Raw genomic sequence first — 144,179 nt, 5'->3', positions numbered from 1 at the left:
GGTCCCTCCTCATAAAAAAAAAAATCCATATTTGGTCCCTTCTTGCCACCTTTTTTTTTTAAAAGGTCCTTTCTCACAAAATGGTGGACATAAAAGGTCCTTTGTAACAAATTTTCCTTAATTCAAAAACAATTTTCATTACACTACATATATATTTTGGTGCACTGTGCACTAAAACTATATATTAGTGTTCTTTTTAACTTATTTTAATGAGTAAAAACTAGTTACTACTCATTTAATTATCAAATGAGCAAAAAATAAGATTAATTGGGTGCATCTTGCACCAAGTTGTATATAAAAAAAATTTACTAGAGTACAAGGTGTACAGTGTACCACACCTAAAGAATTTTTCAAGGCAATACTTTTATTCATTTGCCATACAGAAAATTTGAAACTGACAAGTAAACAAAGTATATATAAATGTAAGAACTACACAATGCATCTAAAATTTGAGTTACACATTCTTTCTTCAACACAATGCATCTAAAAACTTGTTTGGTGAACCCATTAAGGGTCGATCAAGTTCCTTTGGAACATTCATCTTAACCTACCCAAAGTATTTATAGATATATACTTTGTGTGAGTATCCATCTAAAATTATTTCGGCCTAGGTCCGTCAAAAATATCGTGTATAGAATCAAGCTAACTTCAAAGTAATTGCCTAATGCTCATCGGATGGACAAACAAGAACGGGTCATTGTATGCAATTGTTGCTGCTGCCTGATTCACAAATTCTGATGGATGAAATCCATCCATGTATCCGTGAAAGAGCCTATTACGACAAGGGGGAGAAAGCGGCTCACACATGAAATCACTTCTTAATTTGCAACAATATGAATCCATTATAAACCCTGCAAAACTCAAAAGTTTGGATCATAATTATTAGAACAATGTACACATGCTCTTTAAAATGGAATTTTAAATTAATTTAAACTAGTAACGTAAAAATTGTTGACCCGCGTACCAAATGGGAATGAAGTTGAAGATTGCAAGGCCGAGAGATTAATGTAGGTAAATTTGGCCTCAAGGAGCTTTAAATTGAAATCATCTACTAGTGAAACAAGTTTTGTATTGAAAAGATCTACTGCTTTGTTGATTTCATCAACACATTTTGTTGAATTGAATCTAGCCTTTTCAGCTGGAGTGCAACCTATTTGACCTAATCCAAAAACCGCTATCTTCCTTGCACCAGAATCATATAGTGCCTACATCAGAAAATGCATTAATTAGATAAGTAATTAAAACAAAATAAAATATTTATCGAGTGTTAGTTTACATAGATTTGGAAGTGTTGTAATTAACAACACACATATGAGTACATAACGAGATATATATATGGAGAAGGGAGGGAGGGGAGAAAGAAACAAACACATACCAGTAATCGAGATCGATATCGAGATATGAGTAGTGTTGCATATTCGTCCTTGGTGAAGAGTTTGCTACTAGGAAATTGTTGTGGGAGGAAGTAGTTATTAATGTAGTCATTGCTACCAATATTGACAGTGTACAAACACTTGTTTAAGTAGTTAGCAATCGGTCCTTTAACCATCGATTGAAGCATTGAGATTGTGACGTTGTAATTTTGTAATTGCTGATCCAACCAAATTCGTTCACCCTGAAAATGGAGGAAACAATTATATATGGTAAACAAATAAAATTATATTATCAAACCCTTTGTAGAAAATGTTAGTTACTCGTATTTTCAACTTTTTTATTTATCTATAGTAATATATAAAGTGAGAAGGGGTTTTGGGTGATAAATTTCACTTTCCCAAAATACCCTTCTCATTTTCTTTTTCTTTTCTTTTTTTATTTAAAAAAACTACCACCTTAAAAAAAAAAAAAAAATTTTTTTTGACAAGATTAAAAAAAAAACTACCATCTTTAAAAAAAAAACTACCATTCTTTTTTTTTTTTTAGATAATTCATACTCTATTATTTAGTCTCATGGACTCATATATATATATATATTTTGAAACACATAGACATATATTTTTTAAATAACATATAGTTTTGTAATAGCTATATTTATTTAACAACAACTTTCTAATTTATTTTATTAGAATAAGGTGCATAACATTCTGGTAAAAAAATCGAGCTTGATTGATTTTTTTTTATTTTTATTATTATTGCACACACACGCATCGCGTGTGTCTCTTAGCGTGTGGAAATAATGTAAATTACTTCCTTCAATTTGTTCCTTCAAAACCTTTTATTTGCGTTTTTTTTTTCAAACTAGAAAACCGATTCAAATTATAATTAAGCGAATCTAACAAGTAGTTACTTAATCACTTGATAGTGTTTTATTTTTATAATGTATAAATTATTTTTAAAAAAAGTCAAAAGTTTGTGTGCTTGATCAAGTGATTAATTCGTGAATGGAAAAATCTTTTAAGAACTATTCAGATTTGGTTAAGGAAGTGTCATTATTATTTTTTGACTAGAATGTGTCATTCATCTTCGATCTCCATATATAATGCATTATTTTTTCTTTTTGTTTTATAGAAATGTTGACATACAATTAGGGGTATCAATCGGGTTTTCGGTTCAGTTTTGGGTTCGGTTTATCGATTTTCGGTTTGTAACGGGTCGGTTTTTAATGGGTTGGAATTATTAACGGGTCAGTGCGGGTCGATTTTAAATAATTTTGGGTCGGTTCAGTTTGGTTTATTTTAATTACAGTTTCTTTTCGGTTGGATTCTAATCGGGTCGGATTATAATTGGTTCAGGTCATAATCGGTTCGGGTTAAATTCGATCGGTTTAAAAACGGGGTTTGTCAGTTTAAAGCGGGTTTTGGGTCAACACATATCGAGTCCTAATCGGGTCGGGTTGTAAACAGTTCGGGTTGTAATCGGTTCGAATTGAACTTAGTCGGTTTGACAACTAGTTTTGCCAATTTTGAACGGGTTTCGTTAGTGTATATCGTCTAGTATATCCTCAATATTCTTTATTTTTTAACTTTATGTCCCTTTTTTGTATAATGATTTTAAGGATCAAATAATAGTAACAAATCTATTGTTAGCTTTTGATTTAGATTTTTAATTTTTTTTAATACAATATAGTGTTCCATAAGCCGTTACTCGTTAGAAGACAATAATATTGTAGCATAAATTTTCAAACCTTTTCAAAATAAATACTTTATAATTCAAATTAAACCCTTTTGTTTTACTATTGATAAAATATACCCAAAGAAAAAAAATATTCTACGGTCATAACGGGTTACAGAATTACGAATTATAAACGGTTCGGTTATATATAACTGATTACGGGTTGTAAATGGTTCGATCATAATTTATTACGGGTTATAAACGGTTCAATCCTAACCAGTTACAGGTTATAAACGATTTGGGTTTATCGGGTTTTTGTCGGGATTAAACGGTTTTGGTTTACAATGGGTCGGATTGCTATCGGGTTCAAAAGTACTCGGTTCGGGCTATTCTCAGTTTCGGGTTGTATCAGTTTGGCTTGATATCGGGTACGGTTCATTAACGGTTCTCAAACATTCGAATCGGTTTATTTTCAGGTTTTAAAAAATCGGGTCGAGTCGATTTACGGTTTTAAAATAACATGTTCTTAGCGGTTCGGTTTTTTTTCGGAAAAGTTCAAAACGGTTCGGATTCACCAGTTCGGGTCGGTTTTTGACAGCTCTACATACAAGAAATAATCACCAAATTTTACTGTTCATAATAGCAGAAGAAACATCATATTAATTTAATTATAATGAAAAGGGATAAGGGTAAATTGTTGTTTACAATATGCTTTTGCCATGATTCTTTTGGTTCCCTTTTACAAACATAAAACGATGCAAGATATAAAGTTTATAATAGTACCAAATTTGATCCAGTTTCTGTGAGAATTCCTGCAGCACCAGATGCGTAATTGACGCCTCTCAATGCATCTTGACCAATGTGAGCACTATATGGTTGTATAAACTCTTTAAATCCCAAGAATTGAGCTGTAATATCACCAAATAAAAAAAAAATATATTAATAACTATTTGGTTAAATCTTTTTTTTCTTTTTTCTTTTTTTTTTCTTTTTTATTTATTTTTATTTATTTTTAATTTTTTTTTCAAACTAAGCTCCATATGATAGTATGATAGATAATTAGCATAGACAATTTAATTGATTTTTGAATTGAAATTTAAAGTTTGACAATATATACATTAATAGATATTATAATCATAGTTGTTTCCCCATCCTCTTCCATGCATGTAAGAATTGTAAGGTGTGACAGTATGACGACTATGACCCATGAATTACTCCATTTTCATATTGATTTTTTGAAGTCTCAGTCAAAGTCTTTGAAGGCTTTGATCAATAATACTCTTACGATTAATAAAAAATAATGAATTGATGTGATGTGATTTTTGTTAGATTCATCTCATCATGTGTTAATAAGAACTAGAATATTTTTATCATGAAAAGATGAAAATCAAAATCTGTCCTAAGAAAGTTATGTTCTTATATACGTTAAAAATAACTTAATACAAAAGTTACAAAACTTGGGATACATTTTGTGTTTAATGGTTATATTATTTGAAAGATCAGAACCCAGTCACCCCAAAATTAATGATCAGCTAGATTAGTGTTTAATGTTCAGCTAGATTAGTTGGTTAATGCATGTCTCGACTCCTAACTTCTAGGAGTGATATTATACCCAAGATTTGTATCATATTTTGTTAACATTACTTAGTCTTGGATATTAGTCTTACTTTTACAAAATTAGTCTACACTTATATATGCAAGTAATTAGAATCAAATATAGCTATCTATTTTATATTTTAAAAAAAATTCTGATAAAAATACCAATGGAATCGTTACTATAAATCACCAGGCCAACACAAACATAAAAGGCGGCATACCATTAAAGTTTACTTTTTTTTTTTGTATCAATTTTACATTTAGACTCTGTTTGGTTTGATGTAAAAGGTTTTCATGGAAAATGAATTTTCCATTTTTTCCCATTTTTCCTTTGTGTGGTTTGTTAAGGAGTGGAAAACAATTTTTCAAGGGTGGAAAATTTCATCCTTAATGATGGAAAATATTTTCCTACCAAAAACAAGGGAATCCACATTTTCCTCTCTCCTCCTTACCTCTTTTTTTTACTTCCCTCTCATTCATCCATACATTTCCACTCTGATTTTTTTATTTTTCTTGGACTTTTCTTGTATGCAACCAAACAAAGGAAAACTCATTTGCAATTGTGTTTTTCCTTGAAAATATGTTTTCCATGAAAACTAATTTTCCATTGAAAATGTTTTACATTAAACCAAACGAGGCCTTAGAACATCCAAATATCCTAATTAATTTCACGTGTAAAATTTATAAACAGCCAAACAAAGAAAATATGAACAATAATTTATCAACTATAGAAGGATAAATAAATAGATAGATATGGATAGTAGATATTGTGTTAGCAGATCATTTCACATTTTTAGCATTGTTACATGCTTCGTGTTTATATGCTGCCATATATAGTAAATACTGTGCTTCGTGTTTCATTTCATTGTTAATACTTACTGATGAAATCTGCAATGGTACGTCCATTAGTAAACCTTCCGGTAGGAACTCCGCCAGGAAAATCGACACCATACGGCGAATAATTAGCTTTAGCCATAGTATCTAGGGCATTATTGTTGCCTGCATCTGATAGCGAATCTCCAAAGATAAAGTAACATGGCACTTCCGGATCACCATTAACGAAATTAGAGCTAATTGCAACAAGAACAAAAAAAATTACTCGAATTCGCAACATTCTTTTTGTAATTAAGGTAATGAATTGAATTACCTTTGAACTATGAATGATTTATTGCATTATAAGATTAAATGTAGTTATGTTATTTATAGCGGGATTCTTTAATATGGAGTATAAAGTTACAAAAAATTTAAAATAGATATTAAATTCTAACAATCATTACATTTGTACGTTCCTTTGTTTGGCCCATAGGTTGTATTATTGATCTACGCGGCCTATGATGGTAAAGTTGACAATTTGCCTTTTAATTGAAAGTTTGTTAGTCAAAGAAAATAAAGCATTATTTTTTTCACATCAATATAGTATACTTTAAAGATTACAAATTTTAAAACATCCATTATTGGAGTATTATATTTCATTTGGTGAGGGAATATATTCTTTTTCAACAATATGCTATATGCATGAGGACTTTGATCAAATTATATCTTCTACATTTACTTTAGACTTGTATTTGTGGGAAAGACACTTAAGAGTAGAGGGTTAGAACATTCAAAAGGGATAAGGAAGTTTCCACTCTCAAACATTATATCCTCACTTGAAAGGCATCGAACTCCAAATTTTAAAATATGAGATAAGAACCTTACTAAATAAGTCAAGTCTTGGATGATAATGAGTTGAATAAGCTGACGTAAATATAAGGCATGGATGATAAAGTTATTACTATATTAGTGGACAACTTGCTTTGGTCATGATATAATAATTAACATCCTATTGTTTTCTCCAATAATACGCGTTTGAATCAGTTCATAAGATGTGAATTATTCTTTATTCTATATGTCTTATGCCACCATGCCTAAATATAGGAATTTTCTATTAAAAAAATATGTTTACACGTTGGTCGGAGTGTTACAAATAGATTAAAATATTAAAAAATAAAATTCAAACATGTGGATCGAGTTTTAATATCTGGGGTCAAATTTGATTTGCTTTGCTGTTGCTAACATGGGTATATGATATCAAAATGAAATAAAATATCAACTAACGACGATTGCATTATGGATACTTAGTTGTAGAATTTTTTGCGTGATGGGATTGGAAGTGAGGGCTTTTCTAAAGATCTGGACGTGCATTCGAATTTTTGTGTGAATTGATAATGTCTAAAAACTCCCTTACAGAGGCGAATATAAAACATTCATTCATCAACTTGGATCAAGTCAAAGGCAAACTAATATACGGAGTATTCGTTTTCACTTAAAATTAAAATTTTATAAAAGTACTCCATTATTATCGAGGACAAAGGTAACAATCGGATAAATAAAACTTAGGGTTTGTTCACATTTGATGAACAGAGCTTAATAAAAATGAACTGAATTGAAGTGAATTGATTGGAGCTGAACTCAATAGAGCTGAAATAAATATTTTATGAGAAAAGAAAATTAGGAGCTGAACTGAACTAAAATTATTTGGGTCCAATTAAGCCTAATTGGGCCTGGTCCATAAATGATTCAATTCCAAGTCAAGGTCAAGGCACAAGCCTCCAATCATGTCAAGTCAAGCTCAGGTCAATGGCCCAAGTCATCATGGTCAGCCCATATGACTCCAAGCCCATTCCTCCTTATTATGTCAAGGTATAAAAGCCTTCAATTGCACCATTTATCATTCATACACATATAGCTTCAAGCAATAAATACTCTTGCATAGCTTTCTCTCTCTAAACACTGTTTGACTTCGGCATCGGAGGGGCTTTTCTTGGCACAACCCCCGAGGCCAGTTTACGTGTGTTTGCTGTGCAGGAAACCCTCGGCTCAACATCATTTGGACCGAGCTCAGTCTTCAGCCACATCTTAGGACCTTCGTCAAGGTCCCATTGATTTTACCCGAAACAATTTGGCGCCGTCTGTGGGGAAGACTTTCAAAAAATCTTTAAGCCAATTCCAATCTTGCTCTCATCTTAGTATCAATGGCTAAGGACCGCAAGAACAAAAAATCCAAAGCCGGTCCTTCTTCATCGAAGAGGAGCCGCATAATGATGTCGGAGGGAAAGAGGCCTTTGGACCCTCCTTCTCCGCCATCTCCGCCTTCACCGAACAGGCATTCCTCAGGGGAAGCCAGCTCGGGAAGGCCATCAAGGGAGAGGTCACAATCTCCCTCCATCCATTCGCAGCTCCTCCTCGGTCTGGCACTGCAGCTCAGTCCAACCCAAGGACTCATTCCAACACTCGAAGCCTGCCTTTGACCATCCATTCTCACCCCTAATCTCATAGAGGGTCCCCTCAAACGGTACCCTCCACCGAGGAAGTTGCGCGGGCGGTGGCGGTTGTCATGGAGGCCATGAAGGCCAGCATGATGCTACCACCTCGTGACCGGTCACCTCCGCAAACCAGGCATCAGTGGAGGAGCACCGGGAAAGAGGGGGAGAGACCCCAATCCTTCAAGGAGTTGGAGGAAAATTGGGAAGAGGATACTTGGAGAACCGAGCGAGAAAGACAAAGGAACTCGCATTTCTTCAAGGAGGCTTCTACTCAGCTCACCTTGAGCAAAACTCATAAGAGTAGTAGTTTAGCCTCTCGACCGGACACTATTCGCCGAAGCGTTCACGAGCGCCTCGGCCGCAAGGAACAGAGTGTGCACAGCCGCCTCTCATTCCCGGGGACTGAGCCCCAACCTTCTGACCAAGGAACGAAAACCACTTCTACCTCTCTAAGAGAGCGGAGAGCGGTTCCTTCGGCCAGAAGTAAGGGCAAAGTCGTGATACTTCCCACCAGTTCTCCATTGAAGCAATGGATTCTGGAAGAGCATGTACCGACAGTTAAAATCCCTTCGCACATTACTTGTGATGGGATTTCGGATCCGAAGGACCATATTGCCTCCTATGAGGGGCATATGCATCTATGCCCCATGTCCGAAGCGACCTGGTGCAAATACTTTCCTACTACTCTCAAGGGGGTCGCGCAAGCGTGGATCTCCAAAGGAGTAAAGGAGGGTTCTATAACTGGGTGGGACGATCTGTCCACCAAGTTTAAAAGTAAGTTTTCTACGGCAAACCGCCAAGAGAAGATAACTGTAGAGCTTATAGGCCTGCAGCAAGGGGAGGCCGAAAGCCTCCGGGACTATCTGACTCGTTTCAGCAACGAGTCATCCAGTGTTTCCCAGCTGGATCAAGGGTTGGCCGTCTTTGCTATGCAAAATGGCCTTCAGCCAAGAAAGTTCCTTGACTTCATGGTCATGCCTCCCCCGCAAACCTTGGAGGAAGCTCTGAACGCTTCGGATAAGTTCATCCGGGCTGAAGAGTGGAATAAAGCGAAAGCCTATCCTCAATCAGGGGGTGGGAAACAAAAACAATAATCGACCGAAGGCCAAGGCCAGAAGTCGAAAGGAAAGGCAAAAGCCTCAAAACAAGCTTCGGCCAACGAGCCGAAGAAGGAGAAATCTGCACCTTACCTGGGCAGATATGAATCCTACACTCCGCTCGCACTCCCGCGCGCCAAAATTTACAGCGTGACGAAGGGAGAGCAGATTTACCGAAAGCCGAGACCGCTTCCCCAGTGGTATCAGCAGAAAAATAAAAATCTTTGGTGTGAGTTCCACGAGTCACCGGGACACAACACTGAAGAATGTATCCAGCTGAAGGACCAAATCGAGGATATAGTCTGGAAGGGATACTTGAAAAAATATATCGCGGATCACCGCGAGAAAAAAGAGGTTGAGAAGTCTGAGAAAGACTCTTGGCAAGAGCTGGACTTCCCCCAGAAGAACAACAACAAGACTTCGGAGGAAAAATTTGCCCCGATATATGTTATATATGGGGGGACGTGTTCTCGAAGGGAGCATAAGCGTCACCTTAGGGCTCTGACCCATCAGGTGAACAATGCTGATGTTCAACCTCCTCAGTCGCCAACACCGAACATGACGTTCTCAGCTGCCGACTGGTTGGGGGTAACATTCCCCCACGAGGATCCCTTGGTTATTGTTGCTACAATTTCCAACCATGACGTGTCCAGGACTCTCGTGCATGGAGGCAGCGGAGCAAACATTTTATTCCGAAAGGCCCACAACCAAATCAAGCTGAAGCCCAAGCACCTAACGCCAGTACCCTACCCGGTTTCTGGATTTAACGGAGCTTTAACTTATCATAATGGGAAGGTACTCCTTCCTGTCACTATCGGTCGCGCTGAAGCAGCCAGGAACGTCATGACCGAATTCTTGGTCATTGACGCTCCTTCAGTGTACAACGTGATCATGGGGAGACCTATGATTCACGAAATTTAAGGGGTAGTCTCAACATACTATCAAATGATGATATATGTTTCGGATGCTGGCTACCCCGAAAGAATTGAGGGCAGCCAAAAGGAGGCCCGAAGGTGCAACTACCTCAAGCCATCCATTAGTCATTCGAAAGATGACGACGATGAGGATGAGGAGGAAAAAGAAAAAGAAAAGGAGCCAAGTACGAAAAAGCCGAAAGGCCTAAGTGCTTTGGCCCAAGGTTCTCTGGCCAAAGAAAAACGGTCAGCGAAAGAAAAGGCTGGTTCTTCATCTGAGCCGAACGACTCAGAGAGCTAGCCGAAGAAAAAGTCTGGGACGCCAGCTGATATTGACAACAGGCCAGATGATGAAGAGTCCGGCTCCAAAGAAATGGAGCTAGATCAGCAGACTGAAACAGTTGAGTTGGCTGAAGGAGACGCTGAAAAATGTGTTACAATCGGAATGGACCTTGATCCAAATGTCCGCGTTGAACTCATCCAACTCCCACTAGTAGAAAATAAGTAATGGCAAGCGGTTCAAACCCCCTAATGGGAAGCGGTTCTGAACCGCATGCCCTTAGGGGGCTTGCCAATTGGTCTTTAAAATGGCAAGCGGTTCAGAACCGCTTGCCAATTGTAGTGAAAGGGCAGCGGTTTTGGCGCCAAACCGCTGCCCATTAGGGGTATTAAAAATATTTTTTTTTTTTGGTTTTTTCACTTAAATTGATACATAATCAAAAAATATATAAAAAACATTAATATTTTTATTAATTAATTGTTGTAATATTACAATTTCTGATTTTCAACAATAAATTAACCACCCCACACCACCAGCCGCCAGCCACCACACCACTAGCCACCAGCCACCACCCTACACCACCAACCAACAGCCACCAGCCACCACCACCAGCACCACGACCCCCAGCCACTTACCCACCACGACCCCCCACCAATACCAGAACACCGACCAGCAACACCACCCACCACGACCCCCACCAACACCAGAAAAGCGGCCACCATTACCCGTCCACCCACAACAACCCCCACCAACACGAGAACACCTGCCAACACCACCATCCACCACGACCCCCACAAACAACAAATTGACCTAAACAAACCAATTCAACCACCCATCACAATAAAATTAAAAAAAAAAACTGAAAAAAAATATATAAAAAAAAGGAAATACTTTGAATACCACAAAAAAACCGAAATTGGATTAAAATTTGAGTTAAATTGGTCAAATTTGACCATAAAAACTCTAGATCTATAGTTTTTATTGTCGAATTCGACCATAAAAACCCACACGCACCACCACCGGACTACCACCGTTTAACCCACACGAATTGGTTCAAAAATCCATGCTCAAATTGGGTCAAAAATCCATGCTCGAATTGGGTCGAAAACCCACCGGACTACCACCGGATTTCACTGGGAAAGGAAAGAAAGAGATGAGAGAGAAAGAGAAGAAGATGGAGAAAGGAGAGATGAGAAGATGGCGTGACAATGGAGGTGTGAGAGGAGAGAGAAGTGAGGGAGTGAATGAGAGGAGAGAGAGCGAACTGAGAAGTGAGCTAGAATAGGGGCGAAAGGGGAGAGAGGAGAGAGAGGCCGTGAGAGGGATATAATGGGATTAGGGTTTGTGAATTGTAATCCCGCTTTTTTTTAAATGGCAAGCGGTTTGGGGTTGAACCGCTTGCCAATATATCTAATGGCAAGCGGTTCAACCCAAACCGCTTGTCATTATATATATATTGGCAAGCGGTTCAACCCCAAACTGCTTGCCATATAATATTACAGGTTTATTTTTAAAAAATTGGGTAAATGGCAAGCGAATTTTTAAAACCGCTTGCCATTTGGGGCTTCCCATCACTTATTTTCTACTAGTGTCATTCGGGACAACCGAGATGTGTTTGCTTTCTCGGAAGCTGACATGCCCGGTATAAGTTCAGACCTCATCTCTCATAAGCTTAATGTCGACCCTACGTGTCGGCTAGTTAAGCAAAAGAAGCGGAATTACTCCGCAAGAAAGAACCTAGACATCGCAGCCGAAGTCAAAAAGTTGTTGGATGCAGGCTTCATCGAACCCTGTCAGTATCCAGAATGGCTGGCAAATGTGGTGATGGTTCAGAAGTCAAATGGCACCTGGAGAATGTGCGTTGACTTCACGGACCTAAATAAGGCTTGTCCGAAGGACTTTTATCCCTTGCCGAGGATCGATCAGCTAGTCGACTCGACGTGCGGCCATGCCTTGCTTAGTTTCATGGACGCATTTTCTAGGTACCTTCAGATCTTCATGCACCTCGATGACCGAGCAAAGACGGCATTCGTCACGAACGCCGGGGTGTACAATTACAAAATGATGCCCTTCGGATTGAAAAATGCCGGGGGCAACATATCAAAGGTTAGTGGATCAAGTTTTTGCCGAGCAAAAAGGCCGAAACATGGAAGTCTATGTTGACGATTCGATCGTCAAAAGCAAAGAAGATAAAGACCATGTTAAGGACCTGGCTGAAACCTTCGCCACCTTAAGAAAGCACCAAATAAAGCTGAATCCGAAGAAGTGTGTCTTTGGCGTGAAGTCTGGAAAATTTCTCAGCTTCATGGTTAGCACAAGAGGGATTGATGCCAATCCCGCAAAGGTGCAAGCAGCGCTCGATCTCTTTGAGCTGAAAACAAAAAGAGACGTTCAGCGGCTCACTAGAAGAATGGCAGCCCTCTCGAGGTTCATCTTCAGAGCCTCGGATAAAGGTTTACCTTCTTCAAAACCCTGAAACTCCCAAAAACAAAAGAGCTCATCTGGGGAGACGAGCAGAAAAAGGCCTTCAAGTAGCTTCGAAAGAGCATCTTGCTTAACTTCCTACGCTAGCTCGTCCAGCTGAAGGGGAAACCCTGTAATTATACGTGGCTGTTAGCCCAGCAACCATCAGTGCGGTGCTGCTGAGGGAAGAAGAGAAAATTCAGCAGCCGATCTATTTTGTCAGTCACACTCTGACAGATGCCGAGACTCGCTACCCCCTACTCGAAAAAGTTGCTTATGCTGTAGTGGTAGTAGCTCGGAAGTTGAGGCCCTATTTTGATTGCCATCAAATAGTGGTCTTAACTGATCAGCCGCTGGAAAAAGTGCTCGGCAAAGTAGAAAAAACTGGTAGGTTGGCAAAGTGGGCTTTCGAGCTCACTGAGTTCAGCATCAGCTACCAGCCGAGAGCAGCCATCAAGGCTCAAGCTCTAGCGGACTTCCTGGCTGAATGCTCGTACCTGGAGACGCTAGACGAAGGAAAGAAAGTCTGGACCGTTTTCACGGATGGATCCTCCACCGTAAATGGTTCGGGGGCAGGGGTAGTGATAACCTCTCCCGAAGGCAAATCCTTTGAGAGTATGCACTCAAATTTTCTTTCAAAGCTTTGAACAACGAGGCCAAATATGAGGCAGCAGTTGCTGGCTTAGAATTGTGCATCTCACTGGAAGCCGAACATGTATGTCTGAAGATAGACTCTCAGCTAGTTGCATATCAGATCAGAGGTGACTACAAGGCTAAAGAGCCATCAATGATAGCCTACCTCGCCAAGATCAAATCAGTCATCGCAAAGCTGAGAACTTTTGAAGTTCAGCTGATCCCAAGAGGTCAGAGTGCTCAAGCTGACGCACTCTCCAAACTTGCTAGTTCAACTCTTACTAAGCTGAACCAATCCGTTTATATGGAGGTGCGCCGAGAAAGAAGTGTCGACGAAGCACCTGAAGTGTGTTCCGTTGACCAAGAACCCAGCTGGATGGATCCCATCCTAGCTTTCAAGATTCGGGGAGAAATTCCTGAGGACAAAACCTTAGCCTCCAAGCTGAAGCGAACCAATTCCAGGTTCATTGTCTTCAATGGAGACCTGCTGAAAAAGTCCTTCTCAGCCCCATTGCTGAAGTGCATGGGCCCTACAGATGCGGATTATATCCTTCCAGAAATCCATCTTGGCATTTGTGGAAACCACATTGGGGGAAGGACATTAGCCCATAAAGCCTTAAGAGCAGGGTACTATTGGTCCACCATGATTTCAGACGCCAAGGAGCTGGTAAGAAAATGCGAAAAATGTCAAAAATTCGCACCTATCACCCATCAGTCGGCCCAGGAGCTTCAGTCAGTCTTGAATCCGCTTCCATTTGCCCAGTGGGGGCTGGATATCCTGGGCCCCTTTCCAGATGTTCCATATCAGAAAAAATGGCTGATAGTCGGCATAGACTATTTCAGCAAATGGATCGAGGCCGAAGCAGCCTCGAACATTACAGAGAAAACTGTCAGAAAGTTCATCTCGCAGAACATCATTACTCGTTTTGGCATCCCAAAAGTATTTGTCTTTGATCATGGAAGGCAATTTGACAATTTGTCGCTGAAGCAGTACACTGATCAGTTCGGCATCAAGTTGGCATATTCAGCAGTGTGCCATCCGCAAAGCTACGGACAAGCCGAAGCTGCAAATAAGCAGATCCTTAACGCTCTCAAAAAGATGGTTGAGGATCAAAAATCCAAATGGCTGGAAGAAATTCCTGGAACTCTTTGGTCACTTCGGACAACTGAAAAGGAGGCAACGGGCCACTCACCTTTTGAATTGGTGTATGGTGCCGAAGCCGTTCTTCCAATAGAAATTGGTTCTAAAAGTGTACGAGTGCACCACTTCTCAGCTGAGAATAAGCAACTTATGAAGGAATCTCTCGATTTCCTCGACAAAGTAAGAGACTCAGCCAGAGATAGAATGGCTGCATATAAGCAAAGAATCATCAAATTTTATAACCAAAGGGTCCATGGAAGGCCTCTCAGAATTAGAGACCTTGTCCTTCAGAATGCTGCTGCAGTTCAGAAAAACCGATTCCATGGGAAACTCTCAGCCACCTGGGAGGGACCTTACGAGATTTATAATGAGCTTCAGCCTTGGACATACCGACTTTGGCAGTTGGATGGAACTGAGCTGAAAAATCATTGGAATGCTGATGTACTTAAAAAATTCCATGTGTAAACCCTTCGGGGCAAAACAAACTTTGTAAGTACATTCTCAATTATTAATGAAAGGCCTCAGAGCCAATGTTTCTACAAATATTTGCAATTTTTATTCTTTCATTTTTCTTTATTCTATCTACTCTTTAAGAGTTTTCCTTCAGCACTGTCTGAAACCTTCGCCTTCGAGGCATCAGGTTTTGGATTGCTAACAAACTCGCCTATAAAAGAACACTGGTCTTTCAGCTGAAGTAAACGCTTCAGCAAGACTTGTTCTCCGAGGCAGTGAGTCCATGGACGAATCTGGGATATTGCTTTCACTGAGCCTTGTATCTCAGAGGGTTATTGTTTGGGATATTGCCTTAAGTTGGCTTTGTGTCCCAGATATCCATTTTTTAAGATAGAAGACCAAGAGTAATCGCATAACAATTAGAAATTTATTAAGTACAGAAAAGCTTCGTCTAAAATAAAAAAAGACAGGCAATTATCTCAGAAATCCGAAGATAAACTTTCAGAATTCTGGGGTGGCAACAAACACTACAAGTGTTCACCAGCTGAAAACTTCTAAAGCTGAGGGCCTTTTTACTTAGCATATTTTTCAGAAATTTACCGGATTAATGCACAAGTTCAAGGCAAAACAGTAAGAAGAAAAGTAGCAAATTCATGAGTAAAAAGCTCGAAGTCCGAGCCACAAAGTTAAATGTTTCAGAACATAAAAATAAACACCGACAGCCGCCCACAAGCGGGAAATTACAGCTGCCGAAATGCATACATGACAAAAACTAAAATGTTTGTACACCAAGGCAAGCTAAAGCAAAACAGAGGCAAAAAATTCAGAAGCGGCATTCAGAAATTAAGTACAAGTTGATCCGCAGGATTCTGAAGACGATATCTGAGTCCCTAGGCTTCAGCTGAAGGATCAGGCTTTCCAGCAACGCTGGGCTCCAAGGTGGCATCGGTTCCGGCTGTTGAAGAGGCGGGATGAACTTGAGCTTGAGCTTCGTTCTCTTTGTTCTCAACTTCCTCAGCCTCAGCATCCTCCATTTACTCAACTTGGAGACGGATCTCCAGATCTATCTCATCCTGGCTGGCGAACTCCATATGAGGATCTTTGGGGTCTTCAGTCTAAATTTCACATTGGTACCAGTCCAGCTTAGGAGCTGCATGAAGGGCCAGTCTTCGGGCCACCCTATACCCATTGTTATAAGCAGTCGAGTACTCCGCCTTGGAGTAAACTTTGATGGCCAGCTGAGCCTCAGCGTCGGCCAGCTTCTTCTGAACCTCCTCCAAGGCCTTTTGGGAGGACTCTTGCTGTTCCTTCAGCTTGGACTTAGCATCAGCTAAGTTGCTGCTCCTTCTGCTTGGCCTCGTCCTGAGCTTGGGATAACTCAGCCTCTTTGTCGTTCAACTGAGTCTCTAAGCTAGTCAGCCTCTGCCCTTGAGCCTCGAGTTGGGTGTTAGCCTCAATCAACTCAGTCTCCCTATCATCATAAGCCTTTTGGTGACGGTTGACATCAGCCTCCAAGATCTTGACACTTTGCTGAAACAAAGCTTCCCGAGCCAGCATTCGGGAGTCAACCTCGTTCACGATCTTCAGCTCGATCTGGGCCTTGAGACTCTTGACATCGACAGCGCCGAACTCATTGATGAGAGCCACACCCTCGTCCATCATAGGTAGGACCTCCTTCTCCATGTCATTGCAGAAGACATTGAAGGAGTCCACAATTCGCTTGGCTTCGTCTTCATCCTTCTCCTGCTTCAGCCTGGCAAGCTACGCCTCCGTTTCAGCTATGTCCACTCTGTTTTGGAGAGAGTCAATCATCTCACAGGTCAGAGTAAGATTGTGGACAACCTACAGAATCGAAACTCAGTCCAGCAAAAAAAAATGAAATGAATGATGATGAACTGAAGAGCTGAAGTAAAATATACAATAACAACATGTACCTGCATCAGCAGCCTTTGGTTATCTCTTGCGGGGTTTGGGATATCTGGGCCAGGCTCGGCTATCCCAGCAGTTGCACGGAGAGACCACTATCTGGCCTGCTCCATTTCGGACAAGTGGGAGCAGCCGCCAAAGTAAGCCTCTGCGCTCTCTCCATACCTTCCCCAGATCTCAGCCCAAGTGCTGTTGGGGATGGGGATCCGAGGCGCTGAGAAGCCCATATCCCCATATTGAAAGGTTCTGAAGGAGGGGAATGAAGATGATGGAGCTTCTTCAGCTTTGTTGGGGTCAGTTGGTTCCTCCCCTTCTCCAGTTCGGTCCCCATCAGCACGGACCGTTTTAGCGTCCTCAGCAGGTTGGTTAATTAAGGCATCAACCTCCTACTGAATCTCAGCAGTAAAACCCCTATCGGCTGCATTTTCAGCAGCAGCCACCTCTTCAGCTGCCCCTCCAATAGCAGCTTCGTCACTAGGGAGCTTATCAATACTCTCCTTGTTCGACACCTCTTCTAGAACCCCCTCCTTTAGGTCAGGAGTTCGTTGATCCACCTCCATCTCTTGAGTGTTAGGAGGTGGTGAAGGGGTCTTCGGCGGTGAAGGAATTGGTGATGGTGGCTGAACTGGGGGTGAAGGACCCCTTACACCTCTAGGAACCCTGCCCCTGCCTGCGGCAGGTTCCCTTATCACAACGCCAGGCATCGGCCTTAGAGCGAAACCATCCGGGCCCACTACTACCGGACCCGTCCTTCTCCTCTTCATCCGAACCAGAGGTTGCTCATCCATATCCTCAGAGTCTGAAGTTTCAGACTCCGAAAGATCTTCAGGTTGTACATGAGCTTTTCCCTCTCTCCTTCTGCTCTCTTCCTCAGACTACATAAGTGGGGGGGGGGGGGGAAAGAAGGGTTTGAATAAAAAAAAAAAAAAAAAAAAACAAATGCAACAAAACAACAAGGCAAATTTTTAAAATGCTGAAGAACTTACCAAGGTCCTCGGCTGAGCCTCGTTTCCTGGCGCTTCCTGTTCGGCAGCTCCGTAGGTTCCTTCGCCTCCCTCTAAGGCTTCATTTTCCCTTGTAACTTCTTCAGCCGTCGGAGCAGCTTCCTCTTCTTCAGGCAGCAAACGTCTCAGAGGATCCCGCTTGGCCCACCAAGGCTTTTGCTTCAGATAGTTTGCAGCAGCCTCAATCTGAAAGCCCGTCGAATGCAGATGCAACGGACGGTCCTTCGGATCAGTGATCGTCGGGGCATGATCTAAGATGACTCTTTCAGCGTTTACTCCCAGCCGGTTGTAGCCAATCCCTGAGTTGGCCTCGTTCAGCTCTGAAAAAAGCAGAACGGATGAGTTAGCTTAATGAAGCAGATACTAAAAAGTTCTGAAGTAATTGCAAAATGAAAAAGAAACAAAGTGCAAGTCCTCGGCCCCAACCGAAGGTGCTTACCATCTCTGAACTTTCAGCTGAGGCCGATAACCGCCAACATATTCTCTTGGAAGGCGTAATGGGAGTCAGGAAGCCATCTCGTCGGGATGTGCTTCATCCGCCCAGTCCCTCCAGGATTTTCCTACATCCCGAAGAAGTGCATTTGCTCGTAGCTAGGATGGTTAGTAGCATCAGAGTCTACAGGACCCAAGTCCAGCATATTTGGGTTGGGTTCGGAGAGATAACGGGGAGCCCCGAAGAAGTGAGGGTGATCCGGATCCGAAGGCGCCCTAACCCAGATCCACTGGCCTCTCCAGTCCTTGTCCGAAGAATCATTCAGCCACATTGTCTAGCATTGCGGATGACTCTCAATCTGCCACCAGCCAGAGCCATGCTGACCATATCGGCTCTGGGTGTTCGGCACAAGCTTATGTAGCCTTTTGAAGCAGTGCAGGTTCAGCTCAAGGGAAAAGAATCGGCACACCCAGAGGTACATCATCACCCTTCGGATGCTGACGGGTGTCAATTGGCACACGGAGATCCTGTACTTTATTAATATGTCCCTGACGAAGGGATTTAAGGGGAACCGGAGCCCATATTGTAAATGTCGAGTGTACACCCCCACATATCCAGGAGGTGGACGATGAATCCTATCACTGGGCACTGGCATTCGACACCAATACCCATCCGCCTCCAGAATGCCGTAGTGCAACTCTATTTGTTCGGCGAAGCGGTAGGCCTCAGCATTCTTGACCCACCAGGGGTAGGGTACGTTCCTCATCATAGTCGCAATGGCTTCGGGATTCTGCCACTCGTTGTACCCAGGGAGCAAGTTCCAAGGTGCAGCGGGCAGAACTGTAACACCCCGACCCCAAACAAATTATGGAGGGGCCTATTGTCATGAAAATGCGCATCGAGGGCCAACAGCTGTCCCCACAAACCAACACAAGTCCTTCCGGCGCATTTTGTCCTCACTCATGCGCACCCCGAGAAAACTTCCTAGGAGGTCACCCATCCCAAGACTACTGCCAGCCAAGCACGCTTAATTATGGAGTATCTTAGCAAATGAGCTCCCTAAAAGGATGATGCACCTTGTTGATATGAGTAGTATATCAAATCCTTTTAAAGCAATCATGAGGGGTATTACAGACACCCCCACTTGAGAACGGCAACGCCCTCGTTACGCCTGGAAAGCTAGGGACTCCAGTATTACGCCTAACGGCAACTGGGTAGCCAAAGTGTTACATCCAATCTGGCCACGGCCATATGTAATACCCCTCATGATTGCTTTAAAAGAATTTGATATACTACTCATATCAACAAGGTGCATCTTCCTTTTAGGGAGCTCATTTTCTAAGATACTCCATAATTAAGCGTGCTTGGCTGGGAGTAATCTTGGGATGGGTGACCTCTTGTGAAGTTTTCTCGGGGTGCGCATGAGTGAGGACAAAATGCGCCGGAAGGACTTGTGTTGGTTTGTGGGGACAGTTGTTGGCCCTCGATGCGCATTTTCGTGACAATAGGCCCCTCCCTAATTTGTTTGGGGTCCGGGTGTTACAAGAACTTCCTCCTGCCCAGAGACACCAGCCTCACTCGTTTCTTGGGAAGGTGCCGAAGACAAAGGGGTTGCCCGGATACCCTCTTCCGGGTCAGCCCCAATTCTTCCCTCTTCTGGGTCAGCCCTGACTCTTTCCCCGTTCCAAGTGTCGGCTCGGTCCCTTGGATCCCGAGCCTGACCCGGTCTTCAGGGTTGACGCTCTTTTCCTCTAACCATTGTCGGATTTTTGAAAGAAAAGTCGAAAAAAGGGGAGTACTTTCAAAATTCAAGAAAAATCGAAGAGAAATCGAAGAAAATTACCTTAATCTGAAGCGGAATTCGCCGGTCTACCAGTTCGGAGCAATGAATTTCGGTTTCAATCCTTAATCTCGGGGTTTTAAGTGAAGTTTTGAAGCGGAAGCAAGGGTTCTTGCGGGAGTTCGAGTGTGAATTTGTGAAGAAGTGAGGAGAGAGAGTGCAAGAACTGGCCTTATATTTCCAGAAATGGAAAGTTTAAGGGTCTGCGTGCTCACTTAATCTCTCTTAAATACCTCACTAAGTAAACGTTAAACACACTTCCCTCCAATTAACTGCCCATTATCCGTCCAACTTCCCCACTAATTATCCAAATTACAATTATCTCATTAATGACTGTTTAAAAATTTAAATCTCTCTGATTTAATTAAATCATTTACTTCCCTCCATTTTTATTAAATCCAAACCCGACCCATCATTCTTCCAAATCGGGTCTGGGGGGCAAGTTGTTTGGGTCCAATTAAGCCTAATTGGGCCTGGTCCATAAATGGTTCAATTCCAAGTCAAGGTCAAGACCCAAGCCTCCAATTATGCCAAGTCAAGGTCAAGGCCCAAGCCTCCAATCATGCCAAGTCAAGCTCAGGTCAACGGCCCAATTCATCATGGTCAGCCCATATGAATCCAGGCCCATTCCTCCTTATTATGTCAAGGTATAAAAGCCTTCAATTGCACCATTTATCATTCATACACATATAGCTTCAAGTAATTAATACTCTTGCATAGCTTTCTCTCTCTAAACACTATTTGAATTCGGCATTAGAGGGGTTTTTCTCGGCACTACCCCCGAGGCCAGTTTACGTGTGTTTGTTGTGCAGGAAACCCTCGGCTCAACATCATTTGGATCGAGCTCAGTCTTCAGCCACTTCTTAGGACCTTCATCAAGGTCCCATTGTTTTTACCCGAAACAGAAATGATTGGAGCTAAACTGAACTAAGCTAATTGAACTGAAATTAAATTGAAGTGTACAAACCCTTAGAATCAAATCATGCTTATTCTATACATTAATCTTTTGTGTCTCTCTCAATATTGAATTTGTCTTGCTCTATGTTGATTTCTTACTCATTTCAAATTTGACTGTGGTACTCTATCTATTGGTTGGGTTTCAAGCTAAGGTCAGGGGTTGAATTTGCATTTTTCAATTTTTCTAAATCATGTGTGTTTTATTTTTTAATTATTATTATTATTATTATTATTATTCTTTTTACAATGTGGAAAAAGAAGCCTAGCTCCCAATCAAATCTGATTGTATACAAGCAATTGATGATAATTAGAACAACAACAACATCAATAGCAATAATCGTGATTATAGTACTAGTACTTATAAGGAAATTTTGACTTTTGCTACCTATGAAACACATGCGTTTCACTTTTGCTACTTAGGAAAAATATTATTTTATTTTACTACCTATCGATGACACTTTGTTAAAAATCGCTACCACTTAACGAAATCAGTTAGTATTTCCGTTGGTGAGATCCAGCCAGCCTCACTATTACCTTCCGGCCACCACTACCTCCTTAGCCACCCTAACTTCCTCCCTGTTAGCCACCAAAAAAAAAAAAAAAAAATAAAATAAAATTAAATTAAATTAAAACCCCAGCCTCCTCTTTATTCTCTCTCCTTTGAATATCCTCCTTCTCTTTCTCTCTCATCTCCGCCTCCCTCCTCCTTCCTTTTTCTCTCTCATCTCTGCTCCCTCCTCCTTCTCATTCTCTCTCCTCGGTTTTTGAAGTCCAACGCCACCTACCCCCAAGGCCGCTTTTGATCGGATTCGACCACGACACAACCAATTAATGGTTTTTTAGGTCAAATTCGACCATGAAATCTCCAAATCTGGGGTTTTCATGGTCGAATTATACCATATAAACCAAAAGTTGAATATTTCATAAGGTATTTTTACCCTTTTCCATCAATTTATTGTATTTTTTTATTTTTTGGGTAGTGGTGGTCTGGTGGTGCGTGTGGTGCAGTGGGTGTGGCTCAGTGGCTGTGCGTGTGTGATGGTGGTGGTGGTGGTGGTGCGTGTGGTGGGTGTTGCTTAGTGGATATGCGTGTGTGATGGTGCTGGTGGAGGTGCGTGTGGAGGGTGTGGTTGTGCGTGTGTGGGGCTAGTGGTGCGTGTGGTGGGTGTGGCTATGTGTAGGGGTAGTGGTGCTGGTAGTGCGTGTGGTGGGTGGCGCTGGGTTTGTGGTGGCTGTGGGTTTAGGCGGATTTAGGGTTAAGGTGGGGATTTTTTTTTTTTTATTATTTTTTGGGTAGTGGTGCTGGTGGTGGGTGTGGATGGTGATGCTGGTAGGTGGGGAGATGAGCTTCGTGGGTGGGGGAAAAGGGGGTAAGTATGGTCGCCGGCGCCGACCGCCAGGGGAGGGTGGCTGGGCTTTTTTTTAAGAGGGTGGCTGGTTTTTTATTTTTAATTTTTAATTTTTTTTTATTATTATTTTTTAAAAAATAACTTAACGAAACTCTAACTAATTCCGTTAAGTGGTAGCGATTTTTAACAAATTGTCATTAAAAATAAAATAAAAATCTTCCCAGATAGCAAAAGTGAAATACATGTGTTTCAAAGGTAGCAAAAGCCAAAATTTCCTTTTTTATGGAGTATAAGTATGTATCTCGTCGTTCTGATAGGTGTCGGGTTTGTCAAATTTTGGTATTTGGTATTAGCTTTTGCTTCCTATTATATGAAGGTCAAAGTGGCTCACAATAGATTGTTTGTGTGTTTAAATTATCTAATTCTAAGAGAATCGGATTCAATTCAATGGTCAAGCTCTTCCTCTAAGTATTTTTTGAGTAGTTGTTAACTACATCCTTGTTTTTTTTTAGTTGACACCTTTCTATTATCATGCGTTGTCAACGCATGTTTTTAACGAATAATATCTCTAACTATCAACATTATGAAATTATAAAAAGTAGACATTAATAAAAAAATACATTGAAAACGATTTAATTAAGACCCCACGTGAATATGTTTTATCGTATTTATAAACCACAGAAGCTAGTCAAAGTGTCTTGTGTGAATAGTGTAAAATTCAAACGGTGTCAGCTAAAAAATACGGAAGAAGTATATTAATGTACACCGAGGTAACTTTTAATGAGTTTAGGATAACTTTTGTTGAATTTGGAGTAACTTTTATCTCTAAAGCTTAAAAAACTTTTATTTATATATATACCATGTAACTTTCATTCATTATAGGGTAACTTTTAATCATTTAAGATAGCTTTGAGGTGGTTGTACAATATTTTATTGTACATTTAATTTTTAAAATGTTTGTCATTCGAAAAACTGACTTAAAATAGAACAATCCATCTAACATTCTTACTATATCAAGTATTCTAGAGAGAGTGGGCTTACAAAATGACCCATGTCATGATGTCAATGTGATGTTAATCGTTTAACGATCTCACCCCAACTTAGGGAACTGAAACATAGTACTATATAGAGACTAGCACTGGCGTATCCAACAATTTCAAAGTATCGGTTCAAAATTGTAAAAAAAAAATGAAAATATTAATTAAAAATTCAATACGAGCGCATAAGTTCAATTTTAGGATTACAAATAGATTAAACATTCTTCTACTGGAGGATCTCTTCAACCAGGTAAAAAAAAGTGGAGCACGTTCTAAAAAGATTCTAAAGTCATGGTAAAAACCTCACAATCTATATTAACATCAAGCAAAACTCTTTGTAACATTCTAGTATTTTCTTATATAGAGTAAATCAATAAAAACACAAAAATCAATCAAGTACAACATATATATATATATATATATATATATATATATATATATATATATATATATATATATATATATATATATATATATATATATATATATATATTGTTGGGGTTTGGTGAGTCCGACTCACCGCGGAAACAAACCCAAAAAACAAGACCTCACTTGTAATAAATAAAACATAAACATAATTAACTTAATTACAAGATTAAGATAAGATTACCTCTGGAGCGTGCTTCGCCCGACCGCTTGGGCTCTTACTTGAAAGCTAGCCTCGAAATTATGAAGGCCTCCAACGATGATCCACCCGCAACAACGATCACCGACTAGTTCCAATGTCTTGGGGTTAGCAAGACCCGACCGATAAAACCCGAGTAATTGAGTTCAAAGGCTTTCACAAAATGTGATATTTATTCCAACAATTGAGTTCAAAGGTTTTTCCTACTAGTGATCCATTTTCCAACTCTTACTCAAGCATCATTTCCAATGTCATTAGTTGGGTATTTATAGGAAATGATGAGAGTATGATTGTCTCTCCAATCAATGTGGGATAGTGAGATTTTCATCTTTTATTTTAAAGCTAAAATAAAATTATTTAAGCAAGCTAGTAATAAATCAACAAGTGTCAACTATACATGAGAGAGCAAGTGAGTACCACTTGAAGAGGGGGGACCAAACTTGCTCCCCACTCTCTCCCTCACCTTGCGCCACATGTCCACTCCCACTTGGGCACCAAGGCACCCAAGTGGGCTTCTTTTGTTCCTCCCTTAGTCTCGGCCCAGCCACCCGTACCCAAGCAAGAGTTGCCGGCTGCGCTGCTCTCGGCCAGCAAGTCGCGCACTCCAAGTGCGGGATGCTGCCGAGGCTTGCCTTGTTCGTGCACTTGGCTGCTAGCATTGGTGCGCTAGCACGCACTAGCCAGCCAAGGCTCAGCTTGGTGCGCATGCTAGCCACCGTGCTACGCATTGTTCCCCTAGCACTCGGATTGCTCGGGGCACTCCGATGATAGGGGTATTTTGGGATATGCGTTTATTTATTACTATTTGCACGTCTCGTCTTTTATTATTTTCAACTCGAATTACGACGCTCGGTTTCGACGCTCTAAGCTCGAATTTACGACGTCTTAATAAATATTACTCGGTCGACTCATTAATTCCTTTCGAATTAATTCGTTGCTTCGGCTCGTTGGTTGCTTGGGTGTGACCCGAAGGGTTCAGTCAAGATTAAGCTGTAATATTAATTATGCATTAATAATACTAATCGGAAGCGGCCTCCACCCAGGCATTCCGATCACTTGACCTTACTGAATATATTAGCTTTCTAATAATTCTGAACCCACTATCAGAATAATATACTTATTCGAAGGACACTATTCCTTATATATAATTATAATTATATATATATATATATATATATATATATATATATATATATATATATATATATATATATATATATATATATATATATATATATCTAATACCCCGTATTCTTGAAACGTATTTCTAATTAATTAATTAGTATTCTTTTAAAAAGGGTATTTTAGTAATTTATTTTACTATTTGAATTTTGGCGCCAAAAGTATTTTAAAACTCAATTATTATTTTTGGATTTTGGATAAGATTTATTATCCATTTATTTTATTAAAAACAGGATTATTTAAATTTATTTCGGATATTTTAATTAAACAAAATTATATTTTCTTATTTAATTTAAAAGGGCCGAATTTCCCTTATCAATTAGCTAAGATATTCAGATTTTCTAAGTAGAAAATCTTATTTTTCTTAGTTAAATTAATTAGTGAACAATTGGTATTTTCTTATTTAATTATTTTATACAAAATATATTATATACGCAATTATTTTTAATCCTTAAATCTAGCAAAATAATTTCCTAAATTCTGCATAAGGGGTCCGAAATTTTTAGCTATGGAATCTCACCTTGGTTGATTTATGGGTGATTTATTTTGGTAATTTGTATTTTTAATTATTTCCCTAAAATCTATAATTTTCCTTAATTTTTATTTCCCATCTACTAAATATTTGATTATCTTATTTTCCTACCTTATTTCATCTTTGATTATTCCCCAAGTAATCTTATTTTCCATATATTTTCATGAAAAACACACTTTCCTAAATTCTATTATTCTTAATCACCTTAATATCAAAAGTTTACATATTTCTTTATTTACTTTTCCAAGTAATTTCCTAAATTCTTTTTACCGTAATTCTTCCTACATTCTCCTACCATAATTCTTTCATTCATGAGCCTATAAAATACCCCCTCATACCTCTCATATTCTTCACACCAAAAATCAATTCTCTTCTTCTCTCTTCTTCTTCTTTTCCCTAAACCTTTTCATACTTCTTTTATAAGTCAGCCCATATACCTTCAAAGCCACTTTTCGGGCACTTATGTTAAGTTTTTGGGATATTAACGTTTCACAAAATATTGTTCCTCTCAAAATATCCTTGAGGTTAGGCTCAAGAATAACCCAATTCTGAGTTATATTGAAGGAGTTATGGCCTTTGCAACTTCTGCCTATTCTTCCCAACGAAAATTCAATTCTCTTTAAACCTATTCCTTTATCTTCTTCATGGTTAGTTTTCTAAAATACAAATACCTATTTCAAAGCTATAATTTTATATTTAAGTATTATTTTAAAAGATTTTTTTATAGTCCATGCACATTAGATTTGAGTTTATGTTGTGATAACCTTATGGTTATGTTATTTGCAAGGTGTATTCGTGATTAAACTTTGAAAGTGCAAAGTGTACTGTTGATTGATATTCGGAATCAAGGTTCTTGAGGTTATTTTTGTGTGGTTTTTCTAGCAAGGATCAAGGTACGTTTAGGTGGCTAGATATCTTTGAAAGTGATTGGTTTGAATAACATGTTTTACATGATTTGATTGGTGATTGAATTAAATTGATTTGGATTATGATTTTGAAATAAATTATGTTTGAAGGTATTTATTTCAATAAAATTATTTTGAATGATTGATTTTTAAATCATGTTTTGAATGGTTTGGATTAATTATTGTGTTTAAACAAAGGAATTGATTTTAAAAGGTTTGTTGAATTAAATAAAGGTTTTTAAAAGAAGAGTTGTTGATTTTGAAAAGTTATTAATATGAGATTTTATTCTAAAGTATTTATTTACAAGGTTTAATTTTGAAAGCATGTGGAATTAATTAAAAAGGATTTGAATTATATCGGAACTATTGGATATTAAAAGGATTTATTGAACCATTGAATTATTAATATTATTATTAATGTTTTATGTTAGTAATCCTACTATGCGGATTTGGTTTATTGATAAGGCCTTGGACTTTGTATGACCGGGTCTTTCCTCAAGAATAGCCTTGTAATATAAGGAGACTAGCTTGGGCAGTGTGCACACTTGGGTGAGGAATTGGATTAAAAGGAATTGATTCTTGATAAAGGAATTAGTTTTATTAACTATTATTTTGAATATGAATCATTGGAATCGGTTTTGGAATAATGAGTTTTGAATTTATTGGATTAATTATTGGAATTGGTTTTAAAAGCATGTTTGCAAATAAATTGAATTCACATTATCTTTCACTTATCGTACTTAGCATAATTTGCTAATCCGTATTTCTTATTTCTTTTGGTTCTCCTTTTTTACCGTAATGGTAAGCTGTGTTGACTATTTTTAGGTGGAGTCATGAATGAACATATGGGAGTCCAGGGATTTGCTTCACCTAGTTTAGGAGTGTTGGTCTTTATGTTTATTTTGAGTACTCATGACTATAGTTACTATTTATGGTTTATTATTAATAAAAGAAGAGTATTGATGTTTTCCGCTGCAAAGTATTGGTTTTGTTTAGTAAGTTTTGAGTAGCCTTGCGTAATCACGCGGCGGTAATACGCATGCATATATATATATATATATTCGTCTAGAGAGCAACAAGGGCGGGGTCAGAATCGATCCTAGAATCTCCTGGAACCAAAAAGGAAGCTCTAACCACTTAAATTATCCCTCACTAAATTATTAATAAATTACTTGCTTCCCTTGCCTTTTTTTTTTTTTTGGAGATTTTCTCATGTTATTTTTCCCCGTACAACGTTTTTCAAACGCGTTAAGACCTGATTCTATTAAAAATGTGTATGGTGCATCAAAGGACATTTGGATACGACATAGTAATCAATATGTATTACATTTGAGTAAGTGCAATTAATCTATTTAAGAGAAGAAAAATTAATAATTTAATATTCAAGTTAATAAAAATTTATTTGGAGTTTAACTATTGAAATGATTGACTCAAATTACTGATAACAATTTTACAAGAATAAGGGCATGTTCACATATACTGAACCGAGCTTAACAGAACAGAACTGAACTGAACTGAATTTAAGCTGAAGTGAACAGGCCCTAAATTACTCATTTTCTTGTATTAGCATTAGCCGTATACATTGGAAGCAAGCAATCTTTAAAGTGTAAACCACCTATAAACTTACATATGTTTATTGATAAATGATCACAAAATATAAGTATAAAACTGATAATCTACTTCTTCCGTTTCTTTTACTTGCAATATATACAACCTTTAGGCATGCAGTTTTGGGCGGCAATTAGGAAGGTAAATAAACTATTTCGAAATAATTTAAACACTGAGATTACAGAAGAGTTAAGTACCATAAGTAAAATTTAATTTGATTAATTTGAACGTTCACATTATATAATCTTTGTCTCAAACCGCATGCCATAAGACTGTGTTGTAAGTACTCAAAACAAAAAAAAGTATGTAGTTTATGTACTACTGTGATTTAAAGGCAATGATAGATTAATAGTAATATAGTATGATACCATATATTTATAGAGCTAATTAACCGTATTTAAAACTTAAAAAATTATTTTAAGTGTAAACCACTGTTAAATATATATATATATATATATATATATATATATATATATATATATATATATATATATATATATATATATATATATATATATATATATATACTCCCTCCGTAACAATTTACTCGCAACAAACTAGGGGAGAACGGACTCCTAGGCAAAAGTTTTTAAGTGAGTAAGTTAAAGTAAATTGCATGTGATTAGTAGTGGTAAAAAAGGAGGGAAAAAAAGGTGGTCCCTTTTTAGTGGAGGCCATGTGGCCCCTAATGTTAATTTCCCTCTCTTTCCTTCCCTTATTCACGTGTAGGGAGGGCTGTTTTTGGGAGGGAAATTTTTTTGCCTCCCAAAAATTTCATTTTCCCCCCATAAAATTCACAAAATTTAAAATCAATTCAAAAACACAAGTACAACCACCAAAAACAACAATTTTTCCAAACCAAAAGCTCCTTATAAAAAAGGAGTAGCTGTTTCATTCAAGACCCTCATTCAAACACAAGAGGGTATTGGGGGGGGGGGATTTAGAATTTTTCAAAAGTAGAAGTTAGAGGATACAACCAACTGTTTGCAAAATTACAAAAACCATAATATGAAATTAGTCCTAATTCCTAATTGTTGTGTTAGTAGTAGCAGCATTAGTGAATTTGTACACGAATTAGGCTCCACTGAAAGCTCCCAAAAAAAGGCAAGTCACCTCCACTTCATCACCTACCATCAAATCTGAAAAAAAAAAATTTAAGGGACTCATGGCAGAAATGTTGGATGATTTTTTCAACATAAACCAACTGCTCATGGAGCAGGATTTGGTGATGGAAGAAACTTCCAGTTCTTCTGGGTTAGAAACTGAAGAGGCAACTCAACAGCAACAACATGAACACAACTCATCAGCAGAATCAGAAACAGATACAGAGCAACAAAATCAGCAACATGCATTTGTGAGGAGAAGCAGAGAATTAAACATTGAAGAAAAAAGGCAGATTGTTGATGATATTCTGCTTAATATGGTAGGAGACACACTGCCAAGAGGAATGTTGACCTCATTGGCAAAGAAACATCATGTACACAAATCTACTACAAGCAGGTGTCTCAAAGTAATTAAACAACACATGCAACTGGGAGAAGTTGTGGATGTGAGGACCAAAAAGTTAGGGAAAACTGGTCGCAAGCCATTTGAATACTCTGATGAGTGGCTTATGTCTGTACCACTTTACAAGAGAACCACAAACAGAAGCTATGGTGCTGCTCTACATGTCAATCATATGGTGATACACAGGTTGAAGAAAAGGGGCAGACTTAGGGCAGTGTCAGCAAGTAATCACCCAGCATTATCAGAAAATCACAAAGTTGCAAGGCTTAAGTGGGTTTTGCAACACATTCATCCAATTCCAAGTGAAGGGGACCCTACAATTATTGATATGCAACATCACATAAACATTGATGAGAAGTGGTTCTACCTAAACCCAGAGACAAGGACTTTCTATCTAACACCAAATGAAGAGGTCCCATACAGAGCACAACAGTCTAAAAGGTTTAAGATAAAGGCAATGTTCATGAGAATGGTGGGCAAACCACTTTATGCTGCAGATGGGACACTTATTCACTCAGGGAAGTATGGTTTGTTCCCTTTTGTGAAACATGAGAGGGAAAAAAAGAAAAGCAAAAACAGAGAAGCAGGCACAGTGGAGACAAAAGCAATTCAGAATGTAAACAAAGAAGCTATTAGGCACATGATTTTAGACAAAATCATCCCAACAATTCATGCACAATGGCCAGCACAATTATCAAAGAATATTATCATACAATGGGATAATGCTAGGCCACATCAAGTACCAAGAGATGAAGAGTTTTTGGCAGCAACACAAGCTAATGGGTTTAACATTCAATTTGTTTTCCAACCTGCCCAATCACCAGATGTGAATGTGTTGGACCTAGGTTTGTTCAAGGCAATTCAATCCATACAATACCAGTCATTCCCAAAAAATATTGATGAGCTACTTGAGAAAGTGGCAGAGGCATTTGACATGTTTGATCCAACACTGAATAGGTACACTTGGATCACACTACAAGCTTGCAGGATTAAGGTATTGGAAAAACAAGGAGGGAACAACTACAATCCACCACATATGGGCAAAGCAAGGCAAGACAGACAAGGGACTTTGGAGGACATTTTGAAGGTAGACAGGACACTTATTGCAGACACAGTGCAATATCTCAACACCCTCTTTGTTCCAACCACAGGACCTCAACCAGAAAGTGAAGATATGGAAGTAGATGCAGATTGAAGGTCACAGAAGCAAGTAAGAACATGCAACTTTTTGTAAATGAACAAGACAACAAGTAATTTTTTGTAAATGAAGGACTCATCAGCAACCAAGTCAGAAGACCAAAGACTGCCACACATAACCATTAACTTGAAAACTAAGTTTTTGTTTGTTTTGTAATGGTTAGGTGTATTTTGTTAAATAGAGTAGGTAGACAGTCTTAGTAGGTACTTATTATTGAAATGGAACTTTGTACAATCAACAATTTTTTGGGCAAATGAAATCATAGCATTAACAAGTACACAATGTGTTTATAGTATGGGTTGGTTATTGTCTGTTTTTTCCATCAGATGGGATTGGTTTAACCATATAAGCCACCATTAACAGGCACCTCAACAACATCCTCTGTTAGAAGATGTTGGAGCTCCCTAAAGTAATGGGCTCAAGTCATAAGAGTCCCTTCATCATATGGAAAACCTACATCTATGATGCAATGTGGGTAAAGGGACTTAATGCATCATCACAAAATACCAATGACAGAGAGTGACTCAAACTGTGGGAACTCATAGGCAACAACATCAACACACATCAAACCAGAATATTCCACAGGCTATTCATCTCAACAATAACCAACCCACACAGTCATATCAACAATAACCAACCCACACAGTCATATCAACAATAACCAACCCACACAATCATATCAACAATAACCAACCCACAACAGCCTATTTATAGGCCATAATGTAAAAAAAAAACCACAAAAGCCAAGCAACTCAGAGGCAGTAACAAAAAACCACAGAAGCCAAGCAACTCAGAGGCAGTAACAAAAAACCACAGAAGCCAAGCAACTTAGAGGTAGTATCTTTGTACCACAAAAGCCAAGCAACTCAGAGGCAGTAACAAAAAACCACAGAAGCCAAGCAACTCAGAGGCAGTATAAAAAAACCACACAAGCCAAGCAATTCATGCTCACAATATAACCATAACAACATGCAGCCAATGAATTCAAGTGAAGTGCCCAATATAACAATACAACAACAAATTTCCCTTACCCAAAGCAACAATTTCAACCAACATAAGCAGACGACCAAACACCCCCATTTTAAAACCACAATCATTAACAATGGCAATACGAAATCAACAAAATCAACTCAAAAACTACAAGCAACCACCATACCCAACATAAAGAAAGGTCATAAGAGCCACAATTGTTTATTTTGTACACCAACAACCAAACAATAACAGTTTTACCCAACAATAACAAACAAGGAATGAATATCACAACCCAAAATCAGTCAAAGGGACTCATATTTATGCAAAATTCATTAAATTAGGGTTTAGTAATAGTTATGCTGCAAACTCAGAGATCTGGGGGAAAGTCATGAGGGTACTTGTCCCTCAAATACGCCATGTAGCAGGGATCCCAGTCACTGTAGTCGTCCTTCCAGACAGATCTAGGCCGCTTTTGTCCCCGTGGAGACGCTCCTTCGCCTAAAACCTTCTCAGGCGTCACCACGGCGTCAGGACCAGCATTTTTGGGGCTTTCCTTCGTTGTTTTCTCAGCAGCGACAACTTCAACAGCAGGAGGAGGTAGTTCAACAACCACCTCCGCCGGAACAGGGACGACCTTAAGCGGATCTACTTCCAGAACTTCCTCCTCGTCGCTTGAAAAATATAATTTCGCCCAAATTTTGCCTCCAGAGTAACGAGAAAACGAAGAAGAACAGCGACGAACTGGTTTGATAACACTAGATCCTCTATGAGTAATGTACATAGTGGATTCCTCAGCCTTTTTTGGGCGAATTTGGGACTCTTTCTTCGCTTTTTTGGAACTCATTCTCACAGAAATTAAACAAAGACAACAGAGAGAGAACTAGGGTTTCACTCAGGAGAGAGAACAGAGGACGAAAATGAGAGAGAAAGGAGAGAAATACAGTAGATCTAGGGTTTATAATGTTCTTCTGGAGAATTCTCCAGAATAAGGAGAGTTTGGGCACCATGAACGAGGAGAATTGATTGTTCTTCATTCAATTCTGGTAGTTGAGGAGTTGGGGAGTTGAATGATTTCTAATGAAATAAAAAAGGGTAGGGTTATTTTTGGTGGGAATGATTAGATTAGATTAGGTTAAGTGTATTTGATTAAATGTTAGATAAGTAGTGTTTAGGGAGTTAAAAAAAAAATTCAGAAATAACTAAGGGTAAAATAGTCATTTCACCATTAAAAACTTACCATAATAGGAAATATTTTTCATTGTTGCGAGTAATGTGTTACGGCTAAAAATAGTAATTGTTGCGAGTAAATTGTTACGGAGGGAGTATATATTATTGGTATGAAATCTCAAACTAATACATTATCTAATTATATTTCAAATCGAGACTCTATATCTAAAATACACATTCTTTCAAAAAAAAAAATAATAATAAAAAATAAATCTGAAGTACACATGATGACATGTGGTATTTCCTTTATTTTGTACCGTTTTCCATTTTCAAATTATGTTACCTAATTTAGCTTTGTACCATAATGGTCCATTCACTTTGAACCTAAATCAAGCCTGTTTCAAGGCCTTTACCAATGAGACATAAAATTATCTATCACTACATCCAAGTGTAGGAAAATCTACCTACACCCCCTCTACACCCTCTTCCCCAAAACTCCCCAAGCGACCAATTAGTCACATCTTTTTTTTGTAAGAAAAAAATAATAACAAAATTACATTCATAATCACCATCTTATCTTCTCTCTTCCCCTTCCTCTCTTCCAGTCTAAGTTTCTATTTAGAAAAATAAAATAAAATCACTCTTCAGTTTCGGTCAATTGAAGATGTATCAATGGGAAATGGTGCAAGAACACTATTGCAATTTTTTAATAACTTCAACTGCTTAAGTTTTACTTAATCTGACAAACTCAACTATGACTTGATTACCCATCCAATCCAACTTGCATTAAACAATAAACATGGAATTATTGTAACCATTAAATCAATAACGTGATTGATTTTAATTTGTTACAATAATTAATCTAATGGACAATAGATTCAAATACACATAAACCAATATGAACCTTAATAAACTGAAACTGAATGACTTGATGAATTGGTACTCAATCAAATGACATCAACATATTATCTTACATATTCATTTTCATATGTATGTGATCATTAATTATTACTCTCTCCGTTATGAGTTATTCGCAACAAAGAGTTTGCGGACTCCTAGACAAATTTTTTTAAGGGGGTAGATTAAAGAGAGGGGTATGTAATTAAAAGAGTTAAAAAGGGTAGGAAAATTAGTGCTCCCTTTTTTAGTGGAGACCATGTGACTTTTTTTAGTTTATTTTTTTTAGGGCCCTTTCTTTTCCCTCCCTTTTTTTTGCCTGTAACTTTTGTTGGCTTTACTTTTTGCTTCAATTTTTTTTTTCCCTCCAAACATTTCATGAAATTTTGAAGTTTTAACAAAATTCAAATCAAATTCAAAATTTTCTAACTTATCCCATTTCACAACCAAAAGCCCCTTATAAAATAGGGAAAATCAGATTCATACATCACCATAATTCATCATCGACACTTCCTAGGATTGGGGGAGGGGGTTGGAAAATCGAATTCCTTACTTAAATTACAAGCCAGAAACTGAAGTGCCATTGTTTCAAAATTATAAAAACCATCATCAACTTAAATTAGTCTCAATTCCTAATTGCTGAGTTAGTAGCAGCATTAGTTCTTTGTACAGAATAAGGCTCCATTGAAAGCTCCCCAAAAAAAGCCAGTCACCTCCACTTCATTACCCACCATCACATCTGAAAAAAAGAGGGACTCATGGAAGAAATCTTTGATGATTTTTTCGACATTAACCAACTACTCATAGAGCAGGACACTGAAATGGAAGATTATTCCAACAGTTCACAGTCATGGTCAGACACAACTGAAGCAATTCATTAGCAAGATACTGAATCAAGTGAGATAGGGGACTCAGTATCAGAGGCAAAAGAGGAAAATCTATTTTTTCCCCCAAAATCAATCATCTATCACTGCCCTAAGCTCACTTTTTTTTTCCAACATACGAAGTATAATATAATAAGCACAAATATATTAATTCTATGCATTTTCATCTATATACTCCATATATATAAATGTTCTATCTTACAATAATGAAATGTTCATTTACTAATTGTTATATGTTCATTTGTAAAATTTATATACTCCTTTGGTAAAACCACAAACTTCATCAATGGTGATTTGCATTGAGCTTCACTCTTTATAATATTATTTTCTCTCTTTAATCCTTTGCATTTTCCCTCTCTAACCCACTCAACTTCAGTCACATTGACCACTATTGTGTCATTGTCGCCTCTACCACCACGACCACTATTGTCTCGCTGCTACCGCCGCAACAACCACCATCATCTTGCCACCACTATGCCATATATAGCAACAACATTGCAATTTGTTTGTAATTGCTTGCTTCGATTAGGGTTGCAATTTTCTTATTGAGTTGATTACTCGTAAGTTAGGATCATCAATTGCTTAATTAAAATCGACACCATGGAAAAATCTTCAGACTCTGTTTATACAAAATTTTGTAACATAGAAATGAAACTCACAACACTACCATAATGAACTTGCAATGGTATCGATTATAAAGTTAGTTTCCAAATTCCTTATGGGTGAAAGGAATTATTGATTTATCGTGAAACAAGAAATTAAATAGAGCTGTAGTGGTTTTTCAAAAAAAAAAAATAAAAGAAAAAGAAATAGGGCTGCAACACAGTGTCATTTTGAGGGGGGGGGGGTGTAGGGAGTCACTACTAGAAAACAGGCAAATAGTGACGGAATGCTTCCGACGGACACAAAATTCCGTCGCAAAAGTCGATATTTCCGACGGATTTTTAATTATTCCGTCGGATATTTCCGACGAATTCTAAAATTCTGTTGTAAATCCGTCGGAAATTTTCGACAGAATAAAAATCCGTCGAAAATTTGGACTTTTGCGATGGAATTTTCCGTCATACAGTACCATTTCCGACGGAAATTCCGTCGGAATATAATTAAAAAAAAAAACTCTTTACACATTTTTATAGAAACCCTAAAATCCTAAAATGCTTCCCATCCTTTCACTTTCCTCCTCTCCTTTTCTCCTCCTTCTCTTTCCTTCCTCTTCTACCATTGCGCCTCTTCTATTTTTTCTCTCTCATCTTTTCTTTCTCCTTCCTCTTCTCCCTTGCACCACATCTTCTTTCTCTTTCTCCTCTTATCTTATCTTTCCTCTCCTCCTTCTCTCTTCTGTTCTTTGTTGTTGGTGTTCACAACGCCAAGGAGTAGGGTTGGTGGAGTTCCAGCCGCCGACGAGCATGGTTGGTGGTGTTTAAGACGCCGACGAGCATGGTTGGTGGTGTTCTCGTCAATTTCTCGCCGATTTCTATAAATTAATGGTTTTCATGTCAAATTCGACCATGAAAACTCTAGATCTAGACTTTTCATGGTCGAATTTGACCTTTAAAACCCAAATTCGAGCCAATTTTGGGGTTTTGTTGGTGAAATTCGTTCAAGCTGTGTACTTTTTTCTTACTTATTTTTGTTTTTGAGATTTTTTTAAAATTTTATGGTGAATTGTGGTGGCGGTGGACATGTCGGTGGTGTAGATCTAGGTCAGGGTTTGGGTGTTTTGGTTAGTGTTCGGTCAGGGTTTGGCCGTTTGGGTTAGGTGAATTTGGTGTGGGTGTGTCTGGTTGATTTTTGATGGGTGGGTGAGGGTTGATTTTTAGGTGTTGGTGGGTTTTGGTGGGTGGATGTGGGTCAGCTTTGGTTTAGGTGGTCGGTGGTAGTTCGCTTAGGGTGGTCGGTGATGGTTCGCTTAAGGTGGTCGGTGGTGGTTGTGGGGAATAATATTTGAGGAGTTTTTTAATTTTATTTGTTGCGGTGGAGGTGGCGGTTTAGCGGTGGGGGCTGATGGTGGTATGTGGTGGTGCGGGTTTTTTTTTTTGTTTTTTAAAGGATTTTCCAACGGAATTTTCCTTGGGGATTTCCGACGAAATCTGATTCCGTCGAAAATTTTTGACGGACTTTTCTGTACCAGAAAACCTCTTCGGACGCATGAAATTTGTTGAAAAAGTATTTTTGACGGAAATTCCGTCGAAAAAGGTCGATTTTCCTACGAATACTTTTCCGACGACACTTTCCGACGGAAAACAGGATGTTTCCGACAGAATTTTTTCGTCGAAATTAAGCTGTTTTCTAGAAGTGAGTTTTTCCTACACATGGGTGTAGGTAAAAATTTGTAAAAGTCATAGGTGTCTGTTTAAGCCCAAACAATTACCAAGGCCCAAATAATCTGGTAGAGTATTAAGGCCAAATATAAATATGTATTCCGTACTAGATAGTGTGGTCTGAAGGATTTATGTCTTCGTCAAGTGCAAAAACTAGATATATAATATTACAAATTATGGAATTAAATTCGTTCTTTTAGGTCGTCCTTGTCGGTTGTTAGACGTGATCAATGATCTTTGGGCTAGTTAAATAGTTCAAAGTCCAATAGAATGGATCCTATAAAGTCACACAAAAGTGTGATGGATTGAACAAATGAAAGAAGCCCATTATTGGGTCTCATGGAGTGGCCGGCCATATGGGTTTGAAGAGGGAATAGTTTGGGCTTGGTTTTGGACTCTAATTATAAATATAACGTATACTCGTATAGATAGAGGCCTTGCCTAGGGTTTGACAGACAACACACTTGAGCTGTCAATTGAGAATATACTTGCCAGCAACCAAACCCTAAAGCCTCACGCACATACTCTCTCCTCTTCCTTCATGACCGCACATGCCGGTGGTGGTCATGGTTGTTCGTGGTCAGTTTCTCCTCCCTTCTCCGTAGAAGGTGGTTCGAAGTGTTCGTGCCCAACTACCTAGCAGTAGTGGAGGTTCAATGCTATCCCGTGGACTAAGTAGAGGAGCAACGCTTGGGGCTCTATTATCTCCCTAATTGATAGACAATCGCTTGTGGAAATCATGCGTCAAAGGTATATGTATTACGTGATTCTTTATGCGTTATGCTTGTAGATCCTGTTTAGGTGCAAACGAATATGATTCTTGAAATTCCGCATTATAGTACCTAAAACACTTAATGATCAGCTGCACACAATGTTTTGAACATAAAGAGAGGTACAAATCCTTTTATTATTTAATCAACTATACTTATTACAAGTACAAATAAAACAAGCTAAAATGGAGATAACAAGCTAAGAATGTTAACTGACCAAAAACTTAACCTGTTGATTGAAGCTCAAACTTGGTTTATATATATACTCTAAGACACTCCTCATATATAAATATATATATCACAAGATTAATGTCAAGATACAACTTTGACATCATCTCTAATAAAGAACAGTGGACAATAAATCTTGGTGCTAATTGCTAATCAATTTGCTAATATTCATAGGATGAACAAACAAGAGATCTTGAGAGGTGTATGAAGATACTGCAATTTGCTTATTTACAACTTCTGTTGGATGAAATCCGTCCATAAATGCGTATAAATTCCTATTTGGGCATGGTGGAGTGGATGACTTACACAGGTTACTAATGGTTATTTCGCAACAAGTTGAATTCATGATCAAACCTGCAATATATTCATTGATTTTTACATCAAACAATTTTTTTTATTCATGAATATAACATAGAATATGGAGTATTTTTTTTTATTATTTTTTTTTTATTCTTTATGTTGAAGGTAAGACAACATAAATTTATTAATTTCGTAATAATTGCAACACTTTTCTTACTCATCCAATCCATTTTATAATAATTACAACACTTTCTTATTTGGCAAGGACCCACTAATATTTTATTATTTCTTTCTCTCATCACCACAGTTAAATTACCTTTTTTTTTTTTTTTTTTTTTTTTTTTTTTTTTTTTTTATTACAATACTAGGTTAAAATCTCGTACAATGCACGGTTGTTAAATCTTTTTGACAATAATATTACAAAATATAAAGTATGTAAATTATATGAAAAAAAATATTTCATTTAGGTATATATGGAATATGATTGTCAAACTGGAAAGAAAATATCATAAGGTATTGCAAATAGTTTACTTAAAGACTTTGCAAAAAAAAAAAAAAAAAAAAAAAAAAAAAAAAAAAAAAAAAAAAAAAAAGAAAGAAAGAAAAGCAAATAAGGTGGGAAAATTTTTCATAAGGTAATGACAAGTGTCATTGTTTATTCGCTTTTAGTATAAGTTGATAGATAGAGAGATTTTGTATGCGGCCTGTTGTACGTACCGGACTGTGTGGTAGGGGTTACTCGAGTTGTCGGGGTTACTCGAGTTATTCGATTAGGGATTACTCAAGTTGCCAGGGTTACTCGACTTTCTCAGTTAGGGGTTACTTGAGTTATTCCTGACCGAGAAACCCCTAAAGTGACCCCTGAATGAGTAACCCCTTGAGTAATCCATCAATGAACCCCTCAAGTAACCCCTGACCGAGTAACCCCTCAAGTAACACTACTAGAAAACAGGAAAATAGAGACGAAAAAAATCCGTTAGAAAGACCTTGTTTTCCGTTGGAATTGGTTGTCGGAAAACATTTTGTAGGAAAAATGGCCTTTTCCGACTGTGCGTTGGTAGAACTTTCCCGTCGGAAATTTCCGATGAAATTTCCGTCGAAAAATTCTTTAAAAAAAAAAAAAAAAAAAAAAAAACAAAACGCCCCCACCACCCCCATTGCTATTCCACCCCACACGTTACCATCCCACACCAACCCACTACCCAACCACCAAAACCTCCACCAGAACCCCTTTCCACCTAACCCTACCCCACCCAAATCTAGATCTACCACCCAAACAAACCCAAATCTACTACCCCAACCCTAACAAATTCGACCGAACCACAACAAACCACCCCAACACCAACCTAAAACCATTGCCGCCACCGAAACAAACAGTCACAACCTATATTAACAAATAAAAAAAAAATTAAAATCCCAACCTAACCCCCAAAAACCCGAACTCCAACAGCCACCACAACCATATATATTCAAAATAATATGATGAAATATATAGTAAAATAAAATAAAAAAGACACATACCTTAATTTGACCACACAAAACCTTGAAATTGGGTTTACAAGGCCAAAATTCGACCCTTAAAACTCTAGATCTAGAGTTTACATGGTCAAATTTGACCTGAAAACCTTTATTTTCATCTTGAGGAGTGTGAAAGGGCGAAGAAAGGCAGAAATTTTTGTTGATGTTGATGTTGATGTTGGTGTTGGTATTGTTGTTGATGTCGATGTGGGTGTTGGTGGCGTTGTTGTTGCGGCGATGGTTATTGTTCGTTGGCGGTGATTGTGGGAGATATAAGGTGGTTGAAAGAGAGAAAGAAGATGAGAAAAAAGAGAATATGAAAGAGAAGAAGAACGAGAGAGAGTAGAGAACAAAATGGAGAGAGAAGGAGAATGAGAGAAACGCCAGAGGAGACGAGAAGAAGAGGGAAGAGAAGGAGAACGAGAGGAGACGAGAAGAAGAGGGAAGAGAAGGAGAACGAGAGGAGAGAGAAGAGGAAAGACAGAGAGAAGAGGCAGAAAAGAGATGAGGCGGAAAAGAGAAGGGTCTTAGGGTTTTCTAAAGGTGTTTAAATTTTTTTCTTTTTTTGAAAATTATATTCCGTCGGAAATTTCTGACGGAATGTTTATCCGTCGAAAAAGGTAATTTCTGACGGAAAAATCCGTCGAAAAGTGCAAATATTCGAACGATTTATATTCCGTCAGAAATTTCCGATGAATTTCCGACAGAATTATTGAATTCGTCGGAAATATTCGACAGAATAAATATCCGTCAAAAATTTCAATTTTTCTGACAGAATAATATGTCCGTCAAAACCAGTTCGTCAGAATTTGGCTGTTTTCTAGTAGTGTAATCCTTGAATGAGTAACCCCTCAAGTAACTCTTGACTAAACCCTCCAATAACCACCGACCGAAATCCTTAAGTAACCCCTGACCGAGTTACTCGAGTAGCCCTGACTGAACTCCCTAAATAACTTCTGACCGAGTAGCTTGAGTAATCCCTCAACGAGTAACTTGAGTAACCCCTGACCAAGTAATCCCTCAAGTAACCCTTGATCGAGTGAACCCCTTGAGTAACCAATGTCCGAACCCCTCAAGTAACCCATGGCTGAGTAACCCTTAACTGAATAACTCGGGTAACCCCTGCCACATGGTGTGGCGTGTTGCACCAAAAATTGTCTTTTATTATTATTATTATTATTATTATTATTTCTCTTTACAAATAAATATATCTCCACTAACTATATTTTATATTTAAAAATTCATATTTTAGACCCTACTCTATGATTACCCTAAAACCGTATGTTCAACCTACTATTGTGATATTATTGTGAGACAGAGAAAGTAAAAATTAGTTTTAATCGTTGAAGTCATTTTCATAAGTATAAATTAGTACACTGTATTAAAAAAAAAAAGGTTTCAACTAGTTCGCGGAATTAAAATTCATATATATATACATATATATATACATAACGTTCTTTTTTTTTTAGACAAATATACACAAAATAACTCAAATATACACAATAACTAATTATCACACTTTTTATACTCTTCATTCCTTCATTATTTCTTTTTAATTTCAAAAACTAGTTTTATGCCTAGGTGATGCCTAGATTGTTGATAAAATTTCACTATAAACTTTTTGCTTCAATGTTAAATACGGTATTACAACCTTTTGATGATTTAGGATATTTAGACATATAATGGCATATATCTTATTTAATTAAATAATAGTGTATTTTTCAACTTAAATTGTTTTTTTTAGGAATTCTTTATTATATTTTTTAAAATAAATTAAATATATTATAAATGTATCTTATTTTAAAGAACTTTTTAAAACGAATTTGATGATGGAAATAAAACAAGGTTATATGATATTTATTAAAAGTTCTGATTAATTTTGTATATAAGAAATACTAGAATTCAATTGATGATAAAACTCTATACAACAATTTTATCTTTAAACATCTATATGCAAATCGATTATGTGATACAACAATTTTATTTTTAGCATCATATGTGTCACAATCATACTTATTTTTCGCCTACGTGACCGACACTTAACGAAAAACTAAAATGCCAAGTGTCGCTGTCTCGTGGCCTGGCTACGAGACTGACTTTATATATTAGTGATATCATATGATATATTAGATTAAGGATATAATATCGTATGTAAATATCTTGCATTAACAAAAGGGATTATGTAACCTTATTTACGCGTAACGTTCAAGCCAAAAGTTTATCCTAAAGTTTTATCAATAACTAGAGTGTATCCGTGCTAACGCACGGTATATATGTAACTTGTATATTTAGAAAGAAAAACAATCATAAATGTGAAAGTTATTTTAAAAAAAATAATAATAATAGAGAAGTGGAAGTTATTATATTGGAGTTTATAGTTAAAAAAAAATGGGATTTGATAATTTGGCTTTTGGAGGATTGTGGTTAACTGACTGCAATTACATAAAAGATAATTTTTTTTTTATGAAAGCAAAGTGTAAGTTAAAAATAAAATGAATGGAAACAAAGAGAGTATCTTCTATAACTTTATACTAAAGGCGAAACCAGGAATGACACATGTCATTTCCTGGTTAAAAATCTTCCCTCCAAAAGTTTTTATTTATTTATTTTTATTTTTTTGGCCAAAACTTCTTAGAAAAGTTTTTATTACAAACGATACAATAATATATAACTTCCTATTTGATTAGTATATCTTATTTATATATGCAATAATAGTTTTCTATCTATAACTTTGTAATGTAATTCATAGTTATTTTTATTAGTCGTGCATATATTATTCTCTCTGTTTTCTTTAGTGATATAAATTTTTTAATTATTTTTTTTTGTAATTACAAAACTTTCATCCTATTTTGCAATTAGCTATAATTTTTTTATAATTAAATAGCAGTCTTAAACTAATGACAAATATTAAAAATTACCGTGCATGACACGGGACTTAACCTAGTATAATAATAATAGACAACCTACCTGGTAGAGCAGTTAAGTTTAGGATGGCAAAGGTATTAACGAATGTAAATTTGGCCCCAGGAAGCTTTGTATTGAAATGATCCACTAGCGATACAAGCTTGGTATTAAAAAGTTGTACAGCTTGGTTCTTTTCTACTACACATTCACTTGCACAACTTTTTGTCTTTTCAAATGGAAGGCAGCCTAATGGGCCTAGTCCATAAACTGCTATCTTTCGCGCTCCAGTATCATATAGGGCCTATCAAAAATAAATAACCCACAAACAAATGGCACACATAAAAACATTGTTACGACATATTTTTAAGAAAATGTTATATGCTCCGTATAAACTTTTAGTTATATACTCCGTATAAGGAATTAAAAATGAAAAAAAAAGAAAAAAAAAAAAACCAAACCTGTAATTGTGCTGTATATCGAGCAATGAGCATTGCAGAATATTGATCAGGAGAATAGAATATGGATAAAGGATAGAGTAGTGGCAAGAAGTAGTTATTAATGTAGTCATTGGTGCCAATATTAACACTGTACAAACACTTGTTTAAGTAATTGCCAATTGGTCCTTTCACCTTCGATTCAAGATTTGTAATTACGGTCTTGTAATTTTCTATTTGTCGATCCATCCACACTCGATCACCCTGAAAATGATGAATGAATTATTTTTAATTTTCCTTTCCAGCAATCAAACCTTAACAAAACTTTACACTTCTCATATTTGCAAAGTTTTATAGCGTGCCTCCGCATTCTTATTAAAGTGTAGTTGTGAATAGGGAGGAATAAGAGTGGGTCGGGACAAGTGGGAAGTCCACCCCATTCTCGCCCTAGTGAAGCGGGGATGGAGGGAGGTTTGGCAGGTAATGGGGAGGGGATGGGTATAAAAATTGTACCTGACTGCCACAGCATACATGTGATGGGCGCGGGTATAGATTTAAGAGTAAACCCGCTCGGCTGCCCCATTCCCCCCTCCCCCACCCTATCACCCATGTCTAATTAATATTATCTCTGTTTCATATTATTAGTCCTATATACAATTTTATGCGTTTAAAAAAAATATACTCATATTTAATATATTTCATATATAATTTAGTTTTTTTATTTCCTATTTGTTAGATAATATGAAACTCCTCAGATTGGAGTCGATTCCATTGATCTCAATATATAGGGTTACAAGTGTGAGTCCTAATCAGCTTAGGAAATCTCAAAAGATAATTACACAATTTATACAAATTATATCCAACGCTAACAGAATATCTAGAATATTAATCCTATATTCTATCACACCCCCGCAGTCGTAGCGAGAGGAGGACATACACTAAGACTGGACTTGAAATCCAGAAAGAGTTGTCGAGGTAGGCCTTTCGTGAAAATGTCTGCAAACTGGTACTGACAGGGTAAAGTCGTATCCCCTAATAAAAAATAATTACCTAAATCACTAACTAAGGTAGATAGGGAAGTAGGGTCGATCTCCACAGGGAAACTAGTCTTTTTACTCCTAATTAATTATTATAATCTAAATTATTTAAGTAACCAATATTTATAATTAAGCAAGAAATTAAACTACAAAGAATAAGAGTAGGAAGAGAACAATATATAAAGGGATCTAGGGCATAGGTTCACCAATAAATAATACTCCAGGGTAAAACAGGGTAATCAATCATTGACATGGCATAGATAACATGATTAACAGGCTCTCGCAATTTATTAATCAACATAGATCTAACAGGCTCTCGCAATTTACTAGATCTAAGTTCTTATTGAAAATAGCCTTTAATATCAAATTAACATCTGCTCGATTCATCAATTTAATATTGCTATACTTTTACAAGCCGCAATTGTAAAACATTAAAACAATCCAATAAGAAATTATCATGCAATACCAATAATCAATAATAGTCAATCATCAATGCATCAATTAACCAGATTGTAAAGGGCTCTCGCTACTTATTACAATCACACAATTAATTTATCGGTATTAAATCTCATCTCTCGAATCTTGACTTAACCATTTATAAATTAACTTGACTATTGAAACTAGACCTAAACATTAATTCTCATCTCTCGATTCTCGAATCAATATTGTCAAACTCATGCATAAAAGATAGGCCTAATCTAGTCACAGAGCATTAATCCAATCAATAGGAAATTAATCTAGCGTTGATAATCAACAACAATAAATTACCCCTTCATATTATTTATGGATCCCCATAAACCCTAGAAATTAAACTACTCACACATATTAAAAACTAAAATAATCAAGGTAATAAAATAAGACATGATTAAAGGAATAAAATAAATAAGATTAAAGGAAGAGAAATCGTTACGAAAATAAATCTGGAATTAAAAGAAAGAATTAGGAACAAAGGTTTAGAGAGAGTTTAAGAGAGAGAAAACTAAGTAGAGAGAGAAAGTCTAAGAGAAAGAGATAAGTGAAGAAGAAGAGATTAAGCGTCCTAAAAACGTACTTAAAACAAAACTAAAAACTACTCCTAATTAGAAACTAATTGCTCGTCAAAAGATCTTTCCCAGAAACACGCGCCCGATCGGGCTAGAGGCCGCCCGATCGGGCCCGCCTTTTTGCTAGCACACTCTTCTCAGCAGCACCGCTTGATCGTGCTAAACCTCGCACGATCGGGCGCGCCTTGGGCCACACACCAGCACGCATCTTGCCCGATCGAGCTTAGCTTGCCCGATCGGGCCCTTGTGGCTCCTCGAGGCTTTGGACTTCCGATTGGGCTTATTTCTTCGGCCCAATCCGGATCTCCTCGTCGGGTCTTGAATACTCGGTCTAAACCTCGGTATTCCAAATATCGAGCCCTTAATCACCGGCTCGATGGCTCTATCAGGCCTTGGGCTTCAACGACGGTCGTGCTCTTCCAATGCTCGTAGTTGCTTCATAAAAATCCCGAGAAAAATGCTCCAAAGGTGCAATTCCCTGCAAAACTCAACCAAGACTACGAAAACACTAGAAAACACATATTAGTAATAAAAGTGGCCCTAAAGAGCCAAAAACACTACTAATTATGACCAAGGGACGGGGGTAAAATACTATATAAAATGGACACATCAAACTCCCCCAAGCCCAACCTTTGCTTGTCCCTAAGCAAAGAGCTCATCAATGAACATATAAAACATACTTCACCCCAATAATCAAATCAACCACCAACGATTCAAGGTAAAATTAATGAACATGCTTCAACATCAATCAATCTTATTCATCTAATCACCCTTCCTCCCCAACAATTGTCAAGTAGAGCAAACCACAAGAGCATATAGAATTCAAGACTAGTGCTCACACACTCGACTCTCATTTATGTGGCGAGTAAAGAATGTACTCGATCGCTCTCCATCCCAACCCCTTTAATGTGAACAATGCCCTCCCAACTCACACTCTCGTGTGTACAAAAACATTGAACGCTCATCCTACTAGTTGACTCGAAATATGCCAAGTCATAACTTGCATTGATAAACAACACTTTCACATTTACAAAACTTCTATGCACAAGGTCGGAAGGTCTTTTAAGCTTGTAATGTAAGGCTAGGGTAAAGGTAGGATAAATTTGGGATTATGTGAGAGAAAAGCTACGCTTAAAGGAGCCATATCCTAATAAAACCCATGATAAAAAATAATGATCATACACATCTCCAACATAATCAACTCCAAACAACAATCCACCAAATATACTCCAAACAATATAAACAATCCCAACACTTACAATTTCACTCATAAGATATGATAATATGGAACTTTGAGTGAAAAACAAACTTTGAACTCATTCTTTTTTTCTACTCGAATTTTTTTCTTCTTCTTTTTTTTTCTTTTTCCTTGAACAACCTTCAAATAGAACAATTGAGCATTAATAAATTTTTTCTTTTGCTCTTTATTTTCTTTTTAACTCATGTTGGAAAATTCAACTTTGAAACACAATATCAATATTTTCCAATCAAAAATCAAAGAACAATAACTCTTCTTTTATTCCCACATTGTGCAAATAATATGCACACCACAACTCCCTCACCTCACCAACTAATAGCTCCCCCAAGCCAAGCTTGGGACTAGTAACCAATGGGGCTCATGTAGGCTTGTAATGTGGCTAAATAAACAATAAAAGGGCACAAGAAACAACATGGGTAACAAGAACGGAATAAATGTATCTAATACTCTGAAGGCTACCTAAAAGAATGAACGCCTTCGTCCTCCTCATGTGCATAATAATAAGTCATGAAACACTACTCATAGTTGTAGATCAATACTCAAATTCATTGACATACCAGGAATTATGGAACTATCACACATTTCCTAACCAAATCAACTAGTCAAGCACTATATTCACAAGTAGTTGGACGAAATTGACGCAAGTTAAGGTTTCAAGGCAATCAAACATCATATCATGATCAACTAATCCACAATATTCATCATCAAATAGCAAGAATCAAAACAAATTTTCTCAAGTATGGGGCACAGGGAAGCATGATTTACAATTCATTGGAACGTATTTTTGATTTTTTCAATTTTTTTGTATTTTTCATATAAGGAAAGCAATAAAACTAAATTAGAAAGCAAATGAAAACTACACTAGAAAGCAAGTAAATAGAGAGAAAGGAAAGAGAGTTACCAAGCGAAAGATTACCCCCCCAAGCCAAATCAAGCAATGCCCTCATTGACTTGGGGGTGTAACCTACTCCTCATTCTCATCCATCCTCGAATAGCCACCACCACCATGGCTAGAACCAGCCCCTCCATGGCTCGAACCACCACCTCCATAACCCGAACCACCTGCAAAATAGTTAGGGTCTACATTCCCCCCAAGCCCACCAAAAGGAGCATCGGTCCCATATCCATGGACCGATGAATAGTCCACATAGGTACCGTAGGCACTTGGGTCCGTGTATCCCCCTTGGGGGTATTGGAACCAATCGGGGACAAGTGATTCGGGGGGAATAGCCCCCCGACGGGCATAATCATCATACATGGGGTATAAACCCCGCCCTAGGTTCCTCTCCACAACCCCAACCCTAGCATCTAGGGCTCCTACCCTAGTGTCCAAATTCCTAACCATACCCTCCATCCTCCCTTGCCCACTCTCTATCCGATCCAATTGGCTTCTAAAAGCCGAAAAGTCATATGGAGCGTTAGGGTCGATGTTGTAGTTGGTTGAGGAAGTGGGAATGTTATGTGTGTAGTGTTGGGGTGATGGTTGGTGGAAATGTTGTGGTGGTGAGGGAGGTGCTTGGTGGTGTGCTTGGGCCTCCCCTTGGTCTCCTAATTCAAAGGTATAAGAGGGAAGACCCTTCTCAAATTTGGTCAAGGCCGGGTTAGGCAAGGTGAAAGCGTTGTCTTTCCTACCCGACTCCCTATGAATCACCCACCAAGTCTCACCCCCTATCACATTTATCCAATTAAGGCCTCCTAAGTAGGGTGCGTCCATTAAGGTTGGTTCGGCTACCTTACCATCATCGCTAGGGGTCCAACTAAGGTATTTGACCGCAATGTGGGTTACTAACCCACCAAAGTAAATTGGGACCCTAGACCTACCCGATTCGGCCGCATTGGCCACCCTCTGAAAGTGTTGGGCCATCCTATGAACTATGTTAAGCTTGTCACTCTTAGGAATCATGTATGATCCTAATAGTTCTAGTTCATCTCTCCTCACATTAGCCGGTTCATGCCTCCCAAAGATGGTGAGGCCAACAAACCGTTGCCAAAGTTTTGGCACGGAATGTTGAATCCAAGTGCCCTTGGCATGTTGGAGGTTCAAGCTAGGATTCCCTGTTAGAGCTCGGTAGACAAAAGTAATGTTGTCTTGGGGTGGTTCAATTGTTCTATCGGCTTTCAATTCAAACAATTTTCCAAAATCTTTCAAGGACAATCTAATATCATTATTAAACAATCGAAATTGAACATGAGAGATTACAACATTTGATTTTATGACATTAAAACTAGAAATGAATTCTAAAGTCAAATAATCATATGTATCATAATGTAATTGGAACAAACCACTCATGCCAATTCCTTTGAACAATTTCTCAACATGTTTATCAATTCCTAGTCTAGAAAGCGTAGGATGATGAATAAAACAGGTAGGAATTACCTGCCGTGTGATGAGGTTGAGCATCCTTTGCCTTTGCTCTTGGGTGGTGATGACCACCCTCTCCCACCCCGGAATTTGCAGCTCCGGGTCAATGCTAGGTGCTTGTTGCCTCGATCCTTCACCCCTAACAGTTCTAGACCTCTTGAAAGCCATTTTAATGTGAAAATAGTAGGAATTGAAGCTTTCTCTCTCTTAGGGTTTGAGAAGAAATTGAGAGAAAGTGTTGAAAATTTAGTGTAGATTGTAGAGGAAGATGAGAGGAGTTGGAAAATGTAAGAATTTTTAAGTTTGGATGGAAGAATTGGAGGAGATCTTGAGATGAAGTGTGAGTTGAAGGTTTGAAAATGGAGGTTTTAGAGAGAGAAAGTGAAATGAAAAAGATGAAATAAGGAGAAAGTGAGGAAAGAAAGAAGAGAAAAGAAAATAAAGGGGGGACGGGCTGTAGGCGCGCCCGATCGGGCGAATGGGGAAATTTCCAGAATGCAAGTTGCGCGCCCGATCAGGCGAGCTCCGCCCGATCGGGCGCGAACGCGAACATAATTTTCGCCCTTTGCTCACCCGATCGGGCGAGCTTCGCCCGATATTTATTTTCTTCTCACTCGATTTGCGCCCGATCGGGCGAAAAGAGAACTTGTTTCCAAGTCTCCTCTCGCGCCCGATCGGGCAGATTCGGCTGATCGGGCGAATTTTTCTCCGATTTTTGCCTCACTTGCGCGCCCGATCGGGCGAGCCTCGCCCGATCGGGCCCGTACCAAGCCCTGGAGTTTCTCTGATTTCTTTTCTTCTTCAAATTTTTTTAAGTCTTTTTACCTGTCAAATTCATACCTGTATAACAACACTTAAAAATGGTAAAATATCACTCTCCTCACCTCTCTAAAATAAAAATAAAGTAAGAGAAAAGGAAAACTAATCTAGAAAGCATGAAATACGGGTTGCCTCCCGCAAAGCGCTGGTTTATATAGGTCCCGCACGACCTTCTTACCAAGTACAATTCCTAGGACCCTTTACCTAACGCTTGATCGGGTGGTTTCTCACCCGGTCTAGCGATGTTTAGGCTGCGATGCGGCTTCCTGACATAACCTGTGGGGCGCCAAGTCGCCTTATCTGGCGGATCTTCCTTGACATGGACTGGGGGATCTTCAATGCTACGCACTAAAAACCCTTCTTCGATCGAATGTTGCTTCAAATTGTTATTGCGTTCAACTCTTGCAACTCGATCTGGCGGAACACTTACCGTAGGCTCGATTCGCACAACTTGCTCGATCGGTTCCACTTGTTCATCCTCGAAACCAAGGCCAACATTGTAGAGTGTTCTTTCTATTGCATCGACTTCCTTCTGCCATTTGTCTATCTCATCTGAAAAGGATGCAACACAAGATACCGCCTCCAAGGGATCTTTTTCAAGAGCTTGGGGCTTGTTAGAATAATTTACAACCACATTAACACTGAAACATTTCTCCTCAGTCATGGAACTTTTGGGGGCATTATTCAGATTAAAAACCACTTTATCGTCCCCTACTGATAGTGTTAACTTACCACTTCTTAAATCTATGACTGCTCCTGCAGTGTTAAGGAATGGTCTACCCAAAATAATTGGGGTTTGCATATCGTCAGCCATATCAAGAACAACAAAATCTACAGGTATATAAAATTTACCTACTCTAACGGGGACGTCCTCTAAAACACCTAGGGGGTATTTGAAAGAACGGTCGGCCATTTGCAGAGTTATATTGGTAGCTTTTAATTTACCCATATTCAACTTAAAACACACAGATAATGGCATGACGCTAACACTAGCACCCAAATCACATAATGCATTATCAATCAAGAGATTACCAATATGACAAGGGATAGAAAAACTACCCGGATCTTTTAATTTAGGTGGAGACTTATTTTGAAGTACGGCACTACACTCTGCAGTGAAAGCTACTGTCTCTACCTCACTAATAGACCTTTTTCTCGTCAAAATTTCTTTCATAAATTTTGCATATGAGGGGATTTGTGTGATCAATTCAGTAAAGGGAACTGTTACCTTCAAATATTTAACCACCTCCAGGAACTTACCAAACTGCTTATCCAAGTTTGTCTTCAATTGACGATTGGGGAAAGGAAGTTTGATGATTGGCTTTTGAGCATTCTTATTCTTATCTGGAGTAGCCACCTTCTCTGGAGTTGTACCCTGAAATGTAGAATTAGATATGTTAGTATTATCCTTTAGCCCTGCAGGGCTATCAACTACATTGTTTGATTTAATGGAATCAAGATTAGCATTATTTAATAAAATAGGTTCATCAACTCTGGGCATAGAGGGCCCTTCATAGTTTGAACCAATCCTTAGAGTAATTGCAAATGCTTGATCCGTAGGCCTAGTCGGCTGTGCCGGCAGGGCTCCCTGTTGGCGTGCTTGTAGAGTAGCGGAGAGTTGCGCAATTTGATTATCTACAATTTTATTATGCGCTAGAATTTGATCAATTGTCGCATCCCTGCTCTCCATGTGCTTTTGCATATTGACCAGCATTGCTCTAATTTCCCCCAAAGAAGGGTCGGAAGATGAGGGGGGTTGTTGTGGTTGATTTTTCTGACTAGCATTGGGGTGATAATATTTCTGCTGCTGTTGCTGTGGCACATGTGGTTCTTGTGGTGGTGGATTTTGAACATTAGTGCTCCGGTAGGAAAGGTATGGATGATTTCGATACCCAGGATTGTAAGTGTTGGAGTATGGGTTATTCTGCCTATAAGCTTGGAAGGCATTAACTTGCTCCACAAAACTCCTGCAATCCTGCTCCCAATGACCTACAATACCACAATTTTCACAGAAAGCCTCATTAGAATTATTATTAATCGCAGAAACATTGGCTACATTAGCAGTGCTCAAATTATCTAATTTTTGGCAAATAGAGGTCAGTTGAGCTTGCAAAAGGATACAGAGTCAACACTATGTTTCCCCTTGTTAGCAAATCCTCTGGGATTCCCATATTGGGAATTGTGTATCGCCATGTCTTTAATAACCTGACCTGCATCATCAACATTAAGGTTCATGAATCTCCCACTAGCTGCAGAGTCTAAAATTATTCTAGAAGAATTTCCAATGCCGTTATAGAAGGCTTGGATTAACTGCCATTGTGCTAAATTATGGTGAGGGCATTCTCTTTCTAAGTCCTTAAACCTCTCACAAGCCTCATATAAAGACTCATCGGCTTCTAGGGCGAAGTTCTGAATCGCACTCCGTAGTACTGCTGTTCTCTCTGCAGGATAATACTTGTTATAGAAATTCAAAACAAGAGTTTCCCAGTCAGTTATACCAAGTGTAGTTCTATTTAAGCCATTAAACCATAATTTAGCTTTTCCAGTTAAAGAGAAGGGAAAGAGAATCTCCCTGATTTGGTCTTGAGTTACCCCGGCTTGCCTGATGGTGTTGCAATATTGACAATAGTCGGCAATGTGAAGATTCGGGTCTTCACCCTTTGCTCCACTGAATTGCTTCCTCTCTATCATCGTTATAAATTAGGGCTTGATCTCAAATTGAACCCCATCAAGAGCCGGAGTAGGGGTGAGAGGTGGAAAATCCGTAAGCTTTGGTTGTGAATAATCACTAAGCTTCTTTGGAGCCGCCATCTCTGATTCTGTGTCTGATGATGTCTCTGAATTGCTGGAATCAGTTGGAGGATCGCGGTGATTATTGTTATTATCACCAGAATCCGCCAGGATTTGCTTGTAGAAGTTTTTCTGTCTATGGAAGGAACGTTCGATCTCAGGATCGAAAGGGATGTAACCTGATCTGGAACACCTGGGCATAAACAAAAACTAGAAGCAAATATGAGATTTGTCTCAGAGAACTAACGCTCTCTGAGACAAAAGAGAAATAATCTAGACTACAAAAACAATCAGAAATAAAAATAAAACCGTTTCCCCGGCAACGGCGCCAAATTTTGACAGGGTAAAGTCGTATCCCCTAATAAAAAATAATTACCTAAATCACTAACTAAGGTAGATAGGGAAGTAGGGTCGATCTCCACAGGGAAACTAGTCTTTTTACTACTAATTAATTATTATAATCTAAATTATTTAAGTAACCAATATTTATAATTAAGCAAGAAACTAAACTACAAAGAATAAGAGTAGGAAGAGAACAATATATAAAGGGATCTAGGGCATAGGTTCACCAATAAATAATACTCCAGGGTAAAACAGGGTAATAAATCATTGACATGGCATAGATAATATGATTAACAGGCTCTCGCAATTTATTAATCAACATAGATCTAACAGGCTCTCGCAATTTACTAGATCTAAGTTCTTATTGAAAATAGCCTTTAATATCAAATTAACATCTGATCGATTCATCAATTTAATATTGCTATACTTTTACAAGCCGCAATTGTAAAACATTAAAACAATCCAATAAGAAATTATCATGCAATACCAATAATCAATAATAGTCAATCATCAATGCATCAATTAACCAGATTGTAAAGGGCTCTCTCTACTTATTACAATTACACAATTAATTTATTGGTATTAAATCTCATCTCTCGAATCTTGACTTAACCATTTATAAATTAACTTGCCTATTGAAACTAGACCTAAACATTAATTCTCATCTCTCGATTCTCGAATCAATATTGTCAAACTCATGCATAAAAGATAGGCCTAATCTAGTCACAGAGCATTAATCCAATCAATAGGAAATTAATCTAGCGTTGATAATCAACAACAATAAATTACCCCTTCATATTATTTATGGATCCCCATAAACCCTAGAAATTAAACTACTCACACATATTAAAAACTAAACTAATCAAGGTAATAAAATAAGACATGATTAAAGGAATAAAATAAATAAGATTAAAGGAAGAGAAATCGTTACCAAAATAAATCTGGAATTAAAAGAAAGAATTAGGAACAAAGGTTTAGAGAGAGTTTAAGAGAGAGAAAACTAAGTAGAGAGAGAAAGTCTAAGAGAAAGAGATAAGTGAAGAAGAAGAGATTAAGCGTCCTAAAAACGTACTTAAAACAAAACTAAAAACTACTCCTAATTAGAAACTAATTGCTCGTCAAAAGATCTTTCCCAGAAACACGCGCCCGATCGGGCTAGAGGCCGCCCGATCGGGCCTGCCTTTTTGCTAGCACACTCTTCTCAGCAGCACCGCCCGATCGTGCTAAACCTCACACGATCGGGCGTGCCTTGGGCCACACACCTGCACGCATCTTGCCCGATCGAGCTTAGCTTGCCCGATCGGGCCCTTGTGGCTCCTCGAGGCTTTGGACTTCCGATTGGGCTTATTTCTTCGGCCCAATCCGGATCTCCTCGTCGGGTCTTGAATACTCGGTCCAAACCTCGGTATTCCAAATATCGAGCCCTTAATCACCGGCTCGATGGCTCTAGCCGGCCTTGGGCTTCAACGACGGTCGTGCTCCTCCAATGCTCGTAGTTGCTTCATAAAAATTCCGAGAAAAATGCTCCAAAGGTGCAATTCCCTGCAAAACTCAACCAAGACTACGAAAACACTAGAAAACACATATTAGTAATAAAAGTGTCCCTAAAGAGCCAAAAACACTACTAATTATGACCAAGGGACGGGGGTAAAATACTATATAAAATGGACACATCAGGTACCGAGAGGGAACGTGTAATACCCGTACATGCCCCAACGCCACCTTTTCCTGAACGAAATGTATGTCCATTTCGACATGTTTGGTGCGTTGGTGCTCTACAGGATTGTGAGATAAATAGATTGCACTAACATTATCACAATAAACAATAGTAACCTGCCGGAGAGGACGATCGTTAAGGGGTGTAACCTTCACCTCGTGAACGGTTTACAAGTTCCTAAAACTTGTTGGCGACTCTTTCGCTCTATCTTCTTCCCTTTCGGACGCCACCGTACTTTAGTGTATGATCATAGTGGGGTTTGAGCTAGGGGATTAACGGTTGAAATTATTCCCCACAGTTTTTGGCGACTCCAATGGGGAGGATTTCAATTTTAATTCCTGAATTTGTTTCGGCAATGATTTAGAATGAGTGGATGAGACTAGAAACGTTCTAAGTATTTCATGTACGTAATTTTGATTATTAACATTATTGTCATATGCATAAAAAAGATCTCATTGGAATGACCATCCGTAATGAGTTAAAAACATAGGATTTTACACGTAGGAAATTTGAGAAATATCTTTCACAACTAGGAGCGAAATAACACCGCGCGAAACTGGAAAATTTTATCGAGCACAGAAAGCTGTTGAGGCATGTGGGAAGTAGCGTCAGGGGCCAGAGCTTGGCGCCAGCATTTTAGTCGTAGCGCCAGACGCCTATATTGGCGCCAGGCGCTACAATTAAAAGCTGGCGCCAGTCTCTGATTGCTGGCGCCAATTTCCCCCAATACCGAGCCAGAAATATGCGTTCTAATTTTGACCGGTTTTTTGTATTGTTTGCTCGATCCTACTTCCTGATTGAATTTTTTCTCACTTTTCTGAAACCCATATGTGTTCTACATATGGACATAACCCTCTAGGAATTCATGCTCCATCTACCCGATTGAACGCTCCGTGCAACAAAGGGTACATCCGAGATGTTGAATTCACCAAACCATGGAAGCGAGTTTTTTCTAAAGCTCGCGGTGTCCCATCCACTCGCGCCAACCCTTCACGGTTAGACTTCCGCGCGGTGCATTCGGACAATTAACCATGGACCCTCTTTAACTAAACCATATCCCGAACTTTAGAGAACTAGAGCCATGGTTAGGTTGCGAACTCATTGCATCATATTGTGCCTACTTGACTAATTGTGCATTATTTGTTGTGCATATATTCTACGTTTTGTTAACCGTTTGTTTGACTTGTGTTAAGACTAAATAAAATAATTAATGACTAAAGGACTTTGTTTAATTAATTAATTTGAGCTAATAAATAAATATAAAATCGAGTCATAGTTCCTTTAAGTCAACCCGGATTTTTATTCCCGTATACTGTACAAACGTCAACTTGTTTTGGTCATAGCTGGAGTTCTAGAAAGAACTACGAGTCGTACAAATCAAGAAAGAACTACGAGTCGTACAAACTAAGAACTACGAGTCGTACAAACTATCACAGATAAAAAGTTATGACTAAAATACCGCAGTCTGTTCAGTTTAATGCATATACGTGAGGTCTTAACTTGGTCTTTAATCGAGTCTAGTCATATAGTCTAGCCACATGGTCATAACACGAGTCTTAACATATCACCTACACTCACTAGTCTTAACACACACTTCGAGTTTATGTCACCATGACCATGTCCTAGGTTCATGCATGAGTCGGTCTTTTCCGTCATTTGAGTTGGGGGTACATTCTATTCCTAATTCTTCATATCCCTCCATCTAAATCTTCCTTCACATTCTATTCCAACCTTTCTTCACTTCCTCCATCTATTTCATGTTGAATAAAGTTTGAGTCAAATAATTAACAATGAATATCCCCAAATTCCTTTTCCACAGTACTTGGTCGAGGAGAGAAGGGCGATTAATCAAGGACAACCTCTTTATTCAAGTCTCACTTTTTGATAAATCAATTCGTCAAAAGAGGAAGGCTAAAAGGATAATGGCAAGTCAAGAAGAAGTCAATGAGCTTAGGAATCAATTGGTTACTGTGACTGAGACACTGAAGCTACTCACACTCAAGATTGATGACCCTGTGAAACAACAACAAATGAACCTCATGCAAGAGAGTCTAAGCAAGCTATCTAGCGACTATAAATTTCAGGGCATGAGTTCACAAGGGGTCTTGATAGACAAGGAACTTCTTCCACATAAGTTTAACGCCGCTGACATCCCAAAATTCAAGGCAATAGATAACCCTTACTTCCATCTAAGAGCTTTCAAAACCATAATGAACATTAAGGGTATCGATAAGAAGGTTTTCCCCTCTCTGTTCCCACTATCTCTTGAAACCGTTTGCCAACAATGGTTCTTCTCCCTTAACAAGAAGAAAACCTCTACTTGGGAATCGATAGTAAACGCTTTCGTTGATAGGTACAAGTGCAATATCCAAGTTGAAACCGACCATAGACAACTTGAGATGCTAAGACAAAAAGAGAATGAAGGCTTTACTTCTTTCTTTAATAAATGGAGAGAAACTTCCGCCAAGATGATTGAGGTCCCCACCGAAAAGGAGTCTGTGAGGATGTTTATCAAGAATCTCTAAGAAAAGTATTCAAAGCATTTAAAATATCAACACAATCTGAATACTTTGAAGGCCGTTTATGACATCGGAATTGAAATCGAAGATGACCTCGCAAAGCAAAAAGCTACTAACAATAGTAACCACGGTGGCTGGAAAGGAAAGAAGAACGACAAACCTTCTTCTTCCGAAAACGCCCACTCTAGTAATAATGTTAGTACCTTTGCCCATAATGGAGTCTTAGCCATGGACAATCAAGGATCTAAAAGGAAACCAAGGCGAGAGTTCACACCCATTGGAATGACCTACGATGCTGCTTTCGATCGTCTCTATGATCGAGGATTAATCAAACCTATTGGCCCTACCGAGGATCCAACGCCAGAAAATCAATCTTCGAGATGGAATCCCAACTCTTATTGCAAGTACCATCGAGGACGCGGTCATACTACTGATGAATGCTACAGGTTTCAAAACCTCATTCAAGATCTCATAGAGGCAAATAAGATCCCATTGCCTCTAGCTAGCGAGAAGACTGGATGATGTCGGAGCAAACAACACAGGACAGAGGCGAGCTTCAACGACAAAATTTCATGACCTCTTTTTCTATTTCTTTTTCATTTTTTCCTTTCCCCAATAAGTCTAGCATAGGCACCTTTTCTTTTCCTTTAGATTAATTTTGTAGTTTTTTTCCTTTTCCCTTTTTAATAAAATGAGCATTTATTTCCTTACATATGATCATTTCATTGCAAAAAAAAAAAAAAATCCATGTCGAATTAAGCACAAGGTATACCAATGATTTGAGGCACCTCTTGTAGCCACATCATATCACCTTTCACCCTTCAATTATACAATCCTTTCTTCATAAACCACTTTGAGGCTCGTCTAACGATAGACCTTTCTTTTTTCAACCTCCATCTACCTAACCTTGGGATGGGATGGTGTGTAACTTATGCAATCCTAAAAAAGAACAAAAGCTTGAGTGATTCAAAAGATTAAAATAGCAAAAATAAGCATAAGCAAAAAAAAAATAAATAAATAAAGTGTACAAAAGGGTAAGTGTTCCAATGTCTTTCATATGAAAATATTTTTGATATGAACACGTCTCAGATTGCGTCTCTTATCGAGTTCTCGGTACCATGCCTGAGAAACATGAATGCCAAGTGAGTGATAGACCGCATGATCGGGATTGCCCAAACTTATAAAATAAACTAGATGCTAAAGCAAAAGATAAAAGAGAGCTAAAAAAAAAAGAGTAGAAACTCAAGCATAAAAATATAAAGATTCAAAAGCGAGGTTGCACACCTTGGGGGCTTATCTAGGGTCTTGAGCCTTTATCCCCTTCTTCTTCAACCTTTATCCTAATCACGTTACAACCCTTAAAAAGACCTTTTTGAGGTGTATACACACTTGTGCGAGGTTCGGCTAGAGCTACGTTCGGCCTGATTCCTAACGGATACAAAGGCAACCTCACATCGAGGTGCGGCCGTAATAAAAATGCATTCATATTCACATTCACACACTTACACCATGATCATATCAAGGGATTTCCTATGCTCATCCCTTTTCACTTAGAGCTAGAATTGGGGGCTTGATCCCTACATCATTAGCTTACCTAGCCTAAGAGTCACCACCATTTGACTCTTTTCAATATATTTTTCCACACACTTAGCTCTTGTGGCCTAACTTTAGTGTCACTATCACACACATCACAAATACATGACCAAATACTTCCCTTAGGAACCCTTTGTCATGAAATCTTAATACATCACTGAAGCATGTCTTGTCATATCAACATCAATCATCATTGCATCACAAAGTATGAAGTGCTTAGCCTCCGTGCCTAAGTTACCCAAATACTTTCATCATTGAGTCAACAATTGAGATAGCCTAGGATGGATTAATCCTTGCACATTGAGAGATAGTATCAAACAACATTGACTAAGCTCATTCAACATCCACCTTCAAAACTTCGATTCTTTTTCGCGTCTTTCTTTTTCGGGAGATAGTCGGTACCCTCCACAGAAATGACGGAAAATTTTTGCTCTTTTGCATTTTCGAGTCGCACGATCACATTACAATGCACACACGAGTCATGTACACATTGAGTCATGTCGTGTCATATCACTTTGATTTGAGTCTAACACACGTGTCATTTTACTTTGAGTCGAGTCAACCTCGAGTCAGTCAATCATAGCGAGTCAAGTTTATACCTTGAGTCGTGTCAAGTCAATGAGTTGAGTCAATCAACATTAAGCCTTAGGTCAACCCTAAGATAATTAAAAATATTGTCAAAGTTCTATAGTTAAAATAAATACAGGTGCAGCAGAACAGAGAAGTCCCTACTCCAGCGCCCGGCGCTAGATCTTTTCAGTAACGACAGAGCTCAAAGCCTCATTTCGACCTCATACAACAATTTCGGGTTCCTTGGTACGCCAGTTAGCCTCTATAAGCAATTTGACATGATTAGTAGTCGGCTTGATTACAATCGTAGTAAGTGATTGACCTGGCAAAAAATCGTCTCACTTAGCTTAAGCGCCTAAAACATTGGCTCATTACAACCGGTTCAAAAGCAAGCCATTAAACGACAATATTTCCAAATATGGATTGTCGCGCATTCTTATTAAACGACAAAGTTTTCCAAAAATTGGATTGTCATCCCCAACTGACAATATTTCCAAAAATGGATTGTCGTGCATCTTCTTCAATGACAATTTTTCCAAAAATTGGATTGTCATCCCCAACTGACAATATTTCCAAAAATGGATTGTCGTGCATATTTTTCAACGACAATTTTTCCAAGATTGGATTGTCATCTCTGGCAAAGTTTCCAAGCGTGGATTGTCGTGCTCCTTCTTTGTTTGGCAAGTTTTTCCAAGTTCGGATTGTCATACAGTCATAGATCGCTGGCAAGTTTTCCGAGATTGGATTGTCATACACCCACTTCCCTATGGCAAAATTTCCCATAGAATTGTCGTAGGTCTCTACTCATCATAAATTTCGGCAAAAGTTCCTCAACGTGGATTGTCTTCAGCAAGTGGCAAATTTTCCCGAAGTGGATTGTCGGTCGACTCTGTTTTGCAAATGTTCCAAGACGCGGATTGTCAATTGTGGCAATATTTTCCTAAAAGGATTGTCGTATAGCATTGGCAAATTTCTAGGGTGGATTGCTTTCAAGAGTTATATTCCAAGATGTGGATTGTCGATCGTAGCAAAATTCTTATGACAGATTGTTACGAAGCATTGGCAACTTTTCCCAAAACTGGATTTTGGCAAATTTTCCGAGATACGGATTGTCGCTTGATCGTAGCAACATTTCCAAGGATGGATTGTTACGAAGCATTGACAACTTTCCCTAAATCGGATTGTCATACATCATACAAGAGTTGTGTTGGCAACTATTCCCAAAGAAAAGAGGATTGTCATCACCAAAAGCATCAACAGCAAAATTCAAGTAGCATTAAGGATCAACAAGCAGTGATCTTTTAAAAGACTATCACAGCGGAAATTGGAGGCAGTTACAAGCGTAGCAGTCTTCAGGCGACATTCTCTAGCTTGCAGGAGGTCGTCAAAAATACAAACACAACAACAATACAGCAGCAAATCGGTTACTTCAGAGACGTGTGATCGACGGTGCAAGATACGCGTTTCTTAACTCTTTTATCTGTTTAACTAACGCTAGTTTTGCAGGTATCGACGTTACAAGAATGGTTTAGGATTGCAGAACATTCTGAATCATTCTCCGTCCCTATCGATACTTTGACTTTCGTTTTCAAAACTAACGTTTCTCCAAACTCAGTCAAAATGGGGGCTTCTGTAGACACCCATTTGTGTCTCCCCAAAACAAAACCCAGTGATGAATACCTTTCGCGTCGAATCATAATCGAATGAAGTGAAAGTGTGGAAAGTCTAGTGTTGCGAATAGTTTTAATTTCTTTTCTCTTCTCTCTATTCTTGAAAAATTATTTTAAGAAAACAGCCAATCCAGTTTAGTTGGTCCATGATATGGGTCCAATAGTAGTGTAGTTGGATGGGGATTGCAAAGAGCTTTCCAACGATATATTATAAGCCCAATTCCGATGAATATTGAGGAAGTTATGGCCAAATTGCTAAACTGGGCCCGGTTTGAGCCTTATATGCGGCCCAATGATCTAGGGGAGGGCCTAATATGATTTATCATTCCTAATGCAATTAGGAATGATTTTAGTCTTCTAGAAGGTTCTTTTCATTCCTAATTCAATTAGCATTGATAAATTGACTTTTTGTTGACTTTTCACAGTTTTAATTAAAATCAAATAGCATTTTTGAGGAAAATATACGATTTTATCCTCCAATACGGCAAACTTATCTGATTTTCGAAAACACGTCAAAAACAGGCCTGGCGCCTGACTCTAGGCATTGGCGCCTGGAACCAGGCCTGGCGCCTGGTGCTAGCCATTGGCGCTTGGTGCCAATTAGCTGGTGCTCGCGCCAGCTCTGTTTTGCGTGCGCCAATCTCATTTTACGTGCGCCAAGTGCTCTGTTTTGATATTTTCTCTTTTTTGCTGATTTCTCTATAAATAACGTATTAAAAACTCCGTTTTGATGGACCTACAATCAGTTTTCATTCGCAATCATTAATTCTCTAATTCACTCTTAATCATTCACCAATTCTCATCAAGTTTTCTTAATTCATTCATCTCTCTCTCTTTCTTTCTCAAAACTTGCTTTTTACATACAAAATTCCGCATTCACAAGATCTAGAAACACATAGCCATATTCGAAGTTGCCTTCGCCCTAGACGTGAAAGGTTTAATTTCTAAGGGTTTGGTCCCAAATCTCTCTTTCAATTATTTAATTTAATTGTTTTGTTTATTATTTTCCTTGAAGTTACTAACGTGTGTATTTTGTTATTAGAAAGAGGTACGAGGCATCAAAGTAAGTGCTTTAATTGATTAATTGATGTTATGATGTAGAAATCATGTTTAAATTGTTATTATGATATTCCTAGTATCATGTTTAGGGAAAAGGTTATAATATCAAATATGCTTATTATGATTCCTGCGATGCTTCCTATTCTCTTCCTAATATTTATGATTGTTAGTATCATGTTAGGGTTAAAGATTTGATTTTTATTGCTTGGTGACATGTTAGGATTTGTTATTAATCTTGTTAGTATCATGCCTAGGATCTTGCTATTTTTATTATGCTTTAACATGATTTATGATTATTTTTATATTTGTTTTGATTTTGATTATAATTTTATAATTATTATTATTATGACTAACATGATTATTATTATGGTTAATATGATTGTTATTATGATGATTATTTTATTGTTATAATTTCATGATCATGATTGTATTTATTATTGATTATTATTATGTTGCTTGATTTTATTGTTATTGCTTGATCATGCCTTTTATTGCATGTTTAAAGGGAATTAATATTTGTAATCACGCTTAATAAGATAGTTAATAATCTTGTTTAGGGTTAATTGTGATTATAAAATCAAGTGATCGCCAATAATAGATTTATTTGTGCATTATATTCAACCAACATAGATAAACAGGTTTAGGGTTAATCCTATTGATTGCATGTTAGTCAGAAAGCGCACATGAATACGATTAGAATAAAGTAGAGGCCTATTATTAGGGCAGGTTCAATCTGTTTTAGGTTGGATTTGTACCTTCATCCCCGAACCCTTATTTGGTTCTAGACCTTATGGAGTTGACGATCTCTTGGATCGTTAAGAGGTGTAACCTTCACCTCGTGAACAGTTTACAAGTTCCTAAAACTTGTTTGCGACTCTTTTGCTCTATCTTCTTCCCTTTTGGACGCCACCGTACTTTAGTGTATGATCACAGTGGGGTTCGAGCTAGGGGTTAATGCTTGAAATATTCCCTACACTAGCCATATTCGAAGTTGCCTTCGCCCTAGACGTAAAAGGTTTTAATTTCTGAGGGTTTGATCCCAAATCTCTATTTCAATTATTTAATTTGATTGTTTGTTTATTATTTTCCTTGAAGTTACTAACGTGTGTATTTTGTTATTAGAAAGAGGTACGAGGCATCAAAGTAAGTACTTTATTGATTTATTGATATTATGATGTAGACACCATGTTTATATTGTTATTATGATATTCCTAGTATCATGTCTAGGGTAATTTTAATATTAAATATGATTGTTATGATGCCTTTTATGTTCTTCCTAATATTTATGATTGCTAGTATCATGTTAGGGTTAAATATTTGATTTTTATTGCTTAGTGACATGCTAGGATTTGTTATTAATTTTGTTAGTATCATGCCTAGGATCTTGCTATTATTATGCTTTAATATTAACATGAACATGAACATGATTACAATTGTTATAATTTATGATGATTATGAATATTATGAATATTATTATTTTGATGATGATTATTTTATTTATGATAATTATTTTAATTATTATTATTAATATGATGATTATTTTATTTATGATTATTATCATGATTATTTCAATTATAATTTATTTTTATGATGATGATATTCATTATTATTATGTTGCTTGATTATATTTATTTTTATTGCTTGATCACGCTTTTATGCATGTTTAAAGGGAATTGTAATCACGCTTAATAAGATAATTAATAATCTTGTTAGGTTTAATTTGATTATAATTTCAAGTGATCGTCAATAATAGTTTATTTGTGCATTATATTCAACCAACATAGATAAACAGGTTTAGGGTTAATCCTATTGATTGCATGTTAGTCAGAAAACGCACATGAATACGATCAGAATAAAGTAAAAGCCTATTATTAGGGCAGGTTCAATCTCTTTTAGGTTGAATTTGTACCTTCATCCCCGAACCCTTATTTGGTTCAAGACCTTATGGAGTTGACGATCTCTTGGATCGTTAAGGGGTGTAACCTTCACCCTGTGAACGGTTTACAAGTTCCTAAAACTTGTTGGCGACTCTTTTGCTCTATCTTCTTCCCTTTTGGACGCCACCGTACTTAAATGTATGATCACAGTGGGGTTCAAGCTACGGATTAACGCTTGAATTTATTCCCCACAGTTTTTGACGACTCCACTGGGGAGGATTTCTATTTTAATTCCTGAATTTGTTTCGGCAATGATTTAGAATGAGTGGATGAGACTCGAAACGTTCTAAGTATTTCATGTGCGTTATTTTGATTAACATTATTGTCATATGCATAAAAAAGATCTCATTGGAAAGGCCATCCGTAATGAGTTAAAAACATAGGATTTTACACGTAGGAAATTTGAGAAATATCTTTCACAACTAGGACCGAAATAACACTGCGCGAAACTGGAAAATTTTATCGAGCACAGAAAGCTGCTGAGGCATGTGGGAAGTAGCGCCAGGGGCCAGAGCATTGGCGCCAGCATTTTAACCGTAGCGCCAGACGCCACCATTGGCGCCAGGCGTTATAGCTAAAAGCTGGCGCCAGTCTCTGATTGCTGGCGCCAACTTCCCCCAATACCGAGCCAGAAATATGCGTTCTAATTTCGACCGGTTTTTCGTATTGTTTGCTCGATCCTACTTCCTGATTGCATTTTTTCTCACTTTTCTGAAACCCATATGTGTTCTACATATGGACATAACCCTCTGGGAATTCATTCTCCATCTACCCGATTGAACGCTTCGTGCAACAAAGGGTACATCCGAGATGTTGAATTCACCAAACCATGGAAGCGAGTTTTTTCTAAAGCTCGCGGTGTCCCATCCACTCGCGCCAACCCTTCACGGTTAGGCTTCCGCGCGGTGCATCTGGACAATTAAGCATGGACCCTCTTTGACTAAACCATATCCCGAACTTTAGATAACTAGAGCCATGGTTAGGTTGCGAACTCATTGCATCATATTGTGCGTACTTGACTAACTGTGCATTATTTGTTGTGTATATTTTTATGTTTCTCTTAACTGTTTGTTTGACTTGTGTTGATATTAAATAAATTAATGACTTAAAGAACTTTGCCTAATTAATTAATTAATTAATTAATTTGAGTCAATAAAGTCTAATATTTTAATCGGAATTGACCTAATACGACTTTAGGCATACCCCAGTTGACTAATAACACCGAAAACAGTCCCAGACTGAGGCTCCAATATTGGCGCCAAAGCCTGAGCTGTAGCGCCACATTGTGGAGTGTGGCGCATGGCGACAGCTCTGTTGTCTGGCGCCAAGTTACACAGTGTGACGCCAGTTCTGTCGCTTGGCCGACAGTTCGGATTATTGATCGAGTCGTCACCTAGTGTCTAACTAATCAGTTTGCTAATTAATTCGGTTAAGTTTTGCTGTTAATAGTACTTGTTTGCGTCGTTAATCGAGTTTAGGCACTAAGTCCCATGGTCTTACACAAGAGTCCAAGCATGTCACTCACACTCAACGCACACACCAATACACATACTTTGACCATGTTTAAGAGGGTCTTGTGTGCGCGTTTTTTCTGTCATTTTTTTAGGGGGGTAAGTCGGATATTAATCCTCCAATTTTAAAAAAATAGTTCTCTAAAAATATGCACCCTTTTTTTTTATTTCTTTTTCCTCCTTCAAATAAACCGTAAAGTCAAGTTGATTCGAGTCAAGTAATTAAAACGCAAAATAGTTTAAATTACAGCGCGTGGTCAAGAAAGGAAGGACGGTTAATCAAAGACAACCTCTTCGCGTCGTACAAGTCCAACTTTTTGACAAACCCATAGCTCGCAAGAGGAAAGCTAAGACCATAGTGGCAACACAAGAAGAAGTCAACGAGCTTAGGAACCAACTGGTTACCGTGACTGAGACACTGAAGCTCCTAGCACTCAAGATCGATGATCCCGTGAAGCAACAACAGATGGACCTCATGCAAGAGAGTCTAAGCAAGCTATCTAGCGACTACAAGTTTCAAGGGCTTACATCACAAGGGGTCTCGGTGGACAAAGATCTTCTTCCGCAGAAGTTCAATGCCAACGACATCCCAAAATTCAGAGCAACTGATAACCCTTATTTTCATTTAAGAGCATTCAAAACCATAATGAGTATTAAGGGTATCGATAAGAAAGTTTTCCCCTCTCTGTTCTCACTATCTCTCGAGACCGTTTGCCAACAATGGTTCTTTTCTCTCGAGAAAGAAAAGACCTCAACTTGGGAGTCCATAGCAAACGCTTTCGTTGATAGGTACAAGTGCAACATTCAGGTTGAGACTGACCATAGGGAACTTGAAATACTCAAACACAAAGAGAATGAAGGCTTCACCTCTTTCTTTAATAAATGGAGAGAAACCTCAGCTAAGTTGATTGAGGTGCCAAGTGAAAAAGAGTCTGTGAGGTTGTTCATCAAGAACCTTCAAGAAAAATATTCCAAGCATCTCAAGTATCAAAATAATCTCCACACCTTCAAGGCCGTCTATGACATTGGAATCAAAATTGAAGACGACCTGGCTAAGTTAAAAGCTGCCAACAATAACTCCAACAGTGGCTGGAAAGGAAAGAAGAACGACAATCCTTCTTCTTCCAAAACAACTCACTCTAATAATGTTAGCACTTTTATGTAACACCCTAGAAATTCCTTTCTTTTAAAATACCTGTTTTGCCCTGTTTAAAAATTTAAATAGGAATATCTAAGATATTATCGCCACCGTGAAAACGGTTAAGGCAACCATCAAAGACACACAGCGGAAGACTAATTTCAAAACCATTCAAAACAAGTCAACTTGAAAAGTCAACCAACGAAACTAAAGTCAAAACCAAAGTCAAACGAAGTAAAATGAAATCATCCTACAACTTGGAACCATTGTAGGCCCTTATTAAAACCAAACCGACTTTAAAACTTTTGCGTTAGTCATTTATGATAATAATATCATAAATAATTAAAGCGTTAAACACATCATATACTTATAGAAACTAGCATGATTCACTCTTCACTCATGCCCATTCATGAATATGCTTCATCACCTGAAAACCTCCTCTCTACTTGTCCCCACTACTCGCCATTTGAAAATGGGTCGTCGTAGGGCCAAAGTAAAGACATGTTCAAACACACAAACACACACAATCAGCAAAGCTGAGTACATAAGCGTAATTAAACACACTAACATGCTTTCACCTATCCACACACACTTACCTCATTGCACCTGTTCACAAGCACACACACCAATCAACAAGACACAATGACTAGACACTAATTAATTCATTTTGCATTGATTACGCATCGAACGGGTTTCCACCTATTAACCTCCCCCAAATAAATTTGAGGTTAACTGGCACGGGAGCTAACCGTACCAGCGACAAAACCACACAAAGGTGGCGGAATTCCTGCGCATAATAATAAATAATAAAAAGGGAATATACAGCGTCCTGTACTCCATTGGAAGTTATGGTTAAATATAAAACCCCATAACTCCCCCCCCATTGTTCATACTCAAGGTATATACGTTCCAAGAGTTTTGGTGCGTAATCTCTTTCACTTTACGTTATTTACAGATTATTAGACTTGGTAATGACTCTCAAAGCATAATAAGTCAATCAACAATAATTATACAATCAAACAAACATACCAATTTAATTCTTGAATAATTAGTGACCACATATTATTTATTGTTGAACCCTTTTTAATTCTACCTCAGTGTCAAAGACACCTTAAACGCATAATGCGCCAAAAATCCTATCCCTCGGTGTTAAAAACACCTTAAGTGCACAAAGGCACCAACATACTATCTATTCCTTGTGTACATAGACACTTATATAGCTCCTTCCTCATGCTTAAAGCATCAATAAAAATTATTTGAACCATAATAAAATTCATTTTCAATATTCCTAACATAATTAAACATGTAGTTTAATTAATCATGAATTCTAACATGCCATAAATAAAAGTGTGGTTCAAACACAACATGCCCAAAAATATAATTTTCCAACCATAAACCAGCACAAATAATTCATGCTTCACAATTCAATCACCAACACCATAAATTCACAATTCCATACATAAACCTTAGCATGATACTACTTGTAATTGATTGAAATCAAGTCTAGCATGATTCTACATCATCAAAATATGCTAAGTATGGAAGTACCTCAAATAAGCTCTTAAAATAACCGAGTACTCTACAACAATTCTCGAACCAAGTCTCCTACATAAAGGGACAATAATACTATATTAATTACCCTTGTATACACAATTTCCAGCAACTTAAACTCACTTTAAATAACTTATAATAATCTGAAAATTATTTAAGAACCCCTAATTAAACTCCTTTTTAATGGATAATCACACCCTTTTATTGAAAATCACAATTATACTACTTTAAATAAAATTCCAACATTTTAAACTAATCAAAAATCCTTTAAAACTTCATCAAAATACATCTTTATACTTAAATTATCCATAGAAACATTAAATTATCTCTTACCCCTTTTAAACTCAAAGATAAAATTTAAAGCATAAAAAAAAACTTCGTTAAAAATCAAAAACTGCTCGAAAATCGTATTTAGAGGCTGAATTTGGCCACGAGAGGGTGGTGCACACTACCAAAGGTAATGATTCTTTCTTAAAACGTTGTTTCCACTCGAAAAACACTACTTTTTTTTTTTATCAAAATCGGAGGAGTTTAGAACCGGATCGGGATTAAAACGGGATTAATATTAACGAACGGAAATCTAATAATTAAAACATGAATTTACGTGTTCAAAATAATCTGGAATTAAGTTAAACTAACAAGTAGTTATAATCACCAAAATTTCAAAAAATCATTACTATAAAAGCCCTAAATCAATTATTCATAAAAACCCTAAAATCATGATTTTCAATAATTAAAAACTCTAGGTTATAAAATTTACAAAATCTGAAAATTATAAAGTTTAATCATCAAAATACAATTGTAGAACATACTAATCATGTTTAAACAATTTAAAATCAAAACCCCAAAGTATATATTATAGGAATAATTATTAAAACAAAATAAAAGACGAGAGAGAAGGGAAGAACCACCGTGGGTGGTGGCCGACCAGCTGGGCGGCTGCTGGCCGGCGGCGGCGGCGTGGCAGGTGGTGGAAGACCGGCGGTGGGTTGGCGGGCAGCAGTGGCAGCGTGAAAGAAGAAGCAAAAGAAAGGAAAAAAATAAGAAAAGAAAGAAGAGAAAAGGAAAAAGGAAAAAGAATAAGAAAAGGGAAATAAGAGGAGAAATAATTACCTTGACCAATTGACTTTTTGTGTGGGAAATTTTGGGGATAAATGGAGTATTTATAGTGTAGAGTAGGTTAGGGTAGGTTTGGGCTTCATAAAAATAATAGGCTTAAATGATGAAGTAGGTGGCCCAAAAGTAAAAATAGGATGATTGGGTTCATAATAAAGATGGGCTACGTTTAGATTAAATACTTATTGACCCAAATATATTTTATAATTAAATAAATAATTTATAAAATACATTAAAAAATACGGGGTATTACATTTTAATTTAGGTGAAGTCCTTGCTATGAATAATCAAGGACAAAAGAAACCATTTAGGAGAAACTTTACTCCTATTGGCATGAGTTATGACACCGCATTTGATCGATTAAATGCAAAAGGTCTTATAATTCCTATCGGACCATTTGGGGACCCACCAGTCGAGAAGAGGTCAGCTAATTGGAACCCCAATGCACACTGTAAGTATCGCCAAGGTAGGGGTCATCTCACCGAAAACTGTTGGAAGCTTAAGGAAGCTATCCAAGACTTAATCGACAACAACAAGCTGCCGTTGCCCACTGCCAGCAAGAAGCCAAGCATTGATAAGGCACCTCTCGCTCATACCCTGACCATCTCTGATGAGGAAAACGAGGTTGACCCCTCGTCTCTCATTAGACCCGTCGAAGAAATCTATGCCACAGAGAAGGAGGAGGAAACCTTCTTTGATGTCAAGGATAACCTTCCAGAACCGACAAGTAAAGAAGATATACAATTGCTCACACTGTCTCTGATGGAGGTATCGCATCTACTACGTGAAGCTCTCAAGGCTATAAAGGAACCCCAAAAGAAGTATGACGAGGTTCCACTTCTAAAAGATAAACCTAAAAGAGAATTCACACCCATAGGACTGACCTATGATGCTACTTTTGATCGTCTCTATGATCAAGGACTAATCAAACCTATTGGTCCAACAGAGGATCCAACACCAGAAAAGCGATCCCCAAGATGGGATCCCAAATCCTACTTCAAGTACCATCAAGGAAACAGTCATACCACAAATGAATGCTACAGGTTTCAAAACCTCATCCAAGATCTTGTGGAAGCCAACAAGATCTCTTTACCTCTAGCTAGCAAGGGAACGACTTATGAAGCAAAGCATTTTCCCTTACAAGTCACTGAAAAACCCAAAAAGAGTAATAGAATCTACACTCCAATTGGGATCCTATATGCACGAATTTTCGACATGCTCTCCGAGAGTGGCGAGATCAAACCTTTCAAACCGAGACCATTTGAATCGTTGAAAAGGATGGATAGATATTACTGTCAGTATCATCAATCAGGGGCTCACACTATAGAAAACTGTTTTAAATTCAAGGATTTGGTTCAGAAAATGATTGATGAAAAGAAACTAGTCCAAGTTCCACAAGAAGACGATGCAACCATTAATGGAGTTTGGGACAGTGATGAAGAAGATGTATATCTAAAAGACATAATAGGATCTCCACCTTCTGTGTCGTACGCCACGGATGACGTTTGGGCTGAAGAAGACTCATCGATAGACATCCTCACAAGATCCGGGAGAATGCAACCTCCCGTTTCAACACAACCTATGCCAACCACACAACAAGTTTCCATACCTATCATTGAAGACAATGATATTGTTAAGCAATTTAAGAAGACAAAAGTTGAGATGAATGTATGGAAACTCTTGGCAACATCTCGAGAACATAGGTTGGCTGTAATGAATGCCTTAAACAAAATTGGGATAGATTCTAACACTACTCCTAAGGGACTAGCCAACTTCCTCACAAGTGATCTTCCTAGTCCAATTAATTTGATCACCTTTTCTGATAAGGATTTACTCCCGGAAGGTGACAAACACTACAAGGCATTAAACCTCACAGTAGTTTGCAAGAGGATGAATGTTCCTATGACTCTTGTAGACAATGGATCGACCATCAACGTCTGTCCACTTAGAACTGCGAGGATGCTAGGAATAAGGGACGAAGACTTAACTCCGTCTACACAAGTAATAAGGGCCTATGATAACACTCGTTGTCAAGCTCTCGGCAAAATTACTCTGAATGTAACAGCGGGAGCAATAGAACATGCTAATAATTTCCAAGCAGTAGATATTAAAGCTTCATTCAATTTGGTGTTGGGACGCCCTTGGCTTCATGACCTAAAGGCCGTCCCTTCATCTCTCCACCAACAAGTAAAAGCTATAGTTGGCGGAATTCCTATCACCATCGATGCTTCGCCTATGAGGATCAAATCTATAGAGAATCCAATCATTAATGTGGAGCACGACGAGGATGATGAAGATTTATGGGGCTTTAACGAAGAAGTCTCCTTAATCCAGGAGGATGAAAGGACCCCTCTTTGCCACGACCCCCATTCCAACATGATTGTAAATGCCATGCTGAAGAAACAAGGACATTTTCCTTGGATGACCCTAGGAAAGAAGAAAGGAATGGAAAAACCGATGGAGTCACCTGGCCTCCCTAAGTTAGACACTTTCGGACTTGGTTTCGAACCGACTCGGAAAGACCTCAAGCGAGCCCAGGAAAAGTCAAAGGCACGTAGGGACGCTCGCATTCAAAAGAAAGCAATCCCAATGGATCAGTACTGTAGACACCCATTTGTGTCTCCCCAAAACCAAACTCGGTGATGAGTACCTTTCACGTAGAATCATAATCGAATGAAGCGAAAGTGTGGAAAGTTTAGTGTTGCGGATAGTTTTTAATTTCTTTTCTCTTCTCTCTGTTTTTGAAAACTTATTTTAAGAAAATAGTCAATCTAGTTTGGTTGGTACATGATAAAGATCCAATAATGGTGTAGTTGGATGGGGTTTGAAAAGACCTTTCCAACGATATATTATAAGCTCAATTCCGATGAATAATGATGAAGTTATGGCCAAAATACTAAACTGGGCCCGATTTGGTTTTTATATGCGGCCCAATGATCTAGAGGAGGGCCTATTATTAATTATCATTCCTAAAGCTATTAGGATTGATTATAGTCTTTTAGAATACTCTAGGAGGTTCTTTTAAATCCTAATGGAGTTAGGATTGATAATTATGTTTTAAAGAGTTTGAAATTGAATAAAACTACTCCTTTTAAGAATCCTTGTTTTGTACGAAGTGGAATATATTCAGATTTTATTTTTGTGACTCATAATCTTTATCCAAATTTTATATGGTTGGATAGATCTTGAAATTATCTTTCCAATGATATATTATAATATTAAATCCGAGTTATAACGAAAAAGATATGAATGAGACATGAAACTTTATCCAAAACTGACACCCTTCCACTATTTTGGCCATATCTTTTTATCTACAAAATATTTTAATCTGATTCTAATTGGGTTGAAAAGTAGACTTTAAGAGCTTGGCGCCTGGAACCAGGCCTGGCGTCTGGCGCCAGCCATTGGCGCCTGGTGCTATCCATTGGCGTCTGTCGCCAATGGCCAATGTCTGGCGCCAACCTCTTTTTGCGTGCGCCAGACTTTGTTTTGTTTATTTTATCTTTTTGGCTGATTTTCTCTATAAATAACATATTAAAAACTCCGTTTTCTTTCACCTACAATCAGTTTTCATTCGCAATCACTAATTCTCTAATTCTCTCTTAATCATTCACCAACTCTCATCAAGAATTTCTTGATTCTCTCCCTCTTTCTAAACCAACCCTTTTACAAACAGAATTCCTCATACATTAGCACTAGACATACCTAGCCATATTCGAAGTTGCCTTCGCCCTAGACGTGAAAGGTTTAATTTCTGAGGGTTTGGTCCCAAATCTCTCTTTCAATTATTTAATTTAATTGTTTGTTTATTATTTTCCTTGAAGTTACTAACGTGTGTATTTTGTTATTAGAAAGAGGTACGAAGTATCAAAGTAAGTACTTTAATGGTTTTAATTGATATTATGATGTAGAAATCATGTTTATATTGTTATTATGATATTCCTAGTATCATGTCTAGGGTAATTTTAATATTAAATATGATTGTTACGATGCTTCCTATGTTCTTCCTAATATTTATGACTGTTAGTATCATGTTAGGGTTAAAGATTTGATTTTTATTGCTTAGTGACATGCTAGGGTTTGTTATTAATCTTGTTAGTATCATGCCTAGGATCTTGCTATTATTATTATGCTTTAATATTAACATGAACATGATTATGATTATAATTGTTATAATGATTATGATTATTATTATTGTTATTATTATTATTATTATTATTATTATTATTATTATTATTATTATTATTATTATTATTATTATTATTATTATTATTATTATTATTATTATTATTATTATTATTATTATTATTATTATTCTTATTTTTATGATTATTATTATTTTGATGATGATTATAACTTTATTGTCATGATATTGATTATTTATTATGTTTCTTGATTATTTTATTGTTATTGCTTGATCACACCTTTTATGCATGTTTAAAGGGAATTTGTACTTGTAATCACGCTTATATAAGATAATTAATAATCTTGTTTAGGGTTAATTTGATTATAATTCAAGTGATCGCCAATAATATTTTTATTTGTGCATTAATATTCAACCAACATAGATAAACAGGTTTAGGGTTAATCCTATTGATTGTATGTTAGTCAGAAAGCGCACATGAATACGATCAGAATAAAGTAGAGGCCTATTATTAGGGCAGGTTCAATCTTTTTTAGGTTGGATTTGTACCTTCATCCTTGGACCCTTATTTGGTTCTAGACCTTATGGAGTTGACGATCTCTTGGATCGTTAAGGGGTGTAACCTTCATCCTATGAACGGTTTACAAGTTCCTTAAAAAACTTGTTGGCGACTCTTTTGCTCTATCTTCTTCCCCTTTGGACGCCACCGTACTTTAGTGTATGATCACAGTGGGGTTCAGGCTAGTGGGATTTTCAAGGCTTGAAATTATTCCCTTCAAGTACCCTCTTACGCTTAATGGTCAGTTTATTAAAGAAGGAGAGGACTATTTATGCCATGAATTTCCCGAGCCATTTGTTGTAAACGGCATAAGACAACCGGGATTCGAGATTTTCTTGGATTGCTACTTCACTAATGAAATCCCAACTCCTGTCCACAAGGAGAAAGCACCCCCATGCTTTGACTTTATCGTCATGGGATTACTGTTTGGGCGAGAAAAGAATGAGCCAACTTACAGAGAAGATAACTCCTCGGTCATTCAAACAGTCCTACAAAGCGAAAGCTTCGATCCCTCGAAGCTAATCACTCCAGCTGAAGGATCACTACAAGGGTGGCGCAAGACTATCAAAGTGACTACTCCAAGTGGAAGGAAGATATCCATCACGACAGGGCAAGGGTCGATGTTTGAAGAGTAGTCTGAGTCAGAGTCTTTCCTCCTAGAGTCTTCTAAGTCTTTAGTAGTAGCACCTTCCCTTCCTATTTCTTCTCCTAGAATAGTTAGTGATCAAGTCCCTGAGGACGTATCACTCTTTGATGTAATGATCTCAGAGTATAATAATATTTCTCCTTCTCCTTATTTCTCGTGTTCTTCTCTAACCCAAGATAACGAGCATTGCTTAACTAACAATGAAAAAGACAAAGAAATTATTAAATAAATGGAAACACTCGAAAAGAAAACACCGGTAATTGAAGAAACTGAAACGGTCGATATCTCAAATGATTCAGCCCATAAAAGAGAAGTTAAAATCGGATTAACACTGAATAAACAAGAAAGAACCGATTTAATTAACTTACTTAAAGAATTTATCGATGTATTCGCTTGGTCATACGAAAATATGCCAGGCATTAATAGAGAAATAGCACAACACACTATACCACTAATTCCAGGAATGAAACTCGTAAAACAAAAGTTACGTCGAATGAAACCCGACGTAGCTCTTAAAATAAAAGAAGAAGTTCAAAAACAAATAACTGCAGGTTTCATCAAGGTATCCAAATACCCTGAATGGGTCTCCAACGTCGTCCTAGTTCCGAAGAAAGACAAAAGGGTAAGAATGTGTGTCGACTATCGAGATCTAAATAAGGCAAGTCCAAAGGACGACTTCCCTTTGCCACACATCGATATTCTGGTAGATAATCCAGGAAATCACGCGCTTCTCTCGTTCATGGATGGATACGCAGGTTACAACCAGATTCTCATGGCAGAAGAAGACATGGAGAAAACAACTTTTATAACACCATGGGGCACTTACTGCTACACGGTAATGCCATTCGGGTTGAAAAACGCGGGTGCTACTTACCAACGTGCAGCAACTGCCTTACTCCATGACATGATGCATAAAGAAGTCGAGGTATATGTCGACGACATGATTGTAAAATCAAAAGACCGTCCAGGCCATCAAGTAGCCTTAAAGAAATTTTTCGAAAGGCTAAGGAAATACAATGTGAGGTTGAATCCATCTAAGAGCGCTTTTGGAGTCACCTCATGCATGCTTTTGGGTTATGTCATAAGCTCTAGAGGAATAGAGGTAGACCTAACCAAGATCAAAGCAATCATGTCAATGCCACCGCCCAAGACTGAGAAACAGATTCGAGGATTTATTGGCCGGTTACAATACATAAGTAGGTTCATATCAAAATTGACGACAATATGTGAACCAATCTTTAAAAAGCTTAAGAAGAATGTACCAGTAATATGGGATGACGAGTGTCAAAAACCCTTTGAAAAGATCAAAGCCTATCTTACAAATCCTCCCGTATTAGCACCAGCACTTCCCGGAATACCTCTTAGGTTATATTTGACGGTTACCAAAGAGACAATGGGAGCTATGCTAGCACAAGAAGTAGAAGGCAAAGAGAATGCAATCTACTACCTAAGCAAGAAGATGCTCGAATACGAAGCACGCTATACACCGCTCGAGAAGTTGTGCCTCGCCTTGGTGTGGGCCACGACCAAGTTAAGACATTACATGCTAGTGCATACCGTCTTCGTAGTCTCTCGACTAGATCCACTCAAGTATCTATTCGAGAAATCTACACTCAATGGACGCATATCAAGATGGATAGTCAATCTAGCCTAGTTTGACGTAAGGTTCATGCCACAAAAAGCTATCAAAGGATCCGTGGTGTTAGACTTTCTAGCAGATTTCCCAATAGAAGACTCGACGCCAATACACGACAACGAATTTCCAGATGAAGACCTAATGGTTACTGAAGATGATACTTGGACCTTATACTTCGACGGAGCCTCAAACCAAAAGGGATGTGGTGTTAGACTTTCTAGCAGATTTCCCAATCTCCATAAAGCTTGATTTCAACGTTACCAACAATGCTGCTGAATATGAAGCATGCGAGGTAGGCCTTGAAACAGCTTTGGCTTTGGGAGTAAAAAAGTTAAGGATATTTGGAGACTCTTCTTTGATCATCAATCAAATATCCAAAAGGTGGAAAGTAAGGAGCGAAAGCCTAGCCCCTTACCAAACCTATCTGGAAACTCTTACCGATCAATTAGAGAAGGTATAATACACATATCTACCTAGGGAAGAAAATCAATTTGCTGATGCCTTGGCAAGACTAGCCTCAATGGTTAGGATTCCCACAGAAATCGAGCAAATGCCTCTAACCATAGAAAAAAAGGCACAAACCGGCATACATCCAGGCTATAGAAGACGATGAAGTAGTCCAAGGCGAAAAAGAAGAGGAAGAAGAACCATGGTACACGGATATACTCAATTACGTCACCAAAGGAGAATATCTTCCCCATGCTGACAAAAGAGCAAAACGAGCGTTAAGGATTTTGGCTTCCCAATATGTACTCATAGACAACGAGCTACATAAAAGGGCACCTAAGGGTCGAGCTCTCTTATGTGTAGGGAAAAAGGATGCACAAAGAGCAATGAGGATAGTCCACGAAGGAATCTGTGACACTCATATAAATGGAAAAATGTTAGTCCAAAAAATAATGCGAGAAGGATATTATTGGACTACAATGAATAGGGATTGCCATCAGTATGTAAAAATATGCCCTAAGTGCCAAATTTATGCTAATTTACAACATGTTCCTTCATCCTTGCTATACACCTACACGTCGCCATGGTCATTCTCTACATGGGGAATTGACATCATCGTTAAAATCACTCCCCCAGGAACAGGAGGCCACGAATATATCTTAGTACCGATTGATTACTTCACAAAGTGGGTCGAAGCGCAATCATACGCTAAACTCACTGCAAAACATGTAGCACTCTTTATCGAAATAAATATTATTTGTCGATACGGAGTCCCACATGAAATGATAAGTGACAATGTAACTCACTTTCAAGCCGAATGTGAAGAATTGCTACAAAAATACGGCATTCAACATCATCATTCTTCCCCTTATAGGCCTCAAGAAAATGGAGCACTCGAGGAAGCTAATAAAAACCTAAAGACTATCATCGAGAAAATGACAAAAAATTACAAGGATTGGCCTGACAAACTTTACTTCGCATTGTGGGGTTACCGCACGTCAATTCGCACATCAATAGGAAATACGCCATTCTCCTTGGTATACGGAATGGATGTCGTACAACCTGTCGAACTAGAAATACCATCTCTACGCATTGCGTTAGAGAGTAAACTCGATGAAGTTGAATGGACTAGGGCAAGATATGAAGAATTAATTCTACTCGATGAGAAACGACTAGAAGCTCTGCATCACACTTAGTGTTGTCAAACTCGCATGGCTAGGCATTTTAATAAGAAGGTCAAGACAACAAACATCAAAGTAGGAGACTTGGTGTTGAAAGCATTAAGGAAAAATGTTTTAGATCCAAAGGGAAAATTTAGACCTAATTGGTCCGGACCCTACATTGTCAAAACAATCCTGTCAGGAGGTGCAGCAAAACTAACTGATATGGATGGCAATGAATTCTCATACATGACAAATCTTGACCAACTTAAGAAATACTACCCATAATTACTTGAGTAGGATACTCAAGAGAGCTACGTTTGGCCTGATTCCTTAAGAAAGGATACGTAGGCAACCCTTTACGGGTGCGACCACTTTATTTTTCGACATTCTCGCGTCCCGGAATTAATTAAAAATTCGACAGAAAGATCGGCGAAATATCGGCATCGCAGAGTAAGCTCTGGCGCCAGCAAACAGCCATCAGCGCCAGCCGATGGAATTGGCTCCTGGTGCCAGACTTCCCTGGCAGGCGCCAACAGCAAATAAGCGGCGCCAATTCACAGACAAATTCTGGGCAAATTTCGGTGTTTTTCGAAAAATTTTCGACTTCCGTACTAGAAGAATTTTCGGAAAATTAATTTTTTTTGGTTTTCATTGCTTTAATAAAATAAATTTAAAGTAAATAATTTAATTAAAAGCTGAAATTTCATTGATAAAATAAAAGTACATTATTGATGGAATTTTAACAAAGCTGAAATAAATTAACTTTAAATGAAAAATATAAACTAAGTCTAATAATTTGAAATTAAGCAATGCTCCTAATCTTTCTTTTCTTTCCTAGCCCTTTTCAAATTTTTGTCTGCTTCTTCCTCGTCATCCATAACCTTAGCTAGTAGGCATCCTTTAGAGGACCTACATTCAATCTTAGAGTAGATGGTTTCCCCTTCAGCTAGGACTTCATGCTTCTTTTCTACCCAAGCTTTTTTCTCTATGGTGTCATCTTTCCTTTTTCCTTTATCTTTTGTAGTACTTTTCTTCTTAGGCATTGTAGGCGTTTTGAATTCAACTCTAGCACCTAAGCATTCCTTGGCAAAAATAACCCTGTCACCTAGACGACTCTTCACATCAGTTTTACCCTGATCTTTCTTCGAATCCTTCGAAGGTTTCTTCAGCAACCACTTCTTCACATCATTGGGCAAAGAAGGAGGAACCTTTTGGGTAATCACTTCCCATAAAGGTCTGGCACTCCAATAAGCATCAAATCTGTCTATTTCCTGAGAGACAAGGTACTCAAAGGGAGGACGAAGATCCCCGGAAGGAATATTCTGAAGCAAGCCGTATTGTCTTTTTACCCTGCAGGAATAATAATAAGTCATACGAGACAAACTTGGAATACGGCAGAAAGGTTGCTTGTTCACACCAACCATCCTTTCTATTTTCCACCACGGGACGACCCACTTGATAGAAAAATTGCGAGATTCGAAGACCTTTCTCCACCCATGGCGCCCAATTTTAGGGAAGCGTTTCTTCCTTCTCACGAAGCAATTGGGAGTATACTTCTCAATATTGTCCGGAGGGCTAATTAATTCTAGCCTTTCCATTAGCCACATCTGTAAAAAAAAATAAAAAATTGCAATGCAAATAAATTATTATTACAATACAAAAATATATTTTTTGATTTCTGTAATTAAAAATATTATTTTTCTACCTGTAATAAAATTGGAGAGCCGCGAAAAGGTGCTTTTGGGTTCCTTTTCAATTCATCAAGACTAATTATAGTCTCTCCAACTATCAATGGCATTGGATTTCTCCCTGATTCAATTTGTTCTAGTACGGTGGTTATAATTGATTGACCTTCACTATTTTTACCACTACTAAGAAAAAATTGATTAAGCAAGCAAAATAAGAAAGCCCTTCTTCTATATATATGAAAAGATTCAGAAAGAGGTTTATCAAAATAATGGCGTGCAAATTCTTTTAAATTAACTGTGTTGCCATCTACTATTTTTGATAAATCCCTTTCTTTTAAATTAAAGAAGCGCTCAAAAATCCTTATAATAATATGCATCTACTATAGGGATTACTATGAGGTCTATTGTAGGGAAGCCTAAAATAGCACCAAATTCTTCTGGCTAAGGGCTAATCTCATCATACCCTATTCTAAAGCAATGAGTATCAACATTCCAAAATTCTAGAGCGGTATGAACGGAATCTAAGTCAAGATCTACCCCTTTGATGCCATAAATTCCTCCCAAGTGAAACAAATCTAATTCTTTTCTGTCTCTAGCATTAAGAGATCGACACCATTCATGAGTATATTGGGTGAAAGTTTTGGTGACTAGAGACATGATATTATTTTTCTAAGGTCAAGAACTATTTTATTCGCTGGAATTATGAAAGATTCGGCTGAGGCAGGGGGCTATTTATGCACGATTTACGAGTAGTTCTAAACAGGGTGAAATACGGAATCAGTGCCACTTGGCGCCAGACTCTGCAATTGGCGCCAGACGCCAAGGCTTGGCGCCACACGCCAAGTGTAGCGCCTGGCGCTGCACCCAATTAGGTGGCGCCAGCTGGCGCCAACCTGCCACGTCATCCGCGCTTTCTTAAACTGCGTTTTTACCTTAATTCGAGTCTGGTAATAACTTTACGACCTCTTTTTTTTATCTTTTTTCTAAAACATCTGTTTTTTTATTAGTATAACTATTATATTAATTATATTATTTCTTTTTTTTGGATTTTTAGCTTAATTTCCAAGTTTTTATAAACCCAGCATTTTATTTGCCTTTTCCTTCTTTTTCATTTTTTCTTTTGGGGGAGAGAGTCGGATACCCTCCATCAATAATAAAAATGACGGAATTTTTTGCGCAAAATTGTTTGTCACACTCTTCTTGCACACACAAACATGCACATAATAATAGCAAACAAAATGAACTCATAATAGTATAAATATACAACATATGTTTAAAATGAGTTTTAACTAAAAGGCAAAGTTCTATACAAAGTCAAACAAATAATAAAAAGCACAGGTACAAACCACCTCGCGCGAGAGCTGACAAAAATAAGTCAGTAAACATGCATATTATATGTGGACAAAATTTGCAAATAAATAAGCTTACTTGAGTCTGGTGGCGAGATATCGACTGCTCTATGAAGCGTGGCCGAGGAAACCATCTCCCCAATCGGCCTATATGTCCCTCGAAAGTGGATAAACATATGAGGTGGCTCGAACTCAGCGGCATCGTCCGGACAAAGCAAAACCAAGTCAGTGAAGCAGTATTTGGGGCTACTTAGCGAAGGATAAGAGCTGAAAAATCGTACCGCCGCATCCTCAGCCGGTACGGGAACTGGAGCTAACAACGGCAGTAGCTCCTCTACATAGCATCGCCCAGGGATCGTGCAAAATCACCAAGGGGGACTAATTCCCTCTAACATGCTCAAACAACTTCAGCGGCGCCAGAACACTCAGCCACTCGTAATCGGCTTGATTGCATAAAGTGATCGATTTGATGAAATATTGTCTCACTTAGCTTAAGCGCCTAAGCATTGGCTCATTGACAAAAGGCACCGACAAAGTGGTTTATCAGCAGAAAAAGGCACCGACATACAGGTTCAAAAGCAAAGAAGTGCCGACGTATAGGCATAGCGGAAGCAAAGTTCAGGCGAGCTTTTAAAGATCGACAAGTGGAGGTCCTTTGGAAAATTATCGCATCAAATGAGGATGGCTTCAAGCGAGGATATCTTCAACGACATTCTCTAGCTTGCGGAGAGTTGTCACAAACAACTGAAGGTAATTTCAGGCGAAGTTGTCTTCGATAGTATTCCCTTGGACGCGGAATATTATGAATGCGGATGAGGATTGTTTCGAGAGAAATAATCTTCGATGGTATTCCCTTGGACGTGGAATATTATCAAAGCGGAGAAGGATCGTTTCAGGCGAAGCAATCTTCCAAATTGGAAGCAGTTACAGGCGTAGCGGTTTTCAAGCGGGATGACATTCTCTAGCTTGTAGGAGGTCATCAAAACAAGGATACAACAACAATCGGTTACTTTCAGAGACGTGTGCTCGACGGTGCAAGATACGCGTTTCTTAACTCTTTTATCTATTTAACTAACGCTAATTTGCAGGTATCGGCGTTACAAGAGTGATTTAGGATCGCAGAACGTTCTGAATCATTCTCCGTCCCTATCGATACTTTGACTTTTGTTTTCGAAACTTGCGTTTCTCCAAACTCAGTCAAAGTGGGGGCTTCTGTAGACACCCATTTGTGTCTCCCCAAAACCAAACCCAGTGATGAGTACCTTTCATGTCGAATCATAATTGAATGAAGCGAAAGTGTGCAAAGTTTAGTGTTGCGGATAGTTTTAATTTCTTTTCTCTTCTCTCTGTTTTTGAAAACTTATTTTAAGAAAACAGCCAATCCAGTTTGTTTGGTCCATGATATGGGTCCAATAATAGTGTAGTTGGATGGGGCTTGACAAGAGCTTTCCAACGATATATTTTAAGCCCAATTCCGATGAATATTGAGGAAGTTATGGCCAATTTACTGAACTGGGCCCGGTTTGAGCTTTATATACGGCCCAATGATCTAGAGGAGGGCCTTATATGATTTATCATTCCTAATGCAATTAGGAATGGTTTTAGTCTTCTAGATTCTTCTAGAAGGTTCCTTTCATTCCTAATTCAATTAGCATTGATAAATTGACTTTTGTTGACTTTTCAGAGTTTTAATTAAAATCAAATAGCATTTTTGAGGAAAATATACGATTTTATCCTCTAGTACGGCAAATTTATCTGTTTCGAAAACGCGTCGAAAACAGGCCTGGCGCCTGACTCCAGGCATTGGCGCCTGAAGCTAGTGTTGGCGCCTGGCGCCAGTTAGCCAGGGTTAGCGCCAGCTTTGTTTCGGTTGCGCCAGGACTCTGTTCTGTTAATTTATCTTTTTGGCTGATTTTCTCTATAAATAATGACGTAAAAACTCCATTTTCATTCACCAATTCTCATCAACAATCAGTTTTAATTAATATTCACCTACAATCAGTTTTCATTCATCTATCTCTCTTTCTCTTTTCTAACCTTGCTTTTTCATACAAAATTCCGCATTCACAAGATCTAGAAACACCTAGCCATATTTGAAGTTGCCTTCGCCCTAGACGTGAAAGGTTTTAATTTATGAGGGTTTGGTCCCAAATCTCTATTTCAATTATTTAATTTGATTGTTTGTTTATTATTTTCCTTGAAGTTACTAACGTGTGTATTTTGTTATTAGAAAGAGGTATGAGGCATCAAAGTAAGTACTTTATTGATTTATTGAAGTTATGATGTAGACATCATATGTATATTGTTATTATGATATTCCTAGTATCATGTCTAGGGTAATTTTAATATTAAATATGATTGTTATGATGCCTTTTATGTTCTTCCTAATATTTATGATTGCTAGTATCATGTTAGGGTTAAAGATTTGATTTTTATTTCTTAGTGACATGCTAGGATTTGTTATTAATTTTGTTAGTATCATGCCTAGGATCTTGCTATTATTATGCTTTAATATTAACATGAACATGATTATGATTATAATTGTTATGATTTATGATGATTACGAATATTATGAATATTATTATTTTGATGATGATTATTTTATTTATGATAATTATTTTAATTATTATTATTATTAATATGATGATTATTTTATTTATGATTATTATTATGATTATTTCAATTATAATTTATTTTTATGATGATGATATTTATTATTATTATGTTGCTTGATTATATTTATTTTTATTGCTTGATCACGCTTTTATGCATGTTTAAAGGGAATTTAGTACTTGTAACCACGCTTAATAAGATAATTAATAATCTTGTTAGGTTTAATTTGATTATAATTTCAAGTGATCGCCAATAATAGTTTATTTGTGCATTATATTCAACCAACATAGAAAAACAAGTTTAGGGTTAATCTATTGATTGCATGTTAGTCAGAAAACGCACATGAATACGATCAGAATAAAGTAGAGGCCTATTATTAGGGCAAGTTCAATCTCTTTTAGGTTGAATTTGTACCTTCATCCCGAACCCTTATTTGGTTCAAGACTTTATGGAGTTGACGATCTCTTAGATCGTTAAGGGGTGTAACCTTCACCCTGTGAACGGTTTACAAGTTCCTAAAACTTGTTGGCGACTCTTTTGCTCTATCTTCTTCCCTTTTGGACGCCACCGTACTTAAATGTATGATCACAGTGGGTTTCAAGCTAGGGATTAACGCTTGAATTTATTCCCCACAACGTGTAACAGCAATACCCAAAAAATAATTCAATGGACCTAAGTCAGTCATCGGAAACCCTTTCCGTAGATGTGAAATAATACTCTCACGCAGTTTATCTGAGGAATTAACCAACACAATGTCATCAATATACAGCAACAAATAAGCCATATCATTCCCGTGCCGGAAGATGAATAGAGAATTATCCATTTTAGCAATGACAAGCCTCATCTACAAAAGATAGATAGCAAAACGCTGGTACCAAGCCCTTGGAGCTTGTTTGAGGCCATACAAGGCCTTACGAAGTTTGCAAACATAACTTGGAAATCTCTTGTCAACAAACCCAGGGGGTTGATGCATATAAACACACTCATTCAATTCACCGTGTAAAAAAGCATTTTTGACATCAAGTTGGTGAATAGACCACTTACAAGCCATAGCCAAACTCAACACCGTTCGAATAGTCGCCGGCTTAACAACCGGACTAAACGTTTCATCACAGTCAACACCTTCAATCTAAGACCTGCCATCACAAACTAAACGAGCACCGTGTCTTTCAAGATCACCATTAGCTTTTAATTTATGATGAAACAACCACATACAATTGACAATATTCTCCCCGTAGGCCTTGGAACCAAATCTCATATTCCCGTTTCAATTAAAGCACTATATTCATCACGCATTGCAGCATTCCAATATGGGTCGGAAAGGGCTTGTTTGTGATTTTTTGGAAGAGGGGATCTAATGGTAGTTTTAGACCATATTTGGGATTGGGTTTAATTATTCCGTGCTTAGACTTGGTTTTCATTTGAGGTGAAAGAGGTGGAGGAGTGGTCGGAATAATTGGTGTGTGTCCTCGAAGATGAAGGGGTGTATATGTGTGTGGTGTTGGTGAAGAAGTGATTGGGTCAGTTGGGGAAATAGGGGAGTTGGGCTGATTGGTGTTGTGTGGGCTAGGTGGCGAAATTGGAGCAGTAGTGGGCTGGTGTAAGTGGGCCGCTGGGTTTCCAGCTGTAGCTGGGTTAGGAGAGTGGGCATCTGGTGAGGTCGCTGGTGGACCAGCGCTTGCTGGGCTATGGGGAAGCAGGGTAGTCCGCAGCCCACTTGTGACTTGTGGGGTTGCGCCACAAGGCCCCTGTGGAGTGGGTCGATTGATGGGTTGGGAATGATGTTGCAATAAATTGTGATGTTGCAAAATAAGAGAAGGATCATCAAAGGATAAAAAATCATAATTTTGGGATAGAAAATTGGTGATATTTTTAAATGGAAGAGTATTTTCATCAAAGACAACATGTCGAGAGATTATGATTTTATTAGTGTTAATATCCATACACCTATATCCTCAATGATCGGAAGGATAGCCTAGAAACACACATGGGGTAGACCGAGGGGAAAGCTTATGTGGCATGGTGGCTGATAGGTTTGGGAAACGTAGACAACCAAAGACTCTAAGATGAGTATAAGACGGAATAATCCCAAATAAAGCTTGAGCCGGAGTAATTTGATTGATTGTTTTGGTAGGAAGGATATTTATTAAGTAGGTTGTCGTTTCTAAGGCATGATGCCAAAAAGACAGAGGAAGAGAGGCACGAAACAATAAAGTACGCTTAACATTGTTAATCGTACAAATCATGCATTGAGCTTTGCCATTATGTGAGGATGTGTGTGGACAAGAAAAGCAAAAAACTAATCCATTTTTGACACAAAAAGCTTTGAAAGGGTCATTATCAAACTCACGACCGTGATCACTTTGAAATGATTTTATGGGACGTTCAAATTGAGTTAGGACATATTGTCGAAAATTCAGAAAAGTTTGAAAGGCTTGATACTTGTACACAAGAGGAATAGCCCACACATAATGAGTAAAATCATCCAATAGAACAAGATAATATTTATGACCCTTATCACTACGAATAGGGGAGGTCCACAAATCGGCATGAATAATATTAAATGCAGAAAAAGTAGTACTATTGGAATTATGAAAAGGCAAGCGAGTATTTTTTCCTAATTGACAACCTACGCAATAACTAGAGTCATGCTCTTTATTACAATCAATAAAATTTCTACTTCTAAGAAAATTAAAAGTGCGTGCCCCGGGATGTCCTAAGCGGTTGTGCCAAGTGGATGGAGATAAAGCAGTGAGAGAAGTGGCTAGACAAGCTGACGATGATGTGGTCACAGGATAAAGATTCTTTGTTCGAAGATCCTTCACAGAAAAACCACTAGGATCAAACTCTATTGACACAGAATTATCAGAAGTAAATTTTCTAACGGAATTAAGTTTTTGATAATTTGTGGAGCTAAATAAACATCACGTAAGGAAAGGGATTTATTTGCAATAGTAGAATGACCATAACCCGTAATTGGAATGCGTTGACAGTTACCCACTTGAATATAATTAGATGTGCTTAAATTAAATAGGGGTAAGATATTACTGGCATTGTTCGTCATGTGGGAAGAGGCTCCGAAATCCATGTACCACGATGGATCGTAATTTTGGAATCCCATTGTTGCAAATGCACTGTCTAGCTCCGTTGGTGTCATGGTTGAACCATACTCCGAGCTTGGATTAGAGAAACCAGGCTCTGAGTGGTTAGGCGGCCCAGAATAATAGGCCTATTGTTAAGGTCGTTGCTGCTGCATTGGATGACGCGACCCAGCCCACTCCTGAGGATGTGGGTACGGTGCCTGACCCCATTGAGGGGGGGCCTGCTGGGCCTGATTTTTAGGGCCATTCCACTGTTGAGGGGCGCCCCATTGGGGAGCATTGAGTTGTTGATATTGTTGCTGTTGATTTTGTTGCTGCTGTTGTGGTGTCCCCCGACCACGACTTCTGCCTCGCCTTTTTCCACGACCTCTGCCACGACCAGGTGGCGTGCCACCGCGACCAGTCGACTGCTGCTGCTGGGATGACGCTTGTGTTGGTGTTCCGGACTGATTTGATGCTCCGGTTTGTGCGACAAAAGAAGCAGCCGGAGTGCTAGTGTCATTTGCTTTTAGAGATTCTTCGAGCAAAAGACGGGATCTGGTCGTTTCAAAGGAAGGCAATGTTTCTGTTTGTTGAATCATCGCATCCACTATATCAAAATCAGTATTGGTAAGTCCCGAGACCAAGCGAATCACCATCTTTTGCTCCGACACCGGTTGATCCACATTGGCCAATTGGTCCTTTAAATTCTTCAATTCACGACAATATGAAGAAATATCTGAAAAGTTTGAGAGGTGCAAAGCATTGAATTAGTTCTCAAGGTACACGACCCTAGTATTTTTATTGTCTTGAAATATCGCCTTGAGTTTATCCCAAATCTGCTGAGCCATAGCCCCCTTTTCTAGAACTGTTTCTAGTAAATCTTTAGATATCGTGCCATATATCCCGTTCTTGACAACAGAGTCAAGGCGTTTCCACATGTCATCCGAGATAAATCCGTTGGTTTAGGTGTTTTAGAGTCTATGTGGTCGAGAACATTGTAGGCGTGTGCATGACACTCAAATAGCTCAACCCAATTAGAGTAATGGACTTTCTCTCGATCCAGAATAAGAGGAATAACATTCTTGATATTGTTAACACCTAAAGCAGGGTGATAATCAGAAGAAGAAGTTGTGGAATTTCCGTCATCTTTGCCCATGAAAGGAGCAAGCAGGTAGGTACACTAATTAAATCACAAAGAAGAGAATTGGGAACAAAGTATTAATTGATAAATAAATCAATTGAAGTAGTGGAAAGAAGACAGATGTACCAAAGGAAAACTTGCCGTGGGAAGGAGACAAAGAAGACAGGGATGGCGACTAAAAAAAAAAAAATTGCGGAACCTAGATCGTAACCTAAAGTTGTGATACCATGTTAGATAATATGAAACTCCTTAGATTGGAGTCGATTCCATTGATCTCAATATATAGGGTTACAAGTGTGAGTCCTAATCAGCTTAGGAAATCTCAAAAGATAATTACACAATTTATACAAAACATATCCAACTCTAACAGAATATCTAGAATATTTATCCTATATTCTATCACTATTTTATACATATTAAATTTTATTTGGTTAAATTTATTATTTGCTAATTGATGACATAGCTCTATGTAAGAAAATTCCTCCATTGAATTATGCAATTATGATTTGTTGATGCTATAAAAAAAAAAATTCAAAAAATTTAAATAAAGCAATGCAAACTAATTATGAACTATTTTATACTTTAATGTTAGATTTCAAATATTCTTGTTTTCATATTTTATGTGATTGATTCCATATGGAGTATCATAGTATAAAATTAATGACATTAATGCCGTATGAATTTCTCCAAATAGATGAAAAACAGATTTGTTAGAAATGATAATTCTTCGTATTCTTGTGATATAATATGGTATTATGGTTGCGGGTTTGAGGTGAATATACATATCCATATGGGTGGTGGGACGATGATGGATATTAGCTTGTATTTGTCGGAGCAGATGTAAACGTAGGTTTTGTCTCGCCATGGATGGTGGTGAACATAGATGGATATAAAAATTTAGGCGAGGATTACCATCCGACTTGCCGTGCAACCATCTTTTGTTGTGAAACATTGTTAGGAATTTGCAAAATAACGAAAATGCTGCTAATGAAATAGGTTACAGCTTGATCATACATATATATATATATATATATATATATATATATATATATATATATATATATATACAAATTTCTAACTTTTCGCCAAGTGTCGCGCAACGTAGGATAGACTTAATTAGACTTTACAAGATAAAAATGTTAGTTTAGAATTCTATTTAGATAGAATTTTAAGATAAAATTGTTAGTTTAGAGTTTATTTTCGATAAAATACCAATATTTCAGATGTGCAAATTGAATTATAATATTATTCAAAAAAATTATTAGATTATAATTCTAAAATAGTTCAAAGCGTCAAACATCCATTTATAATGTATACTAATCGGCTAAAATAATATGAGTACTTCACAATTTGATAGAATTATATTACTATGTAGACCCATCAATTAGGGTCGGGTCAAGAGTCATCTAAAATTGGGTCACTTTAGGTTATAAGTTAAGAAATGTTCAACTCTTGCCCAAAGTTTTAGGTTCGGATCAACTCAACGGGCTTTGAATATTTATTTCATTTAATTTATTTTTTACTATTTTTTTATGTGTATTAATCGAACATTTCCACCAGTATTATTATTAGCCATTATATGCCTATTAGATAAGAAAATCGTCACCAAAGCACATCCAATTCCTAACTAATTTGTATCAATGATATATTTTAAAATTTGATATATAAATTAAAAATTTATCTTACAATTCTATAAATAGCCCGGTGTAGACACCCATTTGTGTCTCCCCAAAACCAAACCCGGTGATGAGTACCTTTCACGTCGAATCGTAATCGAATAAAGTGAAAGTGTGGAAAGTCTAGTGTTGCGAATAGTTTAATTTCTTTTTCTCTTCTCTCTGTTTTTGAAAATCTATTTTAAGAAAATAGCCAATCCAGTTTGGTTGGTCCATTATATGAGTCCAATAGTATTGTAGTTGGATAGGGTTTGAAAAGAGCTTTCCAACGATATATTATAAGCCCAATTCCGATGAATATCGAGGAAGTTATGGTCAACTTACTGAACTGGGCCTGGTTTGAGCCTTATATGCGGCCCAATGATCTAGAGGAGGGCCTAATATGGATTTATCATTCCTAATGCACTTAGGAATGGTTTTAGTCTTCTAGATTCTTCTAGAAGGTTCTTTTCATTCCTAATTCAATTAGCATTGATAAATTGACTTTTGTTAACTTTTTAGAGTTTTAATCAGAATAAAAGAATGTTTTTGAGGAAAATACGATTTTATCCTCCTGTACAGCAATTTCTATCTGATTTTAGAAAACGCGTCAATAATTAAGTTAGCGCCAAACTCCAGCATTAGCGCCTGACACTAAGCTTGGCGCCTGGCGCTAATGTCAGCGTCTGGCGCCAACCTCGTTTTTACGCGTCAGAACTCTGTTTCGATTTTCTATCTTTTTGGCTGATTTTCTCTATAAATATTCTTCTAAAAACCCCGTTTTCTTTCACCAACTCTCATCAAGAATTTCTTGATTTCTCTCTCTCTCTTCTAAACTAGCCTTTTCTCAAAATACAAAATTCCGCATTCACAAGACCTAGGTACACCTAGCCATATTCGAAGTTGCCTTCGCCCTAGACGTGAAAAGTTTAATTTATGAGGGTTTGGTCCCAAATCTCTCTTTCAATTATTTAATTTAATTGTTGTTTATTATTTTCCTTGAAGTTACTAACGTGTGTATTTTGTTATTAGAAAGAGATACGAGGCATCCAAGTAAGTGCTTTAATTGATTTATTTATTTTATGATATAGAAATCATGTCTAGGTTGTTATTATGATTCCTAGTATCATGTTAGGATGCTTTATGTTTTGAATGACAACAATGATTCTTAGTATTATGTTTAGGGAAAAAGTTATAATATCAAATATGCTTATTATGATTCCTACGATAATTCCTATTTTCTTTCCTAGTATTCATGTTAGTATCATGTTAGGGCTAAAGCTTTGATTTTTATTGTTTAGCGACATGCTAGGTTTTTTTTTATTAATCTTGTTAGTATCATGCCTAGGATCTTGCTATTATTATGCTTTAACATGATTATTTTTATAATTATGATTATAATTTTATGATGATTATTGTCATGATTATTATTATGTTGCTTGATATATTTATTTTTATTGCTTGAACACACTTTTTATGCATGTTTAAAGGGAATTGGTACTTGTAATCATGCTTAATAAGATAATTAATAATCTTGTTTAGGGCTAATATGATTATAATTCAAGTGATCGTCAATAATAGTTTGTTTGTGCATTAATATTCAACCAACATAGATTAAACAAGTTTAGGGTAAACCTATTGATTGCATGTTAGTCAGAAAGCGCACATGAATACGATCAGAATAACGTAGAGGCCTATTATTAGGGCAGGTTCAATCTCTTTTAGGTTGGATTTGTACCTTCATTCCCGAACTACCAGTCATGGTTCAAGACCTATTGGAGTTAACGATCTCTTGGATCGTTAAGGGGTGTAACCTTAACCTCGTGAACGGTTTACAAGTTCCTAAAACTTGTTGGCGACTCTTTTGCTCTATCTTATTCTTTCCCTTTGAACGCCACCGTACTTTAGTGTATGATCACAGTGGGGTTCAAGCTAGGGATAATGCTTGAAATATTCCCTACACCCGTGCATCGCACGGGACACAAAACTATTATATATATAAAGTCGAGTTTTCCCCCGAGTTTTTAGAGAGCCACGTAGGGTTTATTTTTTTCAGCGCACCACGTAGGATAATAAATTTTAGTGGTACCCAATTAAATATGAGATTATTAATTTCTTTTAGAATTAAATAATTTAACTGACACATAAGCAAAATTGAGAAATGAGATTTTAAAGTTTAAATTAATTAAATATAAAATGTTATCTTTTGATATCAGGAATTTTATCTAAATATATAACAAATTTTAGCATATATATATATATATATATATATATATATATATATATATATATATATATATATATATATATATATATATATATATATATATATATAATTCAAACAATCCGTATATTGCACGGGTTTCATCTAGTAATTTAATGATCTATAGGTGTTTTTTTTTAAGATCATATAATTATTATGATGATCTAAAAGTGTTTTTTTTTTTTTTAAAAAAAAGGTTGGAGTTAAAACAATACCACATGATATGCTGTATGTGGTAGAATTCCAGAAGCACCAGATGCAAAGTTTATACCCTTTGATGCATCTTGATCTGTACTGTTCTTATATGGTTCTATGAATCCTCCAAATCCCAAGGGCTGTAAAATCAACATAAAAAAATATAATTATGATTTATTTGAATAATTGGAAAACTAGGATTACAAAGTAATTCGATGTATTTATCAAGTTTAATCAATAAAAAGGAGGTTGTCTTAATCAATAATTGCTCATGTTTTCAATGACAATAACAAAGTCTTGTTGGCATTTTTAGATTTCATGTTGGTATACTTATTATACCAATATGATGTCTAAATGTAGCAATAAGATTGTTGGTATTCTAAAAAACATTGTCCCTTCTCTCTAAAAGCAAAGAACTACTTCAAGCTTTCCCTTGCCGCCGCCGGCCACAGCAACGTTAGCTCAATTAAGGTCGTCGGCGAGCAATTCTTGACGGCCTCGAGGTTAATTAGGAGCGGTGCTTTGCTTAGCTAACTCAATTGCTCGAATTTTCCTTTAGAAAAGTTAGGGTTAGGGTTTGGTTTTTTGACTTTTGGGGATTTTATGGTCTTACAATCTCAGACCATTCTCGCATCAAAGGACTAGTGAATTGGCATATAACTACGGATACTCCAGGTGGTATAGGTGCAGCGGCGGCGGCGCATGTGTTGGGGGTCGCTGGTTCTTTTGCCAAAGTATTCTCGTCAAAATGGTTTCTTTTGGTATGGCTTATTTATGTTATGGAGAAGCATGTTTGCTTTCTGTGTAATAGTTTGGTTTTTAATTTCTATTTTCTTTTGGTGTGTTTAGTTGTTATTATTCATAATTTTTTATGGATAACTTTGAAGAACTTAGGGGGATTTTGTGTATTGCTCATGTTGAAAAGGATGATATTTCTTCTCATAATTTAGAGCTGCTAGTTGGGAAGTTGGAGAATCTATTTGGTATTCTGAACTTTGTTAGGGGTATGAAAGATGAAGGTAACACTTTTTACAAAGAGGGTAATATGGGAATAGCGCTTGCAAAATACTCTCTTGCACTCAAGATCTTATCTTTTGTTATGGTCTATAATGATGAAGATAAGTCAGTTTTTTTGAGCCTTGCTGTGTCTCTTAATCTTAACTTAGGTGCTTGTTATGTCAAAGAAAAAAACTTTGACAAGGTGGGTCAGTTGTGTTCTGCAGTTTTGTGTTATGATACTACTAATGTGAAAGCTTATTTTAGAAGGGCGGTGGCAGCTGTAGAGCTTAATAAACCCGATTTAGCTTTCATGGATCTTGCACAAGCGATTAGGATTGATCCCAATAACAAAGAGTTTGAACACAAACTCAAGGAGGTGACATCTTTATTGGGTTGGCCTCCGAATTTTGTTAATGAGGCACTAGCAGTTACAAGAGAGGATGAAATATTTAGAGATTACGCTACTTTTGGGAAGGAAGAAGAAAAGAGAAAGTTAGGGAAAAAAGGGAAAAGAAGGGAAGGAGATGGTGGTGGAGATGGTTATGTTCGTAGGTGTATTGGTGTACAAGATGTCACCAAAAAGAAAAAGGATGTTGTTGGAAAATTTTTGAATTCGTAAGAGGGTAAAGTCAACCCTATCGATCAAGATCAAAGGCCCAACATTATTGATAACAATTCTGATCTGAAGTCAACTTCAGAAACAAAAAACCCAAATCTTACAGGGTCAAGTTATCGGTTTTGTAATCGAAAACGTATTGATTCCTATTTGCATCTTACTCCAACAATGTATGGAGCGATTTCTAGGGGACGAACACTACACTACTATTGCTCCTCCAAGAAGGATTTCATTAGCATCCGAGTATTGGATACTCCAAAGAAGATGGACTGTGTTAAAACTCAAGAAGTTTTAACACCAATGGAGATTAGTCACCCCCCTGTGAAAGGGCATGATAGGTGTGAAACAACTCCAATTTTGGCACAAGAAGAGTTGACCATAGGTGTGGTTGATCAAGTGTCATCATGTGAAAGTTCGTCTGTGCCCCTTCCGGTTGCTCCTGTCTGTGCCCCATCGAAGTCTCCTGCTTGCCTCAACGTATCATCTTCTCAAAATTTGATGATATTGGCTTCATCCCGTTGTTCCAGAGCTAGAAGGAAGAGTCATTCGCCAAGAAGCTTACCTTCCTATGTCTTTACTAACCCTCTGTTTTGCAGGATGAGTGGTTCAAAAAGAAAAGCGTCCTACCCAACCGAAATTATTTGGTTTCCGAATAGAAAGTTGTTATATGGTTCTACCCCTAATGTTTTAATGTGTAATTTAGTTTATGTTTAATTTAGGATTTTGCTATTGTCAAAAAAAAAAAAAAAAGATTGTTGGTATTTTTAGACTTTATGTTGATACATTTACTATACCAACATGAGGTATAAATATATTAACATATACTTGTACTTGTTATTGTTATTCATAACAATACTCCATAGTAATTATGCACGAATAAATTGCCCCAAATTTCTCACCTTTATCCCTATAATTATGCATTTTCAGGCAACAAAGGTCTTTGTTGTCTTTCATTGCTCAATTGGAAGGAGGTTTTTCTGACCACTCAATTAAGTCCAAGAACGATGATAAAATTTCATTGTGATGTTAGATAAGAGTGTAAAAAACCTCATCCTACCCGAAAGTTTTACCAGAAATTAGATTGTTTTTGAACTATTGAACCTGAAATTTTTTCTTAAAATTTGATCCGGAGTCAACCCGAAATTAACTCAAAACCGACTTCATCTAGAAATTTATAGTCCAAATCCAACATGGAATAGACACCTAGTTAATCTGAAACTAATAAGACCCAATAATTCAAGATCCCAATTCAATTTAACGTGAAACAAAAATAACCGAAATCATTTTAATCCAAAAAAAAACTATTTTTATCCAATCTAATCCGACCCCTACTTACTCGACTTGAAACATCCTTTGACCCAATGGTCTATTTAAACCTAACCCATTATAATTAACTTAACTCAAAATTTACCATGACTATCCTCTCCAACCATTTTAAATTGTGGGGGCTCAAGAGAAGTTATAATTAGGAAAAGAGAGACATACGCTTATGAATTGACGATCTTGATACTTTAATAATAGAGTTGCCAATGAATTGAAGATGATAAATTGCCGAAAAGATGGTGATAAACCAAAGCAGTAAGGAAAAAGACATTATTTAATGATGTAATAATCACCTGATCAAGCAATAAACAATCATTTTCTGTAATAATTTAAGTTGTCAATATTATATCAATTTTGATAAGCCAGTACAAAACTTAAATAAAACCCAAAAGAATGATATGGACTATATATGAAACTCCAATAACAAAAATGACATGACAAGTATTCTAATATAGCTAAAACGACTTGAACTAATATGGACACGAATTCAAATTATTCAACCCAAAACCAAAAGTAATTCTAACTGATTATAATGAGCTAACAATCGAAGTAACCAGATTAAAAATTTAACCAGAACTGAATTGATTTGAACTAAGATCTAATCGAAATCGAAATAACCCGATCCAAAGTCAAATTAATCCATTTTGACCCAAATAAACTCGGTATAATCTGAACTCGATATGACTCGACATGAATTTGACTTGACCCAAGTTCAATTTGTATCCGACCATGCTTGAACTCAACTATAACTCGAATATAAGCTCAACCCAATTTGATTTAGTTTGTTAGGTTAAAATTACCCATCATTACCCGACCCAAACATTCCGACCAGTCGTGGGTTAGCTGAAACTCCATCAGGGTATCCGATTTGACACCTCGACACAAATGGTATCATCAATTGACAAGATTGTAGTGATATTTTCAATTAGGCTACTGTATTATTTTTAATTTGTATTTGAAAAAACTTCAATTGGCCTATTCAAAATGAGTAAGTTAATTTCTTATATATATATATATATATATATATATATATTAAAAAAAAAAAAAAAAAGGTTCCTGACAAAACAAAAAAAATTATTTTTAAAAAAAAGTGGTAAAATTGCTAAAAATAATACAACCTTTGTCCCATTCTTTTTTAATAATATAACCTTTTGTTGACCTTAAGTTTTGATGATGACACAAGGAACCTAAGCAAACCCTAAGTGTTTTAACTTCTGTCTATTAGCTTTGATTTATTGACAGGTTTATATATGCAACGAAGTTCTAGAGTCAGAATGGTGCATGGAACAAGGTCTAAGGATAGGCTATGGAAGAACAAAGAAGACAATCAGAATTCAAGTTCCTTTAGTGAAGAACTGAAGCTCCAGAGTCGAAGCTTCACAGTGTCTCAAGGAGTCTAATGTATTTTATCTTTATTTTAGGCTTCTTGTATTTATGTTAAGTACATTGTCAATTGATAGGATTTAAGTGGATTTAATTTTATTTGATAAAGATTTTATTTTCCATATTTTAACTTGTTTTAATTTAATTTCGAAAAATATCTTTTTGAGTTAAAATATCTTGTTAGTTAAAAAGATTTTCTGTTTTGATTCTATCCTATTATTTTGGAAAATCTGATTTGGAAAATACTCTTTTAAAAATGGCTGTTTTACTTGGTCAAGGAAGTTGAGAGAAAATAGGAAGCAGTAAACCACTTCCTTATAAAGTGTTTTAGCTTGCTGCCCAAGCACCCACGAACTACACTTCCTAGTTTTATGGAAGTTGTGGCTTAGTGGGACTAAGGAAAACGGCAGTGTTTTAACTTCCCTTTTCTAGTATAAATAGGATTGGTTTTCTGTTTGGAAAAGTACACTTGAGCATTACAGTCTTTTAGCATTAAAAAAGAGTCATAATCCACTTGAGTCCTTGAGTGTCTTTGTACTTAGCAATTTAGAGTTTAATCTTGAGTTGTATTGGGTTAGAGTTTGGGAAAACTTTAAGAGTGTTTTATTGCTTTGAGTGAAGCAAGGAGAAAGAGAGAGTTAGAGAGTTCGACTAATTGAGGGATAAGTTGAAGGGAGCTTAAGTTCATAGAGGAACTTGAGTTTATAGTCTTAATTTGTAATAGGTTGTTTGCCCTATTATTATTAAGAGTTGATTTTAAAATCCCTTGTGGTCATGGTTTTTCTTCTTGATTGGGGCCAAGAAGTTTTCCACGTAAAATCTCTCTTTGCACTTTTAGTTTTTATTCGAGCTCCTTTATAAATTCCGCAAAAATTACCCTAGTTCCTCTACAATACAATTCACCCCCTTCTTGTATTGTTCATTCGAGTCAACACCTTTTGATTATTTTGTAATAATACAACTTTTACGGGTGTTCATTTTAAACAAGATAAAATCGAATTTTCGGTGAGTTTTGAGGTGGGAGAAGGGGAGGGGATATTCCATCCTTCCTCATCCCCACCACCAAAAACTCATCCTTTTCCTTTCCTAACCTTAAAGTCTACCAAAAATTTGATTTTATCTTGTTTAAAATGAACACCCCTAAAGGTTGTATTATTACAAAATAATCCAAAGGTTGTATTATTAAAAAAGAATGGGCCAAAGGTTGTACTATTTTTAGCAATTTTTCCAAAAAAAAGTAAGTACCTTGATTGGATTTATTTGACAAATTTTCTTTGTTTGGATATTAAAGGCTTCCACCTAGGCCATATTTTCCACCTAGGAAATACCTTTGAATAAGATTGTTAAGCCAATCTAAACAATGCAAGAAAAATCGAACGAATAACAAACAAGACACATAAGAGCTACGAAGCTAACCAAAAACGAACGTTATTTGTTCGTAATGAAAAATGTCATCAATTTTGTTTTGTTTGAAAAACGTCATCATCAATTAGAAACAGAGGTAGTATATTGAATTTCCTTGTGGTTTTGCATATTTTATTTTCCTATATTCATAATCAAACATAAACTGTAGTAAACTTACCGATATAATCTGCACAATTAAGACCATTAGTAAACCTTCCGGTCGGAGTTCCCCCAGGAAAATCAACCCCATATGGTGGATAATTGGCTTTAGCTAGTGTAAATAGTGCATTGTTATAACCTGCATCTGAGTATGAGTCTCCAAATATAAAGTAACATGGCACTTTTGGTTCACAATTAGCCAAAGTTAAGCAGTAAGAAAAATGACATTGGATAAATATCTCCACATTTTTTTGGGGTTATTTTGTTGTAATATATTGAGAAAGATTTTAATCTTGCAATTAGCAACTTTATTTTATAAATTTCTGATATATTAAGGCATGTTAAGATTTTGTTTATAAAAGGTGCAAATTATTCTCCACATTTTTTTGTCCACAAAAAAAATTGGAGAAAAGAAGGACAACTATCATACAACTATCTTCAATCGGTCTTTAAGATTTAATTGACATTAAATAGCAAATTAGATGATAGTTGACAACTATCATGAGATTGACTAAATTTTTTTTTGGGATAATAATAAGGGTAATGCTATACCTTAAGTTTATTTAGGGCTGCATATAAGCATTTAATATCCTTCCTTTTTAAGTATTAAGTTGGGAATTTATTGACAATTCACGAGTAAATCGGTGTAATAAATGTTTATTTATTGTTAATTATTTCCCCTTTAAGCTTTTTATATGCAGCCCTAATAAAGGTTGTTTTAAAATATTTTGTTGGAGATTACGTATTTGATGTAAAGTAGTTTGTTATATAGTTTCATTAATCATTAATGCAAGCAATGCTATTTAGCTAATGTAGTATAACTGTATAAGTAGATGTATAACTTTTCATTTCTATATACTAGTGTAACTTTTCATTTTTACTAGTTGAGCCATCGCGCGCCACGCGCGCGATAGCCCAATAAACACGGAATGAGCGTGATTAATGTTGTTATTTAATATACGGGCTATACTAATTTAATTTAGCTATTAAATGTAAAGGGTGTTATTATATTATTTGTTTTTGTGTTTAGACCAAGTTTAGATTTAGCTAGGTATGTAATAGGAGGTTGTAAAATTTGTAAATACTCGAATCTTATAATTGCTTAAGATTATGTGTTGCAAATCACTTTCAAAAAATAGAAAAACGACTAACACACGTGTGTATAGATATTGTGCAAATAAGGAAATCTATGAAACGGGACTTTCTATTCTTGCATTTTTTAATGTACATGTACAGTGCTAGAATATAGGAAGTCATAAAGTTTTTTGTCTTTCAAGATTTTAGTCATGATTGCTTCACTTGATTTTGATTGGTCAATGTGTGTACTTTTATTGCATGGTGTATAAAGATGCCTTTCTGTCTTTCATTTTCAGTCGAGATCTCTTTTTTTTTTCTTTTTTTGTTGTGTCTTAAAAGTTTATTTTGTTCTTGTAGGGAATAATTTCAAGCCTTTAAAATCCCACTAGCTTGAACCCCACTGTGATCATACACTAAAGTACGGTGGCGTCCAAAAGGGAAGAAGATAGAGAAAAAGAGTCGCCAACAAGTTTTTAAGGAACTTGTAAACCGTTCACGAGGTAAAGGTTACACCCCTTAACGATCCAAGAGATCGTCAACTCCATAAGGTCATGAACCAAATAAGGGTTCGGGGATGATGGTACAAATCCAACCTAAAAGAGATTGAACCTGCCCTAATAATAGGCCTCTACTTTATTCTGATCGTATTCATGTGCGCTTTCTGATTAACATGCAATCAATAGGTTAACCCTGAACCTGTTTAACCTATGTTGGTTGAATTTAATGCACAAATAAACTATTATTGGCGATCACTTGAATTATAATAATATTAACCCTAACAAGATTATTAATTATCTTATTAAGCGTGATGACAAGTACAAATTCCCTTTAAACATGCATAAAAGGTGATCAAGCAATAAAGAATAAATAATCAAGCAACATAATAAATAATCATCATCATAAAAATAAATTATAATTGAAATAATCATGATAATAATCATAAAAGAAAATAATCATCATATTAATAATAATTGAAATAATTATCATAAATAAAATAATCATCAAAATAATAATATTCATAATCATTATAACAATTATAATCATAATCATATTCATGTTAATATTAAAGCATAATAATAATAGCAAGATCCTAGGCATGATACTAACAAGATTAATAACAAACCCTAGCATGTCACTAAGCATTAAAAATCAAATCTTTAACCCTAACATGATACTAACAATCATAAATATTAGGAAGAACATAGGAAGCATCGTAACAATCATATTTAATACATTAAAAATACCCTATACATGATACTAGGAATATCATAATAACAATATAAACATGATATCTACATCATAAATCAATTAATCAATTAAAGTACTTACTTGGATGCCTCGTACCTCTTTCTAATAACAAAATACACACGTTAGTAACTTCAAGAAAAATAATAATCAAAACAATTAAATAATTGAAAGAGAGATTTGGGACCAAACCCTCAGAAATTAAAACCTTTCACGTCTAGGGCGAAGGCAACTTCGAATATGGCTAAGTGTTTCTAGATCTTGTGAATGCGGAATTATTTATTTGAGAAAAGGCTAGTTTAGAAAAGAGAAAGAAAGAGAATATTCAAGAAAATCTTGATGAGAGTTGGTGAATTAAAATAAGAATTGATGAAATCTCGTTATCGAAAACGAAGTTTTAATACGATATTTATAGAGAAAATCAGCCAAAAAGATAAAATTAACAAAACAGAGTCTAGCGCCAGGCATTGGCCATTGGCGCCAGGCGCCAATTGCTAGCACCAGACGCCAATAGCTGGCGCCAGGCGCCAGGCCTGATTCCAGGCGCCAATGCCTGGAGTCAGGCGCCAAGCCTTTTTTAACGCGTTTTTGTTTTTATCATATATTTTGATCTGGAAGTCCAAATAAGGCATATAATATGTAGTTGGAAAGATCTTAAAGTCTACTTTCCAACCCAATAAGAATCAGATTAAAGTATTTTGTAGATAAAAAGATATGGCCAAAATAGTGGAAGGGTGTCAGTTTTGGATAAAGTTTCATGTCTCATTCATATCTTTTCCGTTATAACTCGGATTTAATATTATAATATATCATTGGAAAGATAATTTCAAGATCTATCCAACCATATAAAATTTGGATAAAAAATATGAGGCATGAAAATAATATCTGACTGTCTTTGAACATGTTTAAATCCGGATAGAATTAGGACTTTAAAAAAGGAAAGTTTTATAAAAAAGGAAAGTTTATATTTAAATCAAATTCCTTAATCTTATCTTTTCAAAAAAGGATAATTAAGATATTTTAGAAACTTATAGAATATTCTAATCAATCCTAATTAGTTTAGGAATAGCATTAAACCTTTGGACCCTCCTCATGATCATTGGGTCGTAGGTAAAATCCGGTTTGGGCCCAGTTTAGTATTTTGGCCATAACTTCCTCATTATCCATCGAAATTGGGCTTATAATATATCGTTGGAAAGGTCTTTGCAAGCCCCATCCAACTACACCACTATTGGACCCTTATCATGGACCAAACTAAACTGGAATGGACGTTTTCATAAAATAGAGTGGGTTTTCGAAAACAGAAAGAAAGAATTTTAACAAAAACTAACCGCAACACTAGACTTTTGACACTTTCACTTCATTCGATTATGGTTCGACGTGAAAGGTATTCATCACTGGGTTTGGTTTTGGGGAGATACAAATGGGTGTCTACAGTTCTTTGCTTGACTTTAAATTTCTAAGCCATAACAATGGCAAGCACCGATAGCACTGCCACCTCTGGTAGAGTATTTTCGCCACCAATTTGGAGACCTAATGAAGCGAAATAAAAAGAAGAAAACATTGCAAGTTTCCGTTTGTACTCTTTGGAAATGGAGATGAAGATGAAGAGGCATTGGGAATTTCCGCAACAAGGGCTTTCAAAGGTTGAAAGCAAAAAAGAAAAAAGGTGAATCAAGCAAAAAAAGGAAACGGGAAGTGGTAAGGGATGATTGTGTAGAATGGCATGTTATTGTGATTGAATTAGACAATGTTGATGTTGAAATTAATCCTAAGAAAGGAGTTGGCGCAGAAGAGGATAGGGAGGAAAGAGACGATGATGATGAGACTGATGAAGATGAAGAGACCGAGGAAGACAACAAAACTGATGAAAATCCACAAAGCAATGTGAATTCTAATTTAGAAAGTGAGAGTAAGAAAGAAGTTGTTGTCAATTTTGATGAATCATCTGAATCAAAAAGCTATAGCTATAATGATGATGATGATTCTGGTCCGGATTCTGATTTTGGGAACCAACAAGAAGGAAATCGAGAAACAAGTGAAGATTTATCCATGTTCCGTATGAAAATTTCTAACTAATTGCATTCTGTCTATTCCTGAGGGGTTTTTTTGGGCTAAGATGTAGTAGTGGTAGGATGAACAAAGGGTTTATAAGGGTTTTTTTTTTGTGCTAGGCTATGACTGGTGTTCTAAGGGTTATTGGTGTTTTTTTGGGTTGCTAAGCTAGATCTTGGTAATAAGTTAGTTGATGGCACTACTATAACGAATGTAATTAGCAGGGATTTGTTGATCTTAAAATATATATGCAAATGTATGTAAAAAGAAGTAATTTTATTGATGCATACTAAGCAAAAAAAAAAAAAAAAAAAAAAAAAAATCAAATAGTAAGCCATAATAATATATCACATTAGTTTGGCATCATAAGTAGGTAGGAAATTACTGATTACAATAACATGAACATGAAGCTAAGTTCCTCTTATATTCTAAATACATAGTGCTTGAGAAACTCTAATCAAGCAATTAGACAACAAAATATTAGTCTAATAAGAAGTGTTATATAGGAACGGGTAGTCTAGGAGACCTGTTCCTACATAAAACCATAATGCTTGATTGGTTTTGTAGGTAAGCTTAACCAATCAGACAGCAAAAGTTAGGCTCATTATATTGAGTGTCAAGGCTAGCACTTCAACAATTGGTGTTGTTTAGGAACAAGTATTTCTGTAAAACATGTTCCTTTCCAAGACCACAACCTTCAAAATCCTTAAGCATAACCGATATTGTGCTTATATGTGGTTTTATTTTAAGACAAGTAATCTGAAGATACTTGTCTTTTATAATAGCCACATTTTGCAAAAGATTTACTTATAATGCATATCCTTAATTAGTATGTACATAGCAAAAGATTTAACAAGTGAAGCTGTTACCCAACTGATCTGTCATAAGTCTCCCTTTTCTTCTTCAAAGGTCATCCGAGTCATCTTCCTGAAATACAAGTGCTCTTTGTTTGCTTTCCTTCTCCTGCTTAATAGCTTAATTTGTTTCAGTAGAAACAATGTCTGTGTCAAAGGCAACACCCTTGCCCTTAACTGCTGATTGATAAGTTGGATCTTTTTCCTTCTCCTTTATGACATGTGCAGCCTTGATTGCTGACTGCACTTTAGGCTAAATAACGTCTTTTTCTGGTGTAGCAGTTCTAGAATCAGCATCAACATTCAGTCTTTTCCTCTTTGATCCAGAATCTCCTGCAGTTGATTGGGCTAGTTTCCTTGTTGCAGCCATTGCCTCTGCCAATATGCAAGCATCTTCCTCTTCCTGGCTGAAGATCGATAGGTCATAAGCTTCAACTGTTTCTTTTTTTATGGTCTTGCTCAGGATCTGGCTATCCGTGGTTGCAGATGCATTGCCTTTTTCAGGTTTATCATGTTTAGTGTCAGCTGTTTTTGGTGCATCTTTGACACCATCTCCTGTAGAAATATTTGCAGAACTGCTTCCTGCACCATCAGCTGTGACAGTGTCTTCCATCTTCACACCTTTTATACCCCCATTGTAGAACGTTATTCTGTTCCAAAGCAGTTGTAGGGCCAATCTTGAGTAATAAGTATATACTGCGCATCTTATAAGCTACCTGGAAAAATTTAGTAGTATCATCCTGAAATATAGATAGATTCTAGATTAATTTTACAGTAAGTATCGTGGTAAATTAAAGGGGAATGGCCGGTATCTGTTATTATCAAATGCAAACTTTGGACTATTTACCGTTGCTTTCATGTGATAAATATCCTCGGCTGACATGCCAAGTAGTGGAACAGAATTTTCAGTAAATGCAGTAAGTTGCAGAGATCATGTTCCATCTGAAGCAGTAAAAGTAATAGTGGCTCTGCATAAATTGAAAAATTAGTGTTTGTTTTCAATTGTTATAAGTAACATATTGTTTTTTCTATGTAATGTAATCCATAGGTGGTTTTTACCGGTAAGTAGCAGACACTTCATTCCTCTCACAAGCTATACAAGCATAGACTGTTCCAAGTGGTAGTTGTGTTCGCTTTCCACAGTAGGAACATCCTATATATGCTCTAAGCCGGTCGTACTGAATATCAGATGCTATAACTCTAAGCCAATAAATCTCTTGTGGAAGCGTTTTTGCTGCCTGCATTGCCAATACAAATGTCAGCATGATCTTGATTCTAGATATGTTAATCTAAAAATCATATAATCAAGAACTATTCTATTGATATTAATGAAAGTAAAAGAGAATTCTACAATAGCTACATATAGATAATATACCATCTAAGTTTACCTTTTTAGCTTTGATGTAGGATATTGTTGTTAAAATTCTTTCTGTAGGTGGATTCCAAGCAGCTGTAACTCTAAGTTGATGCTCAATTAGAACACTGCGATGCTTTCTTGCCCTGTCAATCACAAATAAATTCGGGATTAATTTTAAAGAGCTTAAAACCGGAAGTAATTAATTTATGTTAAAAGTAACTGTTGATTAGCATACCATTCAGTTAAGGCAGCAACCTTTTCACCTTCAAGAGATTCAATTATGACAGTAGACATGGATGATTCAAGCTGAAAGCCTGTGATTTTACAAAGATAAATACTGTTATAATGCAATTGATAATCAAGGGAATAGTGAGGATAAGTATAGACTTATTAGATAGTTTTCTGATGTACCTTTGCGAGTGATACGATGCAAAGCTGTGATGCCAATTACTCTGAAATTTTCACTGTCAGAGACAAGAGCCTCACACTGCCTTCCAGATAAATCATTCTAGGTACACACTTTGACTGGTGAATCAGTGCTGAAAGTAGATGCATAAAGGAAGAATGTAATCACTATAGTTATGGTAATGCTGTAATAACAGTAAGTTATTTAAGGTATGTATGCAAGTACCTGTGATCTATCACCATCAAGTCGCAAACAGCTGATTCTTTGTTCAGTGTTGTGACAATTTTTCGCGGTTCATTTGCAACATAGAGCACAATAACAAGTATATCTACCAAAGAAGAGAATGTGTGAGTAAATTGCATGTAATGGACTGGATTTTTGAATTAGAAATTACAAGCATTAGTCTAAGTATTTTTTTTTACCATGTCGAACATCATCAGTAGAAACTCCTGGAATAGAAGCAAGAGATTGATACTTAGGAAAAACTTGTTCTCCTTCAGGATCCAAAGACTGGACGAGAGTCCTGCTGCCTATTGTCATCTGAAATGGCAGATCTGATTCTCTGGCTCTATACTATGCATCTAGTGGCCTTATCAAGGCATTAGAAATGTCATAGTTTCCTCTAAACAAGATAACATCTTTATATGCATCAATTTGATCACCAAATAATGTCAGCTTCATGTGGTTTTTCTGGAAAAAAAACACAAGAATATTCTATTACATGGTCATGTACTATGATCTGTTATAGGTTGAATGCATGTTTGTATATGGCATGTATATATACCATGTCATCTCGTAAGATAATATACTAGTACAATATTTTCTTCTCAGATTCTTGCTTTCTACCCTTTTCTGCAATATTCACCTTAACCTTGTATATATGATTTGCTTGATGTATCGAGCTGATCGAGAAATTTTCGTTGTGGTGCCATAACAAGATTTTCTATAAAACGGAAGCAAATAATTAAATAAGTTTTTATTTCATGTATAGATCATGATAGATTATCAGGTGATATACCATGAAAAACCTCTGCACATCTATGCACATATACATGTTTTCTTTTTAAAACATCCTATTAGCTTAACATTCTCTTATTTTGAGTACTGATTTTACATAAGTTACATCTTGTATATACTTGTATATAAGAAATAGTATAAGCAGATGGACATAAAGCGCTAAGATCAAATACATTATGAATTCTGTGACATTGGAAGTAAGAAATGTGCTAACATATTTTAGCATACTTAAAAGCACAAAATTATAAGCCAAGCACATTATATATGAAACATGATTAGCAATTTATGCATACTTGTGTATCTTTTGTCTAAAAAATACTCATTTGTCTACTTGTGTATAAATTTACATATCTAACATGTAATTTCCACAGTAGCATTTTATCTTATAAATATTGATTAGTCTATAAACCCTAGCATACTAACTAATTATGAACTGTTCAATTTATATCCATTAATAATTAATAGCTAACTTTATAAATTCAGCATTTTATAAACCTAATCATGTGAACTTAATTATGCTAACATCACAGTAAGCATACTATGTCACATTAATAAGTAATACTACAGACAAATAATGACTTTTGTTCCTACACACATAATAGTTAGAGTCTGTTACACAATAAATAATAGCATATATGGAACCTATAGATAGATGTTCAGCTAATCATAATTTACATAAAACTAATTTTAATTATTAACAAAGATAGTAAATTGAAGCAGAACAGAGGCTGATCATACCTGTCAACAACCAAAGGATTTAATGCTGATGCTGAAGGATATCAAGTCCTTTTTGTGTGTGCCTGGCTTTTTTCTATCTTTTCTTGTTGAGTTTTGTTGTTGTAATGTACTGCTAAGATAGTTAATTTGATGTGGAACAACAAAGCCTAGTCCTTTTATAGTACATTTGATCTTTAAAAAAATTCAAAGGAAGAAGCAAGAATTCAAACTTATTGTTTTCTATAACAGTGTTTTGCTGTATTTTTTTTTGCATAAAATCAGTAAGCTTAAATCTTAAAATAGATTATTCTGTATTCTATAGATACGTAGCATGTACTTGAACGAAACTTAAATAGAAATTTCCATATCTATTTGTGTATCTTTTACCATATATATAATTTTAGCTAAATTAAATCTCATGATTTGTGAGAATTTTATTTTTATTATCATGTATATACTCCATCACTTACATACTGTTCCTGTCACATGTATCCCAAGTAAGGAATTAGATCTCATTGCTTGTACATGTTTTTTTTTTTTCTTGTATGTATATTTTTTGGACCATACCTTTTTCCTGAAATTCTTCCATGTTGCTTGACTTACTTGTACTTATTAGATTTGCTGTCTATGTTCTTTTAACATTCCCCTTTTTTTCTACCACCACATGTACTCTGATTAGATAAATTGCCTACTGTTTTTTGAAATAAAATCAAACCCAAAAAATCCTTTCCTTCTACTTATTGGATTTCCTATCTACATGTCCTTTTATTTTTCCTCTTTTGTCTGTTTTTCCTTTTGTGTTTTTTTTTTGTTTACTTGGGAGTACTTGTTGTATTGAAATAATTATTTGTTAAACCGTATTTGTTTGTGACACGCGAATGATTGTTTCATGACAATGCTACTTAATTTACTTTTATTGTCCAAAGAACACGAGTATCGTATGAAAAGTGCTATCAAATCCATATATGTGCATCTAATCATAGCTTAAAATCATCACAGTAGATTCTTTCTTCACCATAGATACAAATCAGCAACTAATCCGAGCTATTATTGCTCTGGTAGCCATACATATAGTACTAAATTGAAAGATAGAATAATTAGGTGTCTTGTAATGCTGTGATCAGCCAAATGTTCTTGGACCACTGTATAGCAATCACCAAAGGCATCACAAGAAATATTAGTATGCTATAGAGGCTGACCTTAAAGCAGAGTATTAGTTCCAGAAAAAGGTCCTTGACTTACTAACAGCATACCTTTGGAGAATATGCCATCCTTCAGAATGAATACCTTAAATTATAGAAAAAGGCTAATCTGTAGCAAAATACACAATGAAAGAAAATTAGGTGGAGTAGGCTTCGTATATGAATACTTAATTTTTAAAGGGTCTACAAATTAGCACTAGGCTATAATCTGTAAGAACAGAAAGGTATCACTTACTGATGTACTCAAATGATGCCAGCCATATGTAAAATATCATAAGAGACAACATTTTTGACATGACAAAAATTGGCCTGATTAGCATTTATGTCAGTTATAACACTAACATTAGCTGCTTGTCGAGCTCGGGAAAGGGCAACATACAGCTGACCGTGTGAGAAGCATGATCTTGGTAGGTAAACAACAACTTTGTTAAGTGTTTGCCCTTGAGCTTTGTTGATGGTCATCGCAAAGCAAAGCTTTAAAGGGAATTGTTTCCTTTGAAATTGAAAAGGATAACCTGAAGACTCTGATGGTCTTAGGTTAATCCTTGGTATCAATACATGTTCTCCTTTATGATGCCCAACATCAATAACACATTCAATGAGATTTGGGAATTTTTTTTTACATATTAGGCGCGTTCCATTGCAAAGTCCAGATGATGGTAAATGTTACGTAGCAGGATAACAGGACTATTGAGTTTCAATATGAGTTCATGAGGGCTCATGCTACCAGGACAGAGCTTATTCAGAAATTCAGTGGGATAGATGTTACAATCATCATCGATCATTGAATCATTACTCTTGTACGCCACTGCTTCACCTGGAAATTTGTCTATCAAAATTGTATTTATAACATCCACATCATCATTGATTGGTGTGAGTATAGCTCTAGTTGTAAATATGTCTGCACTAAATGGAGGCATATCCATTTCTGGAAATGAAACCGAAGTCAAATGCATATCCTGAGGTGTGGAAGCATCATAAGGCTTTATAATTTCTGCTGGCAGCTGCACAAATGCATCTTCTGTATCTTGCAATTGTTCGTTCCCAAGTGCCAGTAAAAAGGCTGCATATGATGGGTCAAGTCTAGCTTGAATATTTTCTGTTAATCTAAATTTAATTAACAGCGGTAACAAAGAAGAACTGACCAAGCTAGCAACAACTGCTTCACGTTGTGTTCTCTTTGGAACGACAGGAAGAACTTATCTGAAATCTCCTCCAAAGACAATAATTTTACCTCCAAATAATAAATTTGGATTACAAATATCTCTAAGTAACACATCAAGTGACTCACTGTTTTCCTTTTTTGCCATCGAAGCTTCATCCCAAATGATGAGTGGTGTTTCTCTAAGCAATGCTGCTAGACTTCCTTGTGTAGGTACATTACAGGCAAGTGATTCAAGAGGATCTAGTGGAATCTTAAACCGTGAGTGTGCAGTTCTTCCAAAAGGAATATTAGCTGCAGCTATACTGGATGTTGCTGTTGGCAAGACAATTTTATTCATGAGCCTTATTTCTGCATATAAAGCATTATATAAAAAAGTCTTTCCTGTTCCACCAGGACCATCTATAAAAAATGCCCCATGTATTTTCTTTGTAACATGATCCATTATGGCATTAAAAGCCTCTTGTTGATCTTGTTCAAATGGTTCTTGCATTGTAGAAATTGATCTGGTATTGGAGCATTCAATGCATCCTCTATATCCTTTGTTCTGCGTATTTCATCATCATCATGCTGAACTAAATGGTCTAGTCCATATGTAGCAAGAGAGCTTCCCATTGATTCCAAAAACCATTCAACTGATTTAACAGTGAGATTCATCACTTTTAGTGGATCAGAAGTATACCTGTGTCTAAAATCTTCGGACAAAAAAATATAATATTTCATCCAAAGAGAGAGAAGATCGCTGGGTTGGCAAAAGATAAGCACAGTAGCAAAGAGCTTACGAACTGCAAGTGGCATCTGAACTGCACAACCTTCTCTCAAACATAAATCAATTGAATCATCTTCTTCTAATGGTCTTAATTTTAGTGCAGCTTGATGAAAGGTGTCACATAAATTTCCATCAACTTTTCGCAAATCTTCAAATGACTTAGGACTTCTTACATTGTGCAACAATAGTCTTAGATAGTATCTTTCTCCTTCTGAAGGTCCAACAAATGCCAATCTACCAATGACAATTTTCTTATTTTGTCGTTCATACCAATGCTTGTCAGATGCATCCCAAGGATAGTGCTCTGAAAACTCGGTGTACAACCAACCTGTTCTAGATGGTAATGTACAATTCATACGAAAAAACTCTGAAAGACACTCTAGAACGCTTGTCATCTGAAACCACTGATGTAAGCCGTTCATGAGGCCTAAGCTGTATAATCTGTGAATTGGGAAAATGCATAGAAAGAGGCAAAACTGGTGGGTGCATTTCGTATAAGTCAAAGCCAAAGAGGCGCCAAGCAGCTTCACAAAGAGAAACCCATCGACCTGATTGATACTGCTGTATTTCATATTGGATGGGCATAATATCTGTAGATTGAACAACACTAAAAGATATTTTGTCATGACCTTTATACACATATTTGTACAAATATTTGACGGCTTCTATAGTAGAGCACACTTCAACATTTAAGTGACAATCAAAGTATGATGAAAGGTATGGATTATATGGGACCACCCATTTATTATCCATGATTGCTTTGCGGATAGTAACAGTCTCTCCTGTGTCTCTTCTTCTGTATAATGGATATCCATCACTGCTATATCTTGTTTCATCACAATGCTGCTTTGGATAACCATACTTACAACGACCACAACTTTCTTTGTGCTTCATGCAAGGACATTCTGGATCCAAATGACCACATGGACCATGCATCATGTGTTTTAGCACAATCTTCCTAAGGTGCATGTTATCAGTAGATGGTATTTCAGCACAAACGAACTTATCAAAATCAGCAGGGCATTTGATTTTATAGTCTTGCTTTAGAATGATTAGAAAATGGGCATGACGTAAACCTCTTTTTTGAAATTCAATCACATAGATCATTGCTGCTACCTCCCTGGACACCTTTTTCTTTTTAATCAAATGGTTTAAAGCAAGAACATTTGCCCTAAAAATTCTTGCAACTATATATGTCTGGCCTGTCCTGTGCTTTTTCTCCAACAGCTAGCTCTTGTTTAATTTTAGGCCAATTGGCATTGCAAGTCATTGTAACGAATAAATCAGGCTTACCAAATCGCTGCACCAAAGACATTGCATTTAAGTATCTCTTTTTAAGATCTCGAGGACCACCAATGAATGTTGGAGGCAAGATGATTCTACGACCCACATTTGCTGCACAGTTTTCACCACAATCAATAGCGTCAAGGATCCCTTGATACAGATTTGCTCTTATCGTTTGTTGATTTCTACGGAAGAAATCTAACCTCGTATTCTCCACTTTGACATACATATCGACTATGTACTGCTGGAAGCATCTTCCTGCTCTTAGCGACATGTTATTTGGTCTGCATTGAAGTTTGTATGCATAGTATTCTCTTGCTGAAATGTTTCTATCAGTTTTCGATGAGCCTCCATTTGCACCTACAAATGCAAACTTTGTTAAATTTGTTTTCTAACTTTACAAACCAGCAAAAACAGGCTACATTACACTAACTAAAATCTCATGTGTAAATATAATAAATCATGTAATCCTTCCCTTTTTGAAAGTGTGATTTTTTTTCTTTTGGTTTTTACAATATACTTTTTATGTGTATAGCTTTTTTGCATAATAAAAAACACAGAATATACGTACGTCTTGCTTCTTCTTCTAGTAGGTCTTCTGCAGTATGAATACTGCATGAAGAAACAGGATTGCGTTGTGATTGTAGTTGCTGCCTTCCACCCTGAGACATCTTTTTTAAACCTTGATTCCACCCACAATCACCATATGGAAAAAGCAGCGGATATTGTAAATTAAAGGATCATAGCAGCCGTAATAGTGCATGATTCTATGACACGATTTTTTCCTAGATGAATCGCTGTCAGGTGAATCATCCTCAGATAAATCATCTTCCAATGAATCATGTTCATACGGTTCTTTTTTTGCTGTGACCAGAATATGAGGACTTTCAGACTCACTTGAAGACGTATTTTCTGGCCATATGACAGCAACCTCATCAGTGGAAGGGGCATCGTAAACACGCTGATCTGGTACAATTGTCTTACTTATTACAATCTGTGCAGACTCGGTTATTTGGATTTCTCTCAGTGAGCGAAATAATCTTGCATAAGGATTTACTTTAGTGACTTCAATGAGAATAGCTAACACATCTTCCCTTAGCTTTGGAAAACTGCCTAGCCGTTTCTTAGCTTCAAGCTCTCCATCATAAAAATAGAGCTGCATGTATTTAGGGCCTTCTTTTTCAGGAAGTAGATAAGGAATATAATGATATAGCTGGCCATGTAGTTTAAAAACATAGATCCCTTTTTTTGTCTTAGCATCAAATTTTCCACCTAATGTAAATGCAAACATATTGTTATACAAACGTATGTATTGCCTGAAATGTTTAGCGTCTTCATCCATAGAAGTCAACAGCCTGACAAGCTGTGCAGGATAATCATTTGTAGCAATCTTAACTTCACCATCACCACAGCAAAAATAAGTCGTTTCAAAGGCAAATTTGCGTGCCCTACACTTAGAACACTATGTAGGAGAAGGAAGCTAGTAGGGTTCTGCAGGTAGTTTCTTACCAATTGCTGCATCAGGAAGCCCTGCTTACCACAACATGTTTACAGAATATTCAGACATGTCTATCCTAAAACGAATAGGTAATGTAGGTATGAAATTCTTGTAAATCTTTATCAAGATGGTGAATACAGATATGAAGTGCCATAAGAATAAACAAAGACTAAATTACTTGTAATAGGCTGCTTGGGTTTTGATATCTTTGCACGCTTTGCAGCAAGCACAGTCATCTAACTGGGCCTCAACCATATTCCTGTCCTCAACCATATGTATAAAACATATTCTTGGGCCTCAACCATCAACTTTTGGTTGAGATGATCATCTAACATGGTATCAGAGTCAACGTGACACAAAGGTCACGGGTTTGAATCTCATCCGCCCCTCCTTCAAAGTGGAATCAATTCGCACCAGGTATGGGTGGACATATGTTGCATCCACATTTCAAGCCCAAATAGTCTTTCATGTGAGGGGGAGTGATAGAGTATAAAACATATTCTTGGGCCTCAACCATTAGTTTAAGCTTTTGTAAATGTTACAATTTATAAAAACAAAGAAAAAAAAGTAATGTTTTTATGTAATTGCTTGCAAGATATATAGACTTCCATACAATTAAACTTTAAAGCACTGCGATTTTTTTTAATGTTTTTATGTAATTGCTTTCAAGATATAAAGACTTCCATACAATTAAACTTTAAAGCACTGCGTAAGATACTAAGATGTAATAGTATGGACTACATTCTTGTGGACAATTCATTACAAAGCTTGTGTTTGTAGCCCTTCCAATTATAAAATCATTAGTTTTTATAAAAAAAATAAATAAATAAATAAAACTTAGGGTTTGTTTGACATTGCTATAGTTTTTCGTTTTTTGGTTTTTTGTTATATAAAAGTATATGATATTTGTCACATAATGAATCAAAAATTATTTAAATCTATTAAAATCATAATAATTTTGAAAACTGACAACCAAAAAGTGGAAACACCTTTTTCTTGTTTTTTGTATTTGGTTTTTAGTTTTCAAAAAAACAGGAAACTGAAAACCAAAAATGATGCCAAACAAGCCCTTAGTTACCATTTTTGTAATTAATGTGATTTGGTGTTTATTTATATACTTCAGTATTCTTCCTATTCCATTGGTATATTTTTATTTCTTTTAATGCATTTATCAATACACATTTTCTATTAACTTGACATCATTGTGCTTTTTATTTTTATTTTTATTTTTATTTTTTATTTTTTGGTTTTTTGTTTTTTTAAAATCATATGATATATGTCATATAATGAACAAAAAGTTAGTGAAACTTGTTAAAATCATGATAATTTTGAAAATTGACAACAGAATAGTGGAAACACTTTTTTTTTTTTTTTATTTCCTAATTTTGGTTTTATGTTTTTTTTAAAAAAAAAACTTAAAACTGAAAAACAAAAACCATGCCAAATAAGCCTTAATTATTATATCTTTGCCACATGTTAATAAAAATGACAGTAAAGGATAGTTCAAGTGGTTAGAGCTTCCCTCCCTGTCTTAGGATCGATTATCATCACCTGCATATGTGGCTCTTTAGACACCAAAAAAAAAAGTTAATTATTAAAATTATAAAGTACATATTGAGCATAATTTAATAAGAACTTTACTTGTTCATGTTTTTTCTTACATTTTGGCAGGACTTGAAGATTTTAATAAGGTGTAAATATTTATGATCGCAAATATATCTTCAATGTTTCATTAGCAAAATTATAAAAATAAGATATTAATAATGCACTCAACAAGATAAACAGAACAAACTTGCTTGACCCTATATGACTAAATTTGTTGTTATATATGGAAAAGAATTTTGAAGATTTTCAGCCATTTTTAATAGTTAATAAATTTCATATGGAAAGAACATTGTGAAACGATGAGAGTATAATATTTTGGTATATATTATTTTAAGTTTAATTTAAATATTGAGATGGATAATCTAACAAAATCATATATGATCACATTTTACTTATGTATAATTTTTAAAAGGTGGTAAATAAAGACGGTATTAAAAATAAATTAGAGGAAGTGTAATTCTTTCAATTTGAGGATATGATATATTAAAGGTGATCAAGAAAATTTCTTTGCAAAAAAACATAAGTCATTCATTTAGGGAATTTTTTTTGGTGTGGAAGGATGATATTTATTTGTTTTGGAGACAAAGTTTGTAATAAGTTGGTTTGTGAACAATAGATGAGAATGACTTCATTACAAATGATTGCAAATAAACTTTTTTAAAAAATGATGTATTCAGTATTATAAGAATCTGTTTATTCACTTTAGGATTCTTTGACTTTTACCACAAAAAAAAATCACGAAATTGCTTTTTACTACTAAAAATTTTAAAAGTTGTATTTTACCACAAAAAAATTTCTAAAAATTGTTTTTTACCACCTACCGTCAAGAAAACTGTTAAATGTAACAGTTTAAAGAAAAACTCTTCGATTTTCGTGCGCAAAACATGTTGATCATAGGTTTAGGGGGCATTTTGGCCCTTAGGGTTCAATTTGAAGTCGGAATTGACAAAAAATGATCAAAAATGCCTCGTTTTGCGTGTTTCACGCAAACGAGGTATTTTTAAACGCACAAAAAGAAGCATTTCCGATAATTTTTTGTCGATTCCGACCTCAAATTGGATCCGATGGACCAAAATGCCCCCCAAAACCTCTAAATATGATGTGTTTGGCACAAAAATCGAAGAATTTAAAATATTCCGTTAGGTTTTAAAAAAAAATTTTAGTGGTAAAATAAAACTTTTAAAATTTTTGGTAGTAAAAAACAATTTCATGATTTTTTTTGGTGGTAAAAGTCAAAAAATCCTTCACTTTATATTTACTTATTTTATGTCTAATAAATTCAGACAAGTTTAGTTATGGGTATGTTCTATTCACCTGATTTTTACTTATTTAAACTTAAATAAACTTATCTGAATTTGGTACCTAAACTATTTTGAACTTATTAAAGCTTATTTTAGTTGTAATTTGTGCTTGAGTAGCCTTATCAAAACTTTTTTTTTTTTTAACTTATTAATTAATCAAAATTTATTAGACCTGAAATATGTGAAAACAAGGTGAACAGAACGAGCCATCAGTTTATATATGATAATTTCAGAAAAATTAATTTTTCATAAAAGTTACTCAAATTTAAATTATAATTAAAATAAGTTAATAAATTTAGATATACAATTTAATTAAGTTCAATTGTGTTCAGATAAAATAATCTAATTTCTCACTAGATAACTCCACGTTAAATTAGTAAGATTTAATAAATATTTCAATTAGTAAAACTCATTGATTTCAAAGAGCATATCCAATACTTCATATTAGATTAGTGATTTTTTTTTTTTATGCGGAGTAGTAAAAATAATTAAGTTTAGTTAAAATAATTATTGTATAACAAAATATTGTTATTATTTTAGAAATAAAAAACATTTAAATTCAACCATAATAGTTTTTTTTTTGTACATAACATGTAAATAAAACATAACCTTATTAATGCTAATAGATCTTATTTTCCTAAAGTTAGTGAAAATTTTAAGGAACAAAATAGAGCCTTTCTTTGAAAACTTTTATTGTCTATAACAAATTTAACATATAACGCTAATTTATCTTCATAGAATGTTATTATATCCTAATGTTGTCTAAAGTCTTTTTCATGTGATTATTCATTATATATATATTAATCTTACGTTGATTTGATATTTGCATTTAAAGTTGCTTGACACGTACGTAGCATAGCACGCGGCAATCCAACCAGTACTCAATAAAAGAAATTCCATGACTTCATCAACTTTTTTTTAGTAACAATTTTTATTTTATTTAATTTGTTTAACTAATATTTATTTTTCTTATCAACAGTTTTAAAATTTACACCTCCAAAAATATTTACTCCTCCCATTTCATAATAATCACAACATTAGGGTTGATAAAAGTTTTAGAAAATTATCAACTGGGGACAGAAAGGAGATTTTTTTAAATGTATACAGAGTAGTATTGTAACACCCCGATCCCAAACACGCTTAACTATGGAGTATCTTAGCAAATGAGCTCTCTAAAAGGAAGATGCATCTTGTTGATATGAGTAGTATATCAAATCCTTTTAAAGCAATCATGAGGGGTATTTCAAGTATAGTTAGTGAAATATATTTAATTATTAGTAGAAGAGAGAAATAATAAAAAAGTAGAGCATGGGTCAACAAAGCAACATTATTATTATTGCAACATTATTATTATTATTATTATTATTATTATTATTATTATTATTATTATTATTATGATTAATTTTATTATCATTATTATTATTATTATTGTTATTATTATTATTATTGTTATTATTATTGTTATTATTATAATTATTATTATTATAAAAATATCAAAAACCTACAAATTCAATCAATTTACAAGAATTTGGTGGGGAGCCGAGATACAATATGGGCCCCACCCCTCTAGATATAGCGAACCCAATCCTGCTAAAGATGTCAGCAACTGCACGAACACCAATATCCTGAGTCTTAGTGAACGACTGAATCCGCTTCAGCAACGCAATAGCATCCTTCTCTAATTCCCCCAACAAAGAAAAGGAGAAAGAAAAAAACACATAGCCAATAGCCCTGCAACGTGCCCCATACTTGTCCCGCTTCTACTAAGCCGCCGCCGACACAACACGACTAAGAACGAAGTCAGACAACCCCGATTGTGTCAAAGGTGAAGACCCCGTCAAGTCAACACATACATCAAGGCCTCTATCCCAGGAATAAAGCAACACATTTGCTGTTCATAGAGCCCAGTCGTTCCCTCTAGTCAACCCAACGTTAACCTCCTTTCAATTCGAGCAGAAATCCCAGACCGAAAACAAATATTAACAAGGGTGTCACGAACAACGTTGTTGCCTATTTTTAATACCCACCATTCCAGCACAAAGACACTGCATGATCCCCATAAATATCCCCATCAAAAACCCTTGAGCAAGCAGAACACAGTGTTGAAACAGAGAACAAAGGAACACCCAACCGGTAGCAAAGAACACTACGATAAGTCTTATCATTCATATTCTGACCCAAACTTGATATCGGGACCGTCCCTAACCAAGCCGAAGAGTGATATTTTTATTGTTGTTGTTGTTGTTGTTGTTGTAATTATTAGGAAATTTTGACTTATACCACAAAAAAAATCAAAAAAATGTTTTTTACCACCAAAACTTCTAAAACTTTTATTTTACCACCAAAAAAAATTCTAAAAATTGTTTTTTACCACCTAACGTCAAGAAAACCGTTAAACTTAACGGTATAAAAAAATCTTTGAATTTTGTGCGCAAAACATGCTCTTCATAGATTTAGAGGGTCATTTTGGCCCTATGGATCCCATTTGAGGTCAGAATTGACAAAATGATAAAACTCGAGACCCTAATAATAAAGATATGAGTTGCAGCTAGAGCTGTCAAAAGCTTACCCGACTCGAAATACCGACCCAAACTCGATTATTAACTGACCCGTCTGAACCCATAAAAATGTGACCTAAACCCGACTTGAAACCAACCCTAGACCTGAGTTGACCTGAGTATTTGAGACCTGAATACGAACATGAATCGTCCTAGAGATGACCCGACCCGAATATAACCCGTAAATTATTATTCTGAACCGAACCCGACCTGAACCAAAATTGACCCAAACTCGTTTTAACCTGTCAAACCCAGAATTTAACCCGATTCGAAATTCAACCCGACTTGTTACAAACCTGACCCGAGATCAACCCGACTTGTTATTGACTTGACCCAAATTTAAACTCGAATTGTAATTGACCCGACCCGAATTTTACACGACCTATTACTAACCCGACAAAAAATTCAACCCGATCTGTTACTAGCCCGACCCAAAATTAACACGACTTGTTACTGACCTAACCTAAATTCAACCCTAATTGTTTCTGACCCGATTTCAAATCACCTTAAATTCAATCGCCTTATTACTATTGATCATATATATATATATATATATATATATATATATATATATATATATATATATATAGACACACACACACACGACCCGACTTGGAAATGACCAGATGCGACCTGATTGCAACCCGCAAATGATTGACTTGAACCGAACCTGACTTAAAGCTGAGAATGACTCGACTTGAAAATGACCCGACCTGATCGTAGCCTGCAAATTATTAACTTGAACCAAACACGACTTGAACCCGAGAATTACCCTAACCTGTTTTAACCCGTGAAAATCCGAATTAAACCCGACCTATTATTCAACTGATCCGAATGTAACCACCCTGTTATTAATCCGACCAAAACCCGATTCAAACACGATAAGATGTATAACCGGACGTGACCCGACTCAAGCATGACCCAACCCGATCCCAACCCCCATAGGCTACGTCATTAACCCGAATTGACCCAACCCAATTTTACCCGACCCACTCCTACCCGACCCGTTTACCCGAATTGACATCTTTAGCTTCTGCACGCGCCCCAATGTCCTAAGTTTTCGAGAATTTCTTGATCCGCTTCAACAATGCAACAAACTCCTTTTCTAACTCCCCAAGAGAAGAGAAAGAGAAAGGAAGGAAGCCATATCCAATTGCTCAACAATTGAATTCGTACTTGACTTTATTATTATTATTATTATTATTATTATTATTATTATTATTATTATTATTATTAGTAGTAGTAGTAGTAGTAGTAGTAGTAGTAGTAGTAGTAGTAGTATAATAATAATAATAATAATAATAATTATTATTATTATTATTATTATTATTATTATTATTATTATTATTATTATTATTATTATTATTATTATTATTATTATTATTATTATTATTATTATTATTATTATTATTATTATTATTATTATTATTATTATTATTATTATTATTATTATTATTATTATTAGAAATTTTTGACTTTTACTACATCCAAAAAATGACTTATTTACTTTTACCACCTACATAATTTAAAGTTTTATTTTACCACAAAATAAAATAAATAAAGTTGGCTTTTCCCACCAAAACCCAACTCCGGGGACGGAAAGGGGATGTGTTATAAATTGTTGTTTTTTTTTTTATCAATTTTGCATTTGTGATTCCTAATCTATAATATTAAGATTGATAATAGTTTTCTCTATGATGAACCAAGATTATATTTAAGGTTGATGGTTATATTTTAGAGCTAAAATAATTACAATCGAAATTATGTATAATTTTTGTAAAAAAAAAAATAATAAAAAAACGTAGTATTTTAAGAATGAATATTTAGTGTGTCTGTATACATACATACACACACACACACACACACACACACACACATATATATATATATATATATATATATATATATATATATATATATATATATATATATATATATATATATATATATATATATATATATATATAAAATTTATTTTATCTTTATATTTTGTTAATAATTATATACTACATACAATGAATTTGAACCTATATGAATATATGAAAATCATTTTAATTTTTAATAAACTAAATGTTCATAACTTTTTTTGTCGTCTTCATTTTTAAATACTTACCGCTTGTTTGGATAGATTAGGAGGGAGAAAAAGAAGGGGTGGGAGGATAAGGGGTGAGGGGAGGGGAGGGAAGAATGAAGATTTTTCCTTCTAAGAGCCTGTTCATATTTACTTATTTTCAGTTCAGTTCAATTCAGTTCAGTTCAACTCCAATCTATTCAGTTCAGTTCAGCTCCAATCAATTCAGTTCAGTTCAGTTCAATTCAACTCTTAATTTCCCTCTCTCATAAAATATTCATTTCAGCTTAGTTCAGTTTAGTTTAGTTCAGTTCAGTTCAGTTCAGCTCAGTTCAGTAAATATGAACAGGCCCTAAATCTCCTCATTGTTGGAGAGATTAATTTCTTGCAATTTGATCCCTCCATGTAATTCCCCTCCAATTCACTTCTTTTTTCATTTGCTATCTAAATGAAACATTATCTATGCCGTAATTTCTCTTCCCTTCCTTTCCTTTCATTTCTTTCAATCCAATCAAAGAGTAAATGTTCATTTTATTTTAATGTGTTCAAATGTTTTTATGAAATGTTCATTTTACTAGGTATGTTCTAGCTATTCAATATAATGATTGTTTGATAAATGTTCATTTTTAATATGATAATATTTTAAATTTTTTGACGTGTTCATTTTTTATTACTAAATGTTCATTTTTCTTACATGTTCATTTTTTATTACTAATTGTTCATTTTTAAGGTCATGGTCCAACAATTCTATGATTATATGACCATCATATTCATTTTTTTAATTATACTAAATAATCATTTTTTTTTTTAACGTATTAACTTTTTTTATACTAAATGTTCATTTCTTTCAGTGTTGATTTTTTTATTACTAAATGTTTAATTTTTAAGTGTTCATAATTGATTCCGAACTATTTATTTTATAGGGTATGATACAGCTAAAACTTATTGCCCTTATTGCATCAAGAGCGCATTCCAACATAAGAATAGTTAGGCCTTTCACTGTTGATTTTCCCAATTGTGGGGCCCTAAATATGAGGCCTTGTGCAATAGGGCCGGCGGTTAGAAAAATGATCTATCAAAACAAATATTTCAATTCAAATGGACCATTGTCAATTTATCATTACAAGGCCAAAATTATTTGCAGCATTTAACAAAGAAAAACACATTTGCAAATATGCGAACTAATCACATTTATTTATTCTAACTTCCAAGTAGCCAATTTTGTTACGTATTAGTATATTGCCCTAAGCTGACTGATAGCTAACTGACTGATACTCATCGGATGAACAAATACAGGAATCGGAGTACTATATGAAATTGTTGCAATCAGTTTATTCAGAATTTCCGTTGGATGAAGTCCGTCGTAGAATGAATATAGTGTCCGAATTGTGCAAGGCTGACTGGACGGCACACATTGGAAATCACTAGTCCTCACTTGGCAACAAGTTGAGTTTGTGATAACACCTGCAATATTTGTTTATCATTTACATTAGCACGGGAACAGTCTAATATATAGATATAATACGTACTAATTAGCACGGAACAGTCTAATATATAGATATAATACGTACCAATGTACATCTTAACATTTAAATTCATTAATTGTCTCGTTGACTTACCGGGAGGAAGAGGATTTAAGGTTTGGATGGCGAAGAAATCAATGAATGTAAATTTGGCTCCAGAGAGATTTGCATTGAAGGAGTCGACTAGTGTAACAAGTTTATTATTGAAAAGCTGGACTGCGTCGTTGATTTCTTGTACACATTGTAGTGTTGATGTATTAAATCTAGCCTTTTCAGCTGGAGTGCAACCTATTTGACCTAAACCAAATATGGCAAACTTCCTTGCTCCAGAATTATATAGCACCTATCGCACAATAAACATAAAAACGTGTTAGCATAATAATAAGTATAATACAAATATAACCATATTTTGGGAAAATTGATATTCGTAATATATACTTCCTCCGTTCTTTATTACTTGACCCGCTTTGACTTTTACACTATTCATCACCCCTCCTTTGACCGTCTTTTGTGAATAATATGTAAGGAAAAATATATTCATGTATGATCTTTTTAGATTCGTCTCAATAAGTACTATCATAATATATAACTTTTATAATTTTTAATTATGGAGAATTTAAGTTATTGATTGTTAAAGTTTTGTATTGACAAACGTGATAAAAGAAACAGGTCAAGTAAAAAAGAACAGAGGAAGTAGTTAATAATAATACGGGACCTTGCATTACTAAATTAAATTTGTTTTGTTTTTATCTGGAATCTAACAATATTTTTGGGTAATTTGAAAATATAGATTTATACTTAAGTTGTACATTTCACTTGAATAATACCCAATGTTAATTAAATATTCCATTTTGAAAAGAATTTTTGATGAGATTTAAACCTATGAGGCCATGATCTTCTAGTCACAGTTTCTTTTGATACCATATCAAACGACTAACTTAACTCAATATTCGTTTTTTTTTTTGGTATAAGTACATACTTGAATGGTTTAGCTGGTTTTTGAACCATTATTGTCTCTTTAACTTCATTTTGGATAGGATAAGCCAGAAGTAACAAAGAAAATACCCATAATTGTGCTCGATATCGATCAATGAGTAGATTGGCAAACTGTTCAGGTGTGAAGAGCCTCTTAGAAGGAAACAATTGTGGCATGAAGTAATTGTTGATGTAGTCATCGCTACCAATATTTACAGTATACATGCACTTGTTTAAGTAGTTTGCTACTGGACCTTGAACCATTGATTGAAGCCTTGAGATTATCATCATATAATTTTGTAATTGTCGATCCATCCACATTCGATCACCCTGAAATGGCAGAGATAAAAATGCTAAATACAAGAATATAACTAGCACTTGTAGAAACCTTAAGCATTTCATAAGCAATTAGCTTTTACGATGAAATACAAGTCAATCAGGCTAGTTTACAATTTGTGCAAATTAGGGGTCAATTTCGTCTTTTCAGTCATATTAGTAAGGGTAGTTTGGTCAGCTTGTACAAACGTTAATATTAATTGTCGTTACCTTTCGTCATGAGAATCATTCAGAAACTTCATCACTTTCCCTAATTCGAAACCCTAAACTGAAACCCAAACCCAGAAACTACTTCTTCCTCCATTGCACCACCACCTATGGCAGTTCAAAATGTCACCGCAAATGATAGGCTTTCCTTAAAGGGTTGATATATGACCCTAATTTACAATCTATTCAAGTAGGGTGCCTTTTAGTTTCGCCGCGAAGCGGCGATTGTTGGGGAAGAAGAGGAGGGCAACGGGAAGAAGAAGAGGACGACAAGAAGAACTGAAGAATAGGACAAAGAGGAAGGCTTGTTGCAGTACCTGAAATTATTTTTCCGGCGAAAAATTCCGTCGAAATAGTGTTTCCGACGGAATTTTCGTAGGAAAAGTTCATTTTTCCTACAACTTCTTTTCCGACAACCTCTTCCGATGGAATTCCGTCGGAAACCCTATTTCCAACGGATTTCAGGGTGTTTCCGACGGAATTTTTCCGTCGGAATTTAGCCTATTTCTAGTGGTGCTTTCTGGGTTTGTTCGGCGGAAGGCGTACAGATGGTGGTAGTGGTGGTGGCTGTGATGGGTTTCGGATGGTGGTCGGAGTGATGGTGAGATTGGTGACTATGGCGGTGTCTTCGATGGAAGATTGGAGAAGATTTTTATAAAATTAAAAAAAAAAAAAGAAATTTTACAAACAGACGTTAGTATCTTCAAAACCAAACTGTAATATAAAATTAATTTATTTGGCAAGGGGGCCCACAAAAGCCATTGATTGACAAAATTCATCAATCAGGTTGATTGCCTGGGTCTACCTCAGCTTTTACACTTCATTTAGCTTTTCGCACGTACTGTTTATAATCCATTTTGATTCATCAACCGATAAAACTCAATTATCTGTGCCAATGTATGTGATAGAGTATATAACATATTCCTGAACCTCAACCATTAGCTTAAGCTTTTGGTTGAGATGGTCCTTCAACATGGTATCAGAGCCAACGTGACATAGAGGTCACGGGTTCGAATCTCATCCACCCCTCCTTTAAAGTGGAATTAATTCGTGGCGGGTATGAGAGGGTTTGTGCTGCATCCACATTTTAAGCCCAAAGGGCCTTTCATGTGAGGGGGAGTGATAGAGTATATAACATATTCCTGGGCCTCAACCATCAGCTTAAACTTTTGGTTGAGATGGTCCTTCAACAGTATGAGATATATTCCTTGTAATATTTAGGTAGTTAAAAAATTTATTGGATAATGATGTACTATACACAAACTTTTTAAAAAATCGGGTGTACAATAATTATTGTAAATCCATTAGATAGTTTAAAGTGATCAAAAGTTATCCCTGAAACAAATAAAAGTTACACCAATAGGCCGGCATAAAATTAACCCAATACATATAAAAATTATCAACGCTTTATTAGTAAAGAATCGCATTTTAAATGACTAAAAATCAATTATTAGTGATTGAATGTAATTAAATTCCCTTTATAAAACTTTTCTTGTTATATATTTATATAAAAAATTGTATTATGTTTAAAGTTACCCAAAAAAGGCAAAAAGTTACCCTAGAATTAGCTAAAAGTTACCTTTATATCACTCGATGTACACTAATATTAGTGTAAAGAGGGTGTAGTATAATAGGTAGTTTTAGTTTTTTTTTTTTGGATTTTTTTTATTTAATACTTGTATTAAATGAATTGGGTACGTATCCGTTAATATTTTTTTTAAAAAAAAAACAAAAATAATAATACTTTGAATGGTAGTTGAAAATAAAACTCTAAAATTAATATATGGATCATAAAAGTTGGTTTTTGTAAATTATTAATCGAGACAAACCAAACAAAGTTACAGTAAATATAGACACGTTTTGTCTAATTGACTATATTTATTGATAAAATATTAGATTATTATCAAACAACCTTATACATGGATGTACTATATCTATAAATTAAATATATATGTTGGCGAGTCAGCTAATAAAATAAAATTTACATTTTAGTATGATTTAGGATTTAAATTATTTAAAAAATAAAAAAAATTATCTTTTCAAATGAAAAAGATTTATCCAATACATTTGGTGAACAATCACAAATTGTGAGATTTTTAGTATAAAAATTACTCCGTAATATTATCACATTTGGTTACATTTTTAAATTACATAAAAATAATAATTGATTATAAAATTCAATTACTACATAAGCAAAATTAAAGAATGAAGTATGAGAATTTAATTTAAAGTGTTAAAAGAAATGCGTAGATTATTTTTTTTTAACAAACAACGAACATTGATTTAGGATTTAAATTATTTATTTATAATTTATTTATTAATTCAACATTGAAAATAATCCTTTCAAAAAACTTATGCATGAAAAAACCGTGCATCACACATGCTTTCATCTAATATTTGATAATTGTATTTTGCAAACAACTTATAGAAAGAGAGGGAGTACACCATACTACTTTTTTTTTTACCTTTCTGTATAATATAATAAACAAGGAAAACAAGAATAAAGCAATTAGAATTGAATAAAAATACCAAGTTTGATCCAGTTTCCATGAGAATTCCACCAGCTTCTGATGCAAAATTGATACCACTTAATATATCTTGATCAGTATGATTGCTGTATGGTTTTATTAAATTTGGAAACCCCAAAAATTGAGCTGTCGAATAAACAAATTAAAATTAGAAAAAGTTCGATTCATTTAGGCTTTGTTTGTTTTGATAAAATATATTTTCTTTTTATAAAGAAAGTTTGCCACAATCTATCTCCTCTTTACTCTTCAATTCTCTATTTTCTATCCTTTGTTTTTCCCTTCTATGTCATTTTCTCCATAATTTATCCTATAATCTAACAAATAAAAGAAAATCCCTTTCACAATCATGTTTTCCATTTAAAATTGTGGTCTTTTTAAAATAAAAATCCATAAATCATTTTTTTAATCATCAAAACACACAAAACCTTAGTGTATTTATATCTTAGTAATATAAGAATCAAAGGAATGAATGCTAGTGTTTGCTTACTGATAAAATCTACAATAGTGCGGCCATTGGTAAACCTTCCAGGTCCACTAGGAAAATCAACTCCATACGGTGGATAATTTGCTTTAGCCATTGTTCTGAGCTCATTGTTGTTTCCAGCATCCGATAATGAGTCACCGAAAATAAAGTGACAAGGTACTATTGGTGCTCCATTAGCAATCAAAGCAAAGCAAAAAAAAGCAAGAACAAAAATAGCTGAAACTCTCAACATTTTTTAAGGGAATTTGCTTGCTTAAAAAAAGGTTACTAGTCATACTTAAAATGCATGTGTAACTGTTATGTATTTATAGCACGGAGTTGTTTGTCACCCATGCACGCAGTTGTTTGTCACCATAAACAGGTTTGGAGGAAAAAAGGATAACAATCATCGGATATTTAATGCCTCGTTTGAATATTATGGAATTATTAATTAGATGATAAATGATTGCATTAAACAACCTCCAAATACCTTCCAACCCTGCAAATTAAAAACACAAAAAAAGTTTTTATAATTTTTTAAAAAATAATTTACAGGTACATACATGATACATTACGTATATTTCGTGCATTATTAAACGGACAATGAGGCTATAATTATATTCTTTTGTTATCTTCAGATTTCTTTCTACCTTAAGTTTGTCTCAATTTGAATCTATATATTTAATTTTAATTTAGGAAAATTTTCAAAAAACCACCCAAAAATGTGTTGAATTTCTAACTAACCACCCAACAAAAATTTTATTTTAAAATACCACCCACTAAATTAATTTTATGCTCAGATTCCCACCCAATTTGAAAATCCGGTGGTTTTTTAGCTTGTGGGGCCCACATAACGGCTATTAACGGCTAGTTTATGCTTTTATTTGTTTTCTTCCCCCGATTTTTCCTATAAAAGTGTATTCCTTATTCAATTTTTGCTCCTAAACAAAATTTTTCCCCAAATTACACAAAATTAAGCTTGCTTATAATTGCATTTGCATCTGCAGCAACGACATCACTTGAATTCGCATAAGGTAATCTCAATTATCTGGAAAAATTAGGGTTCTTGCAAAATGTTAATTGGGGGAATTTGTGGGATTCATTAATTAGGATTTTTGCATGTACACGATTTAATTCTGATATTTTGTCAATTAGGGTATGTGGTAGTACTGAATTGTGGTTTTTCCTTTCAATTACAGTTAAGTTTGCTTTATTTGTAACCTTGTTCTTTGTGTTTGTTTGTTGTTGTAATTGTTGTGGTAGAAATGGAGGAGAATAAGATTGTTCTCAGATTTAAGTATTTAAGTGTAACTATAGACATTGAATATGAAGTAGGCAGAAGTAACTTGCTGGATACAACTATAGAATTTGATGGTCAACTTCATGAGATGGATGATCCATTAGAAGGATCAGTTGAACTGCTGCACCCTACATTCCAGTATGTGTATAAAGGGAAGTTTAGGAATTTAGAAGATGATGGGGATGTGTTCAAGATGATTAGGAGGTTACCTAATAAGGAGGTGTACACCATACATGTTGGGACCACAGATGATCCTGGGTTTTTGGCTGACTGTATGTTGGAGTACAGGATGAAACAGAATGGTACATGGCCCCCCTGGTTACCCTCATTATGGAGGGCAACCACCACAGTGAGTATGTGTGATTGAGGATATGTTAATGTGGTTGAATCTTTGTTTAATTGATGTAATTTGTTAAACTAACTGAGTACTGTTATGCTGTATTGCAGGGATCAAGATGTCATGGAATAACTCATCTCCCACAAACCAGAGGAAATGCAATTGTGGATTACCTTTAGCAAAATTGACTTCTTGGACAAATGAGAACCCTAGGAGGAAATTTAGGGCTTGCAAGTTCTATGACCCTAAAACTGAAACAAGGGGGTGCAAGACTTTTGAATGGGTGGACAATGAAGATGGTACTGATTGGCAAAGAGTTGTCATTAACCAACTGCTCCTTGACAAAAAGTTGATGAAAGGTGAAATCAACTCTTTGAAAAGGGACGTGGATGACTTGACTGGCCAGAGAAGGTGTTTGCTTAATGAGGTTGACACCTTAAAACTGAAATGCAAGGCCCTCACTGGTGATAGGAAGAAATTGATCACAAGCAGTGGTTGTGACAACAAGCTCTAAGTTTATTTAATTGTGTTGTGTTATGTTTTGTTGGTTGTCCTAGGTTATCTTGTAATGAATAAAATGGTTTAAGTGGGAGGTGGTGTTAAAGCAAGAGTGTTTGTAATGGTACTATTATGTTATCAATGAAAATAACTTGTTTTAGTTTGTCTTATTGTTGTTGTTAGTAGTTGGCATTATTAGTTATTCAAATGGTTTAAAATACCACAAACTAAATAAATATGCAATGGGTTTAAACAACCAGCAACTGAATAACTATGCAAATGGTATAAAAAACCAGCAAAATGACCCATATATTTCAACTAATAATGCACTATATCAGTGCTATTGTCAAATTCAAAACATAAGGGACTCAATTAACAATCCAACCACTTATGTCCAAAATACTAATACTTAAACTGTCTTGTAGCTCATATAAAAATACAGCCACATCATTAATGTAGTCAAATTACATTTAGCAAAATCAAATATATGGGTCAGCAGAAGCTACTTCCTAATTTTAAGAGGCTGCTCTGAGCTAACAGCCTACTTCCTAAGTCTAAGAGGCTGCATCTTGGTTCTGGGTGGTCTGGCTGAGGTAGTGGGAGCTGTTGTTACTGATGCTTGAGTGAGCTGGCTCAGCTGATGGTGGTCAGTCTGTTGTTGTTGCTGACTCTGCTGATGCTGACTCTGAGGCTGCTCTTGATGCAGAGTCTGCTGACTTTGAGACTAGTGAGTAGTGTGCTGCTTCTTCTGCTGCTCTTCCTGAGGGAACCTCCTATTAGCAATACTATTGGGTCCTGGTGTACCACCAAGGGCACTCTACACAGCCAAATTAACAATAATTAGGATGATACTTCTCAATAAACACATATGACCCTAAATCACTGCTATGTAGGATATTTTGTACCTTTTTCAAAGCTCTTTCTGCTTTCTTCTTCCTCTGGTCATTCACCCATTCACTGTGCACAACAGGTCTTCCTCCTTCTTTTTTTGGGGATGAGACAGCAACAGGAGCCACATGTGGGTTTTTGCATGTCTTAGCATAGTGTCCCAATTGCCCACAGTTCTTGCAAGTGCTCCTCCTTTTCAAATGTTGCTGCTCTTGCTGGTTACCACCAACCACTTCCCCTTTCTCCAACTTTCTCTTTTTTGACTTTGGCCTCCTAGGCTGAATTTTTACTGCTGGTAGCAGAGGTTGCCTCAGCTTCACCTTCTCCCAGTGATGTGGACTAGGCATAGCTGCCACTTCATGCCTGTATGCAAGCATATAAGTGGACACAAGATATGCATCATCCACATAATCTTCAGGGTCAGCCCTCTTGTCCATGATGCATGCATATGCATGCACACATGGGATGCCTGTTAGCTCCCAGTGGTAGCATGAGCATGTTTGTTTGCTGAGATCAACTGTCACTAGGTCTGAGTTCAACTCTACCTCATAAGTATCACCCCTTGAAATCTGCACAATGCAATGTCTAGCAGCAGGTTCTATCCTTTGAAATGTCTTCTTCACATAAGGAACAACCTTACCTTCCATTTCCTGATAACTCTCCCATTTCTCATGGTTCCTTCTCATCATGTACCTCCTAAGCCACTCCATCTGAGTCAAAATTGGCTTATCCCTTGCTTCTTTGATGACCGCATTAAAAGTCTCACATACATTGTTGAGCAACATGTTAGACTTTGGGAATGGACTAAATGCATGTCTGGACCAGTGTTGAGCTAGGATCTCAGCTAGATATTCATATGCTTCTTCAGACAGAAACTTAATTGATTCCATTGCCACTTCAAAGTCAAACTAAGCAAGAAACACCACACACATCCATCAAATACACATAGTCAGATAACATAAAAACACATAAAAGTTGACTGAAAACATACAATCTAACAGAAACAGATTATACAAATTCCTACAAATTCACAGTCACATAGAAATACAACACATATTTCAGTGTCAAATACATAGTTGCATAACACAGACACATGGATTTAATCAGTTAAACACCCATAACAATGTAGAAACATACCAAAGTTGTTGCCCTAGCTGCTGACCAGAACAACTCCTTGAAAGTTGCACCACTAAATTGTAGCTTGAAGTTTGCCCATATATGCCTCACACAATACCTTTTGTCTGCATAAGGCACCACCTGCTCCATAGCTTCTAGTAAACCCTATTCAAAAAAGACAACCATAAGATTAGCCAGTTAGCCAACATTAAATAATGAATCTTTAGAATAACAGAAAAATAAGTGCAATGTTTAGAAGTATACCTTTTGCCTATCAGACATATAGGTAAAACCAAGGCCTTGATTTTCATTCTTCAAGGCTTTCATTAAACTCTCTAAGAACCACACCCAAGTGTGTGTGTTCTCAATCTCAACTGTTGCCCAGGCAATAGGATATATGTTATTATTGCCATCTTTACCAACTGCAACTAGTATTTGACCAGGATAAGGGCCTTTGAGATGGCACCCATCAACTCCAATGAGTGGTCTGCAGCCTGACAGGAAACCTCTTGCCATAGGTGCAAGGCAAATGAACATTCTCAGGAATTGAGGAGGCTCAGGCTGGTCAGCTCCTTCTACTACAACATTGCACACGGTACCAGGGCTATACTTAATGACAGCCTTCCCATAGTCCCAAACTTTAGCATACTGCTCTGCTGTTGATCCATATATCAGCAACTTAGCCCTAGCCCTAGCCATCCAAGCCTTGCTGTATGTAATTTCAATGCCAGTGTCACCTAGCACCCTCCTCCTGAAGCTCTTTATTTTCCAGCCTGGATCACTTCTCCAATCCTCAAGGTACTTCTCAGCTAAAAATTCAGAAAATTCAGCAGTTAGGTTTAAATTGCTCCTAACTCTTAAACACTTGTGCTTCAAATTCAGACTCTTATTATTCCAATAGTCTTGGTTCACATACCTCCTTGCAACTACCCCAAAGTGACATCTTCTCCCCCCTACACATGTACACTTAGGTAGCTTACACTTCTTAGCATTCCACTTGCACTGACACCTCCTTCTGCACTGAATAGTTACTTTGGTACTATCATTGTGCAAATACCAATACTCATACCTATTCTCAATAGCATGAACCCTTAACACTCTCCTCAGAATTTTGTTGTTCTGGAACTTCAGACCTTTGACCAATTCAATGGGTTTTTTGAAGTCAGTCTGTGGACGGAAAGTTGGGCAATTGTCTTGCTCCTCATCAGAACCTCTAGGGCTATCCAACTCCTCAGAATCAGATGTGAACTCTCTCTCTACAGTAACCTCCTTTCTCAACAGTTCACTCTCAAGGTTGTACTCAGGGAGCTGCAACTCTTTATCACTGTCATCTTGCACACACTGTAAACTAGCATTCACTTCTGCTAATATCTTGCCCACACTGTCATCTAGATCTTGAAACTCCCCCTCCTCAAAATCCCTCTCTTCTTCCCCAACTTCCCACTCTATGGTAGTATCAGAACAATAATCAGAGTTTGATGAATCAGATCAAAAGTCTGATTCCAACTCCACCTCACTCTTACACTTCTTCTTCCTTTTCCCTTTTGCTTTTCCCTTTGCTTTCCCCTTTCCCTTCTTCCCTGTTTGCCTAGAAGTACCTTCCTCTTCACCCAATTTGTTCTTCCCTTTCACACTGTCAGAGAACAGTTTCTTTTTGGTGGTGGTGTTCTCAGTATGCTCAGCAACCCTGTCTACCCCTTTGCTGGTTTTTTCTGCCTCCTCTTTGTCTTTAATTGCCAACTGCTGCTTAAACCTAGGGCTCCTCCTCACTTCACTGGGCTTAGGTTTGACTTTTGTTTTTTGGGTGGGTTGTACAGTACTCACTTCAGGGCTAGTACAATAAACTATAACAACCTTATCCTTGTTCTTTGTCTCTAGCAAGCCTTGGACATCACTCTCACTCACAATCTCCTTTTTCCCACTTGACCAAGTCCTCCCCTTTATCTTATACCAAACATTGAACAGCCTTGGCACATGCATATCTAACTTCACAAAGCCCCAAATGCAAGATTCCCTAACAAAGTTCACAGACATCTCACTAACTTTACACTTGTACCTCCAATATTCAAAGCCACCCTCATACCCACACAATGTCTTCCCCTTTATTTTTTTGTTCACAAACACCCCCCTAGTCTAACCTTAATAGCTACATAATCAACATCAGCAACAACCTGTTCATTTTATAAAGAAAAATTATGCACTTTCAACACAATTCACATGCACAAAAAATGCAACTTTGTTACACATAGCAGTAGTAAACAATTCGCCTAATTCACTCTCCTAAGTACATCCCTAATTAAATAATTCAACAACAATTACAGTAATAGAATACATAACTCAATCAAATACACAAACAACCCTAACTTTCCACATAATTGCAAATATACCATCAACAACCAACAACCTTCAAAATTAAACACAAACAACAAAATTGCTTACCTCTTTCGACGCCATTGCACTGAGCTATTGTCAGGTTCCTCACCTAAGCTCCTGGTCCCCAGTAAACAGCAAAAGATGGCGACTTTTTTGCAATTAAACAACCCCACTTCAAGCAATTACTCTAGATTAATTCCTGTTGCAAGTACAATTAGGGTTTTAATGTCGAATTTAGGGTTCTGAATTGAACAATGCACAACAATTTATGAAGAAAGGGGGAATTCGCTGAAAAAAGGATTGAAATTTGATTGTAGAATAGGGTTAGTTGGGAGAATTGAATGAGAAAGAGAGTGAAAGACAGTAAAGTCGAGAGAAAAGGGAAAAAAAAGAGGGAAATAACTAAATTGGGCCCCACAAGCTAAAAAACCACCGGATTTTCAAATTGGGTGGGAATCTGAGCAAAAAATTAATTTAGTGGGTGGTATTTTAAAATAAATTTTTTTTTTGGGTGGTTAGTTAGAAATTCAACACATTTTTGGGTGGTTTTTTGAAAATTTTCCTTTAATTTATTTTATTTTATCTACTGGTAAAATTATTATTCTTAAAAATATTCAGATTAAATTAAATTGTTATTTAGAAAATACAAGGTTGATGAATTCCGATAAAACGTACTTCATATTACGAGTATAAAATTTTTATTTAGGAAAATTCGAATTTTCTTACTCCCTTCATTCCTTATTGATAGTCCCATATGATCAATTATTAGTCCCAAAATTATAGTCTCGTTTGCTTTCAAGTACCATTAATATTAATTTTTCTACCAAAATTCCCTCTAATTTGCAACAATATTTATGCAAATTTAACTTTCTCAAGTGAATTTTGCTTTTCCATTACTTTCTCTGTCTACTTTTTTACATACCCAATGTAAATTTATCTTTCCAATGTACTTTTACTACGGAGTACTACTTATTTATGTATATTAATTCCTGTAAAAATTGCTCATAAGGGAATATCATTAAGGGACGAAGACAGTAATACTTTATGTTTTTACTTGTTTTTGAAAGCTTTAAACGCTACTCGTATTATTTTATCTTGTTTTTCGCAAAACCCTTTTATTACCTTACTCCTCTTACCTCACAACATATTTACCATTTTGCTCACTTTTTCTTACTTAAGTAATTACATTTAGCTTACAACTTCCCAAAATTTTACGGAATATACACTTTACGAATATATTTCATAATTTACACTCACCCATCAATAACCGAATCTACACTTTTTTCTCAAATTACGTAATTCTTAAATGGACCTGGTTCACGTTAATTTATTGTGGACCACTAACATTTGAGAAACTATGTTTGTTTTATTAGTTAAAAAAAAGGTCACTATAATTGAGAAAAGGTCTCTATGTTGAAATAAAAGTCATTTTGGTAATATATAGACTATAAGAGGTTAATTTTTTTAATGAAATATTTTATATACTGGTTAATATGAATAATAAAGGTCAATATGTTAACATTAGGGTCATAACGTTGTATTTTAAGTTCACAATAATATTAAACGTTATATTAGTTTTAAAAAGTTACTATGTTAAAATTAAGGTTACTATGTCAAAACTAAGGGTCACTATGTTCAATATAATGTTAGTTGCGTGTGTATAAATATCGGGTCCACAATAACATTATTGTGGACCAGGTCCACGCAAGTCTTTCTGACCCTAATTAGTACTCTGTAAGTTTGTACTCCGTAGTTCGTACTTCCTCCGTTTCTTTTTAGTTGACACGTTTCTTAAGTCACATTTGCCAATGCAATTATTCAATCATTAATATCTTTGATTATCAATAAGCAAAAATTATGAAAAGTTGATATTTTGAATGTATATAAAATGACGAATCTAACAAGATCTCTCAAGACTATATTTTTCATCACGTATAAAGTACAAAACACGGTCAAAGGGAGGTGTCTGAATAGTGTTAAAGTCAAAACGTGTCAACTAAATAAAAACGGAGGTAGTATATGTTATCTATACACTTGACCTTAAAACTTTGCTTTAGTTTAATCAATTCCCAAATTCAATGGTTGGAGTCTTTGGAGGCGAGGTTTGTTAGCTTTGATGATGAGTGCTAACTGTTTTGTAGGATAAGAATAAGGTAGGTTTGATGGTTTTATCTGCGTCACATTTAGTTTAAATTCCATCGATTCCTTTCTAACAATATATGTATGGAAACAAAAGGGATGCAGATGTTTCTATGATCATCATCCTTAAAATAACTAATAATATATTTAGGCTCTATTCTATTCACCTTAAAGAAATAATATTAAGTAAAAATAATTTCAGTTCAACAAAAATAATTTTAGTTCAGTAAAATTAATTTAAGTTCAGTAAAAATAATTTAAATTCAGCAAAAATAATTTCAGTTCATTAAAAATAATTTGAATTCAGCAAAATTAAGGTGAAGAGAACAGGGCCTTAATTTTCATTATCTGGTTTATTTATTTTTTGTTATAAAATAGAGAGAAATATAAGAGAGATTGATAGAGAATATATCAGTGTATCTCTATTCCATATAATGGGGTATATATAAATACAATATACTAGGGTTTGAATGGATAAGAATATAAACCCTAGATCTAGATTGTTCCGGAATGATACAAAGGAGGATAATGGATATCCACAAATATTTCATAACACTCCCCCTTGGATGTCCATTATCGAAGATTGTGCCTCATTAAAACCTTACTACGAAAAACCCTGTGGGATAAAAACATAGTGAAGGAAAAAGAGTATATCATTCTTCGTAATACGCTCGAGATGCTGCCTCATTAAAAACCTTACCAGGAAAACCCTTTGGGACAAAACCATGGTCAAGGGAAAAAGAGTGCAATGCGTATTTTCTCCCCTTGATGAATACATACTGAGATCTTCTAGTGTCACCACAATGAATCTAATATGTTGGATATCTTCTAATAAGTTGGTAAAATATCACTTGTTGATCTTCGACTCTCCTAAGCTGAAGTTGCATCTTCAATTCTTAAAGTCTTCACGTGAACATGTGAAGTGTCTTCATTTCACCATATATGTGTTTATCTCTAATATCACTATTCCAAATCTCTATTTAATAGTTGATTAAAAAGGTTAAACTCATGCGGTTATGACTTCTTCTGGAAACCGTTAATAATAAATATTGGTGATCATTATTTGATTTAACATTCATTAATAATAATTTGATGACTAAACTTGATATTATAAATGTTATTCTTCATTCTCATATGAATTATAATATAACATATGTAATTATGTACGCTAATCATGATTCTTCTGGACCATGAGAAACATTCTGGCGCATAAGTATTCCATTGATATTATTTAGATGTTTCATGATTGACATGATAGCTATCTTGTAAATACAAATAGTAAATCTTACTAACTCTTATATGCTGAAACTTCAGGTTGAGATGTCAATAATGTAATCACATAGACTTTTCAAGAGTTTGATAACAATTGCAATATTTAAGACATAAAAATTGTAGGGTTGAGCATTTAATACGTCGTATATAAGTTCTTCAGGAACTCCTTTTACATGATTCATAATATGTTATTAAATAAGTGTCATCAATAATATCATTACAATTATAAGCCCATTGGAATATAAATATCTCTTTCTAATTTTTCATCAAATTTGTAAATATGTCTTACTATACTTTGAATGAACATTCACATACACCACAACCATTGTAAGAAATTAATCCATGCAATATGAGATATATAAAACATGATAACATATTAAACAAATTATACAATGAGTATAAGACTCACATATGCAATAAACAATTAATCTATGACTCACATGCACATGAATATAAGACTCAAAATGATGCAAGACAATGTACAGTGTGGATTTAACAATCCATATTTCATTGGACTTCGGGTCCATGATAAACTTATGATCATTATCATTATGTCGACATCAAAATGTACATATATTTCATATCCCTTACTTATTAGTCCATTCCATTATGCATATGCATATTATTCATCGGTTCCATTATGTACCGGTATCATAAAATTCCTTTAACTTACATTCCGCATGCTATTTTACTATGATATCTGAATACATTACTCATTGGTACCATCATAATTTTTCTTACATCATAGGCCATCTATTATAATAATTCAGATATTTATACCACTTTTAGGGTATTTCATACACTATGGTATTTATATATACTATTACACTATTAGTGTCAACTGCACTATCTTGCCAAATATCATATCTATTAAACATATTTTTATTTTGGAACCGATCATATACAACCTACACTTCAGGTGTAGTGATTCAAGTACAATTGGCAAGATTTTATCTCAATGTATACACATAATTAATATGACCAAACTGTATCTTCAACGCTATGCAACATGAGTCATAAATAAATACAAATCAAATCATAAATGTGCAACATATCTTGATAATATATATACAAAAGTTGGCATATATATAACTTTTCAAACTACCATTATAGGGATCATATACATTCTTTATTTATTTATTTATTTCGAGTTTCCCAACTTTTGCTATTTCTTCTCCCCCCAAGTTGGTAACATATCTCTTTTATAGGGGCGTCTAATTTTATACCAACTTAGTATATAAATTTGCATTAAAATTAATTTCATTGGGAGGATCACAATCAAAATTTATCTCTTATGGAGAACAATTTCGATGAAGAATCATTTATTCATTAACTTTATATTTCATGTGTATTTATTATTAAATTTTCAATAATATTTTCTCTTCTGGAGATCAATGTCAATGGGGAGACATATGTTGTGCAGTTAGTTGTACGTTTTTATTCCTTCTCCAATTTAATATGTGCTGACATATAATAGCCCCAATCAAAAGAATTGTTATACAAGCATAAATCACTTGCTCGTAATTCTAGTAGGTGATGATCTTCTGGATCGTTAAAGACTTAAATAGTGTATTTGGTGAGCTTCTGATCACTTGATTGTTGACAATAATATATAAGTTATTTTGGTGAACTTCTGGTCAGCCATTACTCCTTTATATATAAAAAAAAAAATCAAAACATATTAAATTTTGAAATTTTCATCAATACAAATTATTATAACTTACAATCCAAATATAACTCAATCTCAATATTACGTCTTGCCATTCAATTCATTTTATATATTTAACATTGAGAAAGCGTCAGCACATTATCAAATGAAACTTTAGGTTTCCATTACGGGTAATTATTATTAAACCTGGATGGCCTAAATTAATTATCACATCCAATCACTTCTCTAAATTTGAACTCTGGTCAGTTTTCAACACTAGTGATCACTTTATTAAACTTACTATATGCATGGCCATGAATGTGATGTGATTTTAGAACACAAATATGTGTTTCTTTATACAATTGGCAAGACAATCAATTAATATTTTATCCAATAATTACTCATACTCTACTGGAGTTTAAACTATAAACTTGATACATGTTAATCTTGTTAGATATTTCATACTCTTCTGGAGTCTTTTATATAATCATGAAACATATGAACTTTACTAAAAGTGATTTCTTCTAGAAATGTAATGATATTTACCACTTCCTCAAATTTGTCATTGTCAATAGTGACTCCTTTCCTTTTCAAAGATACTTAATTATCTTTAGAACCTATTGATTTATCACGCTGCTGTTGTACTCTTAGGACATCAACTTTAAATTAGAGCATTTACAACTAGTATATGATAAATGTCATTTGTTTATATCCATTTTCAGGATGGTATCATTTCAAAATATTTAATGAACATGTGGTCACTTTTATTAAATAAATCGTTGATATTTAAGTAATTGTATGTATCAAACTGACCATCAATATATTTTATTATTTATATGCAAGGGTTACATACAATCTCCCCTTAATCCTGGCATATGGGGGTATGGAATGAATCAATCCAACAACCTTTAAAATCCTTGCAACTTTTAAGCCATAAATTCTTTTGGCAATGTCATGTATCAAGTAACATGTTCCTTTTAGCAAAAACATGCTTATATAAAATTATACTTATAGAACACTTATCATGTTCCTCATGCCCAATTACATTCATCTTAAAAAATAACAAAACCTCTTATATTTATGGGCATAATAAAACGTTGATTATGTATAGTTTCTCACAATGTCATGTTTAATTACTTGAACTCATAACACACTTTTTTCTATATATTTAATTAATTAAGGAACTTCAAGTCCATATGTACGAGAATATATACCAACTCATCTACATTTTTCAGAAAGAGAAAGTAAAAATAAGACATGACATAATCAGTTCGAGCTTTAATCAAAACATACCTTATTCGATCCACTCAACTATACTAGCCAAATTAACGCTAGTATTTGGAAACATAAGTAAACAAAATTAACATTGATTCATAATTCTAAATTCGCTTCAATGTCAAGTTAATCGAGATTTGACACAATAAAAAAATGTATGTATGCATACCATATACAATACAAATAATGCATTAATACAATAAGGTACAATGAATTGATAGTCGTACCATTTAGCACTTTAAAGCAATATATATTATCATTTATCAAACTCAAATTTATTATAAATTATAGGAAATAATTATTTGGAATTACTATTGAATCCGTAATTATATTGGACATACCTTTACTAGTGCAGAAGATATAATTTGCAAATTGATCACTTCAAAAACAGCTCCATATGTGTAAGTCATATGTAATTATGACTCTTATAAAGATATAATTTGACAATACCTTTTATTTCTTTAGTATATACTACCAAAAAAATTATTATAATATAATAACTTAATATAACTAATTAATGTCTACACTCCTCAAAATACTCTAGCTAAAATATGTGTGATATTATAAATTTAAATCAATAAAACATACGATAGAAATCATCAATAAAGATCCGACTTCCCCATATATTTATATATTATAAAACAATCATACAGATATAAACTTTAATATGTAACATTGCACTCGAATTACATTTAATCACTATAAGCCACAAAACATTAGAAAAAATAATAACCAATATAGCCAGAATCAATTTTCCGCTCAACCAAATAATATAGAAGCTAAACACATAGGTTACATACTACTAATGTATGTTCAACACTAAAATAGATCAAGGGGCTTGATAGCTTATAATCTAATATATACGAAGTATAAGCCTAACGGTGATAAAAAAAAAAAAATCAATAATAAGGTAACCGAATATATATTACCTCAATTCCTTGTTCACAAAGAGTAATGCAATTATAAAGTAATTGCTATTAAGAGTACAGTAGAGATAAATTGTTGAAACAACCAATCATGGATTATTATTCATATGTCTAATGACACTATTATTCTATTATAAAATTCCAAGCTACTCATTACCAATTGATAATTACAACAATCTACAAGTCACACAACACAATAGCTACGCCTACTAGAATCCTTGTATATGCTCATCCTCGTATCTAATAAACAGTTGATATTAGGATAAATTATGGGAGTATATATTTGATTTTATGATATATATGATATCTATATTAAGCTAGGCATATTCCCTATCCTAATTGTCGCAGGGTTAGGGATCTTGTTTTGCCGTTAGCTTGTATAAATATTGCTATGCACATTAAATAATAAAAGAAAAGCTTCTACTGCCTATCTTTTCCTATCTTTAGAGTTGATTAAATAATCAAACATGTTAATCAAATACAAACTTCATATATATGTGAATTGACGTCGAGAAGCAAATGCATACCAAATAATACAATTTAAGCAACACAATAATAATTTACCATAAAACCCATTATATTAAATTCAAGTATCCTGTAATTCTAAGATGAATGTGAATTCAAACAAACCAAAGATTAATTTTACGTAAAACAATTCAAAGTAATAGAACTAAATAGAACAAACAAAATAGCCGGCACCCTTACAACTTAATTATATGATGTAAAGATTTAAATGATGAATTACATTATCAAAATAAGAGAGTAAAACCATCATATTAATGAAACCGATATCAAATTAAATCTTAATATAAAGAATGGTCAAATCTATTGCCATATGAATATGATATTAAATCAAATTGATAAAACAGGTTTATACATTATTGATTCAAAATAGTATATGCGTACCTTTTTGTGGCTAGGTTTATTCAAACTCGCTTAAATCAAAGGTATGGTGCTGATAACGTGTTATAAAATAGAAAGAAATATAAGAGAGATTGATAGAGAATATATCAGTGTATCTCTATTCCATAATGGGGTATATATAGATACAATATATTAGGGTTTGAATGGATAAGAATATAAACCCTAGATCTAGATTGTTCCGGAATGATACAAAGGAGGATAATGGATATCCACAAATATTTCATAACATTTTTGTTTTTAGTCAAATTTATTAAAAATGTTTTTCTTTTTTAAAATTTCAATTTTCTATAAAATTTAATTTTTTTCAAAATAAAGAAATTCAAGAAATTATTTTCCAAAAAAAGTTTTAAAAATAAAATTTAACAAGTTTGATCATAAAAAAAAAAAAAAAAACAATCTTAAATCGGCTACTGAAAATTGAGAATAGTGATATTCATTTTAAAAATAACTAATACAGAATTTTCAAAGGAATTTAGTAGAATGAACATCAGTCAATATCAATATCAATTCAATATCAATATTATATATTAAAACTCATTTTAAGACATGATGTTTTGCCATGTGTCAACAATTTTGCCATTTGACATATGATGTGTCGTCGCCAAATCATACCATAATATTAATTATTGAAAAACCATATGCATTAACTTTAATGTATTAATGTTAAGTTTAATTGATAAACTCTTCATATGCATGACAATTTCCCTTGAATTGGGTTGTAACTCCTTAATAATTACATAATAATAAAGTTTGTAAGAAATTTAACATTACTGCATTTTTATTTTGTGCATTAACTCATAAAATTGTAATCATAGAGTAAAAGATTTTTGTGCATTATGGAGTAGTATATTAAATGACTATATTCTATGAATATTTAATTATAGTTTTTGTATGCTTTAGCTAGTTTTTTGAACCATTTTATTGTTTCTTTAACTTCATTTTGGATTTTTGGACAGGAGAAGCGAGGAGTAGCTAGTAACAAATATAATACCTGTAAATTTGCTCGATATCGATCAATGAGTAGATTGGCAAATTGGTCAGGTGTGAAGAGCCTCTTAGAAGGAAACAATTGTGGCATGAAGTAATTGTTTATGTAGTCATCACTACCAATATTAACAGTGTACAAGAACTTGTTTAAGTAGTTTGCTACTGGACCTTGAACCTTTAATTGAAGCCTTGAGATTATCATCATATAATTTTGTAATTGTCGATCCATCCACATTCGATCACCCTGAAATGGTAGAGAAACATATGCTAAATACAAAAATAGCTAGCACTTGTAAAAACAGGCAGTTACCTAGGCTTACCTCTTTTAATACTACCTCCGCTTCACATTACTCGAACAAAGAAATGTTTTCATGTCTCACAATTAATACCCCTTTGTTGCGAGTAATTCGAAGCAAAGGTAGTATATTAATGGGCTAGAAATCTAGAATTCCAAGGATGAGAATTTGAAATATTTTGAATGAAAGTAAAAAAAAAACAAACTCTAAAATTAATATATAGATTATTATAAAAGTTAATATTCGTAAGTACTCTTTTTAGAGCGTACAAATCGAGACAAAACATCAAACAAGATTACAATTATTGTATTTCTCTCTTTCTTCAAAAAACCCTAAAATTTTTTCTAATCTCTCTTCAAACCTAGACACCATATTAAAAATTTAGGGGCTGTCATCGATTTTTATCAATGGTAAGCCCCAAGTGGCCCTTTATTTTAACTTGTTTAGTTAATAAAGATCACCATCAATATGATGATTATAGTCAGTCCCTCCATGTAGGGTTTAGTATTGTTTGTTTGTTTGTTTTTAGTGTGTACAGAATATAAATTTGGAAAAATCGTCTTGCAAATTTGTAGAATTGCGGGTATGTTGATACACAAATGTTTAATAAAGGCGGATGTTCACTAATTTATGAATGGCGGAAGTTGTGGAAATTAATAACTGCCAAACTTTGAATCCCACACGTGCGTATTGATGATTGCCAAAATAAAGAAAGCACTTTCTCTCTCTTCCTCATTCATTCACCACTTGCTTTCTCTCTCCTTGTTTTTTTTCTCTCAACTGCGATTTCTCTCTCCAAAACCGGCGATTTTGAGCTTTTTCTCTCTCCTCAATCGGCGATTTTTGAGCTTTTTCTCTCTTCTCTATCCCTTGTGAAGTTATTATTTGCTAAATTCAGGTTCATTTACTTATTTTTTTTTTGCGATTTTTGTTAGTTTAAGTTGTTTTGATTCTTCGATTTTTAGGTTTTTTTATTTTGTTTTTTTTTCGATTTTTGTAGTGTTTTATTCTGCAATGGTTAAGAAGAAGATTACAAAGAAGTTTTCAGATGTTGAAAAAGGTGTGTTTACTTAAATTTTTCATCACTTTTTTCAAAATTTTCAATTGAATTTTCGCTTATATATGTTGATTTGGTAGTGCATGATATTTTTATAATTTTACTTGATTTTTCATGTAGATTCTGATAATTGAATTTGAATTTTGAAGTTAATATGTTTAATTTTGCTTTATTTTTTTGTTCATTGTTTATAATTTGTTAAAAATTTGTTATATATGTGTTGTTGTGTTGTTATATGTTATACCTATTTTTCATGTTTATTTTCAGAATTATTTTTATCATTGCTTATTATTCTTTTAATTTTGCATGTTAGGTTTTAGGTTTAGGTTTTATGTTTTGGTTTGAGTATGAGTATAATAGGCATATGTGCATTGTGTTTGTGCATCTGTGTTTGATTAACATGCATATGTGCATTGTTCATTGTTCATTGTGTTTGAGTAATAGACATATGTGTCATTTATATGCTTTGACAATGTTCACTTTATGATGTTAAAAGGGTCACTTTATGCTGTTAAAAGGGTCACTGTATGTTGTCACATGGGTAACTTTTTCAGTTAAAAGGGTTACTTCTTGTGTTTAAAAGGGTCACTTTGTGCTGTTAAAAGGTTCACTTTGTTTTGTTAAAAGGGTCACTTTATGTTTTTAAAAGGGTCACTTTGTGCTGTTAAAAGGGTAACTTTGTGCTGTTAAAAGGGTCATTATGTGCTGTTAAAGGGTCTCTTTGTGCTATTAAAAGGGTCACTTTGTGCATTTAAAAGGGTCACTTTATGCATTTAAAAGGGTCATTTATGCACATTATTCTAAATTTTTCCATGAGTAATTTCTGAATTTGTAATTTTTTGTTATTTCTCTGTAATAAATAGATACAGGTGGTTCAATAGGTGGTTATCGTTATAAAATGCCTACAAAAGGAAAGGGAAAGCCTAAAGAGCCTGCTAAGGATAATGTAGTACCAAAAAAGACCCAGATAGTTCCTGAGAAGAGCAAAGCAGTACCTAAAAAGGTTGT

At 35.7% G+C, this 144,179-nt stretch overlaps 6 protein-coding genes and 1 non-coding gene across 7 annotated transcripts; 2 read left to right on the top strand and 5 right to left on the bottom strand.

Moving 5' to 3' along the window:
- Positions 1–415: 415 nt before the first annotated feature.
- On the bottom strand, positions 416–5,929 carry LOC145635023 (GDSL esterase/lipase At4g18970-like). Its single transcript, XM_081686328.1, has 5 exons — positions 5,524–5,929; positions 3,832–3,956; positions 1,376–1,615; positions 965–1,205; positions 416–851 (listed from the first exon to the last, which is right to left on the bottom strand). The coding sequence occupies exons 1-5, from the start codon at positions 5,756–5,758 to the stop codon at positions 649–651; spliced, it is 1,044 nt and encodes a 347-aa protein (XP_081542454.1). The 5' UTR covers positions 5,759–5,929; the 3' UTR covers positions 416–648.
- A 23,564-nt stretch (positions 5,930–29,493) lies between these two features.
- LOC145637072 (uncharacterized) lies at positions 29,494–31,029 on the top strand. Its single transcript, XM_081688584.1, has one exon. The coding sequence runs from the start codon at positions 29,494–29,496 to the stop codon at positions 31,027–31,029; it is 1,536 nt and encodes a 511-aa protein (XP_081544710.1).
- Positions 31,030–38,413: 7,384 nt separating this feature from the next.
- LOC145635022 (GDSL esterase/lipase At4g18970-like) lies at positions 38,414–101,150 on the bottom strand. The gene is made up of 6 exons (XM_081686327.1): positions 101,101–101,150; positions 97,931–98,129; positions 92,062–92,181; positions 43,452–43,691; positions 43,057–43,294; positions 38,414–38,625 (listed from the first exon to the last, which is right to left on the bottom strand). The coding sequence occupies exons 1-6, from the start codon at positions 101,148–101,150 to the stop codon at positions 38,414–38,416; spliced, it is 1,059 nt and encodes a 352-aa protein (XP_081542453.1).
- On the top strand, positions 52,270–52,376 carry LOC145637662 (small nucleolar RNA R71). The gene has a single exon (XR_014114406.1). It is a non-coding gene; the product is annotated as a small nucleolar RNA R71 (small nucleolar RNA).
- Positions 101,151–108,481: 7,331 nt separating the features above from the next.
- On the bottom strand, positions 108,482–109,462 carry LOC145637071 (uncharacterized). Its single transcript, XM_081688583.1, has 2 exons — positions 109,090–109,462; positions 108,482–108,954 (listed from the first exon to the last, which is right to left on the bottom strand). Exons 1-2 carry the CDS (start codon positions 109,460–109,462, stop codon positions 108,482–108,484), a joined length of 846 nt encoding a protein of 281 aa, XP_081544709.1.
- LOC145637070 (uncharacterized) lies at positions 109,462–110,893 on the bottom strand. The gene is made up of 2 exons (XM_081688582.1): positions 110,163–110,893; positions 109,462–110,119 (listed from the first exon to the last, which is right to left on the bottom strand). The coding sequence occupies exons 1-2, from the start codon at positions 110,891–110,893 to the stop codon at positions 109,462–109,464; spliced, it is 1,389 nt and encodes a 462-aa protein (XP_081544708.1).
- Positions 110,894–121,317: 10,424 nt separating this feature from the next.
- On the bottom strand, positions 121,318–126,400 carry LOC145635021 (GDSL esterase/lipase At4g18970-like). Its single transcript, XM_081686326.1, has 5 exons — positions 126,160–126,400; positions 125,674–125,798; positions 122,692–122,931; positions 121,723–121,969; positions 121,318–121,567 (listed from the first exon to the last, which is right to left on the bottom strand). Exons 1-5 carry the CDS (start codon positions 126,386–126,388, stop codon positions 121,335–121,337), a joined length of 1,074 nt encoding a protein of 357 aa, XP_081542452.1. The 5' UTR covers positions 126,389–126,400; the 3' UTR covers positions 121,318–121,334.
- Between the last annotated feature and the right edge of the window lie 17,779 nt (positions 126,401–144,179).

The sequence above is a fragment of the Chenopodium album genome, chromosome 6 (genome assembly GCF_948465745.1).
Source record: "Chenopodium album chromosome 6, dcCheAlbu1.1, whole genome shotgun sequence".
NCBI classification, from domain to species: Eukaryota; Viridiplantae; Streptophyta; class Magnoliopsida; order Caryophyllales; family Amaranthaceae; genus Chenopodium; species Chenopodium album.
Note: the sequence above shows the minus strand (reverse complement) of the source record. Positions and strands in the feature narration are given on the sequence as shown.

Excerpts from the sequence above, each read along its gene's own strand:
- LOC145635023 (XM_081686328.1), bottom strand. The coding sequence starts at position 5,758 with ATGTTGCGAATTCGAGTAATTTTTTTTGTTCTTGTTGCAATTAGCTCT. Across the intron at positions 1,616-3,831 it reads CAGAAACTGGATCAAATTTG|GGTGAACGAATTTGGTTGGA; the intron begins GTACTATTATAA and ends CTCCATTTTCAG. Across the intron at positions 852-964 it reads TTCAACTTCATTCCCATTTG|GGTTTATAATGGATTCATAT; the intron begins GTACGCGGGTCA and ends TGAGTTTTGCAG.
- LOC145637072 (XM_081688584.1), top strand. The coding sequence starts at position 29,494 with ATGGCAGAAATGTTGGATGATTTTTTCAACATAAACCAACTGCTCATG.
- LOC145635022 (XM_081686327.1), bottom strand. The coding sequence starts at position 101,150 with ATGTTCAAAGACAGTCAGATATTATTTTCATGCCTCATATTTTTTATC. Across the intron at positions 43,692-92,061 it reads CACATACAGCATATCATGTG|GGTGATCGAGTGTGGATGGA; the intron begins GTATTGTTTTAA and ends CATCATTTTCAG. Across the intron at positions 38,626-43,056 it reads AAACTTAACTGCTCTACCAG|GTTTGATCATGAATTCAACT; the intron begins GTAGGTTGTCTA and ends AATATATTGCAG.
- LOC145637071 (XM_081688583.1), bottom strand. The coding sequence starts at position 109,462 with ATGGATCATGTTACAAAGAAAATACATGGGGCATTTTTTATAGATGGT. Across the intron at positions 108,955-109,089 it reads TCCAAATTTATTATTTGGAG|AAAATATTCAAGCTAGACTT; the intron begins GTAAAATTATTG and ends TTAGATTAACAG.
- LOC145637070 (XM_081688582.1), bottom strand. The coding sequence starts at position 110,893 with ATGATCTATGTGATTGAATTTCAAAAAAGAGGTTTACGTCATGCCCAT. Across the intron at positions 110,120-110,162 it reads GATGACAAGCGTTCTAGAGT|AACAGGTTGGTTGTACACCG; the intron begins GTCTTTCAGAGT and ends ATTACCATCTAG.
- LOC145635021 (XM_081686326.1), bottom strand. The coding sequence starts at position 126,388 with ATGTTGAGAGTTTCAGCTATTTTTGTTCTTGCTTTTTTTTGCTTTGCT. Across the intron at positions 125,799-126,159 it reads CACTATTGTAGATTTTATCA|CTCAATTTTTGGGGTTTCCA; the intron begins GTAAGCAAACAC and ends TTTATTCGACAG. Across the intron at positions 121,970-122,691 it reads GATATCGAGCACAATTATGG|GTGCTATATAATTCTGGAGC; the intron begins GTATTTTCTTTG and ends ATTGTGCGATAG.